The sequence below is a fragment of the Centrocercus urophasianus genome, unplaced genomic scaffold (assembly GCF_019232065.1).
Source record: "Centrocercus urophasianus isolate 14NV4802_14NV808 unplaced genomic scaffold, USGS_Curo_1.0 seq_15, whole genome shotgun sequence".
Classification (NCBI taxonomy): domain Eukaryota; kingdom Metazoa; phylum Chordata; class Aves; order Galliformes; family Phasianidae; genus Centrocercus; species Centrocercus urophasianus.
This window is the reverse complement of record NW_024884697.1, coordinates 23,574,519-23,683,531: the sequence shown is the minus strand read 5'-3', so window position 1 is coordinate 23,683,531 and position 109,013 is coordinate 23,574,519. Positions and strand designations below refer to the sequence as shown.

Here is a 109,013-nt window from a genome sequence, read left to right as displayed (position 1 = left end):
TTCCCTTCCCTTCCCTTCCCTTCCCTTCCCTTCCTTTTTTTCTCTCCTTTCCAATCTCTTTTCCTCTCTCTTTTCCTCTCTTTTCTTTCCACTTTTTTTTTTTTTTTTTTGAAAGTGTTTTATTCCTGATCTAGGAGACTGTAATTATAAGCATACCTGTCAACATCTGCTATCCCTTGATTTCTATAAACAGTTGGAACTACTGAGTAAATCATATATTGCTTGTATGGTGTATTTAAAAACAAAAAAACAAACATTCTCTGAATTATGAAGCATCCCCCAGAACAGAAGAAAGTGATTATCTGTAAATACAAAATTTAGTGTATATCTTCAATGAAACTTAATAACACTGATCATATATACTTTCAGAAATTTTAGAGATTTATTTTCCTCCTTAATGTCAAAGGAGTATTATTAATTTTAACCAAATATATTTTCTGCAGCACTTTCCATATTTAAATATGCTCTATAACACATTTTTACTGTGAAGCGAATACATCCCAGTAGAATCTCAAAAACAATTCTATTTGGTTCCTGAACAATTCTATTTATGAAAAGAATGACACAGATAAATAAAATGCTGCATATTCAAACCATAAGAAATTCAAAATATGTCTCCCAGATCAACCAAAAGAAAGAAAGTTTTTACTCTGAGACCCTTACAGGAAAAATGGTCACCTGTCATATTACAGTCATGAAAATTTCTTATATTCCAGACATTACTGAGCATGTTTAAGATGCTCTTGAGCTGTTTTGGCAGATACTTATTGATGCATTTTAAGTCTTTTGTTAGCTATAGTCTTTAGTCATTTTAGTATATTGAGAACTAATCTCCAAGTCTGTCAGTCCCATTTTGCATTACAAATCATTTGTAGTTTTATAACTGTCATTTCCAAGGACATCTGGAAAAGATGGATTTATGAAAGGTTATCGTGCATTCTAAGGAGGCCAGGAATTAGCATGACTTTGTAAAGGTTCTTGTAAATTGAGCAGCAGCCATCACTGGCAATAAGCTGTTTTCTGCTCTAGTCAAGTATCTTTATTTAAATATTAAGGAAGAGGTATGACCTTTGGCCTCAAAGATCACTATGATACAGCAATAGCACAATCTATTAGCTGTCAATGAAGTATTATGGCCCTGGCTCTCTCAAGACACCTATTTGTGGACAGTGTTATAATAACCCTTCCATTAGGCATCCCCAAGGCAAATAACCTTGGCTTTAACAGAGTCAGTTTAAAATTCCTTGGAGTAACATTAAGAGAATATCTGGTTTGTGTCAGTTTAGGATCAACTACCAGCATTAGTCCCATTCTGTAAATTGTAAGTAGCTGTGGATTTATTAGAATTATTTTATACATGCCCACAGGTAAATATTAAATACAAAGGATGTGAAAACTCATATTGCTTTCCACATCCTACGCAGAATATATATAGATTAATGGACACCTGACAGGTCTGAGTATTTTAAAACAGGATCCATTTTCTACTGTATACATTTCATTTCTTTTGTTGATGGAAATTACACAGTGCCACTAGAATTAAATTGTGCCAAAAAGAAAGAAAGAAAAAAAAAGAGAAAATCCTCCTGCAATATATAGCAAATGCAATAAAAAGCAGTCCAGATAACATTCCAGTGAGTTGGCATGTTATCCTATATAGTTAGGTACAGCTGCAGTAAGATTAGGGAACTATCTAAAAAGCAGAGAAAATTTCATATGCCCCCTCATTTGCCTTCACTGCATTTCCTGCTGTACAAATATCAGTATGTTTAATATGCAAAGCCCAAGTTGAAGTATTTTTAAACTTGTGGGATATTCGGAACAGGTCTTCAGTTTTTCTATTATTTATGTAGTATAAATCTGATAGTGCTCCCCTAATATCAGCTCAACTGTTCTGAAACACAAACTACACAAGTTTCCCTACCTATATAAAATCAGTTAAAACTGTTTCCTGCACCTTCTGCAAAGAAAACAGCTGTAAAGTCATCTTCCCTCTGAGTTAATAATCAAGGTGAAACTCCATCTGAAAAATCTTTGAAAAATCATAGGTATCTGCAAGTCTTAAAAAGAAGCTACTACAAATGTTATTAACATTTCAAATATTTAGGCCTGTATATTGGTGGTAGTGTTTCTACTGAATCCAACTTTACTAACAACGTCTAACACAAATGGCTTTTACTGCTGAAACCTAACAAATAATGTGCTTACTGTTGTACAGTCAGAAGTGTGTCTGGTTCTGCAAAAGTTGCTTCTATGCAACTTTCTTTTCTGTTGATTTTTAGCAGTAGTAGATCATTCCCTAGGCAGGAATAAAAGTATTAATGTGATGGGAAACTACAGCAGCTGTCTCCCAGTGAGGTTCAGAGCCTCCACACCACCTCCTGTCCCCTGAAGGGCTTTGATGGAGTCACGGCAATGATGGATCCCCTGAAGCCACTACCCCCAGGACTCCTCCGCTTAAGAATGGCTTATGCATTGCAGAGGAAGAAAGCACCTGAATTAGAATAACTCAGTGCTAAATTGGCCATTTGTCTCCACTTACTTTTGAAGAATTCCTATTCCACCCCTCATTTTAGGAGGACAAATAAAGGGGAAAAAAACCTGCAGAGACAATAGTCTATCATGCTGCAATCCATTCCCTAGTGGTGCACAGGGATTTATCCCCTTTCCTAACAAAGACAGAAAAGACAATTTCTACCTGGGTCATGTCTGGAAATATTTAGAACTGCCATCATGGATTCAGACTCCTGCCAAGAGTAATTCCCTGCCCTGGGCTCCATGGACCTCAGGAACAATCCTTTCAGTCAGGGCTTTCAGCTCTCCCCCAGCAGATCGTGGCATGGCAGCCAACCCTAGGCAAGAGGAAGAGGATCCTTAGCCAGACTGAGGATGCCAACATTTTGCAGCTGCTGTTTTCTCCCTGACATTCTCTGAGTTAGAAGCTGTGGGTTCAAAATGCAGAACACAGAGAAAGATGGCCTCACCTTTCCCATGACACTTACGAGCTCATTTTAAACCAGTGCTAGGAAACTCCTCATAGTTTCAAAGCAAACAATTAAGTTGAGGATTACTGCAGTTGTTGTCAAGCGCTCAATACTCATATATTGCACACTGTGAAGGCAATATTCGCCTTCAATAAAGGACACTTGACTCTTGTTCATTCTCCTTCTTGCAGTGATATTGGATACAAAGCCATTTTCCTTTCATAGGGCAAGACATGGCAGAATCTAGGATGTAATTTAAGGAGCTCTATTGATATCATAAATTACAAGAAGTCTGCTGAAGCAGTTTATGAATGGCAGTAAAAACCTGAAGCTGAATTACATCATTAGAATCATATACCACATACGTGTATTATTATTTATTATGCAGACCTAGGAATCTCTGTATTTTACAGATGAGGAAGCTATAGGACCTTGTGCTAAATGAGAATAGGATTTCCACTGCCTCTTGCTGGCAGATGTCCCCCACTGTTATAACAGAAAAGCAATGTTTATGAAGTTGATCCATACTGGAGAAAAGCAACTCAGGTCTCTAAGCCTGGAAAAGTGACATATGGCACCCCTCCACATCCTCCTCAAATTCAGTGGGCCAGTAGGGGAGTAAAGATGCTACACAGAGAGTGCCACAAGGAACTGCTTCTGTAGAAACCATTGCTTCAGAAAATCATCTTTGAAGGAGACAGAGGTGTAGAAATATATTTGAAAGTATTCCTAAAAAATGTGCTTACTCCTCCGTTCTGCTATACCAGCAAAATAGAACATGAAGCTGTTATATGAGGCAGTAATATGCATATTTTTATAGGCATATGGAAAAGATAATTTTTGCTTTGGGTGCAAGAGAAAAGGTATAAAAACTCTTAGCATAAAAAGCAAACAGGAGACCATTGATGGAAATAGTCTGCCCTCACCAGCAAGGCAGTCAAAATCAAGCAGTGTGCACTCACAAATGGGTAACACCAAAAAGTGTGCCTGGAGCTCACAACCACCTGGCCTTGAGTTTCAGGTGTAAAAGGGAACCAGACATCCATTTCCTACTGGATTCCACTATAATGAGCGTCAGAACTAGTTTAGCTCCTCTGAACTGGAAAAACTTACAGGAAAAACAAGTTTATTTTATTCCCAAGCTTGGTAATACTAAATATCAAGGCATGTAACATAGCATTTTTGACATTTTACATAACCATATTAGTAGTACATTGTATTAGTAGTACACTGGCATTGTTGCACAGCTACCAATCTGCTGAACCACTGACTGATCAGCTTTGGCTGAGACTGTAGCTGGGCTCTGACAAGGAGGAGAAGTCGCTGATGCTCCTCACACATCAGCAAAGCAGGAAGGGACGAATATCTGTGCTCTGTCCTCCAGAATCTAGCACAGTTTGAAAAGGTGAGGAGAGAAGAAGTGATGTGAGAGAGGTGGGCGAGGAGCAGCACTCCTAGCTTAACATGGAAGCTGTGAATAGCCTGAAGACAGACAGAAATAACATCTTTTCTTTCCCTGAAGGAAGGGGTTCCCCTGTCTGTCTCTCAGGTTGAAATTTGCCTTTGAGAGATCTTCCCTCAGTGCACTGGCATCCATTTGTGATATTTTTGGATCAGGAATGTACCTTCTTTAGTTTTCCACAATCCCTGTCTTCACCTTAGCTTATATTTAGCTGTCTTGAGCTTTGTTTTCCCTTGTTTTTACCCACTGGGGGAAAATAAATAAATAAATAAATAAAAAGTCAAACTGGGTGTAATTTAAAGTGTAAATTCCCAAATGGAGACAACACTACTTAAATTTTTATTGCAAAAGTTGATTCTATGTTCTGCGCTTACTGCTGACCATGCTTACTTTACCTCCCAGTAAGACCATATTGCTTTGTGTTGGTTTGTTTTTATAGCAAGCTGGTTGTGTGTATTAGCTGTAGAAATCGTTTTCCAGTGGAAATGGTATTTCTGCAATGATTCCAGGTATTTGTTTAATTTTCCTAGTGGCTCTGGAATGATGCAGAAGCTTTTCTTGGTGAGGTTCCTCACCTTAATGATGAGAAAATATGGCTGTGCCACTAACTGATAAAAAGACAAATTCAAAATTTTGAATGGAAGAACAAGGGAAAATTCTTCCACCAACGAAGTATTGCTCTGATTTTAAAGCTGCTCTGGAGTTGAGCGATAAACAACGAAAACTGGGCATCATTTATCCATCTAGAAAAAATATTCTTTCACAAATGAAGAAGTTAGACAAATTGATCAGGAGTATCACAGGCTGCTCCAAGAACTGGCCTGACTGTGTGAGACGCCAGGAAGTAGAAACAACACGCTGAAGAAGTCTGCTTCTCCATCTCTTCAGGTGTACCACAGTGCCATCAACAGGCAAAAGGAGCAGCAAAGAATTGAAAAAGAAAATCTGGCTTTATTTTTTAATCTGCTTTAATTCAGTCTGTTCTTGGAAGGCAATGTGAAATATTTAGCTAACGAATTTTTCCAAATGTGGAATACTAAATTTAAATAATTTGGAATCATGTGGACACTGAAGGCAAGAACACTGCAAATAAATAGAATGTATCACCACCATCTGCACTGAACAGACATGCACTCCTAGCTATTCCTTGGATGTCAGTAGGGGAAAGTACTCTGGGAAATATTCATGGAAAATATTATCTTCATTGCCTCCTTTCATACAGAGGGCTTCCACTAATTTCAGCAGTCTGTGATGGGGCTTTTCAGGTAATTTAGCACCAGAAAATTTATTTTTTTATACCTGAAAATTAATACCCAACACCCTATCTAGAAATCAACAGAAAAAAGATCTTAAGTCTAAGTGCTGGTACAAGGACTGGCAGGTTTTCCACATAGTTGAGAGCATTAGGATAGCTGATCATCCAAATTTTTTGAGATATACCTTGATGTACTCCCTGATATAGTGATGTAACGTATATTTATAGATAGAAAAAGTAAAGAGTCATATAATTTTCTGATGAAACTACATGGCAGAAGGGAAAATGAATGCCAACATACTGAAATGCATAAATGAAATGAATGCATTAGCCATTATCTTAGCACTAACTACATCCACTTACGTACATGGATTTTATTTGGAAAAAAAGTGCAGTTTGGAAAGGAACTGAGATGATTTATTTCAATGACATTAAAAAAAAAAAAAAAAATACCTCCAAACATTATTTTGTATGATTTGGGGCATTTCCTCTCCTTGTATAAAGTGTTGCCTATCAAACTCATAAGCATATGAATCTCTTTGACTATACTATTGTTCAATCTGCCTGTTCATAACTCAGCCTCTTATTCCATTATAATGCTTGAATGATTCACAGGCAGTGTTTCCAATCCACTTTTCCTATCTTGTGAAACTTTTAAACGAAATGTTAGCATTTGCAGGCACCAGATGTTTTGACATAAGGAGAAGCAATATGTAAATTTTAATCCATGCTAGGAACAATAGCCTGGAGGCATCTTTTTCTTATTACATGAATCATATACTTAACCACAATGCGGTGGATTATATCAAAATCATCACCACCCTGAATATAGAACACTTGTCTTGTGGTTGCCAATTAATGAAATTGATATATATTTAACTTGATGGGTACTAGTGATTTAACCAATAAGCCTTAGCATACTTCACTACCGTAGCGTCCTTTATAATTAGACTTCTGGTCTGATAATTATCACAACTTCATACATTTTTCTCTGATCTCTTATTGGCTGTCAGCACAAATGATGCTGACATCAAATCTGTTTGTCTCTCAATTGCAAATATCACTACTTTTAATCAAGCAGTGTGCTTTTCTGATCTTTGAAATAACTTCTGATTTTATTTTCTGATGCTGTTTATTCAGCCATTAAGAATCTGATCCTGCAACAGGCTGAGCGTTGCCTTTCTTCAAAGTGAACTGAGGGCTCTCAGTCCCTCACAAAGGAACTGAGTCCCTCACAAGGAACTGAGTATCTTTTATGATCAAATCCTAAGTGCATAATAAATGTGTAGAAAAAAAGCAAAGCTTCCCTCAATGGCTAATCACTGGACTTTAAATAATATTTATGATATTATTCTGTTTTAATGCTGATATGGATGTCGTTGATTTGGTGAAATAAAGATTCTGGAGAGCATTTTTATTACAAATAAAATGTTTATCTGATGTACACAAACAATGAGCACCATTATACAAGAAACAAATGAGCTATTACAAAACTGTAGCTGAAGTATATGTTACTACTTAACAGTATTTGCATCATGCCATGCACAGAAAGCACCAAAGATACTGTAATGAAAGCAGCACTTTTGATATTAGGAATTCAAAAAGCAACCCAAATTCTTACTCAATTCAATAAGAAAGAATATCTTTTAGTGCCAAAATGCTACCTAATTATCAGCTTTAAAAAAATGTTTTACATCTTAAAATACAATATTCTGTTTATCCTAGATTGTCTGGGGAACATCTAGTACATTAAAAGGTTTTTGTAGAGCTTCTTAGTGATTTAACTGATATCATCATGCCTGCTAGCAATTTCGCAACATTCTGAAAACACTTTCCATAAATCAAAGCCTTAGCAGCAGGAATAAGCAGATGGCAGGAGACCATATTAAAGAATGTATCAATTATTTTTATTAATGGGAGGCTACTGGATCATGATGTATCATAATGGACTAAATGTTTAGCAGTTGTGAAGTGTTTTGTCTGTTCAGTATCTCAGGTGCTCTTAGAGGATGTTATTATATTGTCTTGTGATGGCATTCTTTGTGGGACTGGGTAGCGAAGTTTCACAAGGGAAATATAAAGAGATGTTTTAATTTCAGTCCTTTAATTGTATTCATATAATAAACATAAAATACCAGCCTGTATAAAATGCAATTTGAAAAAGATTGCATATACAGCGTGTAATAAAGTACGTTCTGTCTGCATACATTGACTTAGAAAACAAGATACTATATGGTTAACAATGAAAAATAGCAATTATTATAAAAATATTCTACAGTCTCATAATAGTAATGTAAATGCCTTTACTTATCTAAGAGACTTAACATAATTTTAAATTACAATAATTTTACATCCTCCATTCATATATACAGCCCTATTAAAGTCAAAAGGTATTACAGTAACAGTGTTCTTATTGAGATTAAATGAGTGAATTATATTTAGTTACTTTACTACATAAAACAACTGTATTCTGTTTGTTAAAACCGTTTGCACTTGCTGTAGCTTTTCACACCATCTATGCTATGCACAGTGAAAGAATCTAAGTTTCTGTTCTTAGGATAGTATCCATATCCATTTCATGAATTAAACAGGATGTTAATATTTCAGCTCCCTTTTCCTTTTGTGTAATTATCAGTCTGCTAGTTTGTGTATTCTGTAAGAACGTGTCCACCAGCTCTGAACAGCTGCTACTGAAAACAAGCAAGAATTCATCATTTATCATTTAATACATTTTGACAAAAATAGCCAGCTCTCCTCACCCCCTGCCCTGCTTGAGGTCAAACTCTGTACGTCTTTAAATTCTTTTCTAGACCCAGAGCCATGGACAAATTATGCATCTCTTTCATGGGATTTCATTAAACGGATCTGTATGATTTGGGGAAGAGCTAAAAATGTGTTTTGCGCACACCACATTTTAGTCCAGTAAAACTCTCATGGACAGGAGAGAAATTCTGCCTGAGGAGGGACATCAGGGATTGTTGCTGCAGTCGTGCAATCCTTTTCCTCTGCGCAAGCCAGAAGGCACTGTGTTCCGCTTGGCCCTCCAGCAGCCTTCCCAGCTGCACAGCAGTCTCACCACATCGAAGTGGGAGAGGGGATGCTTATTCAAAACAACCTGGGATACAGTTACCCTCACAAAGATCTCATCAATATCTTCAGCGTGTGGTGCCCTGGTGTATCATTTTTGGTAGCCTGTATCACCATTTCAAGGATGATGGTACAATACAGGGAAAACACTAATGACCACTTCCTTCTAGAAAACAGCGTAATGGTAGTGAAACATCATCATCATAATACACACCCACAGGCATGGATACATTTAGCTTTTGCAGAGAGGAGGGTGCTGGAAACTGTGTGAATGAAGACAGCTTGAGTGTGCTTAATGCAATTGCAGAAGGAGCATTTCCTACCTCCTGCTAGGTTTCTCAAGCTGGAAGAGAAAGAAAAATCTGGTGCTTCAGACTGAAGCAACTGCCAGAAGAATGAAAATCAACTTTAAAACATTTAATGGATGTTTTAAAACTGTAAGTTTTGTTAAAACTATAATGCTTTTTTAGAACAGTCCTTATAATAGTCATAAAACTCAAGATGTTATTTAAAGTCAACATAGTTCAGAACTGTGGTCTACCTCCCATGTAAAAGTTCAATGGGAAAATCATGTAATACATTCATTTTTAATTTCTTTTTCTCCATTATGAGCAATCCGCACTGGTGTATTTAAAACCAATATAGCAGAAACTGCAGTACAAGGACAAATGGCATTTGATGTCAATCAAGTATCCTTTCCTTTCATTAGCTGACATGGACAATACACATCCTAAGCTAGACACAATGTGGGCACAAATTCTACTTCCAATTCATCACATTTTTTATATGAACACCAATTTCAATGAATACTTAGCTTGTCTTTAGCATAACTATGACAAAGCAAGTTTTGTTGAGTGTCATTTAAGGAAGCACTCCAGTTATTGGAGGTCAATTAATTTTGGTTAGTATCACTTTGTTTTTCCATTCCTTTCCTCCATGTACAAATAAAAATAAAAATGAAAAATGAAAAAAAATCTTAATCATACAGTAGAAGTGTATCAGAACCAGTTTTGTGCTGGCTTTTTGGGAACCCACACATACTTGACAAGAAGTTACTTCTGCTCTGTTCATCTTACATCAAAATAGTTTACAGAGGCAAACAGATATCCTCGAGTTTCCTATAAGCATGCAGACTCTCATGAAATTGGGCGCACCATAATGTTTCATAACCATGGGTTGGTCAGGAATGGGCTAAGGCTCTGGATAAATTAGACCTCAGGTACAAATAACAGAAGAGGAAATAGGAGGAAGCAAAGGATTAGCTCTTGAAAAGTACGTTCAAATACATTTATACCATTAACACAAACAGCATTCCATTTTCTTCTTTGTTTCTAATCAGGCGAATTTTCTGGGAAATTAAGCAGGGCTCAGTGACTGCAAAATTTAACACATACGTTTGAAATATATTTTGAATTATTAGAAAACTCCCAAATATGCTCTTTTGACGCTGGTGGAGGAAGAGCAATGAAGAACTTGTACGAGCTTATTTTCTGCGTGTTAATATTACAATTAGAATGACTGCACTTAGTGTACTCCAGGAAAATCAAGTCTTCCAAATATTTCCTTTGATTTGAAGTCTTACTTGCTTTTCTATAGTGATTGAAAAGGCAAATTTGAAATTGAATTACCATTGTTTCAATGTGTATAATGGAAACCTGGCCAATTCTCTCTATTCACAAACAATGCAAAGGCATAGCTATGGAAAAGACAGACTCCCTTTAGAAAAACCTTAATGTGCTCCCAAAAAGCTCTGGAAGCACAGTCCAGAAGCACACTGTTGCATATTCTTATCTCTTCCACATCAAGAAGGATACAGCTTGATTATTCTTGGAATAAGCAGCTGACACAGCACTTTTACCAGTAGTATTTGTTTTAAATTGTGCTGATGGTAATGTGGAATATCTTTGTTCAGTCTTGTACATCCACAGTCTTTCTAAACACTTTCTACTGAAACATCACCTTTTTCTGTTTGAATTTCTTTGTGTTTCTGTGATTATGTTAGTTTCTATTTTTCTCCTGTATCATTACAGGAAATCTATGTGGTTTTAAATTCATGCTCACTTCACTTGTGCAAATGAATTTCTATTTGTTTTTTCAGATTTTAAAACATGTATCACTCTATAGTTCCCAGTTTACATATTCTCCTACTGTTTCTTATGTTTTGTAGAATTTTTAACACAATATTCTCATTGTTATAAAAAAAATAGCAAATTACTAAGCAGCACATATATAACAGATAAATGTAAATGCAGATTGAAGACAGAGTCTGAACACATTTGTGTAACACAGACATTCCTTTTGTGGAAAGCATTTTCATACCGCTATAAAAAGTCGTGGAACAGTAGTAAAAAGGTTTCCAGGGAAGAAAGATTTGTGCAAATGTCAGCTGTGAACAGATGATGTGAATCTGGGGCAAAGTGATCTGAATCCATGTATATCTCCTTTTCCTGTGAAGTAAATGCTGATTTAAGCCTTGCCTGTTACCTTCACAGTGGTTTTCCATATTCATATTTGGAACAAGCACACACACCATGCTTATGTTCAACTCAGTCTGTTAGCAAGTGGTTCAAGGAAACGCGAGGCCCTTTCTGCTTTTATAAATCGTCTCCATCATCTGTGCTAAAGCTGCTTCTCCTGCTGCTCTCTTTTGATGCAGCTGGGGATGTGGAGGACAAGAGAGGGTCTGCTCCAAATGGTGATACTGTGTCATCCAATAAAATTTCCTCTAGTCGTTGCTCTTCTTTTAGAGCTGCGCTGAAGGACAAATCGGTGAAGTGGGAAAGTGGATCAGAAAAGGCTGTAGATCCATCACAAACATCAGAATTTGGTCCACGAGCCAGAGGCATTTGATGAGAGTAGTCTACAGAGTTCTCCTCTGGATATGACTGTTGCTTGGTGACTTGAGCAGCTAAATCTACTGCACTGAGTGAAGACATGACTGGAAGGCCATGCGCACGTGCCTGGATCTCTAGTTCCTAAAGTTTAAATAAATAAATAACAAACAAATAAATAAACGAATAAATAAATAAGGATAATTAGATAATGACTTTGGAAGAGAAATAATGTTTCAGAACTACCATGATAAGTATACAGACTATACATGCAAACTAAAGATTTTTCTTGTCCAACTGTGAAACTATGTTGCAAAATACAAAATTATTAATCTATGAAAATCTGCATTGAGCCACCAGTTAGTTTTCCTTTTAATTCCATTTTCACCATTAAACAGCTCTCCTGCCGGAATGCAAGATGCACGAGAGGTTTTCTGAAATCATTGCCTTCTTTACTTAACAAAACTGACAGAAAACTGTTGCAAACTTTTTGTGCACTGCTATCCAAAGATGTAGAGGATATTTTACTTCACATTTCTCACAATATACATACATAGCTGTAAATTACAATACATAAGATGACTGATTTTTTTGTCTAGCTAAGTCATCATTGCATGTTTGCATAGTCATATATGCTTTTCCACCACCACATCATGTTCATTTGTGTCAAGAGCAGATACAACACTGCACACTATACCTAAAAAACTTTAATGTGAAATACAGAAGAAAATGAAAACACAGAAAGGAATTTTAAGTCCAGTATTGTGTTTTTGGCACGAGAGATGTACCTTTTCCTTTCCTTTTTGTCCTTCCTAGTCCATAATATGTACTGTTCGTACACATACTTTATTAACTTTCCACATATTCCTTTATGTAAGGTATAATGATCACAGGCATTTCCTAGAAATCTGAAAATATATCCTTTCCTCAATCTACACCGCAATAAACAGGGAAAATGCCTTTGCTGTAAGTGACATTTGGGAAAAAAAAATGATACAGATTAATAAAATTTGATGAGGTAGGAATACTGAGAAAGCTTTGAAGTTCATGACAACTCCCTCATACAGACCTGAATTCGGAGTAGAAGTCTTCTGTTAGCGTGCTCTAATTTCTTCTGTCTGTGTTCTAATTCTCTGGCTCTCTGTTGTTCTTTTTGTAGCCACTTGATGTACTCCACTGATGCTTTTAAAATAGTTCCTTTGTTCCAGCGCATATCACTGCAGAATGTAGAGATAACCTTTTCACAATTGTGCATGTCAGCAGAATTCATAAGAACTTACAAAATCTTTTACATTAATATGAAATAATGATTTACATGACTATTATTCACTCTTAGATATTATTGCTTCTGAATGGAAATTTTAATAGAATAGTTAAGAAGCCCTTATATAGTAAAATTAATCCCAGAATGAAAATAAGTGTCAAAAGAAAGTAATAAAGTGACTTTTTGTGGGAGAGCTAAATGCAATATCATGATTCTACCACTACAGTTTTTATATTTTTAGTGAAAATTGCTTTTATTATTAACTCTGAGATTAAAATCTATGTGCAGTATTTCTGCATTAATGAACTAGGAAATATACATTACTGAGGACTTAAGCCTAAATTTTTAAAGATCGTTTCAAATATACTACTCTTTTTTACCTGACTTACTAATGAGGTTGCTTTTAAGCTTGTTGAGAAAAAAAAAAAAAAAAAAAGGTCTGTGCTGAGTGCCACTCCTCACTGATGATAGACTACACAAATCATGGTTTGGTAACCACAACGGCAGAAATATGACAAAAATTACTGCTTCAGCAAGTTTGGAACAACATAACTCAAGTTAAAATTCACAGCTAAATACCAGATTCCAATTCAAAGTAAAAATTAACCCATCTCCCATTCAGAAAACCATGGTTTAACTACCAGATTAAAAGAAGTCTTACTAACCGCGCACTTGTTCAAATGTACCATGTGTTCAAGGAGTTTCACATATCCACTTATTAATTTTCCATGTATTCCTTCATGAAACATATTAGAGGCCTTAATAGGAATAAATTTTGTTGAAAATCTTGAATTCCTGACAAAGTTCAGTATTTTACGATACAAGGACAGTTAGTGTTGCGTTAAATTTAGAAGAGTCAATCTAAACTATTTATTTCACTGCAAGGTAGCTTAAAATGAACCATCTTGACTTACAGACATTTTGGTCCTATAAGACAGGCTCAAGAGGGAAAAAGATATTCAAACTAGTTAGAATCTGAGGTTGGAGTAGAGAAGTAATCAACTTAGTGCATTCTTTTTAAGTATCTCTTCCAAATACTTACACTTATACCCTGATATTTATAGAGTCAAGAAGAAATATAAATTATATCCTTGTCAGTTACCACTTTCCATTATTCTGTTGTTTTAGTTAATGAGACTTGACTCTATTCACAATCTGAGTAAGTAAAATTGTGGTGCTAAATGGATTTAGTTCTTGTAGGAGTATCTATGGTTTTAATTCAGGCTCTCAAAATAAACGGCCAAGGAAACTTACACTGTTATCCCAAAGGTAAGAAAGAACTCTTGAAGGCCTCCACCAAAGTAGCTGTCATTCTGCCAAATGTACAGGGCAAATGGTAGATAGGTATGGGACCTGGGGATTTAGACCATCTGGCTTTTTCTGATGCACTACATAGATGAGAAACCCTTATGGAGGTTCAGAAATTTGCACATGCCCAGGGCTGGGCAACTCTTTGGACAAGGGGCCATAACCAACAAGGCGTGGGAACATGGCGCAGGGCAAAGTTGGGGCAGCTGGATGAAAACAGGCCAGGGATTATTCCATGCCACATCATGCAGAAGGCTCTAAAACTGTGGGCAGTTGGCCAAGGGGGCAGATGTTGCTTGGGAATTGGCTGTGCACCAGTCAGAGGGTGGTGAGATGTTGCAGTGCAAGCAGGCTGCTGATCAGCAGTTAGTTGAGTGTTGGCTGGTGGGTGGCCATTAATTATGTGGACAATATATGTATATATATTTATCATTGCATTTAATTTCTTTTCTTTGTCTGTCTTAGTAAAAAGTTTTTATCTCAACCCATTCGTTCTATTTTGTTTCCTGTTTTCTCCCTCATCGTACTATGGGGACTGAGCAAACAGCTGTGTGGTGCTGAGCTGCCTTCTGAGTTAAACAACAACAAAGACCTAAAGATAGGAAGACAGTAACTTTTCAAGATGGGAATCTCCAGTGACATCTCAGGTATAAGCATGCTATTTAGAGCTTAGAATTACCACAGGTTTTTATTTAATTTCAAGTGAAAATGACTGATTTAGGACATTTTCATAGCGATTTAGAATAAGTGCAACATTAACAAAAATACATATTGCATAAACTCTGAGAAGAAAATCTGAGTAGGTACTAGGAATCAGCTCCTCCTAGCATGTAGTTAAGACCAAATTAAGCCAATTTTGAATTGTTCATCTAAACATTAAAATATAGTAGTATAAAATCAATCTATTGCTAATGAAATGGAAAATTTTACAACATCTAACAGCAGGAGAAAACATAAATAACACATCAAACAAATATTTAATAGTGACTTCATAAGTTCATATCAGTTATAAAGCACTATGAATTAAAAACCAAATATAGACAAAAGTGTTTTTCAGTCAGTTTTCCTGACTGGCATATCAGTAAGACAGATATTCATGATTGTATTGGAAATCTTTTTATCATGCAATTCATTAATGTCACACATAATTGACAACCTTTGTGATATTACTAAGTTTTATTTCATATTGCCTTGACACTTTGAATTTTTATGTATACATTGTAATGATAAATTTTCTCATCATCTAAATTATCACTGAAAGGCTAATTCTGAGATTCAAATTGCCAGAGACGAATTCAATCATATAAGATGAGATACATAGTTACTTTTGGTTGTAACATTTACAAAATTTGAGAGGCAAAAGTATTATGATGACCTAGGATTAAAATGCTGTGGTTGTTATTATCACTTCAAAGACTTTGAACCACTTCTACTGAAGTGATGAAGGTGTCTGCTAAAAGAACAGTGATGTACAATATATCTACTGGTCAGTATGCACTAACACATCTGATGCAAGAATAGAGTTATTCCCAACTGCTATTTGTATATCGGATATTATATGTATGTGTATGCATGTGTGTGTGAATGTACATTTACTATTTCACTATTTTTAACAATCCCTACTTTAAAAATCTTTTGTTTGTTTGTTTTGTATTATTTTACTCTGTTCTGTAAATACTGGAACACGTGGGAAAGTCTACATGTGATACAAGTCAGTTGAGAGCAGTAAGAAGTCGAACAGGTCTGAGCATCAATAGAGATCTCTGCAAAGGAGGATTGTGTCCTTGTGTCTTTCCACATGTTACAATAATTTGAAACTTTAAGAAAGTTACAGACATTAATTTAATTAATATAGGTCTACCACGCTTAATATGATTGGCATGGAAAAGTAGCAAGTAAGTAAAATACACAAAGTGTTTTATTAGTTTCTGAACCCTAGCTCCTCTTAAGTTTATCAGCTAAATCTCTCTGAAACAATCTGGCCCAGAAATTTAGTGAAACTCTTATCTGGGAGAGTTGCTCATTAAGAAGAAGAGAAAAAAACAAAACACAGCCATTAGACTAATTTTCAAATTGCTTCCATTAAAGTATCTCTGTTGAAGTCAAAGGAGCTTCACTAGCTTTTACAAGTTGAAGGACATCCGGAGGAAGGACATGAGCACCCGATCTTCTAAGATTAAAACTAAGTAATGAAAGCAAAGTTTGGGAGCGCGCAGTAGTCACAGGGTTTGCTAGCTGCAGAGAAGTTAATAATAACAAATACATCTGTGAAGTTGAAACTATGTTTGCAGACCATTTATTTCTCTACTTCTGAGAAATTAGCTTTAAACTGAGCTTGTTCAAAGAAACACTTTGAAGGACTTTGCACCTGTTTTGATGACCTGTACAATTACCAAGCGTATTCTCCTGAAAGAGGCAGCAAGTTTCTGTTTTATAATAGCTTGAGTGTACACAAGCTTTTCCTTTACAAGAAATGAGGCCATGCTGGCCATTAGAAGGTCTGCCCACAGACTACAGACAGAACATCATGCACAGGTGCACAGAGCAGAGTGAGAGCAATCCACTAATTCTGTCCAAAACACTTAGACATTCTTTTAGCATCTTGGTTTGGTGGAACGACAAGAATTCATAAAGGAAAGATGTTTTTTCTCAGTATTTCTGACAATTCCAGTCTAGCTACCTAAAACAGTTCTTGAGTTGTTATTCCCACCCTCTATCACCCTGTTAGCCACCAGATTTTGAAAGGCCAAACATGAAGAAATCAAGAATGTAAAAGTGAGTATAATTTAAAAAAAAAAAAAAAAAAAAAAAAAAAAAAGTTTTGTTTTTTCAGCTAAATATGATTAAAATTTTGGGCTTTTTTTTATTTTGTCTTCAAATTTTTCCAAGAGTTTTGCATTTCTGAAACATCTATCACTTAGCTATCTAAGCTCTGAAAATTAAACAAAGGAAGCAAAGTTCTTTCCAACTTATCTCTATTTTCCAATGCTAATGAAGTGAACTTAAAACATCTATTCATTCAAGTAACATAATCCATAGTTATCATCATTAAATTGAAAAATAGTAAAGAGGAGAAGAAGAGAATAGGGATTTTATCTTTTCAAAAGCAAGTCCCTGTAGAGGCTTTGTAGGAGCCAAACAAGTTCACCATATAACTAACAAAAGTAAAATAAAATAAAAACAAACAAAAAACTTCTGAGAAATATGATTCATAAAAGATTTCCAAATAGCATCAAAAATGCCCTTTTCTACTCCTGAGTCTGAACATAATCTTATTGAAGCAAGTCATCTGGGACAGGCATGCTAACCACAATGACTTAGTCATAGCAGTATTTGCTCTTCAATGCAAAGGCTGTTTTGTTTCATTATCATTAGTCCACGCATCAGTAAGGTTTCTCCCTTCACACCCATACTCCCACTATAATATAAGAAGAATATTTAAAAATCAATATATAAGGTGAAAATGTGATGTGTGGTAAAATGTTACAGATAAAATATTGTAAGAGCTGATACATCTTTCTTTCAAAGAAGAGGAGGGCAGATTGGGGGCACAGTAAGGTATTCTAGGGAAAAGGAAAGAACTGAAAGAGAAGATAAGGACTCTGAGTTACGAGTTGGCAACACAGAGTGATACTAGAAATAAATAATTTTGATCTGTTCAGCCAACAAAATGACATGGTCAAACTGATGTATTTCCTCTTACAAATATGTATAAAAATGTATTTACACTTCTTCAGAGGAATTTAACTTAGCACCAAAATGCAGCAAAATCACGTTATAACTTCATCTTTCATTGTGTCCAGCGTATTTGATGCTTCTTTCTTCTTAATACCAACACGAACACTTTAAAATAGGCCCATTTTTAAAAGTAGTACCAATTACCAGCCTTTTGAAGACAGCAATCCTCATAACCTAGAGTTTTTGCTTTTGCAGACATAAGCTCTTCTAGGGCCAATGCTCTGTTGGACACAATCGTGGGACTGGAGACTAAAACAAGAAAAGCTGATGCAGTCAGGATATTTTTCTGAAACTTTGATCCAAGGCTACATCTCCAAAATCAGTAAGTAAAATCCATTATCCACTTACTGGAATAAAATTGCAGTTCTGGAGCGTTCATTGTAAGTACATTACAAATGACTGTTAACAATTTGAACAAATTAAAACTGGAATCCAGACCAAAAACATGTAGCTGAAGCATCTCTGTAGGTAATCAAAACTACAACTAGAAATTGTACCTCATGCTCATTTCTAATTGCAATATAACTTGCTTCCATTATCACTTTATAGCTGCAAACCAACAGTGCCATCCACTGTTTTTCTGAGAAATCTTTCAATAATTTGCCCAAATGGCCTTGAATACTGAAAGATACGCCAGCAAAATTAAAATTCTTTTACCAGTGTTTGTTTGCAGGTGATCACAAGCATCCAAAAATTTATGTGTGGACACTTAAAGTACTTCTTATTTTAGCACTCTGTAACACTCAGATCTATATTAATAACAAGAATGTGCCTATTTATCTAATCTTGAATGGATGCTGTAGAATGAAAAGTGAATTCTCTCAAAGAGTAATGACATGTTAACTTTCTCTCTGATGATTTCACTCAAAATGTCTAGTTTTGCCAATCTTGTCTATATCTAAGTCTTACAGTGTTTTATAGTCTTATAGAAATCCTTAATATAATCAAAAGTTTCTTAGTCCGGAAGAAAACAAAAAGCTGAAATATCAATAGATGTTTTCCTTCGAAGTATAGTGCAGGTCTGTACTGACATGCAAATGATAAAGAACAAATGTGTATAATCAATTTTATGCAAAATGCAAACATGGTCTTAAGTCTTCCCTGAGCGACATAAAATATCAAAAGCTGAAGTCTAGCATTAAATAACCCACTGAATTGCTACTGCTAATCGTACAATAGTATTTCCTACTGAGGCAGATTTTTTTTTCATATTGATGACAAATATAAGCTTGAAGGAAATGCAGATACAGTTTAAGAAATGTACATTTTGTATTACTGTAAGTATACGCATTAGTATAAATTGCTATTATTATAGCAATTATTATTTTTAGCCTTGCTTTTCAGGACTTTTTTCTCCTGCACTGACTGGAATACTTCTGAAAAATGCCCAGTGTGCAGTCTCTTAACCTGAATTTTAATATTTTGTTTGCTTATTTATTTATTTTGCTTAGCCAAAGGGCAGATAGTGACAGCACATATTTTGTCTTACCCCACTAGAGGGCCCATGGTGAGGGCTGAAAGCATCATTCCTTCCTTCTCCAGAGATATCACACAGACTTGTGGTGTTTTTGGCTTATCTTTTCCCCACTCCATCTTCCTGGTGTGTGACACACCAGTACTGTTTTTATTTTATTATCCTTTCACGTAAGTTTTCCCAACAGGCACCAGAAATCTGACAGAAGTTTGCCATTAACAGACTGATTCAAGCTAGTGGCCTGGCACAAACCATTTTGTATTACATCAGTCAGTCCTACGGCCAGTATGCAACTATGATTTTTTTTCCTGTATTTAAATGATAAACATTATTATAGGAAAGACTGTTGAACTCACGGATCATTAGACTTGGGGATGAGTGTGCCAAGCTCCTTGATTCGGTAATTAATGTTATACCTTCTTCTTCTCTCAACTGTTAAAAAGAAACTAAAGTTACTATTTTAATGGTGAAATATTCACATTTTGTTAGAACTCTTGCTACAGACCATGGTTAACAGCTTTGTTATCTCTTATCTACAGCATTTTAAACCATGGAGAGGACTTATACAGCCATCCCTCTTCATTATGCTCCAGAAACATTTAATACCCAGAAATTTTGTTTCCTTTGGTGATAGACAACACAATAATATTTAGAATAAATTTTACAATAACATTCAGAAAATGAAGAAAAACACTATTTGAACAATTAAAAAATTATATTTAAATTGAATTTTGCTATGCAAAAAAAAAAAAAAAAAAAAAAAAAAAAAAATATTTATTTACTTCCAGTTTAGTTAGAAAGATAAAAAGAAGATAAGTTTTTTAGGTCCCTTCCAACTTCAGTCATTCTATGATTCTGTAATTCTGTGATTCTTAGAAGTAGTTCTCCCTCTTTGTGCTCTCAATCTGGTTTCTTGAAATATTGGAATCCAGAATGGAGCACACAGAAGTCCTGTCACTTTTCTGCCTCCATTTAACTAATGTAGAGAGACTTCTCCCCTGCATTCTCGCAAGGTTTTCTCCACATAGATATGTAGAAATATCATATTTTTCAGTGGCCCAAAATAACCTTTGGGGGATTTCTGGTACATAATTGTGACACAGAAAGTATATTCAGTGAGGAAATAAAATACCTAGGACATACTGGAGATGTTAAACAAACGTCCTGTAAATGCAGTAAGTCTGTTACAATCTAGATAACATAGTAAGACAATTATGAGGCTGAAATTAAGAGATTAGAAACATCATTGGTTCATGTGCTTTAATGCAGATCCTGTTGTACGTGGAATGGCCAGCTACTCAGGACTTCCAGCTCCAGGGTAGCCTAAACTGAGAGATAGCATGGAAATCCTAGAAGAATAGCAAATTATACTTTTTCTATCAGGAAACAAAAAATAAAGAAAAAAAAATGAGGAGGAAGAATGACAGATACTACAAGGAGTATGGCTGTGGTATTTGTGAACGTCCTACTGGTGTGATCTTGCACTTCTATCTTCTCTCTTCACATGGTACTTGGACCCAATAAAGGCTGCACTGAATAGGTAGATTCAATTTCAGCCCACCACTTTCATTTCACAGCAGTTTCTGATGCTCCCCATTTTTTGGACAACCTTTCCATGAGCTCAAAATGCTAATACCACTACCCTCCACCAGACCAGAAATGACCCAAGCACAAGCAGAATGCTAAATGTTCCTTTACATTCATACATGGAGATGCGCACTTTAAGTTCAATGCCTTAATTTGAATGCCTGTACAAAAATCCTATCCTTAGAACCCAGGACAGCTGAATTAGAAGACTGCACTCAAGAGACGCCTGGTGGGTCTTCCTAGGCTGACTTCAACCTCTCACAGTCATATTTGTATATCACTTGCAGATTCAGCTCCACCACGTAGTTCACTTTTATTCCTTTCCTTCTCCCAGAACATAGAGATCTTCCTTCTTGCCCGCCCGTGCAAGCCTTTTAGGCTTGTGTGTCACTCAGCTACTTTCTCCCTCACAGACTCCAGTTCAAACCTGCCTGGACATTACTGTTTACCCTCCTGAAATGCTCTTGGCAAAACGTATCAACATTTTTCTCTCTCTAGAAACAGGAATTTTGCTTTACAGATTAAAGCATTTCAATCTTTGTAGTTGAAATTTCCATATTCAGGGGGTAGGATTATAGTCCATCTGAATGTACTGTTGTTATCCCTTTCAACCCATTGGCATAAACACGCTGGATCTGTTAGGTGAACACAGTGTATTCAAGCATACAGCAATTGAACAACATGATGTCTTTAGTTATAGTGAGGTTAAAAGAATGTATATTAAACATGCAGTTTTACAGCTTAGGAGTTGCAGTTTAATTCACATTTATAGTGTGGGAAAGTCCTGAAAGAGACACATCAAAAATAGTGAACACTGGCTACTTAAAAAAAAAAAAAGAAAAAAAAAATTCCAATGGAAGTAGACTCTTTCTTTTTCTTTCTATTTTATTTATTTCCTGCAAATAAATTTCACATGGTTATGCTAGTGAATCAGAAGGGAAATTCTGAAATTTGGAAATTTTGAAATATTTTTCCTGATTAATTCCTGTCACAATTTCAGTGATATACTGGGTTACAAAAAAAAATCTCAAGCAGCAAATTATACCAAAGCCAAAATAACAATAAAGAAATGAAAGTACATATACAAGGATAATCAGATAGCAAAAAAACATAAAAGCTTTAATACTTTTGATTGTTAAATAATAATAAAAAAAAGTAATGGCTTAAATTGTTGTAATTGCATAAAGAAGGGTTCAATTTCTTAGATCTAATTCCCTTCACAGTTCCATTGAGAATCTAATATTTCAAAAGGAAAGTTTAAGAACATTTCTCTGAAGTGTGGACCTTTATGATGAACATCGGTATAATTCTGATCAAGTTCCAAAAACTGATTTTTCTCACCATCTCTAATGTAACAAAAATAGGTAATGATGCTAATAAATGTGCTACAGGTAACGTGCTAATATGTTCAAGTGTTCATATAGCAGAGCTATCTCCAGAAAGACTTTGAGCTCTGAAATATGCACCTGGAGCCTAACTAGAAGCGATGTCATGAGTCTGCTTGCCATGATCCTGGCATACTGTCTTCATCTCACTTTCTAGCACTGAAGGACATTTCACAAACACCTTTATTGCAGAAAGGATGACCTCAGAGCAAAAAAAAAAATAAACAAATTGTGGAGGAAATCGTAATACCTGCTATCCCTAATGTGTGCTTGCAACTGTCTTGTTCTTCTGGCAGTTCCAGACAACTCCTAACCACCACCACCTTTCCTAGGCCAGCCAAAACTCTCTATTCCTACCCAAACAAGACCAGCAGCAGATACTGTGGTAATTCAGAGAAGATGTGCCCACAACAAACAAAAAAATCTACATGGCTTGTTTGTGATCCACTAAAAATGTGCGGACAGAAACAAGGATGCCTTCTGGAGAATCAAAGTAGTAGGAAGTTGTTGCACTGTTTGCCAGCACAGTGTACCAGTGTATGTACACTTTCAGGCACATGCAACTAAAGTTGTAAATCTCTCCAATGTCACTGGAATAGCCAGAGAAGAAAGATATAATTAGTGGTGATTACCACTTTATCAAATCACCAATTTAGGTAATTCATGAATTATTTCTGTCAGAAGTATAAAGGAGAACTAGAGAATATTACTGTTTTATTCAACACTCTTCAGAGAGAATACTTCAGATTTTTGCTTTAGATGACTCTTTAGAGGGAAAAATCACCCAATCTTACAGGCACTTCTCTTTCAGCAATAAGAGTATATTTATCTATTCTAGACTTTTAAAAATGTTGTTTAGTTTTTAAGTTTAATATTTAAACACTGAACTATGAAATTCACTGTTTTAAGCTTAAACTATCTCAGAGCAGTCAGAGCACTGTGTCATCCAGTTCTGTTCTGATCTCCTTCTGCAATGTATTGTTTCCATAGCTTTACCTGCTTCACTACACCAGCTAGTTTATAAATTTTTTTTTTTATATTTGATTGATTGAATGATTACTTTTCTCTTCCAATTACCAATAGAGAGATGCAGTCTCTCACTTGGATGTTTCAGTAAGTAACAAGTGAGGAGCCTGGATCATTTCTGCTATGTTTTCTTTTTCACTGTCTGCCTATTTTCTTGCCTATTTTGCACCTTAATTCTTAAATAAATCAAGTAAAATGTATATGCACAGGATATATATACAACAGTACTGTAAAATAACAGGGGATGTTGTATAAAGAAATTCATTAATACTGTATAAGGTATATTGAAAGAAAAATGTAAAAGACAACTTCAGTTTGGGGAAGAAAGCTGTGTAGTTGACTGTTCACAGACTAAGTTAAATTTGACAACCCTGGTAAGATGCAATGAGCAGAGGTATGGTAGCTAATGTACACTGGTTCCCATACACTCTAACAAGATGGAAGATGCACGTATACTTACTGAGATTGTGATTATCCTTTTTTTGTCTCTCCTTGGCCATTGCTCGCGTATCTGCTTCTGACAGAAAGTAACATTTATTAAACAGCCCTTAAATTGCAAGTCCTGTATCCTATCACCATTTAAAAATGGCCTCTTTTCACAAAAAGCAGACTTTTAGTCATTTTACTTCATTAATCTTTTTATTATTAAACAAAATCTTAAGCAAATCTATATTCTACCAGTATTCAATTTTTGAGCTAAGTCTGGCAGGTTACTTAAGATATTCATTAAGGAAGATTTTTTATTTAAGAATATAAAAATGGAGGACTATTTTTCTCCAATTTTCTGTACTTTTACACCAGGATAAAACAGTACACTAATGTGAATATGGATTTGCATATCCCATAATGCAAGAGTTAATAAGATTTCTAAGATAACACATATTGAACAAGCTCACTGTTTCCTCTGAGTGACACTAATAAACTGTACACAGTTGTTAGCATTCTTTGGATTAATTGAATGTAACGTTCAAAGTTGTTAATCCACTAACATAAATTTACCTTGAATAGCCTTATTGTGAGCTTTTAAAAGAACCATTTGTTTTACTCTGGAACAAATTTAATGGATGATAATTTATTTATACCATTGATCAGGAGCCAACATGTAGAAGAATTCACTGTTTCCCAAAATAATTAGGTTTATTAGAAGCACGATATTCATAAGAACTATAGAGCAAACATTTCAGAATTGCTAAAGAGAAGAACAGAGAGAAAATATTTCTCCACGGCCGTCGTCCTTTTCCATAAATGAAACTGCACACTGAAAAATTCTCAGGAAATGAACTTCTGAACTTTTTTTCAGCTTTTAAGAGAAACACCATCACTTTTGAAATTGTAAAATGTTAAAATATCAGAGTTCTTTTACCTGTGAGTTCCCTTTTTACTGGTAGATTAGCTGGACAAGAAGCAGTTGTGAGACTCATATTAGCTGGTGCCATTCCCTGGTCACTGTTATATATATCCAAAATGCTGCTAGATAGCTTAAGGAGGAGTTGGAGGAAAGAAAAAGAAAAGGGAGAAAGAAAACAAACAAAGCAAAAACAACAACAACAACAAAAAACACTGTTAGAATAAATAAACTTTGAAGAAGTTATGCTCTCTAGAAGGAACTGCATATATGTTTCTATAGGGACACTTATGGAATATTAAACTGCAATGAAAGAGAAGGGTCAAAGTATGCCACTGTTCCCCAAGCAGGTTTCCAAGTTAAACTTGTAGAGGTTTCAGCTGCAGAAAGACAGCAGAGTATGGCCTGCAGTGTCTATTTTTTAAATTTTTTATGCCGTAGTTTCCAAGTACAGGGTTAGCACAATGGCATTTAAAACATGAATTAGGTGAAAGGTAAAAATAACCTTGCTGATTTTCAGCTACTTCCAGAAATTCTATGGATTCTAGATAATTATCCAAATATTACTTTGAATTATTTTACATTTATGAGACAATTTATAAATACATATGTAGGTCACTCCAAAAGTAATGCCTCCTATTTATTTCCACAAAAACTACAACGGATACAAAGAGCACAATCACTCTATGTTACAGAGCAAATCCTCAGCTACAAAACGTTATTTTTCAAGATAGTAACCACCATTAGCTATGCATTTTTACCAGATATGACCAACAGCACGCTGTACTGTAAAAATCTTCACCAGCAGAAGCAACATACTGTTGCTGCCACCACTGCTGAAACATACTAGCCACCACCTCAATGTTTGGTTGGACAGACTTCTATCTGCTGCCATCTGTCAACCGGCAACAAAATGTAATGGGATACTGGTTGGAAGGTTCAACCTCCACTGTCGTATCACCAACATCCGCCTCTGATTTCATGGGCCAACATAATAAAATAGAAGGCATTACTTTTGGAGCAGTCTTTGTAGACATTCAGTAATGTACAGTTCAGGCTCTGCTAAGATTCTATGACCATATAACAAATATTTCATGACTGAACACTGCATAATATATCAATGTTTTCCCAAGTCGACATTCAGAAAAAAAAAAAAAATTACAAGGGAATAGGAATGCAAATCAACCTTTTTTTTTTTTTTTTTTTTTTTTTTTTAATTTCATAATGCATATACAGGCTATAAAGACCTTTTTACTTTACTTTTGAGGCCAACATAAGAGGACTCAGAAACTGCGTTTGCATCCAACAGGTCAAGAAGAAAACTAATTTTTACAGATTTAAACATACATCTTGAAGCACCCTAGGATTTTACAGATATGTCATTGAGATACCAACTAAATTTCTACTGGGAACCATCTTTTATAATATTCTGCTCATTTGTCTTCTTGTACAGACTGTAAGCCTCACCATAAGTTGTTCTCAACTGAGACATTTTCCCAGTGATTTGCTTAGTATGAAATTATCAAGTGGTATTGCTTACAATATTTTTATTAATAATTCTTAAATTGAAAACAAGCTTTATTGTTGTAATAGTAATTCTACGAAATTTTCTGAGAGCATAGTTTGTATTACATTCTCCTATTAGCCCAGAATGGAATGAAACATTCAGAATTCTTTTTGAAAACACTTAAATAACATGCTCATTTTAAAATAAATTGTAGATGTCTTTTACATAAAAGAACTGAGAAATCTTAAGTACCATTAGAAACTGAAACATCGAGTCAGTTTTGAAAATCTGATTAAATATTTGATCTCTCAATGAAAATACTTTTTAAGAGAATGTTTGGAATTCAGATGAGTGTTACTCAAGAACAAGATATGTTTAATATTCAGGATTTGAAAGCTAAGTACATTTCTATGTTAAGCACCTTTGTTTCATTCCTGAGAGGAAAACTGACAAGTATTACAGCATGCACTGCAGATTCAACATTAGATTTTCTTTGTTTCAATGGTAGCATAACTATATTACAAAAGTAAACTCATATTTACTCCAGACACGTTTAAGGACTTCCTACAGTAATAAACTATTTTTGCTTATTGAAATAATATGAAACAGAAATTTCATATTTAGTAGTAATAGAAAAAAAATGAGAGTCAATGTGAGTCCTACTCTAATTACAGTGGACACTGCATAAAGCTATTATAAGGGTTAACTTACTATTGTAAATTGGGAAATAGTAACTGCTGAAAACAAAATAATCTCATAAATAATCTAACAAATGAGAAACAAATATGACATCGTGTTTGTACATGTCATATTTTAAATGGTCTGCACATTCGTGTACACAAGTTCAATAATTTGAGTTTAACTGCTGACAAATTTTCTAAGATTGTCAAAATCAATATTAAAAAACCCAAAGTAAACAGTTCAACACGAACTCATGAGAGTGTTTCTAATTTATAAATACTGTCATCTTTATGATCTTAGCATAGTTAAATGTCTGTAGTCTATTCACAAAACATGAATTCAAGTGACAAAGCCCAAATCTAAAAGATGTTATAAACACTTAACTGGCTATAATGAAAAGTCACTACCAAGACACCTGAAAGTACAAGTGTGGAGGATTCCAAAGCTCTCTGACAATTTGGGTGAGTAACCCCAAAGCCAGTGGTACACATTTCAGCTCAATTAGATTACGCAGTTAATGGTCGTAATATCATCTAACTCAGCTGACACTGCCTGTAGTGACACAAATTCAAATTATTCCTTCCATCAGTAGAATTGCTGAAGTATCATCCCACACAGCCAGGGCTTTGAGCAAATATCTGCCCAAAAATCATTGCCTGGATGTATCACTTCTATTGGGTAGCCAAAGGAATGCAATATTTCCCCAAATGTTCCACATTATCTTTGTTCCACACAGTCTCCAGCATTTTTCCCTCATTTTTTGACATTTTTTTGTCAGTCATTAGGAAAGCAGATTCATTACTCCATGTAGATATGACAAAAAAGAAACTGAAACCCAAGTCATTCCAAAACTGGAAGAGGATAGATTTAGACTAGATATTACGAGGAAATTCTTTACTGTAAGGGTGGTGAGGCATTGGACTAGGTTTGCCAGAGAAGTTTTGGATGCCCCCTCACTGGAAGTGTTCAAAGCCAGGTTGGATGGAGATTTGAACAGCCTGATCTAGTGGAATGTGTCCTGTACCTGACAGGAGAATGAATGTAGATTATCTGTAAGTTCTCTTCTAACCCAAACTTTTATGTGAAACGGTGACACAGGGAAAAATCTGTAGTAAATTATCATGCTAGGAATAACTCCTGATGTCAAGATTCAGGATCAGGTAAAGACGAACAGTAATTCATCTGACCTGTCTTGGTCACTTAGAGTTAGTGTAACCATCCCCGTTTCTTACTGATGCTAAGAGAAGCCTAGGATGACTGCTTTACACATCTATCTTTCTGCCTAAACTTCGCTGTATTTTTAATGAGAACATTTCCAAGCAAACTCTTATTTTCACCATTACATAATGTCCTGGTTTCAGCTAGGACAGAGATGATTTTTCCTTAATAGTGTCTTATTTAATGCTATGTTTTGGCTTCTGGAGAAAAACAATGTTGATAACACACCAATGTTTTAGTTCTAGCAGTGCTGCACAGAGCCAAAGATATCTGAGCTTTTCAGACTGCCCTGATGGTTACAGAGAGTAAAGGGGCACAAGGATTTGGGAGGGAACAGAACCAGGACAGACAACCTAAGCTGGCCAAGGGGATATCCCATGCCATATGATGTCATGCTAAAAAAAACCTTGAAAAACAGTGAGAAGTTGACAGGGGTGGGCAGCCACTCCTTGGATACTGGCTGGCTATCACTTGGCTGGTGACCAGCAATTGTGTTGTGCATCACTTGTTTTATACATACATATGTGTGTGTGTATATGTATATATATGTATGTATATGATGTACATATATGTATATATAAATATACAAAAATTATCATTACTATTTTCTCCACTTCTTTTTCCCTTTTATTAAATAGATTTTATCTCAAAATCTATGAGTTCTACTTCACATTTCTTCTCTGACTCCTCCATTCCACTGGGAGGTGGGGGGTGTGAGTGAATGACTGTGGAGCTTAGCTACCTACTGGGTTAAACCACAACACATAACAGTGAGCAAAGAAGAATGAATCTTTCCTGAAATGTATTTACATTGCTGATTATGGGAGAAGTTTAAAGACACAAAGGCAAAAAAACAGCAGAGTAGTACTTTGTTGCAACTTTCTGCCTGATTTTGCCCAGCACTGATATCCATCCTGGAAAATCCTTGCAAATATGACAGAATGTTGAAAAGAAGCTTAAAATGGAAACCAGACAATTTTGATACAATGTGAAGAAAGTTACATTTTTGTCAACGAAAGTAGGAAGCTGCTTTAGAAATGTAGACATAAATAAACTTTTTTTGAAATAATTAAAATTAAAATGCATTTTGGGTTATGCTATAGAAATAGTATTTTAAAATAGATTTGCCTGTTTGGTTATGCGTTAATGCTCCATGACCAATAATGTCATTTATCTTTCATGATATCATATAAATAGAAAACATTTTTTGTAAATATAAGCTTTAAATAGCTTAAAAATCTAACTTACGAGATAAATATATACACTGACATTGTCTTATAACAAAAAAAGAAAAAAAAACAACACAATGAAATCTTACTAAAAGTACTAACCATTTGCAATGATATAAGATTTGTGTACAATAGTGATCTTACAATTACGTAGCACTGTCAAATCCAACAAATCCCAAAGCACTTAAAATCTGCGCTTAATTACACTGCACCAAAAGCATTTTCTTGTTTCAGTTTAGAGATGTGAAAGCACAGATCTTTGGGTATGAAAATGCAGAAGTCCCAGGAAATAATCTATTTATCCTGCAGGTGTCATGAGTTACATTGGTTCACATCTGTGATGTTCTGAGAAGTCCTGGTAAGTCACATCATTTTCAACCTTTGCATTGACAATACATATATTTGTGTATGTATGACTGAGAATCTAGATGCAAGTGGCTTGTACAGGGTGAGCACACACACATTAAATATAGCAGTATATAATTACTCATTTTCCTGCTTCTAAAATGCAGTCAGCTTTGGACAAAAGATTAAAAACCTTTAACACAGTAAGTGATTTGGTGGGAATAACCAGTGACAATGTGGTACAGGAAGAGAATAATACTGTATCTAATTAAAACTGCAAGGAGAATTAAAGAAAGCAGACTGTAATTAAGGAAGTTAGTATTTGGCAGGGACACTAGGGTTAACGTTCTTCCTTTTGTATAAAGTGTCATGGGATCTTCAGTGCCTGTGTGCACAGACTGGAACACGAGAATTTCCATTCATTGGGCTCAATCCTGAAAGATGCTCAACTTCGAAGTTTAAACCAATTATAAAAGCAAACTTTAGTTGAAGTACCTGAGCAACTGCCTGGCTTGAGTTCAGCAGATCTCACAAAAACCTGAGTCCTGGTGATTGCTGTAAAGGCCTCATTCAGATGAGTTTGTTGCATTTGAAATTTGTGTCCAAACTGCTCTGCAGGCAGAATTGTGTGATAAAGAGTTCACTACCAGATCACTAGCTGGCAGTAGACAGCAGTGATTGCAGTTTGCAATCTCTCATATCTCACAGAATCATAGAATGGCCTGGGTTGAAAAGGACCACAATGATCATCTAGTTTCATCCTGGACGCAGTACTGCAGATGGGGCCTCACAAGAGCCGAGTAGAGGGGGACAATCACCTCCCTCTCCCTGCTGGCCACCCCTTTTTTAATGCAGCCCAGAACACCGTTGGCCTTCCAGGCTGCAAGCACACACTACTGGCTCATGTCCAGCTTCTTGTCCACCAGGACCCCCAAGTCCTTCTCCGCAGGGCTGCTCTCAAGGAAATCTTCCCCCAGTTTGTACAAATACCTGGGATTGCCCCATCCCAAGTGCAACACCCTGCATTTGGCCTTATTGAACCTCATTACGTTTTCATGGGCCAACTTCTCCAGACTGTCCAGGTCCCTCTGGATGCCTTCCCTTCCTTCCAATGTATTGACAGCACTGCTCAGCTTGGTGTCATCAGCAAACTTGCTGAGGGTGCACTCAATGCCATCATCTGTGTCATTGATGAAGATGATGAAGAGCACCAGTCCCAAGACGGACCCCTGAGAGACACTGCTTATGACCGGCCTTCACCCTGACACAGAATCATTGATCACAAACCCTTTGGCTGCATCCAGCCAGCCAATTCCTAATCCATCCAACAGTCCATAAACCATTGAACAGGCCATATATCTGGTCATTTTGGTTTTCTTTTTTTTTTTTTTTTTTTTTTTTAAGGAATACTGTTTCCTTATTAAGAGGAATACCATACTATTCCAGATACTATAGCATGACAGCTATTAATAAATATTGCTTAACTTCAGGAAGAATTAAATCAAATAGCATTTCCATATTTTCTAGAAATTGAATAGAAGGATTCTCTTGTTATCTTATATATATTCATACAATAACATGTATGGATAAGAGTTACGCCTGTTCACTTATAATCCCTATAGGAACACTATGCCACAATAGTGTTCACTTACATCGTTTTTTACACTATTAAACTATTTGTTCATTTTAGCTAATCTTTGTATGACATATTTGCATTACAGTAATGCAAGTCTGTAAGGATTATGATTTCATCAATTTTGCACAGGTAGAAAATAACAGCTGAACCTTGTTTGAAAGGCAAGTATACTTTTATTAATTTAAAAATTCTGTTGACTGTGGTAATGTTCAGTCTAGACAGAGACCCTGGGCTAGAATGTGTTTCTTGGATGTTGGGTTCAATTACCATAGCATCACATTTCATAAATAAACCATACTCTGTCCTAAAATCAATTATATTTCCTATCTCCAACATTTTGACTTGGAGCATGTTCCAGAATTTGAATGATTGTGAAGTATTCTTAAAAATCTTTATTTTTATTTCCATTCCTGAATAAATATTATTTCATTTTTATATTCCTTTAACTTATGTAATTCATTTTTTTGGCATTCATATTTCAATTGCTTTTGTTTTGCTAAATAGAACTGTTCATACTTCTTTAGCAATACTTGCATGTTGTGATTTGTCCTAACATTTCTCTCTCTACCTTTTCTGCTTTGAATTAGTTTTTCTGAACAGTTTATTTAGAGTTCTAAAAGTTTTCAACCCAGTGAATTCTACAGTGGATATTCCCTCCTGTCTTTTGGAAATCTCTTATGATAGATCCTAAGATCATATTTATCTCCTTTTTTTTTTTTTTTTTTTTTTTTTTTTTTTCATTCTCATCATTTTGATGGCTTAGGGTCATCTTCTAAGCAACTAATGTAACCAGATCTTTCTCTGTCACCTCCAGCTAATGAGCTCTCAGCTTACTGCAGACATTTCTGTTATTAGTATTTAAATGAATGACCTTGCACTATTACATTCCTTCCATTTATACTATTCTGTCATCACAGTCATATAATTCTTCCACTACAATATCCTGACCCTCTGTTGTATTGAAAATGCTTTCTACTTTTGCTACCGTGGTAAACTGCATCAGAAAATCTGTGTCTTTTTATTCCTGACTCACTAATAAAAACATAAAATAAACTGAGGCTTGGAACTGATTCTTGGAGCACTTCATTAATATCTTTTAAAAAAATCTTTGTCATCTTTTTAGCCCACCCCTTAATTAGAAATTAATCCTGATCAATTCCTTTCTCTACAATCTGTAGATAATTCACTAATATTCATTCACAGAAAGGGAGCTACAATCAATAAATCCCGGATATGTAAGACTACATAGAAAGAATAATTCCAGTAACAAGCAGTTCTCCATGCATCCAAAAATCATGGAAGTGATGAAGGTACAAACATTTTTGAAGAGCAGATACCTTTCACGTCCTAGTTCCCAAAAATATCTAAGGCCAATGATAACAAGTGCTTTTTCCTCATTGTCATCTAGAATGTCCTGGCAAGTTAGAAAAATTAATCATCCAGCCTACTTCCCCCGAGGAGCCTAAGAGCAAGAAGGATGGACTTCCAGTTGGCAAAAGCTCATGTCGTCCAGCTACCATTTCTCTCAGTCCTCCATGATCATGTAAAGGTCAAACAGCACATGTATATGATCAGAAGTGTTAAAACTCCCAGAAGAGGATGAGATCAGAACCTGACTTCCTCTACCAGAAGTCTTCATTCTGTCTAGGTCAGAGGAGCCCATGGAATATAACTAGTGGGAAGCAAGCCGCAGGAGTTGTCCTGGTAGAAGAATCTTCCTTAAGTTACCCTTTTTTTTCATGGTTAGTAACAGCAGGCACACAACACTTTGAGGGCATTCTGCAGTAATAGAAATATGTAATACAATCCACTGTCTGTGTAGTACAGACAGTTCTGAAGATGTTGACTCCAATACACAGGGTTAGATTGCTTGTACTGTATGTACTGACTTGGCAAACTCAAAGAACAGGGAAGCAAAGCACGTACTACCTTACTTATTCTAAGAAGAAACTGTAGCTGCCTAACCTGAAAGATTGGGTACTATCTCTATAAGAGAATATTTCTTTTGGTGCTTGATAAAAATAGTACTTGCTCATAGTGCATCCAGATTAAAGTGTTCACATGTGAAATATTAGTACAATACTTTAATCTTGCCTATCCCTAAATATATCCCCTTTAAATCATGTTATCGTTGGAACCTAATTGATAGCATCACTTCAAAGAACAGTTTTGTAAAATGAGGCTACTTCTCCTCCTTAGCCATAGAACATATGTTAGTACCCATCTATCTCAGTGTGATCCTTGCTTATTCATTTTAATTAAAAAATCAAAGGAGGGACTTTACAAAGATTTTATACTAATGTCATATGCATTCCAAATGTAGAAATCTAAATTTGGAACCATGTTCACAGTTCATTTTACATACGAAATAAAATCAAATGTGTTCACTATTCCTATTACTGGGATTCTTTCCTGCTTAGACATGATACACAAACTCAATTATTTTTCAGTCTTTGGAGTCCATAGATAAACTTCAAAATGTGCACCAAATTTGGCCAGATAGAGAATTGATCAATGAGAGTGTAATACCACATTCACTGCAACTATTTTCTAAATAGTGGTATCTGGTATACCGTTTCCAATTTCCAATGAGGGGAAAACTGGGTTAATTCTTATATCTTCATTGTATGTTTTACTGAGTTGTGACTTTTCTTCTAATTCAAAAGCATTGTAGACAGGATGAATGCTTTTGTGGGTCAATAAAAGTCCTATACTCAGAAGACTGAAATTCAACCTCTGGCTTTGTTTTGCAGTTGCTAGACTGCTTGAAGAAAGGTGAAAGACAGGAACGGTGATATTCTTTTTGTTGCAAAGATGTGTTTACACTTTAAGATATCAGAAAAGTTGCATATGCTGTTTAGAAACTGGATCAAGAACAGCTAAAGATTTTAGGTCCATTTTTAATTAAAATACAAAACACTTGATGTATTTGAAAATAGATGTTCTTTAGAAATAATTAATATCCAAATTTTCCAGTTTTCTTTGTATTATCTGAAAAGAACAGCAGAAATAAATGTATTCCTTTTCAGACTTGTTTTCCTTAGAACAAATTGTATCTCCTTCTATATTTATCTTTAACATGGTTCATAATTGCACGCTTCTCAACCAGGAACATAATGTTCAGATATACTATATTACATATTATACATTATGTATGAAAACTAGTTCATTTCTTATCTTCAAATAATGATCATCAAGCTGGTTCATTATTCATCACAGAAAAATGAACTCTGTTCATTTTCCCAGTTATAGTACATTCTGCCCTGATCATATACATAGAATTACATTGTCTAGATAAATGTCTGGTCAAATATGACCAAGCAAAAGAATTTGCTGGAGAATCAACCTTTTGCTGCAGAGTTCTGTTCTTTCAGTTTTCATCTCTATTTAATTTGATTTATTTTATTTCATCTTATTTTTTTCTTTTTTTCTTGGCTTTTCTGGCTACAAATCTAACTTAAGAGACATGAACCAAAAGTGAAATGATGTCCTGGTATGTCATAAGCCAGCTGAGAGCTAGAAATAAAAAGCCACCAGGATACTGCCCCACTAATCTCTACAGTCTGAAACTCAAAAATGACAATTTAAATAAGACTGCCAGCTGTTTTACTAAGATTATTTTATTAGTAACACCAGATAATTCGCTAATTCCTGGTTCCTTTCAACTTCTTCTATTTCTCTCATTATCCTCTTTAAATACATATGCCAAATCATCTGAAGTGTTCCTCTGAAAACAGTGATTGGCATTAAAAAATCTGAAGAAAAATGAGGCTGAGGGACAAGAAAAAATTTGATTTTTTTTCGGGATGTGAATGCCAGCCATTTTCTCTTGAATACAGACACAAGCATCAACATTATCACTACTGCTATCATATATTTATATTTACGCGCTCTGTATATCCTCTTACATTTCACATATCATCTAAGCATATGAATACTGTGTAGTAAAGTATTATGTGATCTACTGTGTTTAATAGATTATCTATCATCAAACACACGGTTTTATTTTGGCTGGAATTCCTCTTTGTAGTGACTGTTTTCAAATATATTCACAATTATAGTGAAAATATAAATGCATATAAAACTACATAAACTACAATAAACAAATGGCCTATATCTCTGCTATAAACTACCATATGCAGGTAGTAAAGACCTTGGTGGATGGAGAAGGTGATACTAAGAACAGTAAGTCTATCTTTCACGAGCATATTTATCAAAAACAGGCTTCAGAAAATCTGTGGTTTTTGTGCATCTGTTTTATCATGCAATAACATAGTGGCCACTTTTGCTGACCCTGAGTAGACAAATCTTTTATGCAGTTTGTGCCAGTGCCATTCACAGATATTCATAAAGTTCAGCTCAAGAAACTGCCACAGTTTATCTATTACAGACAATTATTCTATTACAATTTTTTTTAATGTAGCCTTAGGGAAATAGAGACTACCTGACACACAGTAAGAACTTAAGCTCTTGCATTGCTATGTAAAGATAAGAACACCTAAGATGCATAGCAGAGGCTGCTATCAAGGCTTTGGAATAAGATGGAACCTGTCTGATAGTCCTGAAGTACAGGAATTTTCTTCCGGATCCAGCTGGACAAAGCTTAGAATGAGAGAGGAGTGCCCACACCAAAAACAAATATGTTTGTTTGAAGAGAAGGCTCAGGTGGAAACTTGTAGCAGCCTTACAGTACACAAAGGGGGCCTACAGGAAAGTTGGTAGGGACTTATTACTAGGGCATGTAATGACAGGACAAGGGGAAGTGGCTTGAAAGAGGCTTATCCTGAAAGAGGGTAGGTTTAGCCTAGATCCGAATACCTAAAGAAATATCAATTATTCATTGTTTAAATAACTAAAAATATTTAAATATCTAAAGAAATCATTTACAGTGAGGATGGTGGAACAGACAGCCCAGTGAGGTTGTGGATGCCCTCTCCTGGAGCCAGGCTGGAGGGGGCTTTGAGCAACCTGGTTTAGAAGGAGGTGTCCCTGCCAATAGCAGGGGGTTGGAACTAAATGATCTTAAAGGTCCCTTCCAACCCAAACCATTCTATGATTCTATCACCTATCAACAAAAGCAGACTACAGTATCAACACATATTTGAAGTTCTATCCATTGTCCACCAGTTCAGGATCTACTTTGAAATTCTGACTCTTCAAATTTTAACCAATGCAAGTTTTTGAGGGTACTGGAGTTACTTATAAGAAGGGATAAAACTCTGTTTTGAAAGTTTTCATATATGTTTTTTGCCTGTTTCCGCAGACCAGGAATACAAATGAATACAGATATCTATAGAGCAAACATGAATATTTGAGTGAACTCTTAGGATTCCTCTCATATTTGTGGAGATACATAGATACTTCTTCACTGCAATGTATTTCATATTAAATGTTTGATGTAAAATCAGTGAGACAAATCATTGGCTGCTATTGCCCCTGAAAGACAAAAAGTGAAGAGTTCAGATGGGGAGATGTGAGTAGTTTATGATTAGGTGTGATTAATTCAGCTTTAGTTGTTGGGCAGCATGTTGATAACGAGTTGACACTGATTACAAATTGTTTTGGATTACAAATTGTGGATTTTGGATTACAAATTGTTGGGCTTTTGTTTGTTTGTTTTAATTATTTCTGGTTTTGCATTTCTGTGATAAAATCTTACTTGCATGTTTCTTTGGGCATAGCTAACTCCTCCAAAGAGGGAACTAATAAGCTGATACTGATTGCATGCATTACAGGTTGCCTGTAGGTTATTTCCAAAGACTTTCAGAGATATGTAATTTATCTAAAAAATTAAGATATAATATCAAAACATATTCTTACTAAAAGTAAATTTTGTGAGCATGAGAAATACAAACCTCTTTTATCTATTCTGTTCTTTTACCTCTGTACAAAATGTTTTGAGCTCCAAGATGAAGACCATGTTCCAGTTTCCCTCTGCAGGAGGTACAAACTATAGTATTTTTAAGAATATTTCCCTTTCTGTCTACCTGCCTTTTAGAAAGAGAAAAACAAAGAGGAAAAAAGAAAGTTTTTTTCAGCTCTAGAAAACAGTTCTGAGGAGCTCTCAGTTTGTGCATTTCATTGCTAGTTCTCTGCTGCTGAAAGACACAATTTCCCATCTAGTAACTTTTATAGTATTGAAGAAAGCCAAAGAAAAAAATTGCTCACCAGTTTTATTTTTGAGGAGTCTATTATTTCCACAATTGCTACAGACTGTTCTTTCTCCTTCATTTTTCTTCTTTACACTTGTAAATGATACCAGAACTGCTAGACGGAAGTTTATATGCAAAGGTGAACTTTGATTCTTCCTTGGACTTTAAGACTAATCTAGTGTAGAATGTGATTGACAAAGCATTTTCATTGATGTTATGCAGCCTTTTCAAATTACCCAACCTAAGCAAATGAGTTTGTTAATGTTTACTCTAGCTCTTTCTCTACAGTGTTTTAGCAGATTTTTCAAACTTGTAAAGATTGGCAAGTGGCCAATCCCTAAATTAAAAAATCCCTAAATTAAAAAATAATCATATGATTATGCAGCATAGGGGTATCTAGATCAACAATGCAAAATAGACCTGATTGGAAAACTGATTTTATTTCATGATTTAGTATTCCCAACAATTAGTGAATAAAACAGTTTTGAGGATACCTACTTGAATTTCTTTTTTTCGGTATAATTCTTGGGAATAGGACTGACAACAGTTTTAGTAATTCATCCAAATGGTAGCCATAAGTATTTCAAAAATAATTAGTACAAATCCAAATTATTAATGCCATGATGAGAAACTGTGACCTCAAAGAGCTTGTAACAGAATTGAGATCTTGCAGACTGACTCTATTTTTATTAATAGTGTCTCCATAAAATCAAATGCAGAGTTAATAGATTTAATGAGAACTGTCTGCAGTCGACAGAATCATACATATTAGAGAAGGCAAACAACCAGCCTCTTTTGACCTGATCTAACCTCTAACCCATTCTTACACATCCCAAGATTTTTCCAAATGCCAAAAGAGCTGACCAAAGTCAAGCCACAGGTGAGCCTTAGTAAAAATCAGGATTTTTTCTGTAAACTGTTTTCCTGCAACAGTGAGAGAAGTGGAGCAATCCCAACTGACCTGACTCCAAAGCAGAGAGTAAGCAGACCAATCTCAGTGAGAGTGTACCAAAAACATGCAGTGATGAAGTCATGAAATCTTTTAGGACCCTTCAAGAGGAGCTCTCTTGTAAGCCAACATATCCCCACAGCACTATGGTCCCCATGTGCTGTTGCTCCCTGAAGCATGCCACTTCAACGCTACTATCTAATTGCTAGTAAAAGCATGCCTTTCAGGATGCCCAAGTCTTTTTCTTCTCCTCTCAGTCAATGACTCCTTAGTTATGGGTAAGCAAATATGAAAGCAGAAAGTGAGTTAGTGAAGCAGTGTTCAAGCTACATGTTTACAACCACAGGCCTAGGAATGGAAGGAGAACCCTTTGAGGTTTGCTGATAAGGCTGAGCTTAGCTTTATTATTGCTTTGGTCTGAACATCATAGGCATCTTTTAATGATTTAACTAGAGGCCCCCTTTATCTTACAGGCAGCCACTTGAGTTCTTGGAGGGAGGGCAAAGTAAAGGTGGAAGCTGGGAAGAATCAGGTTATGGACAAACTGTAACTATCCCTATAATTGCTGGGCAAAACAGACAATTTCAGTGTACAGAGAAAAAGACACTTCATTAGTTTTGTGTCTCGCTTTTTGTTTGTTTTTTATTTAAACTCTGTTTAGTGCTGGACATTGTAAACAAATCAACAAAGAGGTGTTGTTTGTTTTTTTTTCCTGGAGAAGCTTTTCCTTTTGTCCCAAATAATATGAATTTTTCCATTTTGTTTAACCATTCCATACCTACTACTCCAGTAACAGTTAACCCACCTCTTTCGACCATTAGTGGGCCAGATCATTAGTGGGCCATTGCTGGGGATTTTTTCAAGACCATTTTTATGGTAGTGCTCTCCCTCAAGCAGAATTCCTTCACTCACCACCAGCCACCTACTGTATACAGAGCCTCTTTGTTTCCCTTCAGGAGTACTTCTAAAAGGTCTTGTATTCTGGAGTATCAGAACAAAAGACAATTTATAATCCTTGGATATGCTCACAAAACTGAATCATTTTTAGCACTGTCCCACACAGCGCCATAGGAGAAGTCTGTGTCTTTCAGAACTGTAGTATCTTCTCATCTTATTCTCACTATAAATCAGTAAATATCCTAATGCCTTTGATGTACGTTTGAGCGGACTCCATGTCAAATAGCGATCATTATCCCAGTATCTACACAGTGGTTATCTGGGATTCAGCAATTATTTCTAAAGGAAACCACTGGGAAAATGCCAAACTTTTTCACAGAGATGACTCTTGTGTTTGCTAAATCAATGGTTTGCTGCTGAGTCCTAGGGCTGTATACACATATTAGCAAAACAAAGCAGCATTTAGTAAAAACAAAAGGTTTCCCTGGGTCACACACTGTCAAATCCAATACTGAAAAGTGCAGAGATCCTGTTTTTTAACTCTGCTCTTTTCTGGCTCTCTTCACTGTGACTAATGCTCTGCATATCTCCCTTGATCCAGCATGTTTCCTACACTTTCCTTCAGGTATTAAAAGAGATACAAACCACAGCTTTTTGGTACTTGCTCTAAACTTTCAACAGTTATGTAATATTTGTTTTACACTTACAAACCTGTACATCTACATTTTGTATGTTCCAAGCATATGAAATTTAATAAACTTGAAATTCACAGTAAAATGTTGAAGATAATTGGAAGGTTTTGAATAAGAACAAAGTTTTGATGGGAATGAGAAATGTTTACTTTACAAAAATCTGTTAACATATGAGACAACATTCTTCACCTTCAAAAACTCACTCATATTCATTTCAAATGGAAACTTTGCAGTGCTGTCTATGAGGTCAGGAAGATATCTGTCTTTCTAAATGTGTTATTTAGAACAGAAATGGATTTCATATAATATGGTTTTGTATGTTATTGGCTGTTAGTAAACAGTTTCACAAGACTGAATTACGGAAATTAGGAAAAGGGTTATAATTTGGTTGTGTTCTCTTTCAATTGCAAATTTTCTTTGTTAAATTTTAGACATTATCAGCAGAGAAATCTAATTTTTTCTTACCACTTGAACCTGGTTAAAAGTAGAGATTCTAATTGTTTTACAGATTTATTACTCTTTAAGTACATTTTCCAGCGTGAACAAAATGTTTTCTTCAAGTAATAGATCATATAATTTCAGCTGTATTTTCTGGATAGCTCTATAACAGGGTTTACAAATACTTTCAGATGAAGTATGATCTCTTGCACATGGGGTAGACGTAGTCTTGTAACTCAACTTCTAAAAGTCATTTTAGAAGGTAATTTTAAAGCAATTGGGTGGTGTTAAGAGAAGCAAAAGCTATTCCCTATTTGGAACAATTCTTAAGTTCTTGATCAAAACCAAAAAAGTTTTGTCAATTTTAGGCCAAGCACAATAAAAGACAGAGTAACTGCACTTTAGAAGCCTTAATTTTAATAAGAGATGGAGGGATGTTCTTGTTTTCACTTCTCTGATTCTACTAATACATGACTGTAATTCATTAATTCAGGGTCAGGCAATGAGTCTGTGCAATTATTCACATGAGTAGTCTTATAGAATTCAGTGTCCTCGTTTAACGTGTCATTAAAATGGTACATGGATGCATCTAACTAATGCAAACTAAGTTCACAGCAACACACAATGGATAACACTGTGAAGTCCTTAATCCAAACCACTGTCTACTGAGAAAAATCAGAAATTTGGCTGTGTCGAGCTTAAAGATTTCTGGGGGAAAAGGATGAAAAAGAAATTAAAAAAGAAAAAAAAAAAAGAAGGAGAAGAAAAAGAAAGAAGAAGAGATCATCTACCATATTCAGAAAACCAGGACACTAATTTTATCACAGTTTCAGAGAGACACTTTTGCACCAATTGTAGTAATCCAAGGAACGTAACATTTAAGGTGTGACACTTCAGCATTGTGCTAAAGAAGGGCACAATGCTAAAAGAGAAGATGGAAGAGGCAAAGGCAGAGATTTGCTTGACTCTTCCCACTCTGGCACAGTTTGCATGCACAGCGGAAGGCAAGCGACAATTTGCCAAGTTATTGAATATTTGGAAACATACATTGTTCTCCAGTTTACCTAGCCACTTGTTGATATCCTTTATACAAACAGAAATCTGTACATCATTATCTGGCACACAGTCATTGTAGGAGTATAAAATCTTTGAAAGTAAAATGTAGATTAGGCCTAAAAACCCTTACTCTCACCTTGCTCTTCAAGAATAGAGTATTCAGTATATTTCACTGGTGTATGTCCTTCACGGCTAGATAAAGACTAATAAGTCTGGAATTAGGGTAGATTTATGTCATCCAGTTTTAAAAGGTGTTGAGGGAGTGCAAGTCCAATTCAAAACCCAGAATTCATGCTTCCCATCATCCCAGTCCATGATACAACCAACATCTGAAAGCATCCTCCCATGCTTCACATTAATCTCAACCAAAATATTAATTCAGCCCCCAAGGAGCATTTCTTTGCTATGTTCTGTACTGAGATGTGTACAAATTATACTGTATTACTTTTGTAAATGCTATGCAAATGCCAGGTATTTATGGAATTGTTAATTGCCATTAAAACTGGACCTTGTAGTGGGCAACATAGTGATGCAGAGATCTTGTCTTCTAATATATTTTTTGGTAGACAACGATGTTTTGTAACCAGAAAAAAAAAATTGCAGACACTGTTTTCCCAAATGATAATGAGCATTTGTGTCCAGAAAAGGTCCATCTTTTCTCTTTAAATCTGTATCATGTATGAAAATTTAAGTAAATTTGTCAGTCCTTTGACATTATTTTATTTAAAAAAGAGAGTGGAGAGCAATAATAATTTGTTATGATTGCTACTGTAAAGCATTTCATCACTGTTGTTAATATTACTCAGCAAAAGCACAACTTCACTTTACAAAAACCAATAGGGGCAACACTTGTTTCAATATATGATACTGAAGTAAATACATTAGGTACTATTATGTGGCCAAGCTTTTATTTTATTTTTAACACAAGGTAGAAGAGCCTTTAAGCAAAGCTTTCTAACACCTTTGAGAGCAGAGAGAATCTGCGTATTCATAGTTCGGCATGTGAACTACAGCTGTAACAATAGAGCTGGTGCTGGGCTAGAACCACAAGTTCTCAAGGTATTTCAGTAGCTAATCAGAAGTCTTAAAACACTTCTGTCCCCACCACACTGAAACCTTTTCCTATAATGTTTTCTGACAAAAAGACAGGTAGCTAAAGAAGAATAATCCACTGATAGCACTGCTTTGGCTTCTGACATGTAATGTGCAATTGAATAACTCAGTGAATTTCTCTATTATAAATATGAAGACCAAATTCCACAAAATACTTACAGTTCTTTGCATCAGAAGAGGTGTTTCAGAGCAACCTATCCCATCATCATTAAAACTTGATTCCATATTGATTATGTCTTCAATAACTTCTTCCATCTAGTGAAATAATATTTTAAGACCAATAATTATTATTATTGCAGAAAATATTATTCTGAAAATATATGTAATATAATTGTTTTTATTACTTCAATACAAAATTCCAGAAGTTTATATCTTAAAATTCAAATAATTCAAGTACTTCTACAAAATATTCTCTTATTAAAATTCTTGTAGACTTTTGCGCTTCAGCATTACTTCTTTCCTAGGTTTAGCATCCTTCTTTCCAGCCAACAGCTCACTCTTCTTTCCTAATCCCGTATTGCAACACCAAAATCAGACAACAAAAGCATGTTGCTAAGCTGTAACTATGATCTGTCACCTTCATCAAATGTGTCATATTCACAGTGTATTGTTCCACTGGCGCAGGAAGACTGAAAGGAACCTGTGGTTCTGCAAGAGTATGAGTCACTCAAGATTTGGTACTATGCACCGTTCTCAAGATTCAACAGTTTGTGTTGTGCTTGGCATTACACTGGATATTTCTCTAGCCAGCCTTCTGGACCCACTTTTGTTCTAGTCTGAATCAAAATCTGCTGAAGCAGATGGAATATATAGAAGAAGCCATAGCTGAAGGAAATGGAGGAGGCTCCATGCAACAACTAGAAATATCACTACACAGCACAGAGAAATATTGCTCACAGTCAAGGGACCATTCAATAGTCTTTTTAGGTCAATTGACACAGCATGTCTTCAAGGGTTGCTCTGAAAGTAATGCCTCCTACTATAGTCGACCCACAAAATCAGAGACAGATTTTTGTGCTATGGCAGTAAAAGTAGAACCTTTCATTAATATTGTTACATTTTCTTGCTGTGTGACTGGAATGATCCCTACAAGGATTTTGGTTAATTCCAAATATCACCGTCTCAAATACCAACAGGCACAGCTCAGTAGGGAATAAGAGGTTCTTTGCAAGCAGTTGTTTTTGCTCTGGAGGATAAAGAGTTGTGATAGTACAGAAAACAGTTGTTCCTGGTCACATATACGAGGTACTTAAGAACCATTCCAGGACACTGTAACTGCTAGGTCACAGAGTACCATGAAGGCCATCTAAAATTATCTTTGCAGAGTAATGGTTTCAATAATCCATAATTCTGACATTAATAGTCAGTTGTCAATGTAGAAAGAACAGAGAGTTCACAAATGAGCCCTCCAACAAGTACTGGTTTTGTCCTTTCAATTCACTCATACTTCGCTGTATGGCATCCAAGTTTGCTCAGATTGGTCACAGGGTATTCATAAGACTCTTCTATTAATGCCCAAGATATGATATGGCACCTCCACTTATTTCTGCAGGAATTCTCCTTTTACCTAATAAGCACTACTTCTTGAGATCTACTGAAGTATTAAAAGCCATAATGATCTACATCTCACACTGTCTGAGAATGTGACATTGTATAATAGCTGTACTTCTGTTAAAATCGATGGTGGCACTAAAGTTAGCAGATCTATGCCAATTTACCCAGGATAACCTGTATATCAATATACCAGCTAACTGAAAAATGAATGAATGATTCTTTCAGTTACATCTTTAATCAGTATTTAATTTTGTTATGCAGCTAGGATAGTACTTTTAGACTGAAATAACTCTTATCTGGTTAAAAAAAAAAAGTTGCTAGGAATGCATTGGCCATAGTTTAGAAACCTGATCTTGCAATAAGCTATTTGCATGGCATTCAAGGGAATTGTTTGTGTAATCTGAAAGGACTCAGGGCACATGCTCTGCAACTAAAGGCTCTATGAAAGTGAAGACAATAATCTCTTGCCCACAGTGAATACAAGGTGAATCCTATTACATCTTCATAGAAATAAACAATGCCCAATTCCCCATTCTTTTTCTTAGCTTTGCCCTACCGCATTTTCATGTTCTCCTCCAAGGGCCAGAAGCTTGGTCACGGGACTCTCTGGTGTGCCAATATCACTGACTGGAGGCATGTGTCCGTTCCTTAAAATAGAGGTCACTCCTGTGGGCTGGACTGTGTGGGAGTGGGACAGGGAGAGAGTCTGGCTAGACAGTTTTGTGTCAAGGGTCAAGTACTGCTTCACCTGGTGCCGCTGACTTTGCTGGATATGGTATCTAGACTGATTTTCCAAGTGTGTTTGTACCTGGAAAGAAATAGAAAGAACTGCTAAAGTTTCAAGCATTTGCCAGTGTGACGATTTAGAAAACTTCAAGACAGTAGAATCAGTTCTTATATCACTGGATAGAATCATTATTATTTGCTTCAAATCTTTTTTCTTTTTCTTTTTTTTTTTAAATTTTGTACTCTTACACATTTCTTTCTTATGTGCTATCTTTCCCAAACGTATCAGAATAGATCCTCTGAATAATTACCAAACCATAGAATAGAAGAGGATAATTCAGATGTAACTGGCAGAGAACATCAAGTGCAACTGTCTGATCATAAGCAACCCTGAGAAAAAAATTAGAAGTGTGCTACACATTTTACTTTTCCCATGCAAAATTGGTCTTTGTTGGAATCTCTGATCACTGCAATCAAATCTAGAAGTGTACATGCATACCTAAATTTACTATCACAATGCAACTACACTTTTGTACTTAAACAGCAAAAAAATATATAAAGAACAACGTAAGCACCTTCAAGATCAACAGCATTCATTTATATCTAAATTCACATTGGACTCACCTTGTTAGACGTACAGTCAGTTAAATGAGGCATTGTTGCCCTTTCACAATAAATAAATAAATAAATAAATAAATAAAATAAAAATAGAGAAAAATAAAAATAAATAAATAAACACACAGTATAAGCTGTAGTCCTGGATGACCATCCACTGTTTTCAAGCCACGCCGTTTTCATGAAGTGCCTCTTGAGGACAGATCACTTTTTGAGTTGGTATGACATTATAAACCGAGCCTTCATGCCAAATTGAGCCAGACTTTGGGCTGTCCTTTGATTACAAAAATTGACAATTACTACTTCAGATAGTTCTCATCTCAGATCAGTGTCACATTCCTGCAATTTAACTATTGGAGGAGTACTGCATACACAAACCCCAGTCATTTCAGCCATGGCTTTCTCCTTTAGCTATGGAATGACTGGTCACAGATTTCATGTAATAAATTTTTCTTAAGTGGCTTCTTTGTAAGCATGGTTAATATTTGCTAAATAATAGCACGACTTCCTCTGCAGCCCCTGTTTATTAAAAAAAATTCTGTCAATTAAACAAACTTCTTTTTAATCCCTTTAACAAACTTAAGCAGAGGTAAATACCTCACAAAGGGGGTTTGCATTTAAATTAACTATATTTCTTAAATTAACTATATTTCTTTACATTACAGAAGTTACTTTGGTTTTTAATTGTGTTACGGTTGCGTGTCTAAAATTATTTTATGTTTCTTTAAACTAATTTTCTAGTCATATAAAAAGTTTAAGCTGCACAGTAATGAATATAATATTAATTATTTTGATGCAAGTCTTAAAGTCATAATATTCCACTAAAATAGTGATATAAAATATTAAATGCATTGTTTTGATTGTCCCCTGTTTCATGTCAAGAAGGTATGCACCCCTTGTAAGAAAAAACTAAATGTGCATTCAGGATTTACTTAGATTGTAATATTATTTGTCTTAAGCGAGACCTTTGTCTCACTTAGTGTCTGCAACACTAGTTCTAGAAAGTGTATAATGCAGGGTTAATTTGAGCTCTGATTTATCACTATTTAGCAAGAATGATACAGCTTCAATAAGGCTTGTGCTCACACTGAAAGTTAGACAATCAGGTTGCTTCCTAAATTAGAACACAGAAAGGAAATCTACTGCATATCAGTTTAACAAAAGTATTAGTTTGAGGTGCTGAAAGAAAGAATAGATGTCCCATTGTATAGAAGGAATTTGCTGTAAACCTTTGTTTTCTGTTGCTGTTTCAGAACAGCCCACAGATACTTCTTGTTTGCACTGAATTCCAAAGTCACAAAACACACCTATAATCTAGACCTTCCCTGCCCAAACTGATGAAGATCTCTTTCCAGCAACTAAGAACACTTCAGTCAACAGTTTTGAAAATGCAGTTTCTTAGGATGATACAAATGGGACAGGACCAAAGCACAGACTACAAATACAATTACTGCATTTTACCCTATCTGCATTTTTCTCTTGAAAGAGCAATGAATTTTTCTTAAAACTCATTCCTTGTTTTCTTAAAATTTCTACAGCTCTACCTAAAGCAAGAAATCTAGAATATTGGATATTTTCAAATTAAATGAGAAACATAAGAAAATTGCAATATCTTAAAACTATATTACTTTGTTTAAAAATTTGGGAATTTATTTTGTTTAAGTTTTGCATACAGACAGAAATTTAAACAGAAATGTACTTAAGCCACAAGGATATTGCTGAAAAGTGGCTTGCTTTTTACTTTCTCTGGCCTGCAGATTGCTGGTGGCAGACTAAAAGTATGTGCAGTCATATTACCCAGTGAGTCGTTACAGAGCTATCCCACCACTTCCATGTTTTCTGAGAAGAATTCAAGTAAAAAAATCAAGAAAAAAAATCAAGATTATTAAGAGTATTTCTCTTATCTGACATTCTTTCAGTGCTTAGATCTTGTCAGCAGTGTCTTCAACTTTCACAAACAAGAAAAAAATTTAAACTCCACTGATGGGATCTCTTGGTATGGTTTCACGATGCAAAATGCAGTCATTTTAACACAGAACCACTGGAGTTAAAAGGCGATCTAGGCCTATATTTACAAAAAGTACTGAAAGTTGTCCCTAATCATCCTTTTTTATCTAAATAACTCTGAGAAGTCAATGTCAATAATAATAATAAGTCAAGACCTTTTGAAAGTCAAATCACTGTATAAAGGCAAAGCAGGACTGAACTCCTATTTTTACAGTCGTATTTCTGATGTATAATAAATGGGGAGAAAAAGTCAAGTTATGCTAAAGGAATGTTAAGAATGCAAAGTCAAGCTCTCTGAAAATTAGAAATGACAGTTCCTGCCCATACAACATGTGTGAAATGGGAGAGGAAACTCAAAACTTAATCGTTCTATGAAACCTGTCAATTATCAAGTATGATCAGGCTATTGTGTGCTGGAAAATTTTTATTATCTTATTCAGTAATATTAAACTCAGGCTAGGTTTTCCGAATGCTTTAAATTAAACACATATTTAAAAATAACTTTTACCATAGTTACAAGCAATAAACTTTGTATTGATTTTGAACTTTCTTTTAATGATTTTAAAGGAGTGGTTAAGAATTGGCATAGGTTGCTTGGAGTGGCTGTGAGATCTCCATCCTTGGGGATTTTCAAAATTTGTCTGGACAAGGCCCTGATCTTCTGAGGAAGAAAGTAAATTCAGAAATAGGGAAATTTGAATCGATAAAATTTAAATATTTATGTTAGAGGATCAGTAAAATAAATATGAAAAGCAAGATAACTGAAATATCACTCCCACGTGTAAGCAGTCCTACAGGACAAAGAGCCTAGGTATACATGCTCTAAACTGCTTCGAGGCATTGAACATATCTTAAATCCACCAAATAAGATCTCTGTTTATCTGACAAGTGAGAAAAGTAGCTATTAGGGTAAAAGCATCCTCCTTTTTTGTCCAATAATCCCAGCAGTGTCCTTCAGCAGTGTTGGAAATTCCAGCAGAAATTTTCTAATTCCTTATCATTTGAAGAGTTCCTATAGTAAGTAATAACATTTTGTCAGAGAATACATGAATTTTTAAGGTAGGAGACTTCCCAGTACTTCCATTTTAAAATTGTTAAAAAAATTTTGAATCTGGGATATGCAGCATTTATTTTTATACCTTCTTTATTGCAACAACAATATAGTCTCAACATAGAGGATGGTTTTTTTGTTTGTTTGTTTTTCTTTCCTTATATAATGAATACTTAATTATTTATTTAAAGCAAAACACCTTAAAGGAAGACCTCAAGATGTTTTTCAGGATAGATAATCAATAAGACCAATGGCTCTGTGCAAACTGGATTCTGGTTCCTGACACAAAATGAGCAGTTGTCAGTAGACCATTTGCTACTAATCATCCCTATGTCTTCCTAATTTGTGTAAAATGTATTACCTTGCTCCTTGATATGCCTGATTTTGGGGAAACCTAAGTAGAAATAGGGACCCAATGACCAGCTGAGGAACCAGGTAGATTCTGACTGCAGGGAGAGAAGAGCCTCAGACACAGTCCAGGACAGAGATGTCCTGCTGGAACACCTGCTTAATTCTCAGCAAAATTAGTGGCCTGAACCTTCCTGCCAGGTACTCCTGAAGCTATATTGACTATTGTGTGCACATAGGTGACAAATCTATGCAGATAAGTGATGGTTGTCCTCTCAGACATTTTCTCGTAGTGGATGTGGCTGCACATTTTAAATGGCAATTTTTCAGATTATTTGAGGAGTGAAGGACAGCACGAAATTCAGCAGTAAAGTGCCTTTCTCTGAGGCACTACTTTTGTCTCTTATCTCTATGTCTTATCTCTTATCTCTTGTCTCTATCCTAATTACTGTGAAATTAAAACCTCTTCAGAACCAGTAACACGAAGCATTTGGGGACCCAAAGCATCCAGAACAAATTCAAATACTATAGTTAGACTAGAATAAAGCTAGAACAGAAATGAACACTTTGAGATAGCTTTTGGAATCCAGAACAAATCCCAGTGCATGTGTAACCTAATGTCCCTGTTTCCGACAAGCCAGTTCTGAGAACAGGAACATAACTGCCTTTCAGAATTAGAGACGCGGAGTCAAACTTCTTCATTTGCACTTTGTAATCTGAGCACACAGCCTCGTGTTGTAAAACTGTGGTAGTGTTTTGCAATATCTTTTCCCACACTCACATTGCTCTCTCTTTCATTTCTAAAAATTCCACAGTGGCATGACTAGGTCTTCAGTATATTTACATCAATTATTTTACTTCCACATTTGCTGATGAGATTTTTCCATCAGTAAAAAAATAGTATGTCAAAAGTAAGAAAAGGTCACATTTAGGAGGCCTAAATAAAACATGAATCATGCCAATGATATTCCAGTATGTAGCAGTGCCATGTACCATACTGATATTCCACCATGGGCAAGCAGATGATACATTAACTTGCAGTGTCCTAGCCCAACATCAGTCCTGGGAAAAATAAAGGGAAAACTGAAAATATATTCAATTAATAAATTATTAAAGGACAGGAATATAATTAATGCTAGTCAACATAACTCTGTGGAAAATAAGCCTTGTCAAACAAATCCTCTTCTGTTCTTTGATGAGATTTCAAGTTAGGTTGCCAAACATAATGATGTAGGTACACTTGGATTTCTGTGTGCCTTTTGACGTAGTATCATTCAATATTCTAATTAAAAATACAGCGCTACACAATATCAACAAAGTGTATTTTAACTGGATTAAGAGTTGGTTAACGAATATGCATAATAAAGCAATCAGCAAAGGATTGGCATCAGAAAAAGGGATCTCTTCACAGTGTTGTACTATTCAACATCTCTGTCAGTATTTCTACAGCTAGTGACCTGTTTGAAACAAAATATGTTCCAAGTCAGTGAAATATGCATATTCCGGAATATATATAAAAATATATATAGGATACAACACTGGAGAAAACTGCATGGAGAATACACTGAAAGCAATGAATCTGGGTAGGAACAAAACAGCAACTCACAGGAGTGCCCAGATGATACTAAAGCAAGACAGAGAATTTGGTATAAAGGAAGTAGTGAATAGGAGCCTGACTATACTCTGCTTTTATTTACAGCTCAGAATTAATTAAGTATGGAACCTGCAAATAGATCTACCCTGATAATGTAGATGTTCAAAACATAGCCGAAAATTTGAAAGGATACAGAACGGAGCTACAGAAGCAATTGAGGAGTAAGAAAAGTGTGTCTCAACAAAGGCTTAAAGAATCTCCACTATTTTCCTGCTGTCAAACTAAAATTTGTGAAATTAATGTGGGATGCTGAACCTGAGAGGGGTTTTAAGCTAACTCGAAGTGTGGAAAAAGCCACTGGCCACAGGCTGATGTTAAGCAAGGTTATATTGGAAATTAAGTAAATAGACAGTGAAATATTCAAAAGGAAATACTCCAAATTTTGTTTTCTTGAAACTAAGTCTCAGTGACCTTGTGGAAGAAATGTGTTATCCAAATCCAACATATATTTTTATCAAACACATTATTGGACTCACATTTGAGTTCTAGGTTAATAACTGAATGGAACACAATAGCCTGTGATTTTCTAGGAATTAAAATGAGTGGTCTAATAACTCTGTTTGTAATAATCTCTGTTTGTTTAAATTTTATGGATTTGAGAACTAGCTATTATAATATCAACTTGATGAAAATTCACTCTGAATTTAATAAATGTTTAAATGTCTGTTACAAAATAGTATTTAAATAAAGTCAAAATATGCTGGACAGAACAGTAGACTTCATTTATGCTGGACGTTAATTTGTTCCAGTGTTTTTAACTGCTCTTGAAGTAAAATTTCTCTCACTGATCATATCATTTATCATGTCCTGAACACAATATCTCTCTGAAATTGTTTGAGTTATGGCACTTCATGTTCTTTTCAGTCACTGTACCAGAACATAAGCATCTAATTATGAACTCTTTAATTATTAAAAATGCTCTGCAAGTACCCAAAAAGTCTAATTTCATTTTAAGATAAGAAAAACAGCCATAACACAGACATTTCTGATGACTTTCAAATGAATTTTTAGAGTTAGAAAAGAAGTCCGCAATTTCAGTGATGGAATAATCCTTTATCCTTTTTAACTTCTGTTACAAACGAACGTCAGCTGTTTGTTTGTCCTGCTCTGTTAGACTTTTTGAGAAGAGAATGTTTGTGAAATTATTTCCTAACAAAATGAAATTTCAACACAGCAATTATACGCTTCTGTTCTATCTTGAAAACTATCACCAAATAATGTAGCTTCTCACTTTAATGTTTTGTATATAAAAGCATGTGTGATTATGTCAATTAATTACTTAAGCTAAACACTGTAATTAATTTTTTAATGTGAATATTTTTCTTATTGGAACTTTGATCTGACTAGAGAAGACCTCCATTAATATGCATGAAGAGAGAATACAAAGCAAAAGACATCCAGTCTGGCAATTCAGAGCTGTGTGCTTAGTTGATGCCTTACAGTAGCTTTCAAGTTAAAAAAAAAAAAATCTCATGTGACTCTAATGCATTATTTTTCATCTTGTTTAACCTTTGACATCATATTCATCAGGAACTTATGAATGTTCTTTCAAGGGTGAAGAGACTGAAGAAGAAACATTGTAAAGTTCTTTGACAAAGACCTTGTCTTCAACAATGACTACTATTTCTGTGATTTAGCGTATCAACATCCAAAAATAGCAGATAAACGCAGGGCAGCATGGGAGTATTATCTTTCTCACTGCCAATCATTACAGAAACCAAGATATTTGCAGTTGTATCTATACTAAACAATGCCAAAACATATTAATTTCACAGTTTTATTCTCAGCTACATATATGTACATTTTCAATTATTACAATACTATAGAAAAATACTATAAATGCTTTTTTTTTATTTTTTAATTTAAAAGTTGCTATCTCTGTAATATGCACATCAGTGAAAGGAATCATCGGCACAAAACATGGTACCACAATAGAGCATGCAGTAGTAAGACATAAGCATAGTAATTTGAAGGTAAATTACACCTTGTAATTTGAAGGTAAATACAGGAATACACAGTTAATTTTGTGGCTAACCCATGTTTAAGTCACAGTAACTTTATGTGTACTATGAAAAAACAAAGCCTAGTGTTTCCCTGTATAATGTCAGACATGTGTACACAGTAAAGTACACGTTCAAGCTCCGAAGGATCTAACAGTTATTTGCATTTTGGACCAGTCCTCTTCCTTTTGGAATTGATCTTTTTTATAACTGAAATCAAAAAATGAAGGAAGCCCCTTAAATAGGATATATACAGAAAACAGTGTCTAATTCTAATCACAGCTCTAATAAAAAATGGGTCGAAATTCTCTGTTTTGTAAAAGTTACTGCAACAAACTTGTCTTCTTACATAATGTCCATTGTTTTACTACAGTTGGAAAAACAGAAGCAGGGATGGGGGAATAATACTTAAACTACACAAAGCATTTGCAACAGAAGAGAAAAAAAATACAGGATGTCATTTCTGCACTGTGCTGCGTGATTGACCTGTCTTTCCAAGAACAGCTCTGTTGGCTTTTAGAAAGTTTTATGAGACAGGTTTTCACGGGGCTCTGCTGATATCAAGCATCTTGCAATATCAGAAGCTGAAAATAGGATGTGTTCTTAACAAAGTGTTTACAGTGGAAATACTGACTTTGAAGATGAGAAGTGCATAAGTAGATCCAAAGGCAAGCAAAAAAAAATGGTCAGTGATTGAAAGGAGGGGGAGTATCTACTTTAAGAAGAGAAGGCTGTGAGGGAACTTAATAAGTGTCCTCCTATCTTCAAAGGACAGTGGCCAGGCAACAGATTTCTATAAGAAGTGAATAGGCCAAACAGTAATATGGCATTAAATGGCAATAAAAGTGAGTCTGGCTAAATACCAAGAACAGAGTTCTCAGAGTAAGAACACTGAAACATTGTCAGAAGAAGGGAGAGAGTCCGAAAATCAAAAGCCTTTGAATTCAGACAAGCATACTAGGAATTACAGGAGTGTGCAAAAGTGGTGAACGTTCCTGAATCCACTTCAGCCTTACATTTTCAAGCAAATCCACCCTGCCACCAGAGCAAATACAGTGAAACTTGGCCAAACATGCACCAAAAAAAAGTTGTGTTGTTCAGCAAATTAACAGTTGTAAGAAATAAACAAAAGTAATGTGGGGGGCAAACGAACTGCAAAAATGATTTTGGAGAAAACAGGGTTGACTGAGAAAACTCTCTGAACAGTATAAACAGTAGAAGAGAATGTCTGTCATGGAAGGAGAGGCAGCAGAGCTCTCATGGTTATAGCTGCTGAGGGCTAGATCATACAGCTACCCATTTTCTGACAAATCCCTTTGCAGATGCAGTGATTTTGATAGCATTTCCCCATTGTGGTATTCTCTAGCACTCACAGAGCATTGATGGAGCTTAGTCCTTTCAGGTCCGTTCTGTGCTAACCTCCTTGTGCAATCAGAAATGAGTTGGGGGAAGCCAACTACCTGCACTGAGCATCTACAGAGACATTATCAAAGCAAGCACTTCCATTTGCGCTGGTATACCTGAGACACTCTTGGCTTCTTAATTGAACTCCTGCAGTTAAGATACACATAACTCTCATGGCTCCTTATCCATCACCAGCTTGACTTCTGAAGAAAGGACCCCTAAGGTCTTAAGGCCAGCTTGTCATGTTTTAAAATAACAATGAATCTCCATGACTTTGTGGTCTTCACTGGCAGAAAAGACTCAAGATTTTAACATTGCAGTATAAAAACAGCCTATAAAGTTAAGAAAAGCAAACTACAGGAAGTATTTTTACAAAACTATCCCTTTGATTTAGTTAGAATTTAAGCTGGAAATCTAAACTGCGAATAAAACCAAGCACTGCAGTTAATAGGCCACACAAGAATAACAATGGATCACAATCAAATTATGAAACTCTGGCTAATATCCTTACTTTGACTCTGCAGTGACCCTGTCCGTGTTCTCATTGATTCATGACATCTGTGAATATAATAAACCCTTTACTGTTCCAGTTCCTCTTTATTGTTGATTTTATTAAAGAACAGTGAGTGTGACTCTTGCTCTTCAAGGATGGAAAGAAACTTTTTGCACAGCTGTGTTTAAAGAACTGGTTCCTGATGCCCTTACTTAACTACTTGCTTCTGTTTCCAGAACTTATTCTAATTAGGTCAGCCAATAAGATGCTATTAAATGAAAAAAAGGCTGTTAGACAGGCATTCTAGGAAAATCAGTTTTGAATACAAAAAGATAATCTGTTTTTTAGTTTAAAAATCTCTGCTGATGAGTGCAGTTTGGTCCTTCTAACTAAACAAAGCAGAAACATTAGAAATTCTTCTGTGTATGTCAATTACAACAACAACCACAGATCCATAGAAATTAAGTCCTTGCAGTATGGTAAATGCATAACTAAAATGATGCATCTGATTCAGAGCTTCAATATTTTCTGGCAAATACCATGTCAAAACCAAATCTACTCCATATAACACTGAATGATACAGCAATTGGGAATAACGACAATGTTTGCAATCATAACAGTTTATATTTTTACATCACCGTTTTTAACTGGAGATAAAAGCATTCAGAAAAGACCAAAAAAGTCTATATTGTTAATAAAGGTATTTACTGTGCTTTGATATCCATAAGTGAGATATAGAAAATGGGTCTAACATTGCAGAGAACCAGCACATGCATACCTTACATATATCAGTAGATAAGAAAGTCAGGTGCCAGAAATTCCAATAGGTTGAAGAAAAAAAAGAAAAAAAAGAAAAAAAAAAAAAAAAGAGATTGGTGTGGCAGCTAATTGAATTCATTCCTTTTAAGGGTTTAATGGATTAATTTCAAAAGACAATGGTTCTTTCTTTGATTTGATTGTTTTCATGTGACCACAGCCATCCTCTTCTTAATTATATCTCACTTAGAAGGTTAGGAGAACTCAGAGGTAAATCAGCCTCCAGAAGTAGGAAGAAGGATCATGAAGCAGCAGATTACTCAGTTTGTTGCACTTTTGACTCCACAGGAGAGCAGATTTTGTGACATTTGAGATGAAGCGATAGCAGTAATATACCTCTTGTTTAGATACAGAGATGGTAAAACAGTTATAGAAGCTAGACCTGAAAACTGTGTGTTTCTGGCTTGTAAACATAAGGATGTCAATTATGAGAAAAGGTATAGATGTGAAAACAAAAAAGAGGGGAAAATAGTATTTTGGTATTTGAATATACTTATATTTCTCTGGAAGGAGTATGGTTTTTGTCCTTGCTCCTTAATTTCTGTCAATAAGGCAGATCTGTACACAGTGTTCTTAATACTCTTTCAAAGTTTTTCATTCCTCGGCAGCACAAGCTAAAGAAGAAAGTAACAAACTGAAAACACTAAGTCTGATTCTGGCCAGTTATTTTTCTTCAAGAATAAAGTTCAAAATGCAGTCGTTTTGGATAAAAACTTCATTTTTACCTATTTCCAATTTAAAAGATTCATGCCAAGGAGACTACATATATTTCTCTCCCAAAAATGGAATCCATTGGTTGAAAAGCACATTCACTTTGTTTAAAAAGTGGGTGATAATTTCACTACCGGATGATTGCACTGCTTGTTACTAACCCCATTTTTTTGTTTCAGTCCTACCTCAATGCAAAAAGAAGCTGTTCCCCAGCTCATACATTGCAAGAAAGGAGAAATCAAAGTTGGTGGCATAAGGCAGTTTGGTGAGGTAGATTCAGAGAATCACAGAATCATCTAGGTTGAGAAAGATCTGCAAGATCAAGCCAGGTCATGGAGGACAATCTATTGGTTGAGATATTTTTGTATGCAACATTTAACTCTGTGAAGCATTTCAGTTTCAATAAAGATTGACAAAATGATTCTCAGCCTAAGAAATCTGCTTTCCAGTACTTTTCTCTGTCTCTGAATGATAAAGGGCAGCCTTTTGAATCTTAGGATCAGCTTCACAATGTGATGTTTTTTGTCATTTTGTTTTGTTTTGTTTTGTTTTTTCTGAAATCAGAGCTGAACATAATTCTGAGCCAGCCTAGGGTCTGAGTGCAAAGATTGCTGTCACAGAATAAGAGTAGTTGGCAGTAGTAGGTGACATTTCCATGAAGACAATAACAGGACATCAAGGACAACCGTACAAGAAAAAAAATAAAAACAAATATTTCATATAAATTGCTAAGTGGTTCTTTTAAACCTACCTGCTCCATTCTGTGTTAAAATATGCTTTATGGCTGCAATGGCAACGTGTCTGACCATGCTTATGCTTCAGCATGTTGTTACATATCATTCATGGGAATAGCACGTATTGCTGTCAACACTTGAATGTTAACTGAAAATCATTATATTCTTTTGCAATGCATTTCCACTTAGAGCATTAACAGTGGATTACAGTGGATACAGTAATTTTTGCCTTGAATTTTTTAGTAATTTCACAAGATTTGCATTTGTCATTTAAAAAAAAAAAAAAAAAAGAGAGAGAGAGAAAATTATATAAAGATCCTAGAAATTAGTGGGAAAGGAACCCTAGTGTGACAAGGAGTTATAATGAATATAATTTGACTTTTTTAAAATTTATAATTCATTTGGGGGAGTCCTTTTCTGAATTGGATGTTTTTATTTTGAAACTGAAAAAATACTTTTCGGTCTGACACTGATGAATATCTAAGAGGATGCCAAGAGTTCATTCAGAGAACATTTAGAGAGTGCAAGGCCCCAAATACTTATTTTTTTGCTGTACTCCACAGCTGACTGGAATTCTTACAAAAATAGCATAATTGGTATTTTCAGTACTTAACTGAGCAAGCAATGTTGCTTTTTTGACACACATTTTACTTAATTTCAGTTTACCATGTTCCATTCAGCAGTATCTCAAATAGTTAAAAAAAAAAAAAAAAAAAAAAAAAAGATATACTTTCTCTAATATACAGCAGACCAAAATTTAGTTCCTTTTCCAAATACTTGAATTCTGAAATCAATATTTAAAAACCCTTAGGATTAAAACTGTTTTTAAAATGTCATAAATAGAACCAGGAGGTAGCCTGGCAGAACCAAGCACCCATCTGTCAGTGTTACTGTTGTAATTTATGGCATCTCCATTTCAATTCAGGTACAACAAACACTCAGTAGACACTACAGAGTAGGAGCCAGAATAGTGATATTCAGGTAAGCTAAAATTAGTCAACAAGTTTCAGCCAATATCCACTAAATTCAAGCATGCTGTATAACAGAAACTAATTGATTTTAGTAAGATTAATGAAAAGAAAATACTACTTAGTTTAAAGAGAGTTCTGTGTGAATTATAGAATGAATAATTATTACTGGTAAGTCATTATTAGAGCATTAATTATAAGCAGTATTAATTATAAACAGTACAGAACAAGAAAAACTAAGTCTTACAAATACAACAGTTCTAATGTGGAAAAGAATGTACATGTTAATAATAGGTTAGAATTGTCTAGAAAATCAAATGTTGTAGTTATGTATCTGTATAAAATCAGCCACCAAAATTAATATTTTTCTGATTGAAAAGTAAGAATCATTCTTTATTCATAATGAAAGAGAAAGTGGTGAAAAGATTATCATTAAATATATATATTGTTGAGTTAAACAAAGAAGCAATATAGAATATTTAATACGTCTACATGTGGTTTTGTCACTGGATTTTCTTACTTCTCATTTTAATAATGACAACAGTATTTTAGTCTTCAGCAAGTTGTTACGGAACTTTCAGTAGGAAAACATACCAGATTATTTATACTGCAACAAAGTGATGTTCTATAAATTTTAAACAGTAAAATTTAGGAAGAGTTTATTAATATTAGCAAGTTTATTCAATTAGCAAGTGCATTCACGCAGTTGTCAGTGTAGTCAGTAGGTCACATTAAAGAAAGAAGGCAATTTGCTTTAGGAAGATGATAGTTAAAACTATAAATGTGACATATATGCAAAATAAAACAAGAATTTATTAGGCTGATTTTTATCACTCGGTTAAAGTGCAGAAGCATTGGTGCGTCAATGTCTTTACCTACCGGCAGAGGCTGGATTTCTGTCAGCACTATCACCTCTACAAAACACTGTCGGCTTGGAGCCCAGGGACATGAACACAGCAGGGCAAACAAGAAAAGACCAGTACAAATCTGACCATGAATTATGTATGTCACTGCTGTTGTATACCCAGTTGGTTCAAGGGAGAGAAAGGAGAAGTGGCTCAGAAGGGTATTTCCTTTACTCTGTCTGGAATTTCAGTTAAGGAAGAAGAAATGATACAGCACTTTCAAGGAAAGTAACTTCCTGTCTGTGCCTTAAATGCACTATAAACTGAAAAATAGATGCTGAAAGAAATCAATAGCATTATAGAATGGCTGTGTTAATAGTTTTCTTCAATCATTTTGTCATTCTCTCATCAATTTTTCCATTCAAAAAGCCACAAAATCTAAACACAGAGGAAAAACACTTTCTAACACTTACTATCATCTAGAGTAAGCTAATTTTCTTTGCTTTACCTGTGACCCCAGGATTACTCTGAACCTAGTTCATACTCTCAATATATCCTGCACAGTTCCAAAGTAGCTTAACAACATGATTTACTGAGATTTATCTGAGCTTACTATCTTTTCCATAGCTGGATGCAGAATAGATGTATGAGAGTTGTATTTTGGTAAAATCATTATTTTTCTCAATCAAGTCCAGATTTTATCCTAACATTTTTGTTCCTATGGAACGTCTCACTGAATCAGATACGTAAAAGCTTGTCAAAGCGAGGAAAACTTTCAGGTTGAACACTGATGAATTGAATATTGTACCAAAATTTGGCCTCTGGTTTTAGTTGCACTATTCTCTGAGCTGTTCATATATACCTGATGTCTCCTTTGACAACAGCTGCTATGGTACATAGCTCACTGTCACAGTCAGGGTGGTCTCTATACTGGACAAGATTATCCTTCCCTAAAGACCATGAAATCCCACTACTTGGAGTGCAGATTTCTTGCTGTCACTCTCCAGGGATGATCTCTAACAGAAGTACTTAGGTTGTCACATTAATCCATACTTCACCAGCCCAGCTAAATTTAACCCACATTTTCAACTCCCAGAGCAAGATTTTCATGACAACAACTGATGTTTAATTTTCCCTTCTAAATGCATACTTTATTTTATATATTGTTTCTTCAAAAACCATTTGTAGTGCAATTGAGTAGAAATTTATATTTGACAAGGCAAATGAAAAGATCTTGCTGAACTATCTCCTTAGCCCCCTTTTCTGCTGCATGAAGAAGGTCTCCATAATCCTTGAATGAAAAGAGCATATCTGTATCAATGAAAGATACTCAAGTCACCTTAGATTTGCAGATGACATTATCTTATTTTCTGGAAAGCTCTGAGGCAATGTTCTGCACTGAACAAGGGCAGAAAATGTTGACCTTGGATGAATAGTTGCAGAGTAACAGTTTTAATACAGTTATGAAAGAAGGAAACACTACAACTAAGAAAAATTAGAAAAGTTAGACCAACTAGATAGATTAGGCTGACAATGTAAGTAGAAAAAAATAGGGTTTAATTAAGAGCTGTCAGGAGACTGAACAACAGAAGGAACATTAAGTTCAGTCTCCTCTTAGAACAAATTTTGAGTATCCCTGTATTCCTACTCAGAATTCTTGAAAAATAAAAACCAACACCAACAATGTAGGAAGAAAAAAAGTAGGGAGCAAAAGGAAGATAAGTCTGCCACCATAATGAAAACCAAATAACCTTAAGAGAAGAAAAGGAAAATCTAGATATGACAATTACATAATTGCCTAGGAAGTAAACAAAACAATGAACAGAAAATGCTGGAATATAAGCAGAAGTTTAAACCATATGCAAGTTTTCTAGTGGACATCTTAATTAGGTGCCAAGTCTAAGACTGGTCCTAGCAGTGAGAAGCATGCGCCCGTAATAAAAGTGAAACACCGTTGTCCGAGTTCAACTCACAGACAAAGCCAAACATTCTGCGTGTTGATGTATAAGAAATGCTTAACTATCAAGCAAAACAAATAAATAGAACTTGTTCAACATAAGAACTCTTGGATTCAGAAAACCCTGGTTAGCTCACTGTATATTTGCACTGAACAAAGGGACCTGATGTCACATGTGAAGCCGAATGGAAGAGTACATCATCCAAAAATTCCTTTGCCAGAATAGGCTGCAGATCACAGGAAAGTTTGCCAGCAAAACAAGAAAATGCTCCTAGCAGAGCTTTTGAACCTCTTATGGATCAAAATTAAGTCTGGTTGTTTTGTTGGTAGCATTTCTTCCAAAATGGAAAATTTTGGACCACACAGTGAAGAGGTTGGTAAATACTTTCAATTTCTAACTGCTTCATTAAAGTAAATTCCTGTATATACTTTGTCACCGGTAAGGCCATACTGGAAGAAGAGTGTCATTGTTTAGAAGGCATACACAGAGAATTACTTGGTCTAGGTTCTATGTGAGTGTGCAAAAACTGCCATGGATTGGAGGAGAAAGGTGTTTGATGAGTGCTGTGAGTGACATCTGATTTGGCTGCGCACTGTGTTTCAAATGCAGAGGAGTGAGGGATCCCAGAAAAGTTAAGGTTGAAAATAATTCAATAAAACCCACATAAAACTCAGTATGAAACAATTTTCTCTCTCAGTCCCAGAATATAAATTTCAATATCATTGTCATGGGTGTTCATTTCTAGCAGGATGTAGGCTTCAATAATAATTTAATTTTATAACAGAGATTAACATAATTAATAGTTTTATATGAGTTTAAAGCTATGTTAGATGGGCCTTCAGGTAAGCTACCTGGTATAAGATATCCCTGTCCATGATAGAGAGATTGGTCTAGGTGATCTTTAAAGGTTCCTTCCAACCCAAATAATTCTTTAATCCTACGATTAGAGCAAGAAGGAGCCTGCACAGCAACAGGAAATATATATGTTTATAAGGAAATATATGAGTTTATATATGACCTTTCATAGTGACCATTCACATGATCGAGGCATAAATTTTAGATTCTCTTTTACAGCTGTATAGTAAAATCAACCAGCATTAGAATAAAGTTTTAAAGGATTGCAAGTTAGAAAAAAAAGTCACCTTCTGGAGTTGTGACTTTCTCCATTTATAAGCAAGTTGAAGGCCATCCCTTCATCCTCCTGAGTCTGAACTCAGCAGCTTCAACAGTGCAGGCAAGATGGAAGGTAGGCACAAAAGTAGTAGTTGATAAGAGGAGAGATGAAAAATAAATGTGCTTAGCAGATATTAATTCACAAGAATTACCTTTTTCCTTCCATTTTTCTGATCCTCTAGAACCCTTTGTCATTGTGTAGTTTTTGATTTCACAGTCAATAGTTATATTTAACCCCTATTTCCAGTTTCAAAATTTAACCCTAGTTAAGAATATTCTTTCTCACTTTCATCTTAAATTGAAGGGGATTGTAGGGAAGAGAGGAAGGAGAGTGGAATGACTGTTTTTGTCTAATCACTGCTGCAAGAATGTTTTATGTTTGCTAATTCCTTCCTAGGCAACTATCCAGCAATTAGCCCCCATTTCTCCCATTTTGTCCTACCAAGATGTTTCACTGATTTTAGGGAAATAGTCACATGAACAACTATCTGTTGGATTTAAGCTCTGAGTGGTAACTGTCAAGAGCATCCTGTATTAGAGCTATGAAACAGATCTTTAAAACTTGTATCACTCTTCAATTGTGAAACAAAGCAGCCATATTTTATGCCCTATTTATGTTACTAAGAATTGATCATAAAAAGCTTTTAAAAAGATTTGCACACATATTTGGAGATGTATGTCTTGGAAGAAACAAGATTACAAGCTGGCATGTCTTGGCTTAAGTTAACATCCTTTAATCACCAGACCATGGTGTGGCTCCACTACACTGGGTTCTTCCTGAATGCAGAAAAATAGTTCTGCCATTCATAAGAAAATCCCTCTTTCAACATTTGCCAGTAATTTAAATCACAGTGGACTGGCACTCACGAGCTTTGTGTGTTCAGTCCCTGCACTTGGTATAGTTTCCCTACACAGCCTTGAGCAGAATGTTACATCTTTGCCTTGATTTTCCTTAGAAATTGTGAACAATAATATTTATTTTTCACAATTTCACTATTACTTCTTACTTTGAAAATTTTGGGACAAAGATTGTTTTATTTCCATTGGGAAAATGAAACCTGCTCTTCACAGAAACATTTGCTTGAAACATACATAAATATAACAATAATTAATATATATATATTAATGATCCCTTAATTATCCACAACAAAAAAGAAAAACGAAGTGTTTTTTTCCTTCTAAGGAAGACATATGGCTTTGAAAGTATATATAAAATGTCAGTCTTTTCTTTTATGCAAAAATCAGTTTATTCCTGTTAGTAGCCTGATAGTTCATGGACAAAACCAGATGTACAAATACTTTCTGTAGCAGCCTATTAAGAAATAAATGGTTGTGTCACAAGAAAAATCATTGCAGCCTAGATATTTTATTTAGAACTAGTGAAATATGTTTGGCCTAAGTGTAATGTTAACACCTTTGCAGGGTATTTTTTTAATCTATAAAGATTTGACTAAACTATACAAAAGTCTGGATTAATTCCTTTTTTTTTTTTTTTTTTTTCCCCTATCCTTTTATTGATAGAACTTGATATTTCTGTCCTTAACTAGAAATGTCTTGCCTGCTCATGTTTATGCAATACAGAATTTTTGGAAGAGAAGAAAAGAGGTACTGTAACATCAGAAGGAAACATCAAAGGACTAGTAGCAACATCTTAAGGCTTTTATCAAAGTAGTGAGGGAATGCATTAAAGCAACAATATATGTAGCTTACAAATGATAGGACTGTCAAACTCAACAGCGTGTCTGATGAACATAGAGGACACAATTTATATGCATTCTTTGTTTTAAAATAAAGATTCAAACAGTGATTTTGCTTTCGAAACTGTGAATGAAACAACAAAAAAATAGACAGGTCTTCAGGTTGTGTCAATCAATGCAGCTACAGTGGAGCTGAAGGCAGCCAAATCCATTTACATCGGATGACATGTTACAATTTTCTATATTTTAAAGTCAGTGTCTTCAATACATATAAATATATATATAGGACTTTTTATTCCTTTCTCCTTTTTATAACTATATGAAATTTGGGAAACTGAGCACTGGAATCCGTTCTAATAAAGTATAGATTGCTCTCACTGTTCGGAACAAGTCTGTTATAAAAAGGTGGAGTATATCCACAGAATATCCTTTTGTCAACCCTACTTGCCAAGCTTATTTCAAGAATCTATGATTTGGCTTCACTTAGTGAGAAAATACTTGTTGTTTCCTATTTATCCCTAAATTTTCCATTCAAAAATTTTATTTGTAGAAGTTGTAGAACTAGGACCACATGACAGACTTCAGAATGGAACAAATCATTCTAGTTTCACTTCAACCCCAACCCTTGTGTGGGCCACATCTGCCTTTTGTTCTGTCTTTTGCAGACTGCCATAGGAAAGAACATGGATTACAAATCTACCCTCAGAAGACACACTTCCTCTCCCAAACTGTGGTTGTAATCAGCTACAACATATGCAGATAGAAACAAACAGGCATCACAACTTCTGATCACAGAAATGGCAGAATGTGTTCCTATCACTCTGCCTTTAATATGCAAAGAAAAATCTCCATGCACAGGGGTATAATAACCATTCGTTGGTGTAACAGCTAAAGTAACTGGGAGACATATAAAGCCAGTTTATCAGAGCTGGAACTAAAGTCCGGTTCTGTCACACATATATTGTGTGTGTGTTATATTGTCACATAGAGATTTAAAAGGCCACCAGTCTCTGGTAGCAGCTAGACAACATATACAGACATGAAAACAATTGATTTCCATAGTAAGATATCTGGCTATTTTGTTCATAAGAAGAGTACATTTGCAAAATGTTCTTGGTCAAGTTCTTGTGCATTATTCCTGCTGGATCATTATTACAGGAGTTACATTTTCTGGAGCCATTGTACTCCAGTTAAGCAGAACAAGGAAGAGAGAGCTAGAGTTCAGAATCACTATTCTCCTTCTGCAGATCTTCTTCACCTGCAGTGATGTCTGACTCTGTGTAGGGTAATATAGGGATGTTAAGCAGCTGATTCCTATTGATGTGCAACTCTTACAGCATGTTTTGTGGATCTGCAGGCTGTAGGTTCACAGACAGCTGCTAATCCATGTGAAGGAGAAAAGCAGTGGATAAAAATTAGCACAGGGACCTGGAGATAATGAATAGAATCACAAATCTCAGCTGCTGTTTTATTACAGAGTTCTCAATACAGAAGAAAAAAAATGATGCTTATTATTCACTTTGTCATTTGTACTTGTTTTTTTAATATGGCCGTTTTCCTTTTCAGAATGGGATGTGACAAAGTTAGAGTGAGTCTGAGACTGGAAGAGACTGGCCCATGTGTCCAGAGAGCAGAAAAATGTCTCGGGGCAGGAGGCCAAAATTCACAAAGTAATTATTATTCTTGAAAGAGGAGCTCTGTAGCTTATGAGAAACCCAGGACATTTGTTTATATATGGATAATGTCCCCAGGCTGCTTAATAATCACTGCAGCGAGCATTAATGTCTTTTTTTCCCAATATTTCTTTCCAATACCTCTTCATTGAGACCAACATAGGATGATTTTTGCACATCTCGTGAAAATGAAAACTCTCATGAAAATCTCTTCAAGCTCTCCACCCATTTACACTACTTCAAAATGCTAGCAGACCAAAGCTGTCCTTTAACTTGATTATCATTTATTAATTGTATTACAACAGCACAGAGAAGCAGTGGGAGAGCGTAAGCAAAGAACAAAATAAGGTTCCAGTCCATCATAGAATCATAGAATTGCAAGGTTGGAAACGACCTGCAAGATCATCTACTCCAACCATCCTCCCATTACCACTGCTACCACAAGCCTCTAAATCATATCTCGCAGCTCCTCATCCAGATGCCTCTTGAACACTGCCAGGGACGGCAACTCCACCACCTCCCCGGGCAGGCCATTCCAGTGCTTGACCACTCTCTGAAAAAAGTTCCTTATGTCTAACCTAACCTCCTTTAGTACAACCTGTGGCCATTTCCTTGGGTCCTGTTCATTGCCTGGAAGAGGCCAAACCCCTTCTCATCAGAACCTCCCTTCAGGAAGTTGTAGAGTGCAATAAGGTCTCCCCTGAGCCTCCTCTTCTCCAGACTAAACAATCCCAGCTCCCTCAGCCGGTCCTCATAAGACTTGTGCTCCAGACCCCTCACCAGTTTCGTTGCCCTTCTCTGGACATGTTCCAGGGCATCAATGTCTTTTTTGTAGTGAGGGGCCCAAAACTGAACACAGTACTCGAGGTGTGGCCTCATTAGTGATGAGTACAGAGAGATGATTACTTCTCTGCTCCTGCTGGCCACACTATTTCTAATGCAGACCAGGATGGCATTGGCCCTCTTGGCCACCTGGACACACTGTTGGCTCATGTTCAGCTGAGCATCAACTAACACACCCAGGTTCCTCTCTTCTTCACAATCATCCAGCCACTCATCCCCAAACCTATAGCTCTGCATGGGGTTGTTGTGGCCAAAGTGCAGGACCCAGCACTTGGCCTTGTTGAACCTCAGCCCATTCACCTCAGCCCAGCAATCCAACTTATCTAGACCTCTCTGAAGGGCCTCCCTAACCTCAGGCAGATTGGCATTACCTCCCAGCTTGGTGTCACCTGCAAACTTACTGAGGGTACACTCAATCCATTCATCTAGGATATCAATAAAGACATTAAACAAGATGGGCCCCAGTACTGACCCCTGGGGGACACCACTTGAAACGGGTCGCCAGCTGGACTTAACTCCATTAACCACTACCCGTTGGGCATGGGTATCATCAGTATCACTTCTCTCTACTATCCCGGCAACTTAGCACCTGCAACCCTCTTGACAAATGCAGCTACACTGCACATTCATTCAGTAGCCATGTTGCTCCTAGGATCCTGTAATGTATTAGAAATCCCTCATGCTATGTATTTTGAAAACTCAGAACAAAATTTCAGTCTCTGCCCCATGTCACTAGTTGCTCAGGAGGCACAATCCCAATAGTTATAATTACCAGTTTCACCATGTGTTAGAATTCCTGCTCTTTGAACATGACTGGAAGTTTTTGAGCTCCTGGAGTGCAACTCTGATTTTGAATTAAACTTTGAAAGTCTTGTTTCTGTAGTACAGGTAAAAATCCAATATATAAAAACCCCTTTGTAAAAACTGAGGAGGTCAGAAGGGCTGAGAAATTTGACAAACACCCATTCTTGTCTATCTATTGGAGAGCTAGATTAGGATCTCACAGATTTGTGAAAGAAGTAACAATAAATACAGCTCTGAACTAACAAGAAAGAGAGCAGGAATGAAAGACTGGCAATCTACATTCAATGTCGATTGATTGCCTGGTGGTACAGTCATCTGTGCTTGTGGGACATGATGTTTTAGAAACATTCATGCAGATACCCAGCAGAGAGCATGATACTCTTTTCAGTAGACTTACAGATCCTTGGCAAATGCTAATGAAATAATGTCAACTTTTTATGAATATTCAGAGTGCTTTTGTTAATGAAAAGAAAAAGGCATTAGAATAGCTAGCTATTATGTAGGCTGGCACCAGCTGTTCAATTTTTCTAACAAAAAAAACCAAAAAAAACCAAAAAGCATTTGTGTGTGAATTTTACTACCCATGATACTGAGATAGAGATAGGAAGGAGGTAGGCAGGCACTACAAACATTTGCATCCCATCTTAAGCTCCACCAGGAACACCACAGTTATTCAATTACTGGGGCTTACCTCTACAACCCACACTACATAACACAGTATTTGCCTACCAGGAGTGAGAGCTTAAGAACAAGTTAATATACATAGACTTTTTCTTCCAAATCATACCAGATTTGTATACCTGCATCATTCAGTGTAGGAATCCAGAAAAAAATAGCACTCAGATTCAGACAAAAAATATTGTTGTCCATTTACAGGTTAGTTTTGATTGAAAATGTTTTGTGAAGTTTTATGTTACCCCAACCAATACATCAGAAGGGATGTTTTGTAAAAAGTATGGTAAACAGAAAGGAACAGTGATTGTACTTAAGTGTGGATCTTATTCTTCTGGAGAAAGCATAGCAGGTGAACTGTTGTCTATGAAAATGGCTGTCTCTGGCAATCTGAACTGCCCTGCAAATGGTGGGTTTTTAGTTGACATAAGTCTGAATTCAGTTCCATACAAATATACAAAAGCATATCTAAATATTTGGCCCTCTTTCTCATATTTATTCTCCATAGATGAGCAAACAGAAATAGAACTTTTAGGGTAGAAAAAAAAGGCTCCACGTACTTGAGTTTCTTGATTTTTTTTTTTTTTTTAATTAATCTCATTGGCTTTGACATGTATTTTTCATAACTACAAATAAGAAGGCAAGATCTGCTATGATTACTGATATTTGTAAACTAACTTTCAGCTCAAGATGAGTGAAAACTGCTTTTCTGTGTGCTCCGAATTGCAAGATTAGTTCTCTGCTTGATCTCAACACCTTTCCATTAGACAGACTCTGTAAACAAAAGCAGGACAGCTTTACTGATAAATTTCATGGGCTTTTTTTATGCCCCTAATGAACAGATTTAGTGGATCATAATGGAAAGGAGATTTTATTTTCTATTGTGTAGCTTCACAGGATGCATGCATTCTGTTAGTCTCAGTTTTAGTTGTACATAGGGCAGCACACCAGCTGACAGATGGAAATAGCAATCCTGACCTTGCTTTTGAAGTAGTGGATCAGTGCACTTCACACAGATGCAGTAGAACAAAATATTCAAACTCATACCCATAAAGAGGTACATTTCACTTTTTTCTTTAGGACTTTCAGTGTAAATGAACTGATTCTTGTAAGTATGAAAAGTCAGCACCATGGAAAGGCATACAGGTTACCAAATACAATGGACAATGGCTGCTGCCATGAACTTCTGACTAGGTTTCTAAATATGAGTTTAGAGGGGGAAGCCTGGAAATAAAAAAAAAAAAAAAATCTTATCTCAGTCTTTAAAGGCTATGGCAAAGGAAGCCAGCATTAAATACACCCTTCTGCTGCCCTAGAAATCTGTTCATGCAGCTGTGCTTGGAATGTCTTTGCCAAAATTAAATTAATTAATATTCTAACTCATAGATTCAAGTGACATGATATTGTTTTGGCATAATACTGTTAAATATGAAAATCTGCACAGCTTTTAAAAAATATCCAACATTACCATTCAAATCATTAAAGGAAAAGGGAGTTAAGATCACTCTCCTAGTCTCTTTGTGTACTAGCTGCTGGATGCTGTTTTGTGTTTTGTAAAGATAGAAATAGTTTTAAAAAGATGTGAGAGTCAGCAGAAAAAGGAACCAGGTGATGATCTTTGCTACACAAAAACAGGTGTGACCGATGCAGATGGACTAGAGTTCCTTTGCAGAGTACACTACAGTTATATATGAAACTGACAAAGGGTAGTATTTCCAGTCACACTGTTACTTTGCTTGAGAAGTGCAATAGGTTGGCAATTTGTTAGGATTATTATTACAGTACGCTATCTTGGTGTATGTAGGCACAGTTGAAATATCACTTTCACCACCTGTAATGTTATTTTGTAAAGGCAATTGTGAATATGAAGGGCAGTGCGTTTGTCATTTGCCATCATCAGAAAAAAAAGAGAACTCTATTCCACGCCCAGGGTGGACCACTCCATTTTACATACTCAAATTTTGCAAAAGTCAATAAAAATACATTCCTAAATTGACCCTAAGCATCTTTGTGGATCTGTCTTAATCCTGTTTAACGAATTAAATACATATATCTCCAATCAGAGTTTGATTTGTTGAAATAACCTTAAGTTCCTTAAGAGCTATTCTGAGAAATCTCACTCAATTTAGACAGCCATAACAGTGAGCAATGTATTCCAGCTTTTTCACTTGTTTCAATCATTAACAATTCTGAGATATTCAGGAAAAGGAAGAGAATTATATGATAACTTGAACAGATGATCCAAATAACAATTGGAATTGACTGAACTGAAAATTGGTGACTGGCAACTTCCAGCTGAATGTTGGTGACTGTGAAACAGGAAGTCCTGAACAGAAGCTCTCTGAAAATGTTTTATTTAAATATTTCACAACATTCACTTATAAATATTCCTCTCTCATACAAAGACTGCCCATCTGCAATGATGAATTCCACAGATGTATAGTGTTATGTTCAAATAAATTTATTCTAAATAACAAAGTTTATACGATACTTTTAATTTCCTCATAAGATCTCCTTGTACCTGCTTGATTAAAAGAAGCAAAAAAAGCAGTGGTACTTCCACACTTCCAGTAGCTGCTGAATATGTATGGCTTTGAAGCTACCTTATTTAATTTTATTTAACAAAGTTGTTGACATTTTCCAAAAATGAAACCACGATTCTCCTCAATGTCACACACTCTTAGCACTGCTCTCTAACATACAAATGTAACAATTTCTGCTCAGTTAAAATTTAAAATAAAATTTAATTGAGATGTTATGTGTCCAGTAATACCGATGTGGAGAAAAATGATGAAGCCAGTAGAACTAATATTAAAGAAAATCATTAAAGTGAAAGTCTTGAGAACAAAATAAAAAGTGTTTGTGCATAAAAATATTAAATAATATTCAAATAAACAGCAACTGAATCATTTCAATTATTTTCTGACATAAATAATTTTTGTAATTTCCACAATTGAATTTACAATAATTAAGTTTTATCACCATGTATGAGGTTACATTATTAAATGTAGCAGTAGCTTCACAGTTAGGTTCTAACCCCCTTGAAATGCTTTTTATCATTTAAATATGATTTGGTGAAGGCTGAGGCTCTCCTGCACGCTACTACAGACTATTTGATCTCTAACTTAACCCTTTGAGCATTTTGCAGTGTGAATATTAGTTGTGTGCATCAAAGAAAAAGAGAATTTGATAAGTTCAGCTTGGCTAGAAAGTAGGAGCATGTCAAGTTGGCATCACATTAGTATAGCATTTATAAACTAAAATTCCTGTTGGTGTCTATAACTGGTTGGACATCTTTTTACAAGAACTTTCCTATGAAGCACAAGAAGGTTTACAGTAAACACCTAAAGCTACTGAAGTAACAGAGTATCTTCACTCCTGGGCACTGTAGGAATGACTTATTGCTCAGAGGAGACAACTGGTATTTATCCTCTAGCTTTTCTCACAGATTCACTTAAGAAAGAGCAATTTTAAATCTTAAGCTTTTTGAGATACCAAACACCTCATTAGCACACCAAGCAACTCTTACCTCCATTCAAACAGGTACCAAAAACCACTCCCACTTCTTTTTTGCACACTTGTAGCAAAGTCATTCCCAGCTGCTAATAGTTTCACAGATGGACCAGGAAACAGCTCATCTTTATATGGTACCAGCTTCATGATTGCTCACTCCCACCCAAATTACCACTGACAGAAAAGTACTTAGATACTGGAGGTGGGGATTTTGTTCTCTCTTGAAGTTCTGTAACATCTACAAAAAGACAACTCGAAAATTTTCTGAGCTGTAATTGGAAGGCTTTGTTTCACCATCAATAAATATAGTACAGCCAATGAGCTACAGATGTTATCCATTATATGATTCTGGAGTTACCTTTAAAAAGTAATAAAAGAGTAAAGTAAATGACTATACTTTTCTTTGGCTTTCTGGTCCCATTGGCTGTGATTGCGCCTTCATTACATCCTGAGACACTGTAACTGAGTATTTCTATCCATTTAATTAAAGTTTATGTTGTATATTAATTTATACAACAAAAATTTCAGCTGTTTTCACTGAAGTACTGCAAAAAAAAAAAAAAAAAAAAAGTGTAACACTAGCTATTAAAGCCAAATAAAAGCTGCTCTTAGTTTGAGTTGATGCTAGACTCTCAGGGAAAATAGACTGAGTCATATTTTGATTTTTTTTGACAGATGTCAAGCCCAGATATTGAAGGAAAAAAAAAGATATCAATTTTTTCATTAAAAAGATATTTTAGAACAGTAAGGTAAAATGTATCCGGTGCACAGGTTAAATTTTAAGTGAGCGTCTAGAATGCTGATGCTTACTAAACTTCATCAACATCTTTCATTTCATTCTGTGAATAGTTCCTATCATTTTTGGAGCCGACCATCCCATTCCTTTTGCTGTTGTGTGGTGAAGAATTGCTAAAATTTGGAATTATTTTTATTTTGTTTCTCCTTTCTCTCTTTTTTTAATTGTTTTTTACAGCTTCAGCATCGAAGTTTGAAGATTGTCAGTACAGACATCAGGCGTCTTGTATTCACAAGGCTGAAAAGTGGCTGCAAAAAAGACTGAACTTTTTTTGAGTCTGATTACCTTGCAAAACTTTCAGCACTTCCTCTTTCAGATTACAGTATGAAATGTGAGACATCTCTCCTTTCTCCTCATCCCCACCCACAGGCATTCAGCTATTGCTTAAAACTCTGGCTAAATCAGGAAGTTTGGAGGAGCATGCCAAAATAAATAATATAATATTGAAAGGGATCCAACACATATGATGAAGAAATGTATCTAAGGGCAGTGAGGGTGTATCCCCATGCAGCGAGTGAGGTGCTGAATCACTTTGGATGATTCCTGCTGTCTCTCTGGGGCATCCTTCTGCAGCTGTTTTGCCTGAGGGTCCTGGAGATATCACAGAATCTTCCAGGCAATGCAGTGCTTATTTCTTACCATGTGTTTGTACCTGATTAAATTCATCTTTTCGAAGCTAACACTTTTTAAGTTAGAGAAAGAATCATAGAATGGTTTGGGTTTGACCTTTAAGATCATCTAGTTCCAATCCCCCAGCTGTAGGCAGGGACACCTCCCACTAGACCAGGTTGCTTAAGGCTCTGTCCAGCTTGGCCTTGAAGGCTTCCAGGGTGGGATATCCACAACCCCTCTGAGCAACCTCTTTCAGTGTCTTACCACCCTCACAGTAAAGAATTTCTTTCTACTACCTTATCTAAATCTATCCTCTTCCAGTTTATAGCCATTTCCCTTCATTCTGTCACTACATGCCCTTATAAAATGTCCCTCTCCAGCTTTCCTGTAGGTCCCCTTCAGGCACTGGAAAGCTGCTATAAGGTTCCCCTAGGGCTTTTTCTTCTCCAGGCTGAAGTGCCCCAACTTTCTCAGCCTGTACCTGTAGGAGAGATGCTTCAGCCCTCTGACCATCTCCACCTAGGAGAGGTCATCCTAATCTGCAGGAGCTGATCTGTTTGAACTGCCACAGGCATCTATCTATGGATGGCACACAGGTCTCCTGAGTCCCCTCCTGTGCTCCATTTGTTATAAAAGAAACCTGAAATTAGAAGCTCAGGCTAAGACATCTAGCATAGCCTCTCTAATATAGCCAGTTTGGCCATTTCAACAATGTTGAAATGTTTTGTTTGAATTTGCCTTAGTTGAATGGATATACTCTTCAAGTTCGAAGTCACAATTCATTAAACACCCAAAAAGGGGGAAATGATTTTGTGCTGCAATATCTTGCTTCATTCCCTGCAGCACTTGCAACGTATCCAGCCATGTAGGAGGTGAAGAGGGAGATTCCAACTGCGTGCAAGGGACAGCTGTGTTGATCAGCTTCTGAAAAAGGCAGACTTTGGAACATCTTGTGAAAACAAGAGAAATGACAAGTAATTCCTACAGCATGTATAGCTTAAGCCTTGAGGGGTGGCTTCTGTTTGGCCTGCGCTTGACTTTCTTCCTTAAGGAACATCAAACTAGCATGTTTTGTACAGTCCTATGTAGTCTATGCCAAGATAAAATGTTAATAGATCCCAGTGGATCGACAGGGCTGTTTTGTGCATGGCTGTGCCTGATTTCACAAGTGCTCTTTTACTGAACCATGGTATAATTATTGCTTGCAAGACAGAATTTGTTTGGTTCCCAGCCTAGCACTGACAACTGCCTACAGCCATGTGCTTCTTCCCTACCTTCAAAACTCAGCAAAATCTGTCCCTTTGAAACAAGGCCAGTCACGGGCAGGTGCAACCATGGCATTGCTGAGCCCAGATTATTTACCATCCAGATGGGTAATATATTCATAAAGTCCCAGGAAGCTGCCAAAAGTAACAGAATGATCATGGAGCATAACCCTGGATCTCTGCATACATGCTGACCATTTGTTTATATTGCTTCAAGGCAGCTCTGCAACACTCCAGAGACACAACACTCTTATGCCTTTGTGTAAAAGGACCCCCGTGATGGCATTCTCTTTCTCCTTCAGGTTGGGGATAACAACTGCTAGGGAAAATTTACAGTCTTGTGCCATTTCTTTTTTTTAAATTTACCTTGATTTAAATTTGGACACCGAAATTAGCATTCAATCCTACCGGTTGCCACAGAAGTACCTGAATACTTCTGTGTATAGCTCCAAAAGAACAGATATTGACTTTGATGCCAAATTATGTGTTTGAGATATTCTTGTAAGAACCACAAAAACAACTCAAGAATGCCCCATGGTCTTAAATCACTTCCAGGCTTTGAAAATTCTTCTCTACCTTAGGCACCTGAATTTAAGGGATTTGTCCATGACCACAGAGGCAAAAAGAATAAGTATGATTAAATTCTTCAGATACCAAGTGGTAATTATAGGTTTAGGGGAGGGGAAGGTGTGTTACTATTTTTTTCTGTTGATCAGTGAGTTTTATATTCCTTTCCTTTAGGGAAAAATTGTCTATATTTAGCAGAGTGCTTAACTGAAAATGAATTTAGCTGTCTATACATTCATACATATGAACTTAACATTTGTATACATACAAATGTTGAAGTCCCTATAGTTCTATAATTATTTCATAATTTAACATACCAGAGATGCGGGGAATGGGTAGCAAGCTCCCTAATGGCAAACTGTGATGTGCTGCAAGTTTCATTTGAATATGATCTCACTCCAAGTTTGTTGGCAAAACTTCTAATGAACTCAACAGAAGCTTTGTAGGAGGAAGCAGTAAAGACCATGTACTGTTTTATGCACTACAACAAATTTAATTTTAGAAAATGGGAAATCTAATGTTCATGTCTCCTCAGAAAGCAGTATATTAAGTTAATGGTCTAATTTAAACCCAGTTAGCTATGGTGCAATGCTGCTGCTACAGAACACAATTGTTTGATTGTAATGTGGACTAAATCCAAATGGCACTGAAAAATATCACATTAACCAACTAGTTCCTGTCAAAAAAAAAAACCAAAAAACAAACAAACAAAAAAAACATATAAACAAAGAAAAAACACTACAAGTTCAATTGCAGTTAAAAGTTTTGCATTGAAATTGATATTAATGACTGCACAGTTAAGCTCTGCTGTGCTTTTGCTCTCTCTGAGCCCAAATGTTGGGCTAGGCACTCAAGATCTCTCCCCAGACCTGCCACCACCTCTGCAGTGACACCATCTCCTGTGGTTTCTGAGTGCAGCCCATAACCTGCCAGTTGTCCTTCCTTCTGAGAAGCAAAGTGTGAGAAGCAAAGTGATCCCCAGAGCCCCTTACTCACCCCAGTTCCTTACCCAGGCTGTGGGTGATAGAGATGGCTGAGTTGGAGAGTGTCAGTGAGACAGAGAGGAGAAGCTACCCCATGTTTTACAGATCCTGCTTTCCTCTGTAAGAAGGGTGGGGACAAGGTTTGCTTCTTAAGGAACTACCTCAAATTCAGTTCTATATTTGACTTTCTGTAACTGCTAAAGACAATTACAGTGAGCAATAGTTGTGTAACAGAAGCTTCATCTTACACAGCACTTAGTTTGGAAGCAAGCTGGAAATTTTAGTTATTACTTTAACAGATTTAAAATTCTCAGAAACAGATTTGAAAAGCAGCCCCAAAAGCTATAGCATAATAATATTCCATGTACCGAGACAAAATTAATATGAGATGAGATGACTCTTTCATCACAGCAGGTAGACTCAAGAAAAAATTCCTGAATATGGATCAAGGTTTCTGGTATTTAAAAAGGGCAACTCAGGTGTATGTGGTGTTGAAGACATGTTTATCTTGAATTGAGATTAAAAGTTGTGTAATCAGGGTAGAATATTTTAACGCAGTGATTTCCTCCAAAGTATGAATATCCTGAAGTAGTGCCTATATGCTGAAGCCTTGAGGGAATCCATTTTAAACCTTGTTTTTTTATAACTGCTCTAACTGCTATGGGAGCAAATGTAGCTTTACATCTGAGTTGCATTTGGGAAGGATCCATTTTTTCTCACTGTGTATTATTCCCTGTGTAACATGAGTAAATGAATCAATTAAGCCTTTGTGAGAGATGGGATACACAATAAATGATGCAAGATCTACAACTAACATTATTTTCCTGCTTTATTTTAAAGATGATAAAATACTTCAAAAGATATGATAAAATGCTTTGAATGTCAAGTTTATGGTGTATTGAATAACAAAAAGAAAGAAGGATGAATTTCTAACAGCAGCTCTCAAATTTTAGTAATGTTAATGAAAGAAGTTAATAGTGCATCTGAACTCATCAAGAAGGAGATCCAACATTGCAAGAAGTTTTACAGAGACAAAAACATCAGTGAGATAAAACACTTGGACAATGTCCACATCAGACATTGAACCTGAGGTGTTTTCTATTAAAGAGTCATAGCTGCTGAAGATGCTGTTGCTGTTCACAAAACATGACAGACTGAACAAAATCATAGGACCTCTATCCACCTTCTCTCAAACTCTGGTCTAACCTGGGACAGCCCAGATCCCCAGTTGGCACTTGAAAAGATGCGATGAATTCAAAATTCTAAAAAATAGTCAACTATCACCTGTTGTTTTTTTTTTCATAAGAGTACGTTTTGGGATCCCAAAAACATCATAGAGAGTCTCATAGTAGCCAAGGAGATTGAGATGGAAGGCCTGGCATTAAGGACAGAGAATACAAATGAAGGAGTCTGTTCTTAGTTGACCAATGCATCTTTGTTATCAGATATTATATATGATACAGTCTCTTTATTCCTGTGTTGTTTTTTGTTTTCACATCACAAATTTCCATGATAAATGCCTGATCAGGACTGTATTTGACATTTTTTTGCCAATCAGCATCCTGCCACCACCTTCCTTGAATTACAGAGCTAATTCCTTATTCTTTTGATTAAAGGATGCACTTTGTAGAAAAGTAAAATCACTTTTGAAAAGAGGCAGTCTCCTTCTTCTCCCTAGGCTACGAACATTTCCTTTTTTCACTTTTACAGTTAAATTAAAGTGACATTATTGTGATATTTGCCTGCTACTTAAACCTTTCATTGAAAATTCTTGTAAGTCTTTTGCCAGACTTTATCCTGGTAAATATTATCATCTCTGAGAGATTTTGAGGTATGTTAGTATATGACTTCATCAAGGAATAAAACCCAGAAACATAGACTGCACCTTCTGAGTGTAATGACTGATAGTTTATACCTTTTTATCCCTGGTCCACTCCAGAACTTGTACCTAAGAATTTGAAAAAGCTATGGTTTTTTCCTCCTGTTTAGACCATGCTTTATTCATATTTCTACATAAGTATCAGCCAAATCAAGATCCTACTTTAGAATTTTTTTTTTTATTTTTTATTTTTTTTTAGTTAAAAACACGCAAGTACGTAAGCACTGAAATGCCTTTTTTATCTTTTTCCAGGGAAAGGTGACTTGTACAGATGTTCAGCATGTCCATGACTGTGGGCTAGCACGGATTCAGGCCCTACTCCTTTCCTATGAGAATACTTGGCATAGAGACCACTTTTCCAGGGAGGTCAGCCTTTGAAACAGAAACAGATTTTCATCAGCCAGGACTCCGCTGCCTTTTGCAGTCTTCATGAGTTTCTACTAAAATGTAAGACAATGGATTATGTTCTAATTCTAATCTGCTAAACCTCCTTAAATCTCTAGAGCTGTTCCTGTTCCCATTGAGAGACAGGAACTGAGCGTGTTTGAGAGACAGGGCTTCTCAGCTCCTCTTCCTCTGACTTTCCCTTATATGGGTAGTTCAGCTACCAAATCTAATCCATTTTCAGTGTAGAAGAGCAATTCTGTTCAACAGTGGTAGAAGGATACCTCTCTGTGTTCTTGGAATGCTTTCTGTGGGATAACCAGGATCCAAGCCATTGCCCTGCCATATTCAGACTGCTACTGTTTTTCTGAGGAGGGAGCAGTGGATATAAAGGCCAGGGTCGCAGCTACTTGCATGACAGGAGACAGGGGAAGTAAGGAGAAGCGAATTGCTATTGTCACTTCCCGAAGAGAGAAGAAAAGCAAGGGCCCACTGAAAAGGATGACCTCAGGAAGGTCTGGATCCCAGATTCCAGACTGGGATCCAAGCTTGCATGCAGGTGCTAAAATCAGATCTTCTACACTAAATAAAGACAGATTTTCTTTCCTATTCATATAAGAGGGAGATGTTTAGTTAAGCTTCACACAATAAGTGCACTGTGATACCCAAAGCGAGAATAACGCTTTTACCTGTGAGAGCAGCTGCTCTTTTATGGAGGTTGATAGGTGAGAAAATGGAAAAGTTTTACATTTCATTTAAAATTGAGCCACATAGCTTTCTAAATCAATATCAGTGCCCTCAAATCTCAGACCAAAAAATACCTGTCAAAAGAATAGAATGACTGTTCTCATCGTTCCAGCCATCAAAGTTATTTTGATCAAGTCTGTGTGTATTTTTAATAACGATTTTCCTCCTCTCCCAAAGTCTTGTTATTCACTTGAAGGTAAAATTATACAAAAGAGAAGAAACTTTATGAAAAAATGTAAGAACCACTGGGATAAGATCAACCAGTATTTTGCCAGCACAGGATCTTGAGTTATACGTGTGACAGAAAGCACTGCGAATATTGCTTTTCATAATAGAAATATGTTTTTCAAAATATGTGTTTTTATACCATGCAGCAGTGACAAGACTAAACACCCATTTATAAAGTGTTTGCCATTTAACAATTTTTGTGAAGATATATTTTTACTGCATCCTTGTCTGCATGCAAAAAGATAAACAGAAAATCTCCATAAGAGTTAGAACTTAAGCTTAAGAGAAAACAACTGAATTTTTTTCACAGTGTTTCACATATTGTCTAAGCCATCACAAGATTTACACAAGAAATCTCCATCAAAACCAGCTGGAATCAGGGAACGGGAAAAGCAAATATTCTTATGGCTTTTTCACGTTAGGCATGTAATGTTGTCAGTGAAGAGCAGTATCTTACTACAGATATTTAAAGCTTAAAAGAATGTGAAGAAATGTTTCTTAGAATTTATCAAAAGCAACTATTCACTTTAGAAGATGTGTAATGAAGTTTTGTTCTTCCAAAACCAAAACACTTCTGTTCAAATTGTATGAATAAAGCATGTATTCTAATGAATGAATCTGTGTGACCAAAGATAACAGCACAAGAGCACTACATACAGATCTATGATGACCTTATTTTAAACAGTATTTAGAGGGGGTGACTCTTCTGGTCATGCAATATATTTATTGCTGTATTTATAAACTTATGAATCATACCCTCATTTGAATATTCCATACTTCATTATTAGTTGCAGAAAATGGACCAAAATCATGACAAAATGCCTTAAGTTGTATCAGCTTTTACTGTTATTATTGAAGACTACTTTCTCATTTCAAAAAATATGGTACTCTTGAAATGAAATTATGGATAAGCTTTGTTCAAGCAATTTCAAAAAGACAGAGATATAATGGAGGTCAGAATATGACATGTAACACGCAGACAAATCATTGTTGTACCAGCAGATGCCTACTAACAGAGTTCTCAGAGGTAGTGGGAAGTTATTAGGTGGCTACCCATAAGATTACAAGGCACAGTTCAGTGATTTAAACATTTATGGCACTTTGTGTGTTTGTTATGGACACACATTCAAAACAGTGCCTCTTATCTTCAAGGAAAAATAATTTTTACATCCAACTCGTAAGCATGCTTCTAAAATTTAAATCACTTGTAATGTTTCTCAAATACTGAATCAAGATAACAATTTTTAACCAGTGTATGTATTTAGTATAAAGTCAATTGCATTTATTGTGGTGGGAAAACAAATATAAAAACAAACAAAAAAGCCAATATATACTACAGGCTGTAAATAGGAAAGAACAATGATGGCAATATGAAACTGGAGCAAAAATACGCTGTGTTCTTCCACTGATTATGACAGATAAAGAAGCTACTCTAACATTCTGTTTCTGCTATACTTGAAGAAAAGTTATTCTAATTAATTAAATACATACTCATCAGCTAAATCAACATCTTAGAACAGCATTTATATTAGAAACAAAACAGATCAGTGGAGATTCCATTTCTGATTTTTATTAAAAAAAATAATAATAAATTTCAAATTCACCAGTAAAATTTTGCAGATCAGAACATATTTTAGGGATTAGAAATAATTAACTTTCCATTTACTGTAATACCTCCAAAAACATAGAAAAAAAAGCTTCTAAATTCTATCAGTATGCAAATAATGTCATGTACATGTGACACATGGTGTCAAGAAATCTATTTCATTTCTTATAGCTGAAGGAACAAAATATAGATGCCACTGCTATAATATAATTCAAAGTGGTTATACATACCTGCCCATACCAGCTGTATTCCAGCATTGTAACCTCAGTGAAAACCAAGTCTTAGAAAACTCAGAGCAAATTTGTGAATGCCAACTGTTTCATGTAAGACAAAGCTTATCACTATGTTGCCACTTTCCCTTTCAAGGGAGTGTGCTACAGCCTACAACTTTTTACTTAACCACCAGTGCTGCTACAATCATAGCTTTGTTGAAGTGTTGTGCTCTTGCAGCTAAAACCTGTTGATAATGAACCTGAACCCATTATTTTGAGTCAATGAATTGAAAGAAATAGGGCAAAGAATGAAAGCCACAGGGCCAATTACCAGCATTCTTTGATGTATTACTTGCTAGCACCCACCAAATCACTTTGTGTCTTTGTCTTGATCCCCTCTGTTATTCATTAATTATTCTGGAAGGGTTAGAGTTCAGATAGCTAATTGCACAGACAGTCTTACTTGGTGGGGATTCTCCCTACACTGACACTTTCCCCAACTGTGCCCAGCCACCTTGTATTATGCCAATTAATCCAATTCTTGGCATTTTTGTACAGTCCTCCAAGTTCTTTTAAAGCTTTGCCTAAAATGTTTTCAGTCAAGTTCGTACAACAGAGGCTGAAGAAGATTTAAGACTGGGATAGATAATGTTTTACAATTGTCCTCTTCTTTCTTTGTGCATGCCACTGGTCCCAGTGACTCATTTTTCCTTCCCTACATGCTTGTCTCTTTATTTACAAGAACAGTATCTAGTGCTTTTATTGTGTTTTAAGAAACTAGAGTTATATTAGACAATTCATTCTTCTCCCTATCCATCCCTACTCTTCATTTTTGTCAGAAAGGATCTTTTTTGAATTGAGATGTGTGTATCTCTTCAGATCTATGAGAGATTTTCTAGAAATAGCCTTGTAATTAACAAATAGAGAATATCATATTCCTACACAGACCTTAGTGCTTGGAATATTTTTGTGTCCAAAAAATAATAAGGGAAAAAAAAAAAAAAAAAAAAAAGACAGAGAGATAGAGATAGGGAGAGAGAGGGAATAAAGAGAATTATGAGAATACAAAAAATAAGTAAATAAATAAAATTGTGCTTTGTGAGGTTATAGGCTCCTGCTTGCAGTCTCGGTCACTGCTCATGGACTTCCAATTCTAAAAAACACATACTTAACACTGTCTTCATTTTCATCCTAAATGGGAAAGAAGATGTCTGTTTCTTAAGTTCAGCCACTAATCCTGTGCTTGTTATTCTGTGCTGCCACAGATACCCACAGTCCAACTTCTGAAAAACTGGGAAATTGGGAAAACAAGGGGGGGGGACACAAAACAGAAGGCATAGAGCCAATTCACACTTAGGTACACCCCATTGTTTAAGCTGATCCTATGCAATAATTCCAGCTCCTCGTAGTGACAGCAGTGTAGCTGCCAACTGTAAAATCAATGGCTCTTCTGAAAATTGGGAAGCTAAAGAGATGTGTTAAACTAGGTCCTCAGAGGGTACTTTGAGATTCAGTGTGCACAGACAAGAGGTCCTTTCAGAAAATGATAATTGAGATAAACAGAAAACAGCAGTCGTAGAGAGCATGCTTTAATTATTTTAAATCATAATATTAGGTACCCAAATAATTTTCCAGCTATGTGGTTATTGTTTTTCAGAGAAAATAGTTCATTTGTAATATCGTACCATAGTCATAAAAGTGCTTAATAAAATTTCACCTAGGGAATGTCAGCCTTGAATTACACTGAACAGATATATTATGAGCTAAATGTGAAATGCTGAAGTGCAGGATACTGGGGGAAAAAATGAGACGAAATTTTGTAATAAATCTATTTAAAAAAAAAAAAAAAAAAAAAAAAAAGCAGTATTTTAGCACTTCAGGTGATCTAACATCTCATCTCCATTTGCAGATAACAGAAATCCAATATCCTTCAAGAACCAGGTCAGAAGAACAGTTCAATAATTACAGAAGTCTTATATAAGCATTTGTTAAACACCCAGGAGCATAGGGTAGCTGGGGAAGATGAAAGAAGTTTGTTTATAGATTTCATTTTTTTCCTCCACAGGAATCTAAAAAAGCTTAAGCTTTTTTACACACTTTTTTTTCCTAGTGCTGAAATTTCAAATGTAAAGTTACAAGAGCTGCTCTGAAAGTAATGCCTCCTTTTTTATTCTGTTGGCCCATGACTTAAGAGGCAGATATTAGTGGTAGAGCAATAAAGGCTGCACTTTCCCACCAAAATACACCCTTCTAATTTGTTCCTATGCAAGAGATGGTAGCAGAGGGGCAGTCTGACAGAATGACCTCTGACATGGAAATGCATATGAAGCAAATGTGTGTTGCTGAATTCCTCCATGTGGGTATAATTGCACACAGCGACATTCATTGACACTTCAATTTTTTACTTAATTTGGGAAGCAACATATTGTCTTCAGCAACTAAACATACTGTTTAGGTTTTCTGCATTGAATAATTATGGCTATCTTCTCCACTGCTATATTTTTTTCCATATTGCTGAAGTTGGCATTGAGACTTCAGAAGTGCTATCTGTCAATAACGTCCTTTTCAGCTGTACAGCCTTTAAAGAAGGAGTTCACTGTATGACTGTTTAATTCTTTGCATGCTGGGGCCCTGATCTGGTTCAAGAAACCAGAATTAGCCAATAAATTTTTGACAACGACCTCTTTCAGCTATGGCTGAGGCTTCTGAAAATGCTCTGCTACTGAGCTCAATAGAAATTCCTGAAAAATTCAATAGGAGTAACCAAATGCAGAGGTCTTTCAGAGTTCTTCTAGATTCGTTTCTCTATAAATAACACAGTAGGAAGCATAAATTATTTCTTTCATAAGTTATCAGGAAGAACAGAAATTCATATGTGAATAGGTCCATTACAACTTACAGATTAAAATCTAACTACTAATTCAGAACACTTTAATAAGGGGTCTCCAAGAGCAATGATGATGTTTGAACTTGCACTAGATACTCAGTATAGTGAAGAACAGAAACAAGGGTTGATAACCTACATGAGAAATTGCTTTGAACTTGCAGAAAAGCACAAACATCAACAAAACTGCACAGAAAAGAAGATCCAAGTTATGCTCAACTTGATTCTTAACTGTATGCAGGTACTGATTAGGTTGTCCATGTGGACTTAAGCCTATTTGATCCCATTGTGAGCTGTGTAGTATTAGTATAATAATACTTCTTTTCCCAAAGTGGTAACAAGTTCAACATCCACTCAGTGATACCATAAAGGAGATACAGTAAATATTACAGCAACCTTCTTAAAGCCATACAGCAAGGATATTCTGAAACTAGTGATATTAACAAATATATTTTGTCTTTCAGCCGAGTGATTCAGAAATTGAGCTTTTACCCTGGCAATTGTCTAATTTTCAGATCCTCTCTCTAATCTAATAAGCAGTATAACTTGCTCTAATAGTGGCAAGATCCTACCATTCCAATTTTAAAATTGTGCCATTAATTAGGGATTTTGCCTAAATCATAATTACTGGAATTACTTCTATTCTTGTTTTAATTTCTACTCTGTATTATAAGAAATAATGGTATTTTCAACGAACTTTCTGCACTATGCATCGCTCTGATGAGGTAAATGAGGCAAAAAGTACTTCTGTTTTCATGTATGGAACCTTGAAAGCATAGCAACTAAATACAAAGACTGCTCAAAATTCAACACACAAGTCAAAAGCGTTGATTTGTTAGGCTGCTTTAACAACCTGCAGAAAAAATAATACCAACAGAAAATCAACCTCAGTGTGTGCTCTGAATGAATTCAAAATATAGCAGTCATCCCTTATCTCATGACAGTGTTACATAAATTCAGTCTAATTTGAATGTTGTACTGAATGTAGTGAAAGGAATACAGTACCTCTTCTTGTGGATTCCTCTCATATTGCCCTTGAATCTTTCTTTCCAGGATCCCCCATTTTGGATTATTTCTCACAGCCACCACCCAGCACTTTCCAAGCGATGTTCCTATGTGCTGTCTGGCAAGGGATATGGTGGTACATGGGCTTCCAAGCTCCAGCCCTACAAGTCCACACAGGCCTGCTTCTCTCACTCACATCTGCACACTTGGTGGACTCATTAAGAGCTTTCTCTGATGTACAACTCGTGCTTTTTTCCCCTGCCCACCTTCAGATTTTCATGACACCTCAAGGTGCTTCTTTTGAAATTGGTCTGCAGGTTCAAGAGATATTGAGATGGCATAAAAGAAAGCTTGACGATGAGCAAACTGATGGCAGCTGCTGTCATAAAATATCACATTTCTTTACAAAGCTGTGCTAAAAATGATCAAATATTGCTGCACTGGAAATGGAAAAAATTGAAAAAATGTTGGATGCCATAGGGAACCTCCTGGAACACTGCTTCACTAGGAAGCTTATTCAATATATTCTCATTTATTTAATAAAACAAAACCTGAAGAAGCATCACTGACATTTTCCTTATGAATGGCAGAGAAATTTGAGTTCCATAGTACTTTTCCTTGAAAAAATGAAAATTTTAGAGAAATCTGAGGGTTGAAGCAAAATACAATGCTCTCTAACTGATTTTGGAGGAGCTAAGGAGTCATGATGAATTCCTTTGAATCCCAGAAAAGGTAAGATCTATAAGACCACATATCTTCAATTATATGAAGGTAAGCAACTACAGAATAATACTCTTTAAGCAAAACTTATCATTTGCAAGAAACATTGACTTTTCTCACAATTTGCAACATTATTGTGGAACAACTCTCTAATATTAAAATTAACTGAAAAGTAGGAATATAAATTCTGTCATCTAAATATGTAGAAAACAGCAGTGAGAAAGGCTAGAGAAGGTTTTAGGAGTGTGTGTACTAGAGATGCAGTAAAACACTTGTTATGAATAATGAAGAAAAAAATTGAAAATCAAATGTGATTTGAAAATTAAATCAAGACTAAATTGGATTTTCAAGATCATCTTTTAACCATTACATTTCTGAAATATTAGGAACTATTCAAGCACATAGTCAATGGCTTGTGTGATGCAAATGCCAACTATCATCTAATAATAGAAATTTTAGTGTCTTACTTAATGAAACACATTGCATGAAAGATGTATTTTATATTTATTTAAGTCTTGAGGAGTGCTGTTAAGAATTCACCTGGGAATATTCTCTTTTCTGCAAGCGGATATTTCTGAAAGGACTTACATACGTGATGAACTTAAGAGCTGTAAAGAAAGCCAATGAACCAAATGGCTGCATAGAGCCAACAATGGTAGCAGGGAAACTGCATAACTGGCTAAGAATATAATAATATTCAGAGGAACTTAAACTGTAGAAAAATCCACTTTCATCTTCCAGCTGTGAAAGAAAGAACTGCAGAAAGCAATAACTGGAATTTCAAGTTAACTACATTAATGTTGTTGACATATCAGAAAGATTTAGGTGTTACCATTAAACAAAAAATAAATATGGATTCTTCTGTTTGCTGCATAATTTGGGACTTATAAATTAACTGAGGTAACAGAGACTGTATTTTTAAGTCATTTAAGCACTCTTGAGAAACTCAGTTTTAGTGCCTGAGGTCCTGATCTAGGAGTTCAGATCTGAAATTATATCTTCTGCAACAGTGGATAATGGGTCAAGTCTAGCCACTTGCTTTCGCTTTCTAAATGAAGGTGCAAATGTTGTAAAATATTGTAGCAAACACTGTACTGCAACAATCTTTTCTAATGAATTTCTAATGAAATTGTTAATGATCCATTAGGAACAGACAGAGATTAGACTCTTTGGTCACAAAGGTTAGGTATCCGTAACTGCTCATATGTATATTTATTGTGGCCCATGTATACAGTGGGCCACTCCTCACAGGTTTTGATTCTACAAATTTCTACATGCATATGTTATACATATGTTATTTTACTGTAGACACATATACTACAGACAAAATAACTGTCAAGAGTTTATTCTTTCTAAAAGAGATTTTCTTTTTATTATTTTTCATTTTTGAGAATAAATTCCAGTTAAGCCTCATTTCTTCCAAGCCTGTAATCCATGAAGAAGTGCTTTAGCATTGCTTGAGTTGGGCTGTTATTTATTTATTTATTTATTTATTTATTTATTTATTTATTTATTTTCCCCATTCAATATGTATGATGGCAGATAAAGAATTTTCTATCTGCAGAGGGTCATCACATTTTTAGAAGCAATATTGCTATTATCACAAGAGTAGCCCATTAACTGTAGCACAGCAGTGAGGGAATCACGTCAGCATTTCTTTTGGTAGGAAATGTGCTTAAACTAGCCCTGTACACATGGAGACCTGAGTTTGTAGAAAGATTTCAAATAGGAGTACAGAAAAATTTTGCATGTGAGTGTTGTTTTTTTTTTCCTGTTATGTACAATTTTATTCACTCAGACAGGGTTTTAAAGAACTATTTTCCCTTTAAGTTTTATTATCTGTCATCCAAAATACTAACTCATGTAGGATGTTGGTTTTTCTTTTTTTTTAACAATGATTTAAATACAAATCAGCGTAGTATATTGATCATGCAAATTCTCTGGGAATTATCAATGGATGGGATGTTTTCAAAATGTTTACAGAGTTATTTTTTCTTTTGAACATAGAATTATTATTTTTCTAACTCTAAAACTGCTGCTTTCGTTGACCCAAACTAAACCTTACCGAAGTCAAAGTGTTTTTGGTAGTCTTTGGAATTGGTCACATGTGTGTCAGTTTGTGCGTGTCAGTCCTTATGCAGCCTGCAGGAAAACTACGTTTGTTTTATTGCTTTACTACCACAGGAAGCACTTTTACATTGTGAATACTCCACATAATTGACATACAGCATCTAACATGGAATACTTTGCTTTAGAAATGGAAAGTCATTACATTCACCTGTTCATTGTGCCCTATTTCTACCAGAGGTCAACATCAGAGAAGCAGAAAGCTGAAAGATGAACTTACAATTATGCAGGTCACTAATTGCCCATACTACTACCCTAAAACATGAGTTTTAGCATCCCACAATAACTTTTGGAGCATTATTTGATGTAGTGTGTACAGAGCCTTCTGTGAAAAAATGAAGCATTACTGATTTGAAAAGTAGAAGAGTCTTGATACTTCACTGGGTTTAAAGGAAGTGGAAAAATTCTTTGGAGGAAGTCCATCAAGGCTGCTAGAAGTCTCAGTGCTTACCTGCTGAACAAAGACTTCAAAGAGCTTGGTTCAATTTCCTGCATGAATATGAGTCCCGGGGTAATTCTGAGTGTACATCACAAGTGACATTCAACTTTCAGAGAAACCTATCTAGTCTAAGTTAATAAAAAGAGTTTCTTCTGGACAATGGTCAGAGAAAAGACCTCCAGAAAGTGATTCACTTTTTGACACTTATGAGAGATGCTTTACAGAGGCAGGAAATATATTGTCTTTCCACTGCAAACACTTATCTTTTGTCTTTCTCCATTCCACAGAGGGTGATTTGGGCAACTAACCTTAATTAGATATAAAATATTTACAGGATATACTCAGGTATTGGTGGAGGCTCTGAATCTGTTTCTATGTCTCAAAGTTTCACCTGTAAAATATGAAACCTTCACTGTGAGATGGCGAGAGGTGAAACCTTAAAATTTATGCGATGTTATCAGAATGCCAGTGGGGGCCAGACAATTACTTAAGATAACTAGCTAGGAAAGGATGCTGGAGGCAATGAGTCAAAACCCCAAAAGGTATGAGCAGAATGTTTTTATTCTGATATTGTTGGCTTTTACTAACTAGAGAAAAAAGTTCAAAGTTTGATTTTGAATGAATTGAATCATACTTCAAGTGCTCTGTGTGAAATGTCTTGAAACTACTAATCTTATCATTTAAATAAAAAAATTTACAACTTCAGTAGCAGAAGGTGAATGGCGTTGCTTATTTGCATTCAAGCCAACTTTTTTTTTTTTTTTTTTGATGGAGTGCGGGAACAGAGTTGAGACTAAACTGTAAGTCCAATAGAAATTCATAGAATCATAGAATTACCAAGGTTGGAAAAGACCTAAACGATCATCCAGTCCAACCGTTCACCTATTCCCAACAGCTCCTACTAAACCATGTCCCTCAACACAACATCCAGTCTTTCCTTGAACACCCCCAGGCTCGGTGACTCCACCACCTCCCTGGGCAGTCCGTTCCAGTGCCTGACCACCCTTTCTGAAAAGTAATACTTCCTCATGTCCAGCCTGAATCTCCCCTGCCGTAGTTTGAAGCCATTCCCTCTGGTCCTATCACTAATGACACGAGAGAAGAGGCCGACCCCCAGCTCACTACAACCTCCCTTCAGGAAGTTATAGAGAGCAATGAGGTCTCCCCTGAGCCTCCTCTTCTCCAGGCTGAACATTCCCAGCTCCTTCAGCCTCTCCTCATATGGCCTGTGTTCCAGACTCCTCACCAGCTTTGTTGCCCTCCTTTGAACACGTTCCAGGGCCTCAATATCTTTCTTGCAGTGAGGGGCCCAAATTGTTGTTAAGTTCATTTTTTTTCATTCTTTATGTATATGAGATCATATGTTGCCTAAAGACATAACACAACCTATTTTAAATTATTCACATCTTTTGGCCTGTAACTGCAATCAACCTCTTTCAACTTTTTATTTCAAGGAAAAAAAAAAGGATACTGTTCAATGTTTTGTAGTTTAGATATGAACAAAATGGAAAGTCTGTTCTTCTTTAGAGATCTTGCCATAGTATGTAAAAGCACTAATGAAATATGTAATTTTATATATAATGTGTGGTTCCAATTTAGTTTTAATTTCAGATTATTTTCTCAAAAAAAAAAAAAAGAAAAGAAAAAAAAAAAAGAAACAAACCAGTGAACAACAAAATCGCAAAAAAACACAGGAAAATGGTTGATTTGCTTCAGAAAGCTTTTGAGATCTGTTCAGGAGATCAGATCTGAATGGATCTGAGTTTTGCTCTTTGCAACGTTTTCCAATGCAACAAAGTCTGCAGTAAGATGTCATAAAATATTAATGGCAAATTAGCATATAAATGATAATTTTTTAAGGCATAGATTATCTGTATTTTGCCCCAAAATCGCATTGCACAGAGCAAGGATTTAGTCAAATATCTCACTCTGTAGTCAGCTTTGCTGCCATTGATAGTTATGTATTTTGGACAAACGATTTACTTGGACTATCTGCAGTGATCATGTGATGGACAACAATTTCAGCAGAAAAAATAAGCAACAATTATTACATTTTATCCCATCTAATGTGAAATGGATGATGGAGATACAGTATTTCCAGCTATGTCTTTTTTGCTCTGGTGTTTTCAATTTTTCTTTTCTGCCTAATTTTTCATCTCTCCTTTTTGCTCCCTTTCTATGTTTTGATCTCATGCTTGTTTACTGTGAATTCCAGCATTGCTTCTTATCATTTTTCTTTCTCTTAGGCATTGTGTCTTTTGCTGGTGTTACTGATATTTCAGGAAGATGCAGTTCTGAGAATATAGCCGCTGCTACCATACTGCTGGAATTATTTCCCCACAGTGTTTTCTGTCCGTTTGATTTCAAATCATTGATTACAGCAAACCAAAAATTACAGTAGCAAATATAAAATATTACAACGGGTATGATAAAAGCAAGAGACAATATAAAAAAAACAGTCACGATAATGGAGAAAATAAAACTTTCAGAAAATCTTAGTTAACTGATTTTCTAAATGTTCTTTTAATCACGGAGAAAATTATTTCCAAAGCTCCCAAGTCAATGGCCATTTTTCTTTTAATTTCTATAATCTCTGAAAAAAATATATATAATTTGTGTCTTTGAACAGTTTTTAGTCAAACTAATGATCTTTTTTAGGGATCTGAAATCAAAGGGGTGGTCTTCGTCCTGGGTGGTCTTTGTCCTTATTTTCAGTCATAAGCAATTAATCCATCATTGTATGCATATCTTATGAGAAGTTCTGCTTTGGAATTACGGTTATTTAGAAAGTACTCAAATCCAAAATGCCATCTAAAACTGGCACAATTTCCAGTTATCTGCAAAGGTCTAAATAGGAGATATGAAACAAAATAGCTCCTGGGTTAGGATCTTGTATGCTGTATTAGCCTCGAGCAAAATTCTGCAGTGCAGCTACTTAACCTACAGGCAAAATTTCATAATGGGAATACTGAGAGACCTGTAGCTCTAACCAGTACTACTGGGCACTGGTATAATATTTCATTTACACTTCTTACAAAGCAATTTTTGTTAATCTTGCTGCATGAATGAAAAATCTCATCCCATAGTCTCCAATTCACTACCCTCATGAACTCATAAAAAGGTCTTTTAACCACTGCTGTGATTTTCAAGTGGAAATAGTAAAATGGCAAGAGTTAAATATTAATATTCAGTTCTTGCATTGTGCCTTTCTTTGATACCAATTACAACTTGAACTTCACCTAACTCAAAAAGACTGCAGACTTCACTCAATTAGCAGTAATAGGATTAAAACATAGCTTTGGAACTGAAGATTTAAATAGAAAAAAAGAAAAAAAAGAAAAAAAAAGAACAACAAAAAAAAATCCCTTGGCAAATGTACACTACATGTACCAAATTAAACTCAAAATAAATATGCAGACCAGGATGAAATAAGTGGATGTGGAATGCCAAAGGGGGGGGGGGGGTTATTGTGGAGGGCTTTTTTTTTTTGCCTTCTTGACAACTTCTGCTCGTTGCATTGCTTTGAAAACATTCATGGCTGGAGAATAACAGCATCTTTTTCTTCCTTTTGGTTTTATGAATACCTTAAAAAGCTGCTGTAATTCACAACAGATATTCTCCTTTGAAGAGCACCAGAGCAATTTCTGTCTGTTACACTTTCCTCCATTACTAATTTGGTATGGTTCTCAGCCCTCTGAAATTTAAGCAATCCCACAGATCCAAATTATTTTTTTCAAGTAGCTGTCTCCTGAGAAGGGATAAGTATGACTATTTACAGGTGGAAAGTGCCATGGAAGCCAAAGCTGTGTTTCTAGACTGCAGTTTTTAACAGCAGGAGATTGAATTTGTGGAAGAGAATCCTTGTATTCATTTATCTATGATGAGTTGGTAGTTGATTATCTTGTATCTGCATTTTATGGGCAGTTAATCACTTCATTTTCGCTGCATTTGAGTATCTGTCTCTACAGCTTGCGGTGCATTTCCCCAAACTGAAGATGTTTTCAGAGATCCAGAACCAGCTGTGAGCTTTGAATCAGGACAGAAAAATATATACATAAATATTTTTTTAATTTTTCTCCTTACTAGTGGAGATATAAAGCAAAATATCAGACACAATTTTTTTTTACTGACAATGATTATGTTCTTCATTTCTGGAAAAGTGCATTTCAGGAGATACTTGAGTACAACTACGTGCTCTTCTTCAAAATACTGTGGACACTAGAAGATTTGTAAATGATCATTGATGACTGCATATTTCTAACATGCAACATTAATATTAAAACTGATAAGAATTCCTGAAAAGTAAAAATATGGCACTTCCAATGGTAAGCCTTATTATCCAGGAGGATTATTAAAGATTGTTTATTATGTAAGTTTACCATTGAAGAAAAATCATGCAGGTAGATAATAGCACTGTATATATGGAAAGACTGTTTAATCGAGATCACAACATCCCAGAGATCAACAAGAATTTAGAAGTAGCAGGACTGGCAGTAGAAAGAAGCAGAACTTGAGAGAAGTATTTCTCTCAGAGAAATAACTCATATTATGGGCTATGCATGTCAGCACTTCAGAGGACTGAGAAAATGGTCTGTTCAGCTCCAGACTTTCAAAATTAGCCAAAAGTGTGCAATCTCTTGAATCTGATCATCTTCAGCCTCTGCTGTTTTGCTGGACTGCAAGACACTGACAAATCTTTACATCTTGACACTATTTCAATCATGTTTCAGTTTGATTTCCACTAACTGCAGAAATTATCTGGAGTTTCCACTCATCTTTGTCTTTGTTCCTCACTCCAAGAAAATAAAGTAATATTAAATTAATTGATCTATAGATTGTAAGAATTTTGTCTGTAGTGAGAATTTTTAATGTCCTGAAACAGCTGAAAAGTGCTGGCTTCCAAAGTTCAAAGATCTTTGCTCGGAAAATAATGTACAGAAGTTAATTTTAAGTTAATTTTAATATAGCTCTAAATGAACTTACCCTTGTCTGGCTCTACTCTAAAAGGAGACAGGCCATTTAGTTAGACAGAATCATCTCTCATGATAAAAACATACTGTGATTTTCGAGAGGGGTGGAAGTAGTTTTGAATGCATGCACATAAAAAATGGTAGCTGAGGTAGCAAAGCTTTCCCTCTTTGCATCTGAATCACAACATAGCCCAGAGGTCCTCAGCATACCCAAAATAAAACCTTACAGTTTTCTTCCTAGCGTTTCATTTAAAATTCCCCTCTATAAATCAGAGAAACACTTAATCAAATCTCAGTTTTCAATCTCAGATTTGTCCCGATGAAGAATTTACAAACACACAAGAAGTCAGGCTGTTGAATTTCATCTGGATGAATCTGAAATTAACAAATCCTGCTTTAGTAAGAAAGGGAGGAGGGAGGATTCACAACACTGAGACTCCAGCCATTTAGAGATGGTTGTCATTCTTTATGAAGATTAAGGGACTTGTAGCCCTGCATTCCTATATTAATCCAAAGGCCAGCCATTGTACGAGCTGCCAGAGTACAGGCTTCCAGACATTGCACTTGTGATCAGAGTCTTGACCTAAACAGACTTTCATTTCCACGATGGAATTTTCTCTGGTTCTACTATGGTAACTCTATATGGCATGTAAATGAAGTTTGATTACAAAGATCTTTAGAAACCATTAGACAGGAACAAGAACAATAAATGAATGCAACTGAAGAGCCCTCTTCTCTTATGAAATGATGAGTTTACTTGTACACTGGAAGAGTATAACTTAACCATATGTGTATTTTTCAAAATAAGAAGGCTCCTACAGTAAGTATGAGATAAGAGTTTAACTGTTAGACAGCTTGCACATCTGATTTGCTTAAGGAGATCTACACAAACTGCAGAACAAATGAGCTAAGGGTCACAGAATAATGCATGAGAATATAAGGGTTTTTATTTTTAATATATGAATGCAGTTGAAAAGAAAATAAATACTCCTTATTTTTCTAAGGGAACCATAAACACTACAGGGACTTTGCCCCTAGCATTGGGTGATTTACATATTTTTTATAAAAGTCAGGGTTGGTTTGAAGTCATAAAAAGAAGACCAACCACTGTTAAAGTGATTACTTTTTCCTCTGCTAAGCCTGGGTCCAGTCTGTGCCACCAGATTCTCACTTTTATGAGCAACATAAAATTCAGACACAATTTCCAGTTAAAAATGAAACTATTTCTGCTGGGTCCTCGTAACAACCAACCTCTTTTCTTTTTTTCTTTAACTCAGCAGCAATTCTGATATCCAAAGTGGCAACTAATTGCCCTGACAATTAAATGGTATTGCCACAGCACAGCCTTTATGCATTTGTTCTAATAAATGTCAGAGGAAGCTCAACTGCTCAGTTCAGCAGATGCTAATTTAGGCTGAATACCACCAGCTATTCAGGGAGAGAATTTTTTGCTTTAAATAAGATTAATCTCACAAATGAAGTGTGGTTTCCTTCTCTTTATAACAAAGACCATTGGTTATTCATTAAATCTGAATTACAGGTTTAACAAACACTTGCATAAGAATCATTAATGTCATCTGTTATATAATTACTTATGCAGTGAATAATACTTAATATCTCAACAGTTAAGAGTCTTCAAAATTCAGTTACTATAGTCCTTGTCATAGAGACTAGCATTACTGCTCTAAAGTGCCTCTTTCCCTTGTGGCCCAAGCAGAAGAACTTGACTACTTCTTGCTTGGCTGCCATTTGTCAGTTCAAACTTGTAGAGCTGTCAAGTAAAAATTTATATTGGACTCCTAACTCCCATTGTGATTTCCTTTCCACTGAAGTCAGCAGCAAGCAGGGATTCCTGTTAAGCTTAGGCCAATGTTTCATAAAATACTGGTCCATTTTGCAAGCCATAGAAGCTGACTCATTTTCTGTTTTGCAGGTGGCAAGAAATAACATCTCGTGCATCTAGTTAACACTAGAAAAGCCTGCACACCCTCAACGTAAGGCCAACAGCATTTCCACTATGATTTTCTATTATAGAATTGCAAAACTTTTTAAAACTCCAGTTGCAGACTGTTAATACCTAAAATTTATGTGCTTGGGGAATGGCAGTGTTCGCTAACCCCAGAAGTAATAGAAAATCTTGTATTTATGTCTGCAAATAGTTTACCCTCTACATGAGCATCACTATTGGTAAAGTGCTAATTATGAATCGTCCCAGAACCTTATAAATTAGAAATCTTCTTGAGAGAGAGCAGTAGTTGGCATAGGGCAAAGCTGTGCCAAGAATTCTTTGAAGAGTTGCCGAGACGATGATTGTCATGCCAGGAAATGTCCTGGACATACGAGCACTGCTGCTCATAGCTCTGCACTGAAAATACATGGGAAGGAATCAAGAGATCCTGTGATTAAAGCATGACTATTTTGCTTCTCAGACCTGTCTTTAACAGTCCTTGGCCTCTTTCATACAATCACAATACTCTATAGACTGAACCATCCTAACAGCAGACAGTTTTTAGTCCTTGGAGAATTGTAACCTGCAATTCTAATTTTGAGCCAAAGTGCTCCAGCATTAACGCTTCCTTCAGCTGATGAAGGTGATGGACCCGCTGAACTTACTCTCAGTAGCAGAGACATCAGTGATTTCCATGTTACAGGAATTATCACACAGAAGTAGGTCAACAGCTGTGCTCAGATGTGAGGAGGTGTGTGCAAGAATAGACATAGTGAAAATAAAAAGCTCTAAAAAAATGACAAAAATGATGAGGTATATGGGAGGAAGAATGGTGACTGTGGACTTTACACACTGTAAGGTTAAAAAGATGAAGTCTGTGAAGTTTGAAAAGAAGAAGAAAAGAAGAGATATTATAAGTCTACAAAATAATGAGTGAGCCTGAGAATCCTACACAGATCTATTTATTTCCCACTCACCCCTACATTTTGCTCTCTGTTCTACTCCTCCTCTTTCCAGATCTTCCAAAATGTGTCCTGCTCTCCTTCCCATTTCCATTTTCCCTCTTATTTCTGATTCTCTTCACCTCATTTCCACCTTTCTTCTTCTCTATATACTCTTTCTCATAATATAAATACCAAAATAAATACCAAATAAATAATAACAAAAAGATTGAATATCAGTACTGAATGTATTGCATTAAAAAAATAATAACACTATAGTTCACAAAACTAAAAAGGAATATATTTCAAATGACTACCATGAATAAATCTATGTGGATTCACTGAAAATACAGGTAGCTGTGCTGCTGGATAATTTCAGCAACTAGTTCAGGAAGACTTCAAAATCATAACAACCTCAATTACGTTACTTGCAGTAATTTGACATAAAATTAATTTTAACCCTCAAGCATCAGCTCCTAAGATAAAGTGGAATCAAGAAAGTTCAAAACTTCTATCCTTTCAAAAACTTGGATGTGGAATTCATTTGACATTTTTTGTGTATGAGAGAATTAAGATGCATATATCCAAGCTAATCTACATATATTTTTCTGTCAACAAGGTGGAAAATGGCACTTTGATGATGTAACCCATCTTACTTGAAAGCCTAAGATAAGCTAGATAAATAGAGTCTTAAAAGACCTGCTTACCATGCTGCCAACAAAAAGTTACCACGGCATCTATTTCAGATGTACAAGTGGTCACTTCTAATTTAAGCATCCATATGTTCCTGTATGCAACCAGTATTTCATTTAAACATGAGCTGTGGCCTAAGCAAAGATCTACCAAGATATTGCAAAGCCTAGAGAGACAGATGAGATATATACCTCCATCTGAAAATGATGTTCTTGTATACACACCTCATCTTCATGCTTTCAGATGTTCTACTTGTGCAAGAGAAGTAAACTACTGCCATTCTGTTCTCTCTTTCAGTGTACTAAAATTTATCAAATTATGTAGCTATTCACTAAAAAGAAATAACAACACCAAACAAAAAAATCAGCTTTAGGAAGTGTTTGAATTGTTATGTGAAATAATAATGTGGGCAGTCAATGCAATCAGCAGAGAACTTCAGAAGAGGAACAGGAAAGATGTCAATGAAGTAAATACTGGGTAAATGAGACTCTCTACACAGGATTTATAATGTAAGCAGCACAAGGCTTTTAAGTATAACATGTTTGCCAATTTTAGAATGTTGTAAAAAAGCCTGAAAAGACTTTCCCTCCTATAAATATGTGAACCAGACTTGTTGTGTTTCTAAATACAAAATGTTGCCCATAGAAACTTTCTAAGAGTATTAAGATTAAACCCCAGCAGCTTCAGAAGAACTATTTCAGACAGAAATGTAGTAATTTACGGGTCAGGTTGAGAGATTCTTATCTCCCAGCCTTCTTGGCATCCTATGTCACTGAAACGGTATTATTTTTTGTAGTAACTCATACAGAAATGGTAGATTGAGTATTTTAAACTGCTTTGACACAGCATCTTGTAATGATCTGATCAACACCTAACACACATGGAAAACAATAACCCTGGTCCTATTTGATTTATTAATATAAATTTATACATATTAATTATTAATTAATTAATTAATGATTCTTTTGGCTACAATGCCATGCTGGCAACTCCCTAATGCCAGCTGATCAAGCTCCCTAATTCCCAGGTCCTTGACAAAGTTACAGGTTCTCAGGACAAAGTCCTGCACCTTGATACGTACTGATAAAGCTTTTCATGCATTTTCTGGTAGTGCAGTTATTTAACTCTTATTATAGTACACACTATGAAAAAACACCTATTTCTCTGGTATACTCATTTCCAGTCCTTTAACGATGAAGTTACCTACACATGTAAGCAGTTTTCATTAGTTGATAACGTTTAGGTAGTACAGAGTGAAAAATTCATTATTTTGTTACTGCAAACTGCTACATCCAAACCAGAAATGTTCCTCAGTTTCCAAATTCTTTTTTGCATCTGTTGGCTATTCAGTCTATTAATCCAACTGTTGCATGGCAAGTTAATTTTATAAACTTATTAAAAATTCAAAGAACCCTGACTATATGATATTAACAAACTTACCCCTATCAACCAAACTTGAAATCTGATCATGCCAGTCGAAAGGTTAAATTGACAAAGTTAATTTTCCATAAACTGCATTACCTTTCTTCTTTGTGAAGTTCATATTATCCATGCTTGTGTAATTTATGATGACCTTTTAATACTTATAAATACTGTCATAACAAAGGAGTTCTTCCAGTTAATATTGTGTTTTGGGTGTAAATACCTTAACGATGGCTGCTGGGTTTAGCAATGATAATTATTCTAATATAATATTGCTTTTTTTTTTTACTTAAAAGAAGTCAGCAGTCCTTACAAGGGATGTGTATAATCTTCCTCCCACACAGTGTATCTCTGACAACAAAGAGGCATGCCACTGAGAAGGGAGAGGCTGGAGAAGGATATATGCATGTTAAATGTTACATATCTTTAACCTCCACTCAAAGGTATCCATTGAAATGTATAGGAGGGATCAACTTCAGTGATCATCTGAAATACCACAAAATTTGTTTACATTGATTGATTGCTTGAAGAAGAAAGGACATTAAATTTTTCACCAAAATTAATATTTGATAAAAGCCATTCCTAAAGAAAATTGATTTTTCCTAAAAAGGTGTTGCTAGTCAGAACCTAAGGGGAGTTTTACTATGATACTGGAACAATGTTCTGAAAAGGGCATCAGAGTGTATCACTGAGAGTAAGAACTGTGCCCTTGCCCACAGCTTGAAAATTAGAAATCATCATTTTGGGGTTACAAATGCATCCAACATTCCTCTAGATTTTCTTCCAAAATCTCCAGTACAGATGTTTGCTAAAACAAGGTTGCTTAGTTTATGTTGCTTACCAGTACTGCAGGAGAAAATAAGACATCGATTCCATGATTATGTGATCTCTTTTACTACTCCTGGTACTTCCACCTTCCTGGAAAGTATAGCTTCTCCTTGATCAAATGAGAGATTAATCTGGATCCAGGTTTTGTGTCACATAAAAAGACCGCTAAATGAATCAGCTTCTGAATTCTTTTAGGCACTGCTGTTCTAAAATATCAAGCTAACCCTTTCCTGCTACCTTATCCTTGGTCTCAGTGTTCTCAGCGGTATTTGATGGTACCTCTTCACTCAACAGGAATTCCTTATTAGTGTTGGCTCTAGGCTGTGTAAAACAGCATTAAGATTTTTTATCATTTTATTGCCATGCAAGCATGCTACACTTATCAACATCAGAACTTCTGTGCATGCAAAGAAAATGTGAGACTTTCAGAAAGGCATAATGGTCTTCCCTTACTTGCTGTTAACCCACTTTGGCTTTTTAACTTCTCAAAGATCTATAATTGCTCTATTCTTCTCAACAAATCTTTCTTCACTTTTCAGACAGCCATGAGAGGATAGATTGGTTTTGCTGTAAAGCCTCTGGTGGAAAATTTACTCAGTCATGACTCTTGGTTCATAACAATAATAATCAGTCCTTAATTGCATGTTGGCTGCTCGCAAATGCATGAGAAGAAACCATGTATAGAGGTCGCCCTGTCTGTAGGAATGTAACATAAACACTGCTACTTAATTATGAATGAGGCATCGTTTCATGTTTAAATCCTGAAACCTGTCTTTAATTTTTTTTTCTTGATCATCTTCAAGGTGTTTTGGAGATATTGTACATACTGGTGTGAACAGGAGTATTTCTAGCTTCCTCTATTTTTACATATTTCTGGTATTTCTCTCCAGCAATAGATGAATTTCCACATCTATTTATTATCATTTCTTTTCACTTTTCTTCTCCTCTTACTTGGTTTTTCCCCAATTTCTCCTTAATCTTTCTCCCTCTCCTGATTTTTTCACTGTTTCCCTCTTCATATTTTCTTTTTCCCGTTCTCCCTTGCTTCCCTTTCCCCACATTCCCCTCCTTACTTTTCTTCACCTTTTCCCGTATTTCTTTGCCTTTTGATTTCCAGCCAGCAAAATGCAATTTGCATGGGCTCTTCAGCACCTGTTGATCACTACTAACCTCTGCAAGCAGGCTCCTCCAGCAGCCCAACCTGCCACATCTAACTCAGGGACTCCAAAGGCATTAGGAGGACACTGCCTTTCATCAAGATCCAGAGAAGGGATGGTACTGTCCTAAATGTTGAGATAGGAATGTTCTTTTGCCAAGGCAAGGAGATTGGAAAAAAAAACATGGTGCCAACTACACATTACCTGATTTATTATCTTCTGGTTAAAGCAGCCTGTAGGGAAAGTAGCATGCCAGTGTAGTGCTCTGGTGCACTGACCCTTCTGAGCTCTTGTTAACGCTCACCATACTCAGCATTTCCTCTCATTGATTGATAGGATGATATGTGTATGTATGGCAGTGAGTAGATTTATTACAGCACATTAGCCAGACAGGCAGACAAATGCCCACAGGGGCAGAAATTCTGTAAGGCATAAATAAAAACTTCATTATTTTTCTTAAACTTCTTTTCTTCAGGCTGTGTTGAGGAATACTGGAGGAACAGAAGAGTGGCGGGAGACCAGAAGAGAAAGGGAGTGGCAAGAACTGGAAGGAAAGTTTATTAGCAGTGAGAAAAATGCTTAAAATATTCATTGTTTGGATCCAGAAGTTGAATAGTGGCTGGATCTCTGCTTACCTTTTCTTTCCCTCTGCTAAATGAGAAAGAAAGGGTCAACACATCAGACATCAAGCTATCAGAACGTTCCTGATATAAAAGCTGTGAAATGACTACTTGGATGGTCTGCCAGCTGCTGTTCAGCATTCCTCGGTTTAAAAAATGAAAAACAAACTGGTATCAGCCTTTATCAACAGCTGCCACCGTGTGGTATCTGAAATACCACATTTACGTCCCACTTCAATATGTTTTTCAATACCTACCTAGCAGGCACAGATCTACCAGGAGGCAGCATCTCCTCCCTCCTGGCATCAACGTGAAGCTGCCTGCCCCCCCACAGGGTAAGGGGGCAAGAATTCCACCCCATTCCTGTTCCCTGGTTGCTGTCTGTAAATGCTGTATGGCATGGAAGGAAATCTCCAGGGCCATTCTACTGTCCAAAAGAAGGATGGGATATGTTGTCAGCCCTAGATCATTAGAGAGTCAGTCCTAAGATTAACAAATCAAGGAACATGTTTTTAAGCAGAACAGGTACAAGACCTAGTTAATAGTCTAGCATCTGCTTGTCCTATATATTTTTTAGAAAATATTAACTCCAACAGTTTTATCCCTCTCCTCCCTCCTGGATTTCATGTAGATGTTCTTCAAAAATGAGCTAATTATGTTACAATTAAGAATAATTTTTTGCAGATAAAACAGCATTCAGAAATAGTCTTTGTAAATGTCTTCTGGTAATATAGGTACCTCTGAGATTGCTGGAGCTTTGTCTGATGAAAACTGTGCTCCCATAGGCAAAAATCCATTGAACCCAGGGTATTGTGAGAGTGGCATGTGGCACTGTGGGTAACGTGCATGGGCTTCTTCTTGAGAATACTTCTCTGTCCACTCTTGATCCCGTAGCCTTCCTCTGAGTTGAAACTGTAGTCCAGGCAGTGCCTGCAGCATTGCTTTAATTCTTCCCTTTCCACAATTAGCAGAGCTGAAAAAATCACTGTAAAACATACACAGAAAATAAAGGAAGCAATTTAATTTCTTGCACAATGTACCTTTACTACTGCAAGAGAAAAAATCCTTAAATGTAAAACCAAATTAATGTAATGGTTATAGGGCATCCATAAGGACACAGTCCCTAACACACTACTGGAAAAAAAAAAAAAAAAAAAAAAAAAAAAGATGAGAAGAAACCGTTGGTATTCACTTAACAATCATGTTTGGAGGTTTGTGACTGACTTTGTTATTCCAAGGGAAGCCAGATACCAGTCTCTTGGGATTAGGTACAAAGGCGAGAAAAAAGTGGACATGTATGAATCTCAAAAGTGACTGCTGGGTTAATAAAACAGTCTGTTTTCTGTTCACCCACTCTTCCTCTCAGTGTGCAAGTACATTAAAATATGTCAAAAGGAAAGCCATTTGCCGGGGAAAAAATAATTTCAACTAAAAGTCAAAATTTCCAGCTGGTGTATTGCCTTGGTGTGTTCAAGTGCGCTAACAAAGTGACCCACACATCTCACTGGATGAAAGTTGGTATCCTCATTAAAGTAGAAACAAACACTTGAAAATAGGAACAACTGCCAGTCAAAAAAAAAAAAGAAAAAAGAAAAAAAAAAAGAATCACAACTGATATGAGAAGCCTTCGTTTTTCCACATTTTTTTCCTACTTGTTCTATAGCAAATAAGATATATATTTAAGTATTATCTTGAAAAGTAATGATGGTAAAAACTGATTCTATATGCAGTATCCACTCCTGTTTGCTGGAGGAATTGCATTGCTAACAACCATCCACATTATCATTCAATGTTTAGAAGAAGAAATATTTTCACAGTCCAGTATCTAAACAGTCACATATAACACAAGGATTGGTTCCTGCAAAAGCAATCCTTTCAAAAATGAGTAGCTCTGGGGAAGAAAACTTCATATCAGAATTACTCACACTAGAAAAGGTTTGTGGGATCAGCCTCCAACCCTTTAAAATTGTAGCACATTTATACTGGTGTGTACTGTCTTTGCCTTCAGGAATCACAATAAGATTTGAGCACTATCACTAATTCACTGCAGTGTGAATAATTTTGCAATAAGAACAACATGAGACATGAGATCTACTGTTCATTGGCCCACACCCTCGGATATAGCATTACCAGATTAAACAGAAGTCAAAATGACAGAAATGGTACATAATAATGTGAGCTGATTTTTTTTGTTAATTGCTATGTGATTTTTCCCTGGAAAAAAATAAAATAAGATAAAATAAGATAAAATAAGATAAGATAAAATAAAATAAAATAAAATAAAATAAGAATAAAGAAGAGTGAAGAGATTTTGCAAAATCTCTACTGTCCACAGCAGAGTAATTATAATGAATTATCTGAAGAACAGAATCACAGAATGGGTAAGGTTGGAAAAAACATCTATGGTTGGAGACTACAGAGCATTCTCAGAGAGCCTGTTTTAGTATTTTTCCATAAATAGGTGGGTTTTTTTTTTCTTATGTTTAAGAGGAATTTCTCCCACTTCTGTTTGTGTTCATTGACTCTTGACCTGTCCTTGGGCACCACTGAGAAGAGCCTGGATCCATCTTCTTTACCTCAGGTATGTTTTTCAGGTGTTTATACACATGGAAAAGAACTTCTTGAGCCTTTTCTTCTTCAGTCTGAACAATCCCAGCTCTCTCAGCCTCACTGAGTAGCTTACATTATTTCAAGTTCTTCAGCATCTTCACTGTCTTAAGCTGGACGTCTTCCAGTATATACCTGTCCCTCTTGCGCTGCAGGATCCAGAACTGAACTCAGTGCTCCACCTGTGGGCTTCTCAATGCTGAGCAGCGAAAAATCACACCCTCAACCTGCAGGCAATTGCTCCTGGTGCTATTGACCTTTCTCAATGCCAGGTCATGTTGCTGGCTCATTGTCCACCAAGACTCGCAGAGCTTTTTCTGCAAAGTACATCTGTTATAGTGACCACTCATCCAACTTCTTTGTTTTCTGCAAACTTGCAGAGATCATCTGAGTCATTAATGAAGATTTTAAACAATACTGGACTCAATATGGATTCCTAAGGGACACCAGTTGTTACTGACTTCCAGGTAGACTTTGTGACACAGATCACAACACCTGGAGCCCAGCATTTCACCCAATTTTGAATACACCTGTTTATCTACTATTTAATCTATTGTTGATCAGTTTTTCTATGAGGATGCTATAGGACAAAGCTTCAAAGACCTTATTAAAATAAAGCTAAGCAATACCCACTGTTCTCTCTCACCAAGATTGTCAATTCACTACAGAAGGCTATTATGTGGGTTTGCATTTTCTTTAGTCTTCATTTTGTTGTGCATCTACTTGTAGAAACTCTTCATGTTGTTCATGTTCATCTCCATATTCAATGCCAAATGGAACTTACGATCTTAGTCAATTTTCAGAGTATATTAACAAGACTTTTTAGAATTTGCATTGTTTTTTCTTATGCTTAGAATTCTTTTTCCCATTAAGGAGAACCCTATTCAGGGTTTTGTTTATATTTTTGTTTTTAAACACATTTTATTAACCTTACAACCTATAATAGCCATTAAGTATCTGTTATGAGCCAATTTGTCAATACATATCCGAGAACACAAAAAAAAAATTAAAGTATTACATAGAACACTTTTGGTCGTAACAGCAGCAGTAGTGGAAAAAAAGAAAGCCTGACAAATTTTTCCTCATGATCAAGGCTTTTTTAATGCATTTCTTACTGCCCAATATTCACAAATAGACATCAATTCTAAATTGATTTCAGCAAAGCTAATCCCTGCAATTGTGCACAGAGTGAAGTCTAAGTGTCCAAAACAAATGTCAGGACAAGAACTTGGTTTTATTCTTTCAGATCAGCTGAGACTGATGTAAGCAGCTCACGGAAACTACAGCCTTGCTTCTCACTGCAACCTCTCCTAATAGATACAAACAAAAGAGAAAGCTGATGAACAGTTTGACTAAGTCATTTGGTGCTGACTGAGGAATAAAGAACATAAACTTCTGAGATATTCTAACTGCTACTGTCACTTCTTAGCCTCAAAGAATAAATGGTTAGGCCTCTTACACACTGCTCAGCACTGCAGAGAGGAACTGTGGCCCCTATCTCAGGCAAAACATGGAGCTGTTGGAGTGGCTCCGTAGAAGGGTCATGAAGGTGTTCAGGGAGCTGAAGCATCTCTCCTACAAATAAAGTTTGAAGGAGCCGGGCTTCTTCAGTCTGGGAAAGAGAAGTCTTCAGGGAGAGCACATTGTGGATATTCAATGTTAAACATGGTGCCTACTGAAAAGATGAGGAGGGACTCTTTATCGAGGAGTACAGTGGCAGGACAGGGAGTAATGGTTTTAAACTAAAAATGAATAGATTTAGTATAAAAATTAGGAAGATTTTTTTTATTATGATGGTAGTGAGGCACTGGAACAGGTTTCCCAGGGATGTTATAGATGCCGATCCCTGGAAGTGCCCAAGTGAAGATGACTCAGAGCCCTGTGATCCTGAATGAATAACTTGCTTTGCAGGCAGGTTTCATAGTCAGCTTCTTACTATAGCTCAGAAGAAGCACAAGTCATCTCATTTTCAAGGAAGGTCACCTTGATCTTGTATCTGAACACAAGACTGCTCAACCATGTGGTTAGCTAGTGGGCTCCCTAGCTTCTGCAGTGTGAATAGTTTCTCTTCCTTTCCTCACTGGCCCTCTCTACGTGCTTAGACCAAACTACTCTCGTGTGGTTACCTGGAAAGTTCTGAAATATGAAAACTGAGAAGATGGCTGTGATCAGTTCTTTCTGGCAACTGTAGTCTTATCCTGCCTGTTTAGTTGTCACACTTGCATACTAAGAGCCTAACTTTGCAGTCCTTTTGCAAGCAAAACTCCCCACTGACTTATGTCTTTGTTTTAAAAAAATTACTGGATATGCAGAGCAGCAGTTCTGAACAAAGAAATTCTGCCATTTTTCTTTTAGTTTTCCTCTTCAGAAATGCCCTAAGGCAGTCATCTATTTCAGTCAATGGAAGGATGAAAATTTTTAACCAAAAAAAAAAAAAAAAAAAAGTATTTTTTAGCAATAGACACATAAAAGACACCTAAACCCACTGATATTATTTTTGTCTACATTGAGGACTACATTTCTTCACAAATCATTGACCTTATTTTTAACTCTTTGTTTGCCAACTGTTTGTCTGAAGCAACTTTAGACAGTTAAGGAATCTGTGATTTTATAGGAACAGATACTTATGATCCCTTTGTTATACCAGTAGGGAAAAAACATGTAGAATTTCAAGTTTATTTCCATTTATAAAAGCTTCATTTCTCTCAGCATTTCTTTCAGTTAAGAAAGTAAAAGTCAAATTAAACAGAAATTATTATTTTATAACAGAAATCCAACTTGATTTGTGCTACTTGTACATATTTACACAAATAGTTCAATAAAGTTAATCCTACTTAACCTCTGTGGTCATTTAAAATACAGTTTGCATCTTCCTATTTTTTCTTCAGAACTGATCACAAAGTAGGGAAAAAAAGTCATGCAATCTCTCTTTTGTATTTTCATTTCAGTTCATAGTTTCAGGCTTTAGAATATTTCTAGTCAGACCAACAAGCTAAAGAATTGCAGTGGAAACAATAGTGTAAGCTGGGTTGAAATTACAAGTAATTAAATCTCACAAGAATTTTCATGAAGGTTATATTTAAAAAAAAAAAAAAAAAAAAAAAAAAAAAAAAAAAAAAAAAAAATTGATTTTGAAATATCCAGTGAGTATATACAAAGAATCTTAACTTTGATCTGTAGCAATGCAAAGGGAAAACAAAACAAAACAAAACAAAACAAAACAAAAAGTATATTCTGAAGGCAGTTCAATCTCTGCTGCTCCAGAAAAACTGATTTTTAAAAATTCAATACCATTTATGTAATGCAAAGTCTGGCATACTATTTTTTTATTATTATTATTATTATTTCTAGTTTAAGTAAAGTATAAGATACAGAAATCCTGCAAAAAAAAGTTTTACATTTTACAAAAGGGCATGAGAAAATAAGTAGGATGAGTTAGAATACTGAGTGATGAAGATAATGAACAAGTAGGCTTACTTGAGAATTGGAAGGTTGATCCACTAAAACAGAATTTCAGCAGTGTATAAAAGGTTTATTGGTGCAATAAAAGACAAAAATGAGAACTGGTCAGAGAACAGCACTAAGCTATAAAGGGGACACCCATGAGATTTAGAGTTACATATCCAGATGCATCACATTATGACTCAGGCAAAAGCCTGCTGTAGAACATTAACACCTGAATTTCATGCCTAGAATAATCTAATGAGCATTATGCACAGTTTTGAACAGCCTATATGAGAGAGAAGAATAAAGTTGAAGTTAAACAGTAAATACTGGTAAGGAATTAAGGAGCTGAGTTATAAAGAAAACTGGGAAGAATTATAAGACAAATATAGGGCTTTTATAATATGATGTATGTGAAAAGGAATAACATCATGGAATAAACAATTATTACAAGAAAATAAGTTACCTTGTAAGTACGGTGATATTAAGAATATTAAGTAGAAAATCACATAAATTCTGCATGGACAATATGAAGCAAGAGGGATATAATGTCCCAGAAAATGTGATATAATCCCCATCATTTCTTTCGTTTAAACTGAGAGTTGGCAAAACATAAGTGAAGTTATTGTACAGTAGGTCATGAACTTCTATTGGCAGGGGATGGTCAAAATGACCTAGCAGGTCTTTTCCTTCTCAAACTTCTTTGATTCTAAAAGGCACTAAGTCAGATGCTTCCATCATTTGTCTACAAGATCCACAGAGCTCAGAGCTACCACAGGGAGACCTGTAAGGGTGAGAGTGAATGTAGACTTGGCTAATAAAATATCAGAAGCCCATAACAGTTAAGAAATTCTCTCTCTTTTATCGTTATAAATATATATGTATCTTCTTTTCAGTGTTCAGTGTGAATGTCTGCACAGAAAACTAAATTTTAAGACACTGAAAGGCAAAGTAAGCATAGAGATCACTTCTGCAGAAGGATTGGTACAGTAGCAAAAGAAAATGTGCAGTCCCCTGTCATCGACTTCTTGAAAATGCAGGTCTCTGAGGCATGGCAGTGCAGGACGTCATGCACAAACTTTTATTTTCTTGATTGCTGTTCACATATATACAATTTTTCGGAGAAATATGTCCTACCAAAAGCCTCACTGCTGTCTATCTATCTGGCTATTTCTAATCTTCCTCTAATTATTGTCAGCATTATTGAGATACTTGAGATATATTGAGATAATTGAGAAATAATTGAGACCCGAATAAAACTACTTCATTTGAAGGTATTCAGGAAAATTCATACTCTGGAGAAAATTAAGAAACTGTGGTTTTTGTTATTGTTGAACACAGGTGGTGGTGAAACAGTATAATAATTGCTGTTTATGAAGATCCATAATGCCTGGGTCTGCTGTAATCATAGAGTCTGATCATCAGGCCCAGATTTTGCTGAAGGCATCCTTACCTCCTCTCCATATCAGCATGTTGTTAAAACACAGAGTGTCAGCCTAATAGAGTGTGAAACTGAATGTTACAGCCTGTAGTACCTCTAAGTCTATGTATCAGGCTGACCTTGTGTAGAGGTGGCCAGCCCAAAGCACAAGTGCAAAAAAATATAGAGGAAGTTCCCTTACCAAATGTGGCTTAAGAGGACTACTGTGAAGAACAAGAGACCACTATTAATAGCTGAATGACAAACAGGTAGCAAAAATTTGGGAAAAAAACAGCAAAATCCCAGAGGTGTCTCTGTAGAGTCCAGAGGTTCAGAAATAAAAACTTTAAAGAAGAAAGTAACAAAATTTGCTGGTTTCTGAGAGTAGTATAACTGAGTAGTCTCATGACACTGACTGAACAGTTAAAAAATGGCAGACTAAATTCAATGTCAGCAAAAATTATGTGATGTACTTAAGGGAGCACATTTCTGACTTCATACATTATTTGGCAGAGAATATTATGAAACTAGCTGCTACTATTTAAAAAGGGGGGTTGAAACTAAAAGGCAGTTTGCTAACATTGTACATACAATGTTCATTAGCAATAAAACTAGCAGACTAAATAGTAAAAAAAAAACACTGAATACAAGTCATTGTCATTGGATTAAATTCACAGTGTATCCATACCTCAAATACCATATCACTATGTAAAAACAACAAAGTAATAACATAAAAGGTGCTAAAAAGGACAAGAAGGTCATGGAAGACATACTGTGAGGATCAAGTAAACAGACAAAATTATCTATCTTGAAGAAAAAACACCTGAGAAAAGGTATGACAAAAGTGTGTGTAAAACATACATGGAGTTAATAAGGTCTTTACCTTCTTACTTTTGATTAGTTAAGAGAAGCAGAACCATCATATCCCTGAGGAAATGACCACAAGACAATCTCAGAACAAACATGGGGAGAAAAATCAATAATGTCTAAACCCAGTTTTTTTTGTCAGAGGATTAAGGTGTGAGGGAAAAAAAAAAAAAAAAAAAAAAAAATGTAGGTTTGAAAATGGGATAAATAATGGGAAAACATCAAGGGCTGTAATTGCAAAGATGTCATATGCCTGCCTCAGGAATTGGCTGAGTCATGGGTTCCTTGAAGCTGGGATTGCCTCCTGAAGAAGTTGTAAGAGATTATTGCCTCAAAGCTTGCTGATGAACAAGTCCAAGCAAAACAGAAGTATGGTTGCTTTCTTGAGAGATTCTTTGACACATTTCTAGCCTTCTGACAGCTGTTGAAGTCAGGGTACTGAGACAGAAGGATGCCTGGTGTGATTCACTATAGCAGACTAATACATTTTTTGATAAAACAGAAAAGACGTGGGGAGATAAGATTGTTTCTAGGGCAATGTTCATCAGTAGTATCATTTACAATCAAGAAACTCTTTAAAACTTTACTGCATGAGAACTGTACTAGACTTATCAATGATGGGCAGATAGATAGATAGATAGATAGAAAGACAGACAGACAGAATAGATGGATGGATGGATGGATGGATGGATGGATGGATGGATGGATGGATGGATGGATGGAT

At 35.8% G+C, this 109,013-nt stretch overlaps 1 protein-coding gene across 5 annotated transcripts; it reads right to left on the bottom strand.

The window, feature by feature from the left end:
- Positions 1-7,163: 7,163 nt before the first annotated feature.
- On the bottom strand, positions 7,164-100,930 carry TFEC (transcription factor EC). 5 transcript variants are annotated; one of them, XM_042816226.1, is made up of 8 exons: positions 100,690-100,930; positions 44,770-45,021; positions 42,819-42,914; positions 24,765-24,879; positions 23,862-23,918; positions 19,760-19,835; positions 12,689-12,836; positions 7,164-11,763 (listed from the first exon to the last, which is right to left on the bottom strand). In XM_042816226.1, exons 1-8 carry the CDS (start codon positions 100,888-100,890, stop codon positions 11,383-11,385), a joined length of 1,326 nt encoding a protein of 441 aa, XP_042672160.1. In that variant the 5' UTR covers positions 100,891-100,930; the 3' UTR covers positions 7,164-11,382. The 5 variants fall into 5 exon arrangements, with proteins under 5 accessions (XP_042672160.1, XP_042672161.1, XP_042672163.1 ...); XM_042816227.1 differs by having other exon boundaries at positions 23,862-23,915; XM_042816229.1 differs by having other exon boundaries at positions 23,862-23,912.
- Between the last annotated feature and the right edge of the window lie 8,083 nt (positions 100,931-109,013).

Excerpts from the sequence above, each read along its gene's own strand:
- TFEC (XM_042816226.1), bottom strand. The coding sequence starts at position 100,890 with ATGCTGCAGGCACTGCCTGGACTACAGTTTCAACTCAGAGGAAGGCTA. Across the intron at positions 45,022-100,689 it reads AAGCTCCAGCAATCTCAGAG|GTACAAACACACTTGGAAAA; the intron begins GTACCTATATTA and ends ATTTCTTTCCAG. Across the intron at positions 23,919-24,764 it reads AGTAAAAAGGGAACTCACAG|AAGCAGATACGCGAGCAATG; the intron begins GTAAAAGAACTC and ends ACTTTCTGTCAG.